This window comes from Pelmatolapia mariae, linkage group LG5, assembly GCF_036321145.2.
Source record: "Pelmatolapia mariae isolate MD_Pm_ZW linkage group LG5, Pm_UMD_F_2, whole genome shotgun sequence".
Classification (NCBI taxonomy): domain Eukaryota; kingdom Metazoa; phylum Chordata; class Actinopteri; order Cichliformes; family Cichlidae; genus Pelmatolapia; species Pelmatolapia mariae.
In genome coordinates, this window is record NC_086231.1 from 28,324,666 (window position 1) to 28,463,914 (window position 139,249).

The 139,249-nt window shown below is 40.6% G+C and overlaps 1 protein-coding gene across 5 annotated transcripts; it reads left to right on the forward strand.

The window, feature by feature from the left end:
* The first annotated feature begins 1,359 nt into the window (after positions 1–1,359).
* On the forward strand, positions 1,360–114,480 carry LOC134628020 (chemokine-like protein TAFA-1). 5 transcript variants are annotated; one of them, XR_010093941.1, is made up of 6 exons: positions 1,374–1,993; positions 4,075–4,211; positions 91,261–91,401; positions 105,596–105,720; positions 108,078–108,169; positions 109,352–109,459. XR_010093941.1 is itself a non-coding variant. In XM_063474599.1 (5 exons), exons 2-5 carry the CDS (start codon positions 4,088–4,090, stop codon positions 109,466–109,468), a joined length of 507 nt encoding a protein of 168 aa, XP_063330669.1. In that variant the 5' UTR covers positions 1,360–1,993; positions 4,075–4,087; the 3' UTR covers positions 109,469–110,595. The 5 variants fall into 5 exon arrangements, 3 of the variants coding, with proteins under 3 accessions (XP_063330669.1, XP_063330672.1, XP_063330671.1); XR_010093940.1 differs by lacking the exon at positions 109,352–109,459 and adding an exon at positions 113,087–114,480 and having other exon boundaries at positions 1,375–1,993; XM_063474599.1 differs by lacking the exon at positions 108,078–108,169 and having other exon boundaries at positions 1,360–1,993; positions 109,352–110,595.
* Positions 114,481–139,249: the final 24,769 nt, after the last annotated feature.

Consider the following 139,249-nt stretch of genomic DNA (forward strand, 5'->3'; position numbering starts at 1 on the left):
CAACACATGGCTTGAACTGCATCCACGACATTTTTCAGTCTTAAGACCAGTAATTTTAACAGCTTTTTACCCACTCGCTCCGCACTTTGCATTGCAGGAATAATATCCCCATGTGGCATTTTGTCACACTGTGTGTTTTTTGACTTCAGCCCCTTTCCTGCAGATTTTAACTCTGTGGGGCTGTGTGCATCTGGCTGTCACATCCCACTATGGCGTGTAAAGAACAAGCAGAGGTGATAACACAGCAGCGCAAATAAGTCCAGGATGCCTCGAATCATGGCACCTTGACCAGCAGCTGAAGCAAAAAAAAAAAAAAGATAGCCGAAAAATCACAGCCAATCAGAAAGCTGATTTTTTTTAGCAACAAAGCTCTCATACAGAGAAATAGATTGTTTCACTGTGCTCGCACATCACAGAACGCAAGGTGTAGGAACACAGATCTGAGAATTATCCAGATAGTCATCATCAAGTTCATCTCTATTACTCCTCCGCAGTAACAACACTCTCTTCACTGTCTGCAAGTTTATTTAGCCCCTCTGAGTATTCTTGTGTGCAGCATACGGTTCACTTGAAATATCACACTATGAGTGAGTCAGTCATGGCAGGTGTGTGGGAGTGGCATATACAGTAAATCTCTGGTTAACATTAGGATGAATTAAAGAGGAGCTCATGCTTGTAGAGGAAAATTCAGTATATTGGAGGAAATGGTACTCCACACACTCCATACAAACAAGACTGGTTGCCACACCTGACCCACACCAACTCACACGCATACAAAAGAAGAAGAAGAAGAAGAAGAGAAGAGATGGGTTTCCTTTAAAGGGAACAGATTTAGTGTTTGAGCAAGTGTCATGGCTCTTTCCCATTCAATTTGTTTCAGGGGTGGCAAAATGTTTTCTGAAGGGTTCATGGTTTAAAAGAAGGAAAAAACAAATCCTCAATGATCACCAGGAAACTAGAGGAAGAGGAAAGCCAGCTCACAACATATAATATGGTGATTGCAGAGCTGAGATGAGGCACCCTGCCTTCTATTAAAAGTGCTGTGCTCGGAGCATTTCACTTTCACCGATAATTTGCTGGAGGGCGATGACTAAAACAGACGCACTCCCTCTCTCCAACTCACACTCGCAGGCGTGCACGTGGACGCAAACAGATTCAAAGTGAGCTGAAGGCTACACTCGCACATCTCCCAGTGCTCTGGATGGGAAGCCGGGACGTAAAGAGAGGTGGGTTAATAAAGCATGCCTCATTTGCCGATGAAGTCTTGATGCAGAAGTGGGTAGTCTTGCTTTAAGACGTGTGATCTGACTCTCTCAGCTCTCTCTCGCTCTCTCTTTCTCTCTCTCCCTTTCTTTCCAGCTGGGCTACATTGTAATACACACACACATGCACACTCACTCACATTCGCTCTGCCTGTCTGACACAGACTCTCTACTTAGAGCGCTGGAGAGAGGACTGAAGCTCACACTATCAGCACTGCTTCTCAATGGGGGGATGCAGCCAAGAGCAGACAGAGCAGTCATTCCACTGGAGCCTTCCGCTGCACGCGTGAGAAGGAGACGACAAGTGAGGAGGGTAAATTAGCTCCCTGTCAACAGAACATAGGAGTTTTACTGACGGAGAAGAGACACTGAAGGAAGGAGAGCACATCTTCACGAATGTGGCTGAGACAGCAGTGACATGATCAGCCTTCCATCCCTCAAATCCTGGCCAGTTTGTAACAAAGACCCCTGGGTGTTTTGCTTTTGGTGACTGTTTGTGTTGCCAAAGGATTTCAAAAAGAACCTGAGCAGCAGGGGTCCAAAAGGATATATAGAAAGGAAAGAACAGCCTTTTTAGCTCCCTTTTGTGCAGTGTTTGGCTTATCTGTTAGTGGAATTTCAGGCTGAAAACCCTGGCTCCCAAGTATGGATGGATTTAAGACTGAGGAGTGAGTCTGCTGGGCTGGCAGTGATTCTGACTGAACTCCTTTGCTTCTGAACGCAGCGCTCAGGTAAGGGCGTGGGGGGCTTGAATGGAGCACCTTTGGTGTTTGGGGATGGGGTAGGAGGGCTGTTGATTTAATTCCCCACAGTATACTGCCTGCTGAAAAATGCATCTGGTTTATGTAAAGATATGCCGGAGTCCAAGTAGAAAAGCTTTTCCAGCCTCAAGAATACATTTGAACCAAGATGCTAAGTTTCCACCTATGTTTAGAATTAGAATGAATAGTTCCACATAGCGGTAGGTGACCTCCCCAGATAAACAGTACAGGAGTAGAGCAGGCTAAGCACTAAACAAATACAGTTCTTGGAAAGATGTGGGCTATTTACAAGCCAGGGGATAAGGGTGAGTGATTTCCTCCCGGTGTATTGCAATCGGGTAGACAGGTCTATGTGTTAGGGAGTCACTGCTTAAACTTGTCTCTGCAGCATTAGGACGAGCGGGCTCATAAAACCGCCTCACTTTGTTAAATCCACGCTGCACGCAGGTGCATCAGGAGGTTATGCGCCCGCAGGTGTGTCTGCTGCTTCTGCTCCGAACCGCGTTTAAAATCTCACGCTAGACTTACCGGTTACGCACAAATGAGCGGCCGCATCTCTTTTAAGGCGATAAAACTGTGAGAGCCAAACCGGCTCTTGTGAATTCTTTTGTTTCCCGCAAGGAAAACGAGATGCACGTGAGTTTTCCTGTCTGCTTTTCCTCAAAGCTGTTTTTGTGTGTGTGTGTGTGTGTGTGTGTGTGTTTATTTCTTAAGTTCCTTTAAAATGATACTAATACTCCTCCTCCTTTCGATGATAAACTGTGTATGTTCACATCAGGTGATGTTTTTTTTTTTTTTGGGTCAGAACGTGCACCCTCCAAGTCTGTGCAATAAACAGCAAAGCACACAAGCGCAATGTTTTTGTTTGAATATATAATAAATGCAGCCCGGCAAGAAGAACACGATGTTTTTTTTTTTAAATGTTTTTTTTCTTTTTCTTTTTTCTTTTTTAAGGAAAATAAACCCACAGGACCAGTTCATATTTCCACAAAACCGGATTATGATGGATTTAGTGCAGGGGTGGGGATTTACAATGTGCTGTTAATAATTATATGCTTAATTTTCGCTGAATATTAAGCAGCCTCAATGTCACTGAGGGTAAAGAACACATGGGTAACATTTAATACCTTAATGGCTTTAATCTCAGATGTACATCAAACCACCCGGGGGAGGGGGTGGGGGGTTCTGCAAGTGACTTATTAGATCAGAACAGATCACTGGCACTTAATTTGGAAAACTGGAGCATTTAGATTTTTCTTTATTGGCAGGTTTAGTGTTGGTAGAGTGTAAAAGGACAGGTAGAATCAAACACTACTAAATTCATAGTTACATTATAGTCATGACATCACTTCAGAACATGTGATTTGTCATTTGGCTGAATACACTAAATTTGCTCCTCAGCCTTTTATGTACTAATTCTTCTGCAAAGGGCGGAAACGTCAGAGACGCAGGAGTCTAAACACACTAAGACACATTTCTTGGTTGAGGGGGGGGGGATGCTGTGGAGAGAGGCCCTAATAACACCTGGAAAGGAGGAGAGCCTCATTATTCAATAAGGGCTAAGGCGTGTCTCCATATGCTGGCCCTCACCAGCCATTAGGCAGTCGCTGAACAAATCTGCAAGAAGGCTGCCTGTGCTTAGAAACACAGTCTTGCTGTTGTTTTTAATAACTCTGGTTTTCCTGAAAGGGGTGAATCATTCTTACAGTCTAATAAAAGCAGGGTGGTTTTTTTTTTCGTGTTTCTTTGCTCTCCTTTTTGTGGTGTGATATTAGCATGTTAAAGTTTGTGTTTGACTGCTGGGATTTCCCTCAAAGCCCCTTGGTTGTCTTTTTCTTCCCATTAGCTGTGTTACTTTGAAAAAAAAAATAACAAGTGACAGTATTCGACGTGGTGGTCTTGATGTGTGCGGCTGATGTCAGCATTGTTTGTCTTTTTGGCACATGAAATAAACACAGTGTGTGTTATAAATATATATATGGAGACATGCTGTAATACAACTCTGCCCCTGTCCCCCTGTTGTTTCTCCCCCGCGGCGTGCCATCCTGCAGACTCGGCCTTACCATGTCCTGGTTGTTGGCCATGTGGATTAGCCTCGGCTTCCTGCTGCTGTGCCAGGCAACTCTCTACCAGACCATCCAACAGCACCATGTGGCCCGGCCTGGTCGCACTGACATTCTCACCCTGGGTACGTGTGCCTCTTTGTCAGATTTCAGCTTCATAGCACCCTGTTACAGTGAAACATGGTGCCCTCTCCATGGGGCAGCAGTTGTCAGCTTTGGCTGTTTAAAAGGCAACAGCGAGACACTGCTGCAGTATGTCAGGATGATTTGCCACGGTACTGTACAAGATGATTCACTGTGCTCGCAGTCATACAAGATAAGCAAAGACAGCAACCTCTAATCATGCGTTACCCTAGGTTAATTTAATCAAACCTACTCATATACATTTTTTGCAACCTATTGGAGAAATATGGCTGCTACGCCCCATCTCTGTGTGTAGACCTCAACGAGGACGACGTCCTTTCAGCACTCCGAGTTAGCTAGTGGAACGATGATTCACAGTCGCGATGTGGAATTCTTGACTACTGCAGCGTGAATCTTGCTGGCACACTGTTACGAATAGGCCAAGCTGTAGAGAGAAATCCCCATTACTGTGCTGGTAGCCAGGGGAGCTTTGATCACTGCGGCTTAGATAGAAATGACAATTATGTTCCCCTCTTTTGCACTGGAAACATTTGGCAATTAAGCCCGATGCCTTGCTGCACTGTAAGGGCAAAAGGGGAGGTAGACACAGAGGTGGCTCTAATTCACTGATTACGGAGAAGCTTACCAGAATCGCTTATAGTGTATGTAGAACTGTTACACGGGAGGCGAAGGTTTTTAGAGCAAAGCAAGTGCTTTCCTTAAGCTTCTAACAATAAGTGCGACTTCTGTGCTGAACTCTTGTGCGGAGCGGAGCTTTCTGTGGATGCCAAGCGGCTGTTAAACATTGATGCTATCTTCTGCTTGGTTCCCTTTTGTGTGTGTTGCATTGCCAGGCAAAAAGACAGTAATTGAAGCACAGCAAGTGGAAAAAAAATCCAGCATTGAATTCTCTATGCTTGTGTTGAACATTGGTGGCTTTAAGCAGCATGTCAGAGAGCTGGCGTACTTTTTTCTGTGGAATAGCTGACACATGAAAATCCCAGCTATGATAGATAGAAAGTTCTCAAAGTATCCCAGCCCCGTTAATTGGAACAAGACAGTAAGGGATGAGCAATAGAGAGCTCAGAATGAATTTTTAAAGGCTGCCTTCGTTTTTTTTTTTTTTACCCCCCTTTCCCTTCTCCTCCTCCTCACTTTTTTTTTTGGTTTGACTGGTTGGCAAGTCAAGCTTGGTGCCAAAGATGTACAAGGAAGTGCATGGCTCAGTAAGTGTCTTTTTTGAATAATGCAGTGATCCCAAAGGGGCTGAGGGGGTGGGGGAGGGGGGGGGGAGTAGTGGTTGGCCTCCACACCCTTCCTTGTACATTTAGAAGAGGCATCCAACCACAAGATGGTGATAGGGAAGGGTTTTTCCTGTCAGACAGATCAACTCATGCATTTACTGCACCGAGGAGGGTACAGGGATGTAAATGAAGTCTCCTCTTTAAGGCCATTATGCTGCGGCCTTTCCTCATGGGTCCTGTGAGGATACTGGAGCTGTGTTTTGGGTGCATTTCAGTAGCAAGTTTCAAACACAGAGATGGGTGATTGACCCAGATTTAATTCATGTTACTGGGGTGTTTCTGGTTGGGCCACTCAATTTTGAATAACATCTCTGGGATTCTCACTGAGACAGGTGCATTGAGTACTTTCTAGAAAACTTTAAAACTTAACAAACAGAGACAAATAGACAAGTGCAGAACAATGCACTTATAATCTTAGTCTGCCAATGTATTATGAAGTTTTACTAATCAGCAGACTTCCCAGCCGGCATTGTTCTATCACATCTGACTGCTCACAGAATGCATTCCCCTCCAGCTGCTGTTCTCTGACTGGACAATTTACTGTATATCATGTTTTTTTGTTTTTTTTTTAGAGGATTAAGCTGACATCAATCTTACTCATCCGTGAAGTGGCGTTAACCGATCTAACCAGAACTCCTCTCTCAGAATTGAAATGCTATGATGAATATTTGAATTAGAATTGATTTTATAATTTGAGAAGCTCTCTGGTTTCATTGAGGCCAGAACCCTCAGATATAAATAGATATGGCTATGTAGGACGTGGCAAGAAAGAGATGTCTTGCCTTGAAAAATCCATTGGCTTTCACGCTCTGCTGTTTTCCATAAGCGGATGTTTCTGTGTTTCTAAAGAATGATATCATGTGCCGCATGGTCCTACTGCAAGTTAAGTTTCAGTAGAGCTTTCCTCATGAAGGACTGAAACATATTTTGTGAATAGAAGTATAATGTTACATTAGACTAACATACTTTGTTTGCTATTAAGTCACAATTTTTAAAAGATAAATTTCATTGAGATGATGATGCTGAAATTGGAGGTTGGTACCTTTAAAGAAAACATGCCCTGAAATTACTTTGTGTGGCTCTATGAATGCAGCTTGGCAGACTGCCTGAGAAACTGAGTGGTACAAAAGCTAACAAACAAAAAACCCACAGCGAAGGGGCTGTGTGGGTATATATATGAGGAGGGGAAGTGAAGGTCATGTTATCTTCCAGCCTGTTGAAGCAGCTAACAGTTTTTGAGAAATCAGCTTCTCTGCCTCCTGCAACAGTAACTCACAGCACACGTTAAAATAAGGCACCACAGATTGGGCGAAGGTTTCACATTGCGCTTGTTTGTTTATTTATTTCTCCAAACGTTTCAGTGACAAATCGCCATAGTCACGGCTGATGCGGCGATTGAGTAACGAGTTGCCCGACTGCTTCGTCACCTGCTCGGGAAGCGCGGCGCCGCACTCTCTCCCGCGAGCCTCCGCTTCACACAGCCTCCCCGTGTGTCCTGCTCGTGCGGCTGAAGATTGATGGTGCCCTGATTCTGGGAAGCCAATTCTGGTCTCTCAAGAAATAATCCACTACATTGACAGATGAGCTGAATGTGACATGACACACACAAGCCTGGCTATGCACTCTCCCCACCTGCCAGCACAGTGAGCACAAGTTCTCACTGCCAAGAGTGCTGCTGCACAAACCAGGCCACTCTTGATAAATAGTACTGGTTTTCAGTGTAACCAATTTGCGTTTACATTGTCAGTGCATTTGCTGGCAGAAGTTAATGGAGAATTTGTGCCTCCTAATGAGAAAATGAAACACGCTCCCTAATGCGTTGTCTGATAAGAGTTTTGTCATTAAGTTATACTTAGTAGATGCTCTACCTATTTACCCTTGCTGCATGCATGAAGTCAGCGTACAGTTTATAATATATCAATACCAAGAGGGGCAGTCTTGATATAACAGCACCTTAGCCGCTGCTTTGTTTTATTATGACTCTGACAGGGCAGTTTAAGAGAGACTTGGATCTAATAGAGCAGGTGCAGCTGTAAAACTAACTAGGCTGTTACACCCTGACAGGATTCGGTTTTATTCTCCAAATTCCTCGTCAGCCACAGCGCTACGGTGTATCTGCATTGTTACAGAACTGCACTTGTACTAATTAAGTTATCTGGTGTTCGTCAGAGAAAAAAACAATCACAATCGGAATATGAAATCAACTGTGAGTGTCAGCTGTAAACGTACTGATTTAAAAAAAAAAAAAAAGGTTATTTATTTTATTTTTCATGGACGTGGAACATGTTACACGTAAAAACACAAAGGGGCTATGATCTAACTGAAAAGGCTGATAAATAATGCAGTGGTGCTGCTGTTATGTTTTTATCCATTGATCTGAAATGGACTGTAAAGTCTAATCCCAGATGATTGGAATGCATTTTAATGAGCTCATTGTTCAATGTGGCATAATGCTCTGTCGGTGTAGAAGTTTTCTTTGAGGTGGAAAAGAAAAACCCTCCACGTAATTACTTTGATTAGCCAAGATGCATCACATGGTCAAGTAAGAGCAACAGCATAACCGTAAGCAGGGATGTTGGTTAAATTAGGCAGCATGTCTCCAGCTCTGAGAACACATCCTGTCAAAACACCACAGAGCTTAACTCTAACTTTATGTAACAGTGAGCTGTATGGATAGGAGTTTTCTCGGGAGATAAAAAACAGACGGGATACAGGGTGTTAAACCTAAACTATGAAACTGATTTAGGAAAGCTGCCAGTTTGGTAAATGAGGATAGCACTGACATCTGGAAGCTGTACATATACACAGTATGAACTGATTTTTTATTTTTTATTTTTTTACTTCAGAAGATTTACGATTTCTCTTGCAGCACTTTGGAACTCTAAGAAATTAACTTCACAGATTCAAGAACTAAACGCACACACAGTTTTTTTTAAAAAAAACTTGGAACTCATTTCCATAGTTGTCACAGTCCTCATTACAATAGCTCGGCGTTAGCGGCGCGAACAGGCGGAGGAACGCACAGTGGCAATCTCGTCACTTTGGTGCTTTTGAACAGCCGATCCATCCGTGCTACCCACAGGAAGGTAGGAGCGCATAGGCTGCGTTCTCGTCATCGAATCAGCTTTATTTGCATCCTCATTAGATGGTGGGGACTAATTAGTGTGAGAATTTATGGCAAAAGAAAATTCAATGTAATTACAGTCACTTGAATGGATGATGCCTTAATCTTATTTTTGCAAAGTGGATGAAAAGGAATTTTTTTTGATCTGCTTGGCGGCATTGGTGCATTGGTGAATATTGAAATACAACGTAGTACAGTACAAGAGTCACTCACACGTTCACACACACACACACACACACACACACACACACACACACACACACACACACACACACACACACACACACACACACACACACACACAAATCAATAATATGCAAGGTTCTGGTATGACCTCTGATGAAGCTCAGTTTTCTTGCTTGTTAAGTTTTATCTGTTATCTTTTTTTGTGAGTGAATATTTAGTCAGTGTGTGTGTCTTTTTTAAAATAGCCTTTTTTCCAAAAAAAAGAAAAAAAAAGAACCAAAATGTAACTACCGGGTGATGAAAATCATAAATTACATATCACACAAATTCAATTAGAAACATTCGTTTTGCGAACATGACATCTACAAATCCGGCCTTTTGCCAACAAAGGAAGTGAAATCCTATAATCTACCTCCACATGGGATTATAATTGCTTTGAAAACGGCAGGCTTAGGTGGAGAGCTCATCAGCGCTATGTGATCACTCACATTTTATCACACAGCATGCCCTTCAAGGTAATGAAAGCAACCTTTCTAAAAAACTAGGCAATAACTGCCTGATCATTTAGGTGCCGAGCAGCACTCTCTTCACACCAGTCACCCCCACCCCCACCGCCGCCACCACCAACTCTTCATCCTCTTGCTGCCCATTCCCCAGCCCACCCCTCCTTCATCTCCTCGTCTCTATCGGCCCCTCAGACGATTTGTCATGGATCAGATGAGACAATTTGTCATGGATTAGTGCACTTAAATGTCTGTGTGATAGTGGAAGCAGTCACTGGAAAAGCTTAGGAATCCTATTACACTGCGTTTTATGGCCGGCAAGAGGGGAGAAAGGACTGGAGGTTGAACTGGTGCTTTCTATCGCCTGTGCACCATTTCTTGACTTTTTTTTCTCCCCTCCACACATAATCAGATATTCACTTAGAGGTGAGCTTCACTAATGTGTCAAACTGGAAAAGTAGATGAGCTTCTCTGTGTTCTTTCCTGACTAACCACTTCTAAAATGACCAAATCTCAGGTAACTGTCAAACTTTTTTATTTTTTTTGCACAGTACAGTCGCATTGTACAATCTGCCTACTGATAGATGTGTCACCAGCTGTGACTTTATTGAAAATGCCACTTGCGTCTGTTAATGAATGAATGAATGAAGATTCACTGCTTCATGTGCCCCCTCGACAAACGTAGTCCGATTCACCTGTGACAGTTCTGCTGTGTCATTGGGATTTATTTACTCAGCGAGCGGTCTTTTTCCATCTGAAGCCTTTAACTGCGTGTGCTCTGGAGTATTTTTCACAATCCTGGAGTGATTAGATGGTAGATTAGATCCTGTTCTTTTCTGATGTTAGATAATTGTGACACACTGAGTGAGCAGGTGCTATCGAGCATGGGTGGCTCACTCCACCAATTATTTTTAAGAATGTGAAGAGCATTAAAATAGACAGGTCTCACATTGCCCAGCTGTCTAGCAGCATACCGAGATACACATCTGTGTCTTATTATCCCATTTTTATCTCAGAGTAGTCCAGTTACATGTAGCACATCCATTCTATTTATACAAAGCATATAGTTACTATATCATACATCACTGCCATCTTTATTCATACAGTAGCTACGTGCGGCTTCCCGATTGCCTCCGGGCTCCTCGAGCCCTTCAGTAGCATCTCACTGAAGTGAAATGGGTTGCTTATGCTAATGGAGCGAAAAGACACAATGCCAGGTAATTGTGATGCAAAAGAGCTACTCCGCCGCATCAGTTAAAACCACTGCAGGGGACAAATGTTACTCATTCAGTGTTTTGTTTGCAGAGGTCTCACTTTGCCCGAGCAACTCATTTATCCAGTGGCAGTCAAATTAGGTTTGTCTTAACCGTGCTACAGGTCTTCTTCTGGTAAGCCATCCCAGTGAGGCTTTTAAATCGTGCATTGCTTTGTACATGTCGTTGTCGTCACTGTCCGGCAAATGTGAACAGACAGCAAACAGAATCTAAAGACGAGTTTCATTCTGTCATGATGTCATCATCACTGTTTTAGCAATGAACTTGAAGCTCATGCAAAGGAAAGGGCCATTTTACTGATTTGTCCCACCCCCTCAGTTCCCCCTCTGATGGTTTGCAGTGTACACAGATAAAAACATTGCTTCTAGTCTAAAGTAATCAATTCTGTTTTCGTTTTATTGAGGGAGCAGCGGTGAGGGAGTTTACCTTTTGAGTGTCTTAAGTAGTTATACTTAAAAATCTTCCTTTAAAGCACATCATGAAAGGCAATGTGAGAATTATTACACAACTTCTGCAGTTTCTTAGTGCTCAATAAAGATTTGTAGGTAGGCTCTTTTATCCTATTTTTCCATTTGACAGCATGCAACTTTATTTTAATATATAAACTCAGTAGACATTTCATTAGGTACACCTAATAAAAGTTGCTGGATCCACTTTTGCCTTCAGAGCTGCTTTAATTCTGTGTGGGATAAATTCAACAAAATGCTGGAAACATGGTCTATTTGGATTTTTGACATGACAGCATCAAAGAGTTGCTGCAGATTTGTCAGCTGTACATCCATGATATGAAGCTCCCATTTCACCAAAGGAGCTCTATTGGATTGAGATCTGGTGACTGTGGATGCCATTTAAGTACAGTGAACTCAATGTCATGTTCAACAAACCAGTTCGAGATGATTTGAGCTCTGTGACACGGTGCTTTATCCTGCTGGACGCAGCCTTTTGAAAATGGGTACACTGTGGTCATAAAGAGATGGACATGGTCAGCAACAATACTCAGGTAGGCTGTGGCGTTTAAGCGATGGGGAGTTGGTCCCAAGGGGCTCAACGTGTGTCAAGAAAATAATATCCCCTGCACCATTACACAGTAATGCCAAGAGCACCAGCCTGAACCTTTGATACGAGGATCTCTGGTTTCTTTTTATTTATGCCATAGTCTGACGCTACTATCTGAATGTCTCAACAGAAATCAAAACTCATCAGACCTGGCAACATTTTTCCAGTCTTCTGTCCAATTTTGGTGAGTCAGTGTAAATTGTTACCACAGTTTCTAAACCTAAGTCTGCTGCTGTAGCCCTTCTGCTTCAAGGTCCGATGCTAACTGGGTAAAAAGAAAGGTTGCCAGGTTGTACTTTCTGAGATGCTCTTCTCCGTACTGAGTTCTAATAATGCTGTTTTTGCATCAGGAAATGGCTTAACTACTGTATGCTACTTTCCCTGCACCAGTAAACAAACAAACAACCAAACAAACAAACAGTGTTTGCTACCAGCTAGTGAATGTAGTGAAGGAATTGCCTGCTAAAAATAAGATATCTTCTTCAGATATTAGAGGAGACCAAAACACAATGAATATTGGACTTCAAGTGGACACGAGCACCACTCTGAATGAAACCTATCTTGTTGCCTTTTATATGCACACCTTACTTCTAAACACTCATGCCATATTCATATTTAGACCTTCTGTGTTTCAAAAATTGCTTTCACACTTCTAATAACATGAAATTTCAGTTGCATATATTCTATTTGTTGCCAGGGAGACTCCATTTTTCAGTCCAGTCCAGTCATTCGAGCCCTGACCGTGGGACAAAAATGGATTATGGGGTTTGGAATTATGGAAACAGAAATCTCTTGCTTGAATATGTCCCCACTTGTCAAACGAATGATTGAAAGTCTGTCTAAATTTTCCACCCGGGGTGCTCTGTCAGCATTAGCTGAGGTCTATTTGTCTTGTCTGATGTGTCTGGATGAATCTATGCGACTGCTGGGCCGAGGCACCACCGTATTGTCTTATCACAGCTTTATCTGACAGCAGACGCTCTAATAATGGAAGTTAGGTTGAGATGTCACAGCTAACTATTTATCACCGCTGTACAGAGTAAGACACATGAGATGGACACAGCCAAATGGTTGTATAAACAGACAGGAAATCATATTTTAATCTGCTCCAGCCACCATGTTTTGGAGTTTTCTCGCTATTTTGCATCTCGTATTAATATGCCAGTCACTCATACTGTACACAGTAACAATGGTGACAGACTGCTGAAAAAGAAGGAGGAGAATTAGTGTCCATGGGCCCTGTAGTGTATCTTCATTTGCCACAGTATCTGCAGCACATGTCAGGTTCACTGAACATGGCTCAATACCCCAGTGCCTTTTGGCCAGGAGAGCCAGAGAATGAAGGATGAGGTGGCAATTGCATGTGTCTGTCTCTAGCCTAATGACCCAGCGGAGCTGCGCATCTCACTCGCTGCCTCATTCTTTTCTTCTGTGCCCTTTCTCTTTGTCCTGCCCCGGACATCCTGTTTTTATTTATTTGCCTGATCTCTTATTATTCTTACACACATTAGTCTTATTCGTACAGACGCAGGGTCCCCTATATGTCAGTTTCATTTGAGGTGTTAGTAAAAAACAAAAAAGAAACAAAAAAGCTGTGCTTAGCTCCAATTATCTTAAAATTTGCAGTGTGCATTTGCAAGGAAATAATATTTAGAACCTCAGGCAACCAGGCAGGCTGTGTAGGATTTTTCTCCTCCTCGTCTCACATCCCAGAGGTTTAAGTGGTTTGAGGAACTGAGCTTTTTCCAACAAAAAGACCTTTTGACCTGCTTTCTGTAAGTTCTGTGAGTTGAGTTTAAATGAGGATTAATGCCTGCTCCGAGGAACTTTTTCAGCCTTCTCCCAAAAGGCATCAACAAAAGTATGAGGTTGCCGTACATGTGTATAAAAGAAGAGTGTTATTGGAACCGAGCTAATAGAACGGAATACCTTTGCATGCTCTCTTTGATCATAACATCTTTTTCCCATCCTTGTGGATTTCAGCCCTCTCCGAGGCATACACCGCGAGGCACACATGCATGCTAAATAAAGAGAGCTGGAACAGTACCGATGCAAAACAGTTTCCCTCACCTCATCTTTTATGATAATACAATTTTTTTCCCTCCATGTCCTTGTGGAGTCCACATCAAGGCCTGTGAGCTTAAGCTCCTTCGTGAAAGACAAACAAAAACATCAACTGTTATGCTGCAGATGAGTTTTTGTGGGATATTCAAGCTAAGATCGGGTTCAAAGTTATTTCCTCGCTTATATCTACACAGAGGATGCACGTCTGTATTAAGGATTTAGTGTACAGGTATACTGTGCAGGTCAATGTATAGACCAAAGGTTAATGACAAAAAACAATGTAGCGGCTGTATTAGCTACTCTGGTTTGATGCAGTTAATGCTCTACCCGATTCATGCTGTATACACGATTTCCTTTGACAAGCTAACTGCTGGTTATTTCTCCTAAGCCATTTTGTATTTCAGCCATTTATGTCCCACATTTGTGTATATGTGGGTGACTTGGCATAAGCATGCAATGAAAATTCTACTCATAGCTGAGCCAATGTGCTCTGCTCTTGTCAAGAAAAAAAAAGGGCTTTAGTTTCACTCTCAGCAGATCCAAAGAATCACCGTATCTGTGTGGTGTTTTGCTGAACAGAGAAGGAGAACCTCTGGCTAACATACTGTATTTTACCTTTTAGTGTTACATTCCACCTCTTCCCTTGTCTGAGTACAGCCCTTGCATAGAGCTACGCTCATATCTCAAAACAACTCCCCCTCTTCTCTGGGGTGCAATCAAAGCATCGGTTTTTGATTTAGCTGAATAAAATACAGAAATGTTTTGTGATACAGTCAGTGGAGTGAAAAGAACTTGTCTGGCTTGATGCTACATTTTGCCTTCTTTTTTTGCAGAATGCATGTCAGGCAGAGAGCTGGCAGAAAGGGATAAAACTAGCCTATTCAATCACTATCTTAAGCCGTTTTCACACATGAAAGAGAGAATCAAGCCTGGGCTTTGTCCGAAATTGCCCTTTCTCAGATGTAGCACGCAACAGGAGAGTCTCTGTGTCAGATACGTTCATACTGGAAAACCACTGTTTGGTTTAAGCCAAGGGGTAGAGCCTGGGTAGAGCGTGAAAGAGGTAGAACCAGGCGGCAACCTCTGGGGCTTAAAAAGGAAGCCATGGCCAGTTGAAAAGCTCTAAAAGCAAGTCGGTCTACATATGGTAATGTCTGGTATGTTAAAATGCACAACTTTAATGCAGAAATGAAAAGTTTACTGCCTGGTTTAAAAATGCATTTGGTCTCTATTGCTAATTTTGTAGCTTCACATCAATTTAAATAGTGTTAAGGGTTAAATATATGTTTTACTAGGGCTGTGCACACCTGTATTGATATTTTGAGAGTGACACATGCAGCTGTAGCCAGTAGCTGTCTGCTAGATGGCACTCAGCTAATTCCCATCCCTATGCTGGAACCATGTTTGTGATCTTAGTGCCTTTTGGAGCATTTTAATGCAATTATCTAAAAACAATTTTATTGTACTAATGCAAATGCAAGTTGTTTAAATCTTGTTTACAGTGTGTTTATTCTAAAAAAGTGTAAGTCGTACTAAACCTTTGATAGGCAAACGTGTGGAAGGACCATGAACCTAAGCAACACTTCTGTGCATTATTCTTCCATCTGGCTGCATATTGGATAAGTTCACATCTTGTTAGCATTATGATATTTCTTTGCATGACTGAGAATAACCTTAGTATGAAACATGGCTTAAGCAGCGGATGCTGCTTTTAACAGTTTGTTGGGGTGGTGATGAGCTGTGCACGTGCTGGCAGGGCAGTCACGCCAGACTGTGTCTCTGTGCAGCAGAATGTTGCTATAGTGATGTTATTACAATTTTGGATGTTTCACATGAGAGGGCAGACAGTGTTTTTTTTTTCTAAACTGTTCAGCAAATGAGAAATGTCACCCAAAGCATCAGCGAGGGCAGGATTAAGGGAGTACAAATCCAAAGAGCTATAACTATTTGTTACACTGGCATAATGCAGTTGGTGGTATATACCAAAGGGTAGACGAGTAAATGCTAAAAGTGCGGCTGTAAAGAAATACTTAGTGAAGGCAAAGGAAAGGAAATGTGTGAAAGGAAGCCTCCGAACAAGGAATTAGTTGGTTGAGATGGAAACAGAAAATATATCCATTCCATTCAGCACCCTTTGACTTGCAATAAGGCTTCACAACCTTGAACCTTCTGTTTGTTAGTGCCCTAGTCTGATGGTATCTAGGTATTAAGATGTGTGTCATACAGCTTCCAGTTCTATCAAATGCTGTTACCTTTTGTGACTCATAGGAATTTTCAGTGTTATACACCTTTAAAAAAATAAAAAGAACTTGTTTTCATTGCTATGGTAATCAACGCGCAAGCTGTATTTGAATGGGGTTTTTGTGTTTGTTTGTTTTGATTTTTTAAATATGTGAATGTGAGAGTGTCTCTCTGTGTTAGCCCTGTGACCAGCTGATGATATGTCCAGGATGTACCCTGCTTCTGGCCTGATGATACCTGAGACAGACTCCAGCTGTTCTGTGACCGTGAACTGGATAAGCAGAGGAAGATGGATGGTTATTACAAACACCCCATGAACTAGGAAATACTAATCCAATTTTCATTATTTATTATGCATCATTATTTTTTATTTATTTATTACTCTAAGACAGATGTTGGCTAACATTACCATTCAGGTACAGTGGCATATAACCAGTTAGGTTAGCTTAGGTGTAATCATATCTTGTTTTGCACAGTAAAGTTTGAGAAGTTAGTTTTCCTAGCTTTCTACCCACAGTCCCAGAACTGTGAAAACATTCACAGTGTTATTTGTTTTTTTTTATTTTGTGTTTGCTTGCTTTTATATTTTAAATTTAAGATGAATTGCACTATATGGACAAAAGTATTAATTCATTTAATTTCAATTCCATTTAATTTATATAGAGTCAAATCACAGCAACAGCATCTCCAGGTGCTTTATATTGTAAGGTAAAGACCTCCCATTGTAAAACCCCCCCATGGTTACAAAAGACAAGGCACTATGTGTGTATGTGTGTGCACGTATATGCATGTGCGAGAATGTGTGTGTGTGTGTGTGTGTGTGTGTGCATGTATGTATGTGCGAGAATGAGTGTTTGTGTGTGTGTGTGTTTGTGTTTGGGGGTGCAAATGCAGGAGCTATAGAAGAAACATAAACTAGACTAAAACTAAACTAAGACCCTAACTAAATAACAAAACAAGAACGTAACATTATTGCAATGTAACATATGAAAATCAAGAATACAAAATAAACTCAAAATGCTTTTTAAATTAGTTTTAATCTTTTAATTTTATGCACATTGCATTAAGCAAAAATTAAATTATATGCAGTGGCCTTTGACTTGAAGTTGAAATTGTTTAACATTTAAACCTATTTTCTGCATATTCAAGCATGTAAAATAAAATAATGTTTTGTGTTTACACTCACTCTTTCAAATAGATGCAAGTAAAGCACAGCAAAAAATAAATAAAATCAAAGACTCAGTGGCTCTAAGTCTTGTCCTGTTTAGCGGGCCATCGGAGGTTTGCACGGTGCTGTAGCGGTCATGTCAGTGGGGGGATCTGGGGTTTTCTCTGTGAATTTCACATTCCTGTGGTGGTTTGCTAGGCGCTTGCTCAGATTTGAAGTTTAGTTTTTCGGTGTAGAAAGACGTTTTCTTCCCACGCAGAGTTTACCGCGGGCGCTAATGCTTTTGTCACTTCTTACGGAATAAAACTTGAAGTAATGTAAGTACTTCCAAGCTTTAAACGCTGCATGGTCGTACTGTCTCCCGAACTCCATATTATCCATTGCTGATCTACACACGTCTGGTGCTGCCACGGACGTCACACACGCCTACATCATTGTCATGTGACACTCTCACAAACAAAATCACGACGGTTTAGTAACGCAGCATGCTTACGGGAAAGTGTACTAGTAATCTATGATCCAGTTAATTCTGCAAATAGTTGAACCTATAAAAATATGAAAAATAGTATTTTATTGAGATTCTTTACTAGACACAAATAAAACACTAGGAGGAATAGTGGAGAGATTAACACCAAACAAATTCTTCTTTACCAAATTTCCCCTTGTGGGACAATTAAAGGATTATTCTATTCTATTCTAAAGAACTAAAATGTAAAGAATTAAAAATAAATAAATGTATTGGTCAATAGAAAAATGTAACAACCTTAATCATTTAAAGCGGATGCACATTTTAAGTTTCTAGCTCCAAAGTGTGTGTGATAAATGTATCACCTACCTGTAGGAAAAACACATGTGGAATTAACTTGAGTCCCACTTCAGCACTGAATCAATGAGGGGAGATTTTGTAGATCTGGAGGAGATGAAAGCTCTACAGTTGAACCTATCAGATGTTATTCAATGACAGCAACGGAAAGTAGGGGGACCTCTTTCATTCTTTCTAGCCAAAGGTGCACTGTGCTAATGTTAGCGATACTGATGGCATTCACAATGGAATACAAGTTTCTAGTTAGGCGTTGCAAGCTTTTGTGAACACACCTACAACTTGAATGTGATAGGGAATGATTGCAGACTTCCCCATGAGGTGCCACAGCTCTCTGCCAGGACTCTTAAACTACATGGGAGAGCTGCAATAAAACCACCTATAGAATCATTTATATGTAAGAGCCTTAAAGTAGGAATGTGGCTTTCATGTGTACTCGACATGTGAAAGATAGAAATCAAAATAAGAGGCAGGAGTTGTAGGTTTAATATTGATAACAGTGTGAAACATTTAGGAAGCACGAGGGAATGACTCAGTAAATGTGTTAAATTCTTATTGCTACCTAGGCAGAATGCTTTCCCTCATGCTTTGAGGTTGGATACAAGAGTGAATTAAAATTCATGTGGATGTGCGGCTCTTGTTCACGAGTGCCAGCTGGAGGAGGCAACGATGTATTTTAACAGAAAATTCTGACAGTCAATTTCACGTCCCTATCCAAAGATTACACTACCATCGATCATCATTTACCACTTACCTGTTACACGTCGCTTGCTGCAAGATCCCAGTTGCCATCTTAAAACATTTTCCTCTGGACGTTTGCATGGCTGAACTCACCTCTTTGTGTTCGCCTGTGTTTGTTTGTGAGAGAGAGTGGGATAAGAAAATGAGCTTATGTGTATGCAAAAGAACAAGGTAGGATGCGTCTGGCTGAGCCAGCAAACCAGCTTGCTGTAGCACTCTTGCTGAACCCCGGCCAGACAGATGGCATCCATTTGATCAGGGAGATACTGTAATGGTGGGCCAGGAGCAGCTAAGAGAGGTTGTTATAGGGTCTTCATGAGCAGGCCACACTCCCCATCTGCCAGACAGTGAAGATTTTAACCTTTTTTAAAAGCATTCCTTATTTTGCCCTGCCGCTTCACTGATGGGTTTGCTGAGGAGCCAGATCATTGTCTCAGAGCATATAAATGCATATTCATTTTAATTTCATATGAACAGACCTGTACACATGGATAGGTGTAGGTGTTTTTAAATATTTTGTTTTTGCTTTTTCCCATTTAAAGAGAAAATTCACCAGTATAGCCACAGTTGTAATTGCTAAATTACTTTTCAAGAAAGTATGAAGTTTTGTGTCAAAGTAAGATGTCGGCGTTGGGCAGCTTTATAAAGCAAGCTTTCTTTGACAGTTTACCCACCACTCCACACACACACACACACACACACACACACACACACACACACACACACACACACACACACACACACTGGAGGGAAGTAATTATTTATAAAAAAAAACAAAACACAATATGCACTTAAAAAGAAATCACATTAATTGCAGCACCTTTTGTTGTTACTTTCTACGCTGTTATTATTTGATATGAGATGAAAGGCAACATCTTAAGCACACTGCATTTAATTTTTTATCATAAAGGCTCTAATGCTCTTCTCTTCTCCCAAGGTATTTGTGACAGGGCAGAAATATTTTCAGGATCACATCTGTCCCCTTATCTTGTCACACTTGCAAATTCATTTTTTAAAAGGTTAGACGTTAATAGCAAGAATCCCCGCCTCCCCACTCCTCCTCCTCCTCCTCTCACCCGCCTCTCAGAATCAGGATTACACATTTCACCCTGAGCAATAGACAGAAACTAATCCAAGGTCCATGTGAGCTACAAGTCCAGTGCCCGCCATGTGGCTGACAGTTTTGCAAGACCAACTTTTGATATTGGGCATTTAACAGGCTACAGTAAATATCCAGCTTCAGTTAGGCACTAAGCCCTGCACAGATGTACCCACCCACACACTTGCTTATTGCACTACCTGCGTGCTTAAATAAAGGCACAGAACCACACAAACATACAAACATATGCTCAAACCATCTCCTACCACACACACACACACACACACAAAGCCAAAACAGATGTTTCATTGTAATCCCGATGAAAAACTATATTGTGGGACTTTGAGTACTGCAAAATCTTAAATAGCGAGACATGCACTAGGCCTATCACAGTAAGTGTGATAAGTATCCCATTAAGTTCCCTATGGCCTGCACATTCTCTCTGAATCAGTAGATCCTAAGTGGAGAGATTAATATTTAATACCACTGGCAGAGTGCTACAGACACTTCCTGGATGATTGCATGAAACTTGCAGTAGGTTTGACGGTATCAAACTAACCCTTTGACTTTCATTTTGCAAGAATTTGTTTATTCAAAGCTTGAGATAAATTAATAATCAAAATTGCTGCAGTGCTTTGCCAGTTCACGACTGCACACACATTTCAGTACTTATGGTATTCACAATGACATGTCCGGCGCTAAATACATTTGTGCTCAGGGTGGTACAAAATGAGGCTCCAAATGCAGACGTGAGAAACTAAGTACAAAACTAAAGACAAGCTTCAAACACAAAGCTGATCGAGTGAGAAAGACATGTTTGAGACAAACGGCATGATGGCACGGGGAGGAAAGCCAAAAAGCACAGGTGTGGAGCACATGGTATACACACAGACAGTCTGACAATGACAGAGGGAAACACTGAATCATATATGCTCAGGGGTAATTGGGAAGCAAGATACAAGTGGAAATGGTCAAGGAATCGCAGGCGGGAATAACAACAAGAAAACCTGCACGAGAAGAGCAATTAAAACAGAACTGAGACACAAAGCAGACATGGAGAAAAAAGTGAGCGTTAAAAAACAGGAACCAAAGCTCTAATACTTACAACAATCGCCAACACTTTAGGCCAGTTTCAAAGCAAACACTCAGTTGTCTGCTTCAGTAACCTTACCTTCACCAATATTCACAGACTCAGACATGAATAAAAGTACAGTAGGGCCGTGCTGATAGGGAATATTACCAATGATGGAAATGTGTATAAAAACAGTTTAAAGCATAATTAATTTTTTTCTTCAATTAAGTCTTTTTCATTAGGATAGAAATAGAATAGAAAACCACATGAACATTGTTGGCACTTTTCCACTGGCAGCTTTCCTTTTTTTTTGCAATCTTAATAATTGAAGCAGTATCAAATACACCCTCGGTGTTTAAATATGTGTAACTACTGTTCACTCTGTTTAAATGAAACTGAGACAGGACTGCACTTTTAAGAGCCAGGAGGGAATCTGCTCAGCATTTATCACACATATCCAATTCATTAGCAGCTCACACTTTTTTATATGGAGGGATCGCAGTTTTTTAGATCTGAATTTTACCATCAAGACCTTGCCCTTACTAATAAATTACCAAAATGCAATAATGTGGCGCACTGAACCAAAAGATCTGTTGAGTCACTTATCGCCAGGTTTCGAGTCCTTGTGTGTGTGTGTGGTTTTTTTTTTTTTGTTTGTTTTTTGTCGAACGTTTGTATTACATTGTTGTGGGGATGCTTGCATTTCGTGTGGTAAACCAAACTCTCTCTTCTTTTTTGCCGCTCACCCGGTATATTTATGCTTAGAGCAGCACGTAACACTTCCATATCAAAAAGGGATTAAAGTGTCAAGCACTTTTCCATTCTTGATTTTTAGATTAAAAGCTGTTCACAGGATGTACATGCCTCTATTAGCGTAACGACTCGAATTTTGTCGCCTGCGTTTGTTGGAGACCCCGTCGTTCGGTAACATGCTGATTAAGATTAAAGTGTGCTTTGTCTCCTCTGCAAATGGAAAGCTCCCTGCACAAGCCTTTTACAGCGTAGAGTAGATGTCAGTCAATATACAGCAATAGAAGTCATGTTTTCTGCTGTGAATACAGCCGTAAGTGCTGGGCTAGGGAACTGTATGTGTGTTTGAAACAGGAGCGAACACTGGGCCAGCATTATTCACAGAGTTGCACAAACGATTGGGGAGTGGGGGCTGTCAGCCTGTGTGTTTAGGCCGCCCATTCACACCAGTTTGCTGGTCTAAATCCAATTCATCAGCTCTTAATGGACTGCACAAATTGTCTCTCTAGGATCTTAACTCAAGGACTGGATGGACTAAGCGGGGCTAGAGTGGAAACATGCAGCGCACAGCACAGGAGCTCAGAGACTGTGCAGCAGATCGTTAACATGTGAGAACATCAAAGTTTGCGTGTTTTTATGTCAATTAAAATGTTTTTTCCCTAAAGAAAGAAGGGCACCTCAGTTAGATTTAGGCTTCTAAATCAGATGGGATTCTGGGGAAAGTCTTCAACTCACTCTATTTGCTAAACAAGTAGCGTTGCTGGTTTAGTATGAGCTTTCATGTTGGTGCCAGAGGTGTGTCTGCATTGTTGCATTTGGCCCATTTTTGCATTGTTCCAACACTTTGTGAGAGTCGTACAAATGTGTGCAAATGTGGTGTTTGAGAAGCTGGACGTCACTGCGCACATTTTCCGCGCACATGCAACTGAAATTATAGGTGCGCGTGTGAATCTCTCAAAGACCAATTTTCAGCGGCCAGAGGCTTCATCTGTGAGTGTTGCATTGGACATTTGAGAGCTGTCCTTTCTCTTGAAATCCTCTTGCTCCCCCTCCACTTCCCTGCATTTTTAACATGATCACAAGGGCTCAAGAGCAGCGGCAGCAACAACACCGGTAAATTGTCACTCATTTAGTCTGGGGCAGCAGCACTTATTGGGCACTCTTTCAGCTCCATCAGATCTTTGATCCCATTTGTGAATGATGTGTGTTTATGTCTGTGTGTATCGGTACATGCCAGCAAATAAACTGTTTCTCACAGAGGAAATCCAGGAGTCTCTTGAAAGATGCATATCGAAGCTTTTAAACAGGACCATTTACTTTGGATTTTTTTTTTTACTCTTTCGCCCCCACAGTGTTTCTTTCACTCTTTTTTGTTTTAACTTTTTTGCTTCACAGTTCGGTTTGCTTGCACTCTCGCCAGCTGTCAAATTACCATCCCCTCGCTACAGCCGATTACTTAGTACACTTTAGGAAGAAGGCTAACACAGGTGGTAGGCCATCGTGCTTGCTCGTGCTTTCCCGTGTGCATTTTAAACGGAAAGGAGAGTGGGAGAGAATGAACCCATCTGCACCAAAATGACTCATCGGTCCCTTTCAAAATCCAGATTTCAGCACCTTTCACAGCTCAACTTCCTCTAATATTGGATGCAAAGCTTAGCTCGTATGTTCCACACTTACACGTTCACTGTTTTAGGAACTTAATATGAAGCATCAGCAATACTGAAACATATTGTAGGATGACTGAAAGTATTCGAGTATCTTGTTTTTTAAACAATGACGCAGACACATATGATTATATCATAGCCGAGTTCTGTCAGTAGCAAAGAAATAAAAGCCTGGTCATTAAAATTAAACTCATATCTCATTTGTGATTTCATCTTTCTTGTGCAGGCACTTTCCAGCCATAAATATTTCTCTATTTTGTTGCTGCTTGCTTCGCGAATCCGATGTTTTCCGCCACCATCGCTGGATTATTGTGTGCTTCTGTGTTTAGTTTTATCTCTGGTGTTACTTTTTGTCATTGGTGTAGTATTTTCTACAAGCTTGCCTGTGTGTGCCCTTTTAATATTCAGTGTGATATGTGTTTTAAGCCATGTGCATTACATTTTTAAAACCCCCATTTAAAAACGTATATTAGCGTGGATGCAGACCACAATGGTAGAATTAGCCTAGGATGTGGGAGTTCTTCTCTTAAAGTGACGGGATGAGTGACTCTTATCCTTACTCTTCTCTTCTCTGCGCTCTTGCATGCAGCTCTCCTGACCTTACTTCACACACTGCTTGGCAGGAACACTTTAAGTTTTTGCTCCATCCATCAGAATACTCTCTCTCCCTCTCTCACACCTTTGTGTTCTTCATCCCTGACATAACTAGGGGGTGGGGGGAGATACTTCATGATTTTTTAATATCTACCACATCTTGGGCCTCCATGGTCAAGTGTTTTGTGTGATCAATGTCTCCCAGACTCTACATCACCCTTTAATCAGGATATCATCTCCCCACTCGAGGGGTTGCTGAGACAGGTGTTCTTTCTTCTTTTTTACTTTCCCTCTATCACCTTTTGTCTTGCACTTTTCTCTGCACCTCTCGCTTTCCCTGAAGTGTGAGCGTGTTATTTAAGCTATCCCAGCGAGAGATTTCCCCGGGTCAAAAGGGAGAGAGAGAGAAAGCGCAAGGTGTGAAAAAAGATAGCTTTGACTCAGAGGTCAGTGAGGCGATGCAGGGTGGAGGGTTATCCCCGGGCAATGCAAACAAATTGAGCACAGCAAATCATTTGCAAAAAATATAGATCTTTTTGCCAAATCACAGCTTTCTGTTTTACCCCTGCGGATGTGTTTTTCATTCTGATATCCACCTTGACACAGAATCTGACACCTGTGAAAAAGGCATATGGCTTGGGATGCTAAAGTTAAAGACACAAGCATGATATTTTAGCTTATGTTCACACTATGCTGCTACGACACCTCATTTAGAGGTGCAAGGCTGTCGTATTAGCTTTTCACTAGCAATTCAGCGGGACAGAAAACAAACAACACTAAAAGGCCTTTGTACATTTTTGGCTTCTTGTTTCTCCTGACGTGGTCGCTTTGAGCTAAATGCTGTGATTTTTAAGGCTCAGAGTGCACACAGTATTGTCTGTGAGGTCTTTTCCAGGTATCTTGGAGCTTTATTGTGTGTTGGATTAAAAATGGTCACCAGATCAGACGGATGCCGGAGCCAGGCCTGAACCCACACTGCAAGGGTCATCGTTCACTCTATTATTCATTAGCCTCTGTGCTAAAGCTGGGGAATGTTAGGAAAGAAATGAGAAGGAGAGAAACTGAGAGATGCATTTTGAAAGGAGTTCCCCTGTCTGTACTCGCACTCCCACTGAGACTGCTGCCAAAAGTTGCTCTTCTCTGCTCTCCATCTCTCCTGTGGTTAAGAAACAAAGGATGGACGTAAAATTAATGAAGGACCAACAGGAAAAAAAGAAACAGCTAAAGCACTTTCCCCTTGTCTAGCCACTAGCTAAAAGACCCATAGTCTTTCTTAAATTGTCTCTCATGCATATTCAACTGAGATATGAATCCAAAATAAAAAGATGTCTTTAATGTCTCCAAATCTGACACCTACTATGCCACCTTGATGACTGCAGGTCAACCACTGGCCAAGATGAGAAGAGTTTCCAGGAGTAGAAACAAATTTCATTGGAACTGTGCTCCCCTGAAATACAAGTCTTCCCCATCACAAGCAGCAGCAGTACCATACCAGCCATGGGGTCATCTCACAACTTTAAAAAAAAGCATGTACCTGTTAGTCTCTGTAAAAGACATAAAAAGAAGTGAAAACACGTTTTTTTCTCCCAATCTCCAAACCCAAAGATGGAGTGAGCGCAGAAGAACATCACACTTTCCAGTCCATGCAGTTCCCAAGCTCTTGTTGCACTTTTTTTCAGCACTCTGTTTTGTTCTCCCTGTGGAGCATACACTGTTCCGGCTTGTTATTTTATTTTTTTTTTCCTATGTCGGCTCAGGCTTAGCAATGGCCATCGGTAAAGATATCAATGAACAATGACCTGCACTATCCAGCCTCTCTAGAAATCCTGATGTCCTGGCTTCCCAGGGGAAAGTTTCAGGAAAGGAGCATGAGAGTTGAAATCTATAACTGAACACATATCACTTTCTTTTCCCCAGCTGACCGTGCTATCTTTCCTATCCCATCAACACACAGACACACACTTACCTCTGCAGAACAATGAGAGGATTCTGTGATCCCCACTGTACAAAAAAAGAACTTTTTATTATTTTTTTTAATAGCAGCATACAGTATCAGCAGAATTACTTCGGCTTGGATTCAACACTGCAGCAGCCTTGCTAGAGTGTGTCAAGCCCAGAGGGGTTTATAGCTTTGATCTAACGCACAATACCCTGTGAGTGAGGGGGGAAATTGGGCATACATGCACACACACCCATACACAAATTAGCGCATTGCTCCCTCTAAATTCTCATATAAACACATATACCTTCATACACACAAAAGCTATCACACAGAAAAACACACATGCACGCACACACACAAATCCCCTTTGATATAGTTCCAGGCTTTTAGTGGATGATTAGGAGAGGCGACCGAACTAAGGTCTGGAGTGATAGGAGGAAGCAGGAGCCTGCTGCTCTTTAGTTAGAGGAAACCAATACTCTGTCTGTAGATAGAGGGGTAATTATGCTCAAGGGTTGAGGAGAGAGAGGGCTGAGCATTTTGGAGTAGGAACCAATGAGAGGAGGAGGACAGGGTTGAGGAAGACTTTGCTGGAGGGTTGATTTCAGATGCGCTTACCGCGTCACCCTCACAGACAGCAATTAAAAATTCTCCAGAGGAATTTTAGTCTGTGTTTATTGTTAGCGTGTCTGTGTGTGCATGTGTTGCATATGTGCATTATGGTGAAGGGTGCGGTTGTGCGTGGTTTTCATCTAGTGCTGCATAAATGCAGTCGAGACTGTGACACGTGCATATATGTGTGTTAGAGGGCAAACTCCTGTTTCCACTCAAACACTTGGTGGTCTAAGAGCTGTAAAATATTAATGCGCTTCTTCTCTTAATGATTCATAAATTGTATTCCAATACTTGCACTCTGCTCCTCCTCTTGGCTTGGTTAAGAAGGGAAAAATATATATATAAGAGCGAGTAAGAGACAAGTGTGGAGTGAAGTCTGGAGAATGCAGTGAAAATGAAGTTTTTCCTCCCTCATCCCACACTTCAGCATGCTGCATGCAAGTGCTAAGGGATCATAATGTCAGTAAATAGTATTCATAAACAAATGCTTTCCAAGGGGATGTGTTTATGCATTCATAGCAACACCGAACTGTGCTGTGTATTTTGCTAGAAAAACTGCTGCAGACTGCCTGTGACACCTTACAAAATATCAGCTTTAGCTGACAGGAAACAAGGGATTGCTTTATTTACTTATATAAACCCGCCATTATCAAAAGAAAGTCCAGGTTTTTTAGTTTTTTTTTTTCACTTCTTCCTCACAGTGAGATATAGCAAGGCTCCATTTTTAATGACGGCTAATCTTAAAGAAAACAGATTCGCATTATGTTTCTTTTATTTATTTATCACCCAGCATCGATCGGAGCTCCAGAATCACCACTTGGGACTAAATGAAAAGAAAATGAGCTTCTCACTCTGTGCCTTCTTTATCTGCACCTTTTCCTAATCCCCTGCTTTACACCTTCCTCGCTTTTGATTCAATAGCACTTTATAAGATAACAACATTAATATTAGGATAGGAGAACATTTTCACTTGGAAGAAACTGCCTGCTTAGATGCTCTTTCTCACTGCCTTTAACTCTTCCAGACAGGGGCAAAACTGGCTCATTTGCAGGAGCAGCTGGATGCCTGATTGCGATAACAGGTGAAGTAATAAAACCTGCAGTGTATTAGAATACTGATTGGCTGATGTGTTTCCACTCAGTGAGCGAGTATAGTTGTGTTTTAAATGAGCTTTAACATTATGTCCCTCACATGTACACTTAATGAGGGGTAAAGTTTTACGGCTTTTGTAGCAGGTGGGTCACCATTGCAAAATTAGAGGAATCAAACAAAAATAAATTCATAAATAAGAGACAGTGACAGATACTGTAATGTGGTTTATTTGTCTTTATCTTACACAAGTACTTTCAGTTGAAATTTCAAATACACCATGTGCCACATACAAGCTTAAATAGGCGCGACCAGTAAAGCTCCCACCCTTTTTTACTGTGGAACCATTATAAAAACCATAAATTTCTATATCAGATAGTGAAAAAAACTGTAATTTAATTTTTATTTATTTTGGTGTAGTATGAGTGACCATGGGGAAGGTCTTGATCAGTAGGAAAAGCTGTTAAACTTATGAAAGTACTGTTAAACGTCCATTCCTCGTCCCGTCACATTTTCCAAAGCAGTTAAGTGGGCCAAATTGGAGACTTTGTCAGGCCGATTCTGGCCCCTGGGCATTATGTTTGACACCACCGCCTTAAGCTCAGTGTTTTGAGCACCTTGGTGTTTTGAAAATGAATGTAATAAGCTAGGAGTGGATCTAATCAAGAAACTCAGGGACACTGCAAACTCATAACAATCATGACAGTCACAAGGTGGCCTATCCTGAACCATAGTCTACTTTAGCATCTCTTATGAATCTCACTGGGACCAAATGTTACAGGAAGGAAAACAGCTTGTTTTTTATAAGACTTGAAACTAGTGAATGCAATCATTGAGAAACTGGTCATACTGAGGCCCTCAATCAAGGAAACCAAAGGGCCACTTTGTCATAGATTTTTCTTGCAACCAGAAGTTTTGCCCCCTGTGAGAAAGCTTGCAGGTTGAAGGCACTTCTACACTGGCTTAACCTTTTAGACCTTTAAGCTATGGCCATCTGCTATAAACAGTCTGTCAGTCTCTATTTCCCACACGAGGAATTGCACGTACATACAGCTGGAATATTTCATGAATAAAGAATACACAGAGTCAGTCATTTACGCACTCTGTTACATCTCAAATATATGAAAGACACATGAATAATCACGTGTTCACAAAAGCGACAATAACGGAAAAATCAGCCAAAAGATTCAGTCAATAAGCCAGGATCAAGCGGCTTTTAAATTAGACCCCCAAACTTAATGACTACAGCAAAGGTCACTTCCTCTGAGAATTTATTAAAATGACTGGGTCTAGATTTCTTAGTGACAGGAGCCTTTTTATTTCCCCCCTCTCTGCCTGAACCTACGCTGACCACTGACTAATGAAGATTGATCCAGTATATTATAGACATAACGACTTTCAGGAGCTACTAAATCCTCTCAGCGGGGTTGTACAGACAGACAAGGAGATGAAAAGACGAACTGAAAAGTAAAGGAAGAAAAGTGAAGAAAGTGGTGGAAAAGTGCTGCCCTTCTCCTGCTGCAGGTGTTTTCCTTTGGATAACATAGGTTGGAGGCCATTACTGGGGTTATGTGTGATGTAAGATGGTAGTTACCGCAGGCTTGAACATGAAGTGTGTTTCACAAAGAAGGAAATGGAATGAAATATTGTCAAGGTCTGTCATGTGGATGCAGCAGCAGCACACGGTTGCTATAATGAGCACATCACCAGTCTGTCATTGCACTACACATGTCATTGCAGACTAAGCCTCCCACGTGTTCAGTGTCTTAATAATCTCACCCACACACAAGCAAGGCAAGGGAGGGGAGAAAAGAAGTAATAACTACTGCCCACAATAAAACATACAATTAATCTGCACATTCAAGAATCTGCACAGCTGAAGAGGCAAGAGTCTCTCCTGGGCTCTGGGCATGCATGTAGATGGACACGGTGCACCATTCCCATCATTTTCAGAATTTTGTCTTTTTAAATATACTTCATTGTAATTGTTTTTAATTAGGCTGAAAGAGGATTTGGCAACGAAAGAGAAAAGGGAGCTTGCATGGAGATGGCTTTTTATCAGGAGGACAAAAGCAAGGGTTGGCTGGCCACCAGTGTGATGCAACATGGTGACATTTTTTATCATCTGTCCTTACATAAGCTGTTCCTGAATATTGTAGACGCGCGTCTTTTTTTCTATTGAGATAACTCACCAAACTCTTGCTTATCTTAACAAAAGATCTTCTTTTAAAAGAGAAAAAAAACACAAGATCGTGATCACTTGAGTATACAAATGCAGATAACACACAAGTCATTACCAGCCCACATATTTTCCATCTTTTTCTCTCAAAGTCAGTCACAATACTCTTGGAGTCATATCACCTCTTTTCGTCTTTCTGCTGAATCTTTGACAATATTTTGATGGACAGAAACGGCCCCGGGCCACTCCACATCTGGAGAATGCCATTTCCCCTCTGTTCCAGCACGATCATGCACTGCAGTAGTGACCACGTACTGGCCAGCCCTCGTCCCATGTCCCTGTGTCAGCCATCTCCTCTGGGTGAGAATGAGTTCCCGGATGCCAGCTTCTATAAATCATGTGCATGTTTATTTATGTGCTGTTTTTAATAATGTTCACTTCATTTAAATGCTAGTGCAGACAGGGGTAGACCCTTGTAATGCTGCTTGTCTGTCTGCACTCTGGCTTGACTGTCTGTAGCATTTCTTCAATGCCAAAACAGGCATTGACTAAGCATTGTCTGTTTATTTGCTCGCCTCGGGGTGTTTCAGCACAAGCTGCTATATAGACTGTAAATGCCTTCCCTACTGTTCCTGTTGCTGTCTCCCACCAACAACCGTGGCAGTATGTCATCTTTAGACAATGCACTGCACAGGGTGATGGCAAAGTGCTAGCTTTTGATTAGGTTGATGTCTCAGAGTAACATACTTGATGCTATGTATAAAGGGAGAATATAAAAAGGGCCCGTGTAGCAGGATGTCCTTCATCACATCACTTTGTCTGACTGGGCCGATGTTTTACGTGGTGTTTGAGATAGCAGAGGAGAGGGAGAAAGAAGCAGAGAGGGTGGGAAGGAGAGGCATGCAGCAGAAACGAGTGGAAACCTAATAGTGAGGGACAGTTCCGTGATGTCGCCCTACAAAAAGAGACAGCCCTCCATCTCACTTATCTCCTGTTTGCTCAATTTCCTCTGTGTACGACAGTGCACCTGAGGTCTAGTTGTAGCCTCCCGGAGCTCCTCGGCAGCAGCCCCTGCGAGATAATAGCCAATCCAGCTCTCCCCGATCTCAAATCAGACGAGGCCAAAAGACCTTGTGCTTTGTTTAAGATTTCCAATGAGCAAGGCAATGTCCCTGTGGCAGCAAGCTATTATAAAACCAGACAGACTCATATCAGACTTCTTTTTACACAACTAATGGCAAAACAGGAAAAAAAACCCTCTTTGGTCTCCGAGGTTGTGTCAACCAAGCAGGGCTATTTTGGCTATTGTGTGCTACAGGATTACTCAGTGGAGCATTTCTTTTTCTTCTTTTAAAGTATTCCGCTGTGATAACTGTGAAGTCAATAATCCACACACTCATCTCAAATGATGGTATTACTTATAGTATGATTGGCTGTTAATGGTGTGAGTGTTTTTGTGAGTGATACACAACTTAGCAAAGCACTGTGTAGACAAAGTTGCAGAGCTGCCACTAATGCCTTGATGTCTTCTACGATTATCCTCCCACTCGACACCTTGTCTTCTTTGTGTTTGTTGAAGGAGTCAGATGCAATTATCAGACAGCTCTCGCGGCTGTGCCAATCAGTCTCCCATCTCCCAGATACCTAATTCCACTTTCAACTTGGACGTCATATCTGTTATTATTAAAACACAACAGCTGCCTCGTATGAAAGGTAGTCACGCTTCTCAGAGCAGGGCGTTCAAATTCATATGACTGCTTATGACCTGTGTGTTTGAAAAGGCTAAAAACCTGGCAAGTAATTGGATTTTCTTTTTTCGTGCAAATCGTATTCAGCAAAGTTGTAAACAACAGAAGGGATTGGCAAGCATGGTTTTCTTTCCATGTGTGGTCAGCGACCCCTTTTGCAAGCCTTTTCATTAACAGGTAGAAAGAGATGATAACCCCACCCTGTTCGATAGCAGGGTGGCGTTTTGTGTATGCAGATCAATACTTTACAGTGTCGAGTAGTTCGTGAATGACACAGCAGTAGAGATTGACCAAGAAGAAAAAAACAACTAGACTAATATAACACACTGTAGCATCCCAAGGGAACGTTCCTTCTGGTCAAACAGGGAAAGAACCGCAGGTGAATCGTTAGGAAATCCTAGCTCTTAAAAACCCAAGAGCAAATCAATGGGCCCGTAAGGAGCACCCAACTAGCCTTCGACTTCCCGATTGCCGCACTATCAACATTTCATGTTGATGTGACGGGATCAGCTGCACGCAGGGAAAACCACTTGGGCACTATCCATCATGTTGAAGACACAGGAGCTGCTAAAGCCCCTCAGAGATGAAAGCAAAGATATTACCTATTTGCAGTCAGACACACGCACTTATGTAAACTGCACACTGGGACCCGAGCACTTTTAGAGTCATGCTTGCTCACTCATATTATGAACAGAGCTATCAGAACTTGTAAGCTGCAAATCCATTTGATATGAGAAATCCGAACAGAACAACAGGATAATCAGCAACACCCGGATATGCAGCTCCTCTTTCAGTGCTTCCATATTTTCTTCCCCTGATCTGTGGTTGTCTACAATGAGCCTCACTCTAAAGGAATCCAAGCTTAATATGTAGCATACTAGTGAGAGCTTTTAATGTCTCCTGTTTCTGCACTCAAAAGGGCCCGATCATTGCTAATATACTTAACCCAGCACCTCCGGAAAAAGGTGAGAGATTACAGCAGACAGACTTTTATCTCTCCAGTAAAATAAATAAATAAATAAATACAGCTGATCCTTTTTTAAACTGACGGTCTTAAACGATCGATTTTAAAAGGAGACAACCAGCAGGACAGTCAGACACCGCAACGTGTGAGTGGCGAGAACTTTCACAGGATACATGAGTGAAATAAGAACCACAGTCAGATAATGAAGGAGAGATATCAAGAAGAGGTAACACAGCTTGAGGCTACAGTCATGCAGCACACTCTGTTCTCCAGGTTTGGACACACAAAGTCCTCCTCATATAATGCTTTAACAAATGCGGCTAACTAATGAAAGCATATTGGATGAATCAACATTTAAGTTTTTACGGTGCGGTGGATGTGTTTCTCTTAAAAGAAGTCCTCAGTTTCAGATTTGTCTCTGGAGAGTGGCCATTAAGAAGGAAGCAAAAGGAGATGGCAAGTTGGAGACAATCAAATCAGGGTTCATAAAGAAACAGATGGTGTTAGGCCGCCTGTTTACACAACTAGTCTTAACTGCTGCCACATTAAACACACCCACAGTGGTATACTCACTATTACTCGCATTACCATGACTCAGACGAGAGAATGGGGCAATGTCAAGAGAAAGTCAAGAATGCTTGTTAGCTTTAATGGAATGTCTGGCGCCGTTGTAAAATGCAGCAACGTATCATTTAAGATTTTTTCCCTGCCGTGCGACTAAGTTAGAGACATCCGTGCATTACAACAGACAGGAGGCGTAAGCTTTCTTGTAGAAGAAAGCCACTTAACACTGATGTGCGCATGCTGAGACATTTGCTGGTTCATTTACTTGCAAGTGGACATGCTGCGCTCTCTGTCTCGTGTGATGCTGCCTGTGCGAGTCTGAATGTGGGCGCGCCTGTGCAAGGATGCATATTCATGGTAAATGTTGCACATTTTTGCATACTAATGCATGCATCCGTAGAAACGGCAAGATTTCTCTGCAGCAAACCCTTCTCCTAACTTCCAAAAATCTTGTTCTCATTCAGTCCGTGATCCTCCGTCTGTCTACTCCTCCCAGCTCATTAAATGTGCCGGTCTCTTTTTTTTTTTTTTTTGTTATCTAAGAGATGAGCAAACACAAATAATGACTCATCCACATGTAATTATACTAGATTATTGTCACATTAGAGTCATCACATTTGAACCCCTGCCTACTTGTTATCATATGTAATCTATGCAAACCTCTACAACTGTCCGCCTGCTTTTACTTTAAAAGGCATGCGCTTTGACGCAGTGTTACGTTCAATTAGTCATAATTGCAGATGACTTTACCCTCTTATTGCGATACATATCTGTTAAGACATCCAGCCACTGCGCCTGAATGTCAGAATTTATTAGTCAGTCTAGTAGTCACGCTGACAATCCTCCCACTCAAAAATGCACAAATAACTCTTGATTATCCGGAGAGGATACTATGAATTTTCTGATTCCATTATGCTAAGATCGGTCCTGTTGGTGACAAGAAAACTCCAGAGTAATTTGGTTCCTGATTGACTGGGACAAATTATAGGAGTAAAATGTTACTGGGTATCAGGTTAAAAGAGAAAATAGCTAAAGACGACAGAGGCAAGGGAAAAGAGAGGGTTCAGACTCAGGAGGAAGTGGTTTATACACTTCAGAACAAGTGATGCTGATCAAATGTGTCCTTGCCTGTGTCACTGTCGGCCTGCGGGAGTGACCTGCTTCACCCATGAATATTCCAAGTGTCCAGCATTAAGATTATAAATTGTCAACATCTGCACTTTATGCTGTATGCTAGGCTAAGATTCCATTATGTCAACGTTTTCTTCACACACAGACACACACAAAAAAACCCTGGTGAAAAACATCCAGACGTTCTGTGTACTCACAGTCAGTTGACGATAATACTTTGGAAAACAAAAGTGTTACTAATCTCTTCTATGTTTTTGAAAGGACATACGTGCCTCAGAGGGCAAACTGCAGCTTTTGTGATAGTTAAAATCAAAATCTATTAGACAGCCGGGCCTTGGAAGTGTAATTAGGCATCTACCTGGCAAAATTCCCTCTGATGCCAAACTTTTCAAAGCCCACCCTGCTTCAAAGCAAAGGACCCCTGAAGAAAGGAATCAATTAATTCATTATTTATTATTTACTGACTATACACCGGGATAAACAAAATCTTTTTTAAAGCACCTAATGCAACCTCTAAGCTCGTCTCCTTGGAGAGTAAACAATGGCTGGTTTTAGCCATTCAAGTTTAAGCACTTCCTACCCATTGTGTTTGCTGTTTACTGCATACTTCCAAGGCACGTGTTTAAAATATATGTGCTGCAAAGCAAAGAACTGTGTGTTCTTCTTGCAATTATATGACTTATTCATTAGAGGAAGAGAGGAAATTGGATGAATGTAGATGGAAAGCATTAAAAAAAATCAAATACAAATGGGAAGACGATTAAATTCATAGCACCACTGTGACAAATGGCAGCTTTGACTCTGAATCACCTTTGGGTAAGGGCCCAGTGGATGATGTTAATGTTGAAGGACATGACAGCCCATTGGCTATTGGGAGCTAAACAGGGCTCGCCTTTCACTCATACCATGTGAATGAAAGGGGAACAGACTGAATTAAAATACTCCTTTGATTTTATTTCTATTTCAGAAAGAAAACATTTTCATTCAACACGTGAATATTTCAGCACATCATAAGATAGCAGTTAAACTTTTTTTAAAAGTTTACTGTCTACTGTCTTTTTAAATGTATCCTTGCATGGATACTGAATTTAGTGGTCAGTGTGCAAATGTGGTGATTTAACACGATAATTATGAAATCAACGTCATGAATGTGGTTTTAGACCTTTAGAAATATTAGATTGGGGTAGGCAACTCCAGGCTTCAAGTGCCGGTGTCCTGCAGGTTTTAGATATCACCCTGGGTTAACACACCTGAATCACATGATTAGTTCACTATCAGGCCTCTGGAGAACTACAAGACATGTTGAGGAGGTAATTTAGCCATTTAAATCAGCTGTGTTGGATCCAGGACACGTCTAAAACCTGCAGGACACTGGCACTTGAGGCCTGGAGTTGCCCTGTACTAGTTCCTCTGGCTACTTAAAAAACAGATATTGTTTTACAGTATTGGAGCATAACACAAGAGATTATATTATTATGGGAAATAACAGCATGGAAAACTAAATAAAAATATCCAAATTTAACAGCAGCCAAGTACTGGACCAGACTATGTTTTGAGGTGAGGCAAACTTTGCCTTCTGACTTTGCAATAAGTAAAGTCAAGCGAAGCCTTTTAAGTCAATCAATGCTTTCTCAGCACATATTTTTAAGTCTGTTTGAAGTTTCGGCTAAATTAAGTCATATGCCGTGAGTAAATGTGTGTAAGCTAACCAGCACATGCACAGCTTTCGTTCACTGAAGATCACTCCACGCTTAGACAATATGAGGCTGTGCATATGACTTTCCGTACATGAGTAAATATTTCCACTTCACGCTAGAGTTTAGGGCTTGACTGTACTTGCTACAGACACTATCATCATACCTTCATAAATACTCTAGAGACAGCAGGATTTGACAGAACACTATCAGCTGTCACTGTAGAGGGCGTGCAGGAAACTGACACTGAGGAGTAAATCACTCTGTATAGATCCACTGATGATACTGATGATGATTCAACATCTCAAGGAGAGGGCTGTTACTGTAAATAATGTCCACATCAACCCCCCTGCTTCATAACCAAGAGCTGTTCTTTGTGGATCACACTAAATGTTATGTTGTTAAAATGCAAATAAAGCTTCCTCTAGCAGATGTGCTCTCATTCGAAAACAGTTGGAATCTTTTTTTTAAAATGCCATCTGATTTCAGCAGCTATACATATTTTCAGAAGACTTTTGGATCATTAGACTTGGGGAAGCAATCCACTGTTTCTCAAAGGGGTCTGACCCCCATGATTTACCAAGCTAGAAGCAGATTGAGATCCTGTGACATACAGCAAAAATGTGGGTGTGCTAATCACTCCATATTCACTAAGGAACTGGGTTATAATTGTTGCCTTCAGATGCTAAGGACAATATGATGCTGTGCAGTTTTCAGCTTACATGCACAAGGGCTGAGGGTTACCATGGAGACAGATATCTGGACTTCCAAAGCTATGGTTTTTCTGAACACCCTCAGGTATGCAGCCTAGATACTTGAAGCTCCTAGGTGAACAAACCTTATACAAACCTTATACAAACCGTTGGTTCAGTCGGTGCATTTGTGATGGATTGCAGTTTGATAAGGAGTTTAGCATCTTTGGTATCAGGGGACTAAAATGAAGGTGACATCCTTCCTGCTGTGACCTATGCTGTATGTTGAAGCAGCTGACATGATTGAAGTATGTCAGCACTTTAAAGTCAGCTAATAAAAGGAGGAAAATCTGTCTCGACTTTTGGAGTTTGAGTTGGCTCAGGGGGTGTAACCCAAGTGAACTGGAATCATTGTGACCTTTTGGACCCGGCTCTGCAGAAATAAAGCTCCGCACTCAGAGCTGAGGAAAAGGAGGTCGGAGGCCAAACGGTGGCTGGGGAATGGGTCAGTGATTACAGTAAGAGGCCCAGCCACTCATCGATTCCTTGGCTCAGCCTAGAGCGGGAGAATGACCGGTGCTTTCGCAGCTGATGCGAGGAAACGGGAAGAAATGGGGGCCAAGGAGAGGCCAGGGACACTGAGAAGCAGAGGCACTCACTATGAAGTCTTTCCAAATGAGAGCAGGAAGGGCCGTGTCAGCGACTGTTGTGTAGAGACGCAAAGAGTGTGTAGTGAACCTGAACCAAACACCTCTAGAGAAATGCTGTGTTCTCGGTCTTAGAGTAAACTTACTATAAAAATTTACTCTATGCTATTTGCTTCGTAGAATTTTTTTTGTATGTGCAGTGGATTCTCCACAGATGTAAGTTGTACCTTGAGATGGAAAGTACTTTTGGCTGCACCAAAACTTTATAGTAGAACATGGCCATGATTATCTAGCTTGCAGCCATTTCTTTCTCGGAGTAACAGACTAATGTAGTCCTGTAATCACAGTGAGTAGGGTTTATTGGAAAGCTAATTGCCTATTAAGTTTAACTTGTTGCCTTGGATTTTCTTAGCACACTTATGAGGCTGAGGACCAGAAGGCTTGAGAAAAATATGAGGCGATGTTTTCAAACTTCAGAGAGAAGCTGTCAAAGCTGTAATGGAAAATGCCAAGTTTTGCAGCAATGGTTTTACACAGTCAAAGGAACAGAAAATATTTATAAGGTTCTGCAGCGCTCTGCCTCCATGAAAAGGCTGTTTTAGAACAAAAGTACAACTTAAAAAAAATGTAGATAAAAACAATGTTTTTTTGTTTTTTCAAAGCAGTGTCAAATATGCTGCAGGTTAAGAAGAATTAAATATTTTTTAGGAATAATTTACTCTCAGTTTTTCTAACTCATATTGCTTTTTCTGTTTAGTCTCTGCAAAATCAAATAGTAGTAGACACATTCGTACATGCACAGAATAGACAACTTCATCAAATTGTCCATCCACTTTCCCAGCCAGACCCACTTCTTCTCTATACTATTATTTTTCCTTCTGAGCCCTCTTCATCCCAGTCCCCATGCAGCTCTCACAGTAATTTTCCCCCTACTGAGTTAATCAGAGGTGGAGGCCACAGCAGTATGCTGGCAGAGTATACACTATAATCTGTGTAAACACACACATGCAACATTTGAGCAATAACACACAGTCATGTATCCATGGCTTCAGGGGTCTCTGCATTGACTTACATTCATTTCCTGTCTGCGTCCCCGTAACTGCTACTTGACTAACACTTAACCTGAATCGAACCTAACTCTAAAACATGCCCATTGATTTACACCATTGGGACTTGGTGTTTCCACAAGAACAGCACGTCCCCATAACATAACTACAAAGATCTAGGTCCCCACGACATTAGTAATGCACACACACACTGCACAAGCACTCATTTTGCGTCTCTCCAAGTGTGAGTATAAGAGTAGGTTAGACCAGACAAATAAATGCATTGAAGATTGCCTTGATTGATAATCGTTACCTGATGGTATTAAAGGGGCCCACATATGCCTCGAGTTTTGGGGCCTACACCTTAGTGCCGAACATCTTTTAAAACTCCCAGGCACATCCAACCTGAAAACAAAAACCAATACACCTCCACCTCCCTGTTTTCCAATTTTATACCCCAAGATATCCCTGGCATTTGATTCGGTGTCACTTAAGGACAAATAAGCAATTTTTGAAAATGTAGATTGCCATGCTTGTCAAATGATGGTGTTTAAAAACAGCAACTATGTTTCATCCCAGTGCTCACAGAAAGCAACATGAGTTTGAGCCAGAGCCACCCCCAACCGAATGCTCACGGGGATGCTAAATATAGAAACCATTTTCCATATTTCTTTTCATCAACACTAGGGCCGTTGCCCAGCATATCATTTTCTCATCATGCAAATTGGCAGAAACTTGTACCATTTGCGTTGTTCATCTATTTGGCAGAGACAGCCTGTTCACTTGATGGGACAACTTCACAAAGCTAACTGGAGGTTTCTGCTTGTTTATTTGACTTCAAAATAATGCATTGTAGTGGAAACTGGAATGTGTAAAAGTAAAAGATGAAGCTGGAGGAAGTTTGCAAGGGTGTTTTGATTTCCCGATGAATATTTATGAACTTAATGGTGCTATGGCACGTGAAGAGTTGAAGAGGATATAAGAAGTTGAGTTTAAATTAAAATAGCAATAATGCATGGTGCTGGGTATAACCGACTTTATAATGAGTATATGAACAAAACCACAAACGATCCAACTTGAGCAGTTGATATAAAATCTGCTGGCCTTCATCGCTCATGGGTGAAGGATACTTACTTAACTCATAAATGTGTAAATAATTCATCCTTCAACTTGGAAAAAAAAAAATCCAAATACTTATACTATATAGCCTTTTTCACTTTAGGGAAAGAAGACAATCTCCAGCCAAATTGCCCGAGGTAGTGAAAAGTGTTTGCATAGTCTGGGTACTGTGGGAAATTATAAATATATAAAGTAAAAAATATAAATAAAAAAGTAGCTTAAAACAGGGCGATGGTGAAGAGAATAACAACAAGAGGAGGAGTGTCTGTTTGTTACTGGCGGGATCTGGCAAAGTGAAAGAGGATAGAAAAACAGAGTGAAGCTGTAGAAAAAGAGTTCTTTGTTTCCTAATGGATCAGATCTGCTGCCACTAAATGCACCAGTGCTGTCAGTGTCATTTCTCTTTAAACCTCTAAGGAGGGAATATGTAGCCAAGAAAGCTAGATGATAGAGTCTAAGGTGGAGGAAAGCGACACAAGATTTCTGCTTTCTCATTTCTCCCTCTGATGTAATGTCTTGTAGGAGCATGTTAATTACACAAAAAAGGTGTCTTAAATGTTAAGAGATCAGGCAAAAGTATCATTGCAGTCACTTTGGGTCAAGTAGTGTTGGGAGAGCAGGCTGGTTATTTTCTCCTCATTTTATTTTGATTATAGAGATATTTGGTGAGGCACCGGTAGGAAAGGGATTCTCACAAGAAGTGGTAATACAGAACAGGCTATACAAAGTCATAGAGGTAATGTTTGTCCTTTTTCCAGTACACAAAGTAGACAATGATGCAGGAAGAATCTCATCAAAAGAGAAAGCTTTTTTTTGGCAGCTCACTTTGTCACATAAGGTGGCTGCACATGTTTGAGTTGACAGAATTTTATTTATTTATTTTTTTTAATGACGGATGCCCTTCCTGATGCAATCCCAAAGGACTTTGTGTCTCTGACTGAAACTGAACCTTTCACTTGCCAAGTTAAGCAATAGGTTAGCTTGGGAAGCTAATGACTATATGGGTATACTCATAGTATATCTTTTAACCGCTATACTATGTAGCATAAGAGTTTGTAATTAAATTAAATCAAATTCTATATTGTTTATATTTCATCAAATCCCAATAACAGCTTTGCCTCAAGGTGTTTTATATTTTAAGGTAAAGACCCTACAATAATAATACAGAGAAAATCCCAACAATTAGATGACATGGTATGAGCAAGCACTTGGTGACAGCGGGAAAGAAAAACTCCCTTTTAATAGGAAGAACCTTCAGGCAGGATCAGGGTGGGACTGCATTTTGCCGTGACTGGTTGAGAGTTTAGTCTTATGTACTGGTACGCTGTGCTAATTTATAATGTGTTATCTTTCTCGTAAACTCTAAAACACATTATGAAGCTAATTTCTTTTAAACAGGTGATAGTTTTTTTCATTATCACTTTAATGTATAACATACTGCACGATTTTATAAACAGAGTATAGATGCCTCAAAACTTAAGTAAAAGTATTTTAGTTTCTCTTCTTATTACATTGTTGATTTCAGTTGGGACTCACACTTGCATTGTCATTTATCATCACTTGGTGTGCAGGACCAATTTAAAACCAATGTGTCTATTTTTTTAAATACTTGCTGTCTGGTGACTAAATGTGAGAAATAAAATGAATCTGACAACATTTAATAATGTCTTTGGTTTGACGATGGGCTATGCCAGCCTGGTGTAATGGATATGACTGAATAAAAATGACAAATGTGTGCCTTATTCATTTTTATCAAGCTATCATAAGTGTGGCAGATTTACTGGCCCTCTGGAGACATAACTCAGTTAATCACAGAGTAGCACAAACTACAGAAGTTACAAAAGTAGTCAGTAGGGTGTGCAGCAGGCTTTATCTAGCTTGACTTTTATCTGTCTTATCAAATGTTGGATCACAGTTTCGGAGTTAGATTTTTTCCTCTGCAAGTACATTTTTGACATGGGTAAGTTGCCACAAACATCCAGACTTTCAGTGCTGAATATTCCAGCACAGAAAGAAACTTGTGTGTGTTCAAGTGGGAGAAAAAATGTCTCCAGGCATATTTTGTGAGATGAATGATAAAATGATGCCTGCTGGAAACCTACGTAGCTTCACGGAAAAGCCGAAATTATACGTAAATCCAGCCAAAATTCTGTTTTTCATTCTGTGGTGGGTCTTAGGTGCTTGTCTGACACTTAATCCACACTGATTTGCTTGTCTTTGAACATTTTTTTTCACTCCTTATCCTCCTTTCATACCACTCTGAGTATTTTTGGTCTTTCTCTTTTTATTTAGCTTTTGGGTTTTTTTGCTCTTCCTCCATCTCTTCACTCTTAATTACTTGTGATCACTCGTCTAATTTCTAAAAAAAAAACATCCATTCACAGCACCACAGCTTGACAAAGACAACAGCAAAGATGATGCTCTTATTGCAGGGATGGAGGGGAGAGGGAGGAGCCGGAGTGCATGTGCGCACTTGGTATGTCAAGTCAAATTGTTTTTACATTTCATCTTGTTGGCTCCTTATCTATTCAACTGTTTATCTGCATCTCTGCTGGGGTATGTGTGAGCTCCTGGCTTGCGTCTCTGTGTGTGTTTGCGTGCAGCAACTGCCAAAGTCAGGAGGCAGGCAGCTTGCTGTGTCAAGGGCTGTGGGGGAATGTTCAAACCTCAGTCAGCGGGGGATTGTGTGTGAAATACAGATGTTAGAAATGGCTCCACTGTTTGCCTATTGTTATCACTGCTCTTTGGCTCAGAAAAGAAGAGTCTTGGGTTTTGACTTGACAAGGGAGAAACAGAATGATAAATTGTCCCACCAGCTTTCATCTAACCCCCCCTCTTCTCTTCACTTCCTCTATACTGATGCCCCACCCTGCTGTAGATGGCATGAAAAAACCAACATATTACAAAGTAATACACAGACAGCTACACAGTGAGCAGAAGCGATAGCAGTCCCCACCCTCTTGTCTCACCAGCTGCCACACTAGAAAGCATGGCATGAATTAATAAGGCAAAAAGAGGGTTCCAATCATTTGTTTTTTTTGTTTCTTTAAGTATGCGATTCCAAGTGGCTGAATTAAAGATAGAAGGAAGACTGACAGAAACAAAGAAATGCAAAGTTTGTTCATGCACATAGAAATCAACATTGAGACATCACGATTATGTAGAGTGGAGCACTGTGTAAAATAATCATGCATTCTGAGATTTATGCTCCTCATGATAATGATTTTCACAACACTCATTTTCCACTGCTGAAATAAATAAATAAATATATATATATTAATTAGCCTAAAGAACAAAGAAGTCAGTTCTCTGATCTCTCCTGCTGAATGCTGACGATGGGCAGTTTGGCTACAGCAGCAATTAAGTCAAGCTTTTAAGCTGCTCAACAAAATAACTTGGAATGTTCCTCTGTGAAATGAGGTCTGTTTAAAAACCCAACAAAAAAAATCAAGCAACACACATTAAGGTTTCCGACACATCTTTAGCAGCTACTTTGCTGTTTGAACTGTTTGTGTGGCTTCTGCGCCGGCTGACACTGCATAAAAGAGAAGATAACAAAACAAAAATATTTGGCAATATAAATAGCAGTGAACAGAGAGCCTCTTGGCTAATTAAAGACTTGGCACATAACGAGAACAAAGTTAGGTGTTAGTCTGAAGGTGGAGATGTCTACGCACTAATTAATCTGTAGAGACTGTTGACATGGCTGTGGCCAGCTGTACTAATGAATCTATGTATTTTCAGAAATGGCATATTTTAACATGTGGAAGGTGCTTTTATGGCATTCCCTGCTTTTGGAACCAGCAGGAATTAATTAACTTTCTGTGAAAATTAGAGCCATTCCTGAGACTTTCAACCTCCCACAGCCACAGACGACGCACACTACGATCTTACCCAACGACTTCACCCAAACGCAACTGTCAACCAACAACTGCTCCTCAAAGGAGATGTTAAACCACTAAATTTCTCCACTCTGCGCTGCAGGAGCACTCCCACTGATGTGTAACATTAATTTCTCATGATGTCAGTCAGCTTTCATCAGTGTTAAACTTTAGCTCGCCTATGAGATGACCGTCTGGGGCAGACGTGGGAAGACTCCGGAGGGCTATGTGTGAAGATGAGTGTCCCCTCTCGTGGGTGGCGTCGCCCCACCCCGCTCTGAACTGCCACTGGAAAAAAACAAAAAGGTGAAACTTATACATTTTAATATCTTCTGCCTGGATGCTTTCCTCTGACTACATGGTCATGTTTCCCAGAATGCCTTCACTGCCTTTCCAATTATATCGGAGAACAAAACAGGAGATGGGAACAAAGTGTGTAATGGAAACTCACAAAGCCTGGGTGTGTTGGGGAAAAGGTTGAATGGGTGTGTGTCTGGACTGCGTAGTTATCTGCTTCCTTCGCTGGTCTATAGGTACAGTATATAGGTATGTTATATAAAATAGTGATGTAATTCCTTTATAATAATGCTCATGTAAAATGGTTTTACATATACACTACATATGGTTAGTATGTGTAAAGTTGTAAAGCTTGGTCTCAATGAAATGAAGTTTTGTTCTAAAACTTCTAAACAAAATCAAAATTCAATGAGCACCATCCAGCTTTTTCCCACTCTGTGATGTGCACAGTAAAAAAAACAACAACTTGAAGTCGAAATATTCAGCAGACATAAATTGTGAGCAATAATGTTCAGTTATAGCACTCTCTTCTAGGTTCAATCATAATAGGTTTTATTTGTCTGCACATTTAGGAGTTAGGGAAACACTGACATAGAATTTGACCTCGATCTCGAGTTAGCTGATAGTTCCCGCAGGAATGGAGGGAGGGGGGAAAAAAACATTAGTCGATAGCGAAGTGGTAGATAGAACTTAAGATGCTGTCTGCAGGGCTTCCTCTCCTCACAGCGTTCGGTCTTTGAGGCCAGAGCAGCATTTCCATCCATCATGCATCACCTTTCCATGATAGCATGGCTTCCACAGCCAACTAGTTTTACATTATGTATTGTGAGCCAAGTGGTCTATGCAGGCTTATTGCCACTGAAGGAACTGCCAGCGCCTCTCATACTAAAAGGATCTTCTTTTTTTTTTTAACTTGTCTGACTTGTTTGCCTTTTTGTATTCCCGTGAAGAGGAAGAGGCTTTTAATCTGCCTAACACATGCTGGTGCTACATAGTGAAAGGCTCTTCACTTTTTTTCAGTTTATCATTGGTTTAACTAATCCAATTTTCCATGGCTAGACAGGAGCAGAAACATGTCTCTGCCTTATCTTGCAGTACTCTGAACTTCAGTGATTTCAACTTCTGGGTCGTGTGGAAGAGAGTACTTTCATGTGCTCCGGTGATAGTATTCATTTATTAGGAGCTTTGAATAATCCTTGAAATCATTCCTAAATGTTCTGCCCTCCTATTTAATAACAAGAAAACTGTAGGAGTAACTTCATAAAAAGTCAAACAGTTAAAGAGTTATTCAATTTTTTCAGATGACTGATTCTTTCATACCCTTGTTTACGCAGCCCCAGAGTTATCAATAAACCATACAACATGGGGGAAAAATCTATTAGTTTGTTTCAGGCTATTGTTTCGAAAGTCTTTGTCAAACACAGAACACACAGTTTCAGTCCGTGACTCAGTAGAATATGGTTCACCTCATAGGGTATAAATATTCAGTCAACGCGTACTCCCCATGGGGATCTATGTGGACTATCAATATGATGGATTAGTCTTTGCCTACTGGAGAAAAAAATAATTACTCAAAGCAATAATTACTCCAGCCCCATGCTGAATTGCACTCAGTTGGTTGATAAGATTTAATTTTCAAGGTGCTGAAGTGAATAACATACAACTTGAAGGACACGTAAAGAGCTTCACAGGTCATTTTTGTTTTCTGCATATGTCACTATGAAAAAAGAGCATGTGACAGCTGAATGAAGGTTATAAGGTTGAGGTTAGAGATCAGCATTTACCTGAATATACCTTAAACATCTGATTTTGGGTGCCTACAAGGAAATGCAAAGTGGAAAAATACTTGCACGAAACATTACTAGTTTCCCAATTGCCCTGCAGAAGCCCATGTTTCCCTTGACAGCCCAGGGCCAAATGTTACAAGCACAAATCATCCATCCTGTAATTCAGCAGAGCTGATTATTGTGCAGCAGCCCTTAATTCAGACAAAGTTGTCAGCAGGCAGCTATGGCCGTTAGATAAATGAGTAAAAATGTAAGTGCGTTCCCTGGCCGAGCTATGGGTCTTGCATATAAATGGTCCCCTCACCTGTGTTTTATTTCAGTTCACCAACACAGTGAGTTGTGTTCAGGCTAATGCATTTGTTAAAGGAATGAAATCAAGTAATTCCCCTGTTTAATGAGCTCTTTAATGGAAGAGAAAGCAATTTGATTATGACTCTCTCCATCTCTCCCAGTGCTTTGGACCTCTGGGTGTTCACGTATGCACGCATGTCAAGTTCTTTGTATGATGCAGATAAGCCCGTAGCTACAGTGGAGAAACTAGCAGTACTCAAGTAATTAATTTATCATTGAGTGACAGTTAAGCTGTGGGGCAGAAGCCTGGCCATTGTGGATAAACAGATAGGAGTTGATTTATGTTCAAGTCCAGGGCATGTGTGCTTATCTCTGCGTGTTTCTCTGTCTGCTTGCTTTATTTTAGCTGACATGCATGTGTGTGTGTTTATACATAATGCAGCCACTACGGCTGCTGCCTGTAGCTATGCTTTTATTTATATACTTAGGGTCTTTGGAGTCTTCCTAAAGTTGTCTCATAGTGAGGAGATCCATCAAGCTGGTCCAGGAAAAAAACAACAGAGAAGCAGAGGTCAATTGAGAGCGTGGAGCACATCAGAGGAAACAATGGTTGCTGAATTATTGAGTCCTTCCTGTCCCATCAGCCATTTGTCCCAGGGCTAATGGGTTTCTTCTCTAAAAGGTAGTGAGCGAGAAGGAAAGGAATTTACTTTCCCTTTCCCTTTATATACATATAAATGTGCTTTCATGCTTAAATTTGAGGTCGGCAACATGTTTTTGGTGTCACCATACAAAAACAAATGTATAACACAAGTACAACACAAGAATAATTAAAGGCACTTGAGAGGGAACTATAATCCCACAACTCACCCTGGTTGTGTTTTCGAGCTTCAGATAATATAGCACATGATAGCAGGCGTCTGTTAAAAATTAAATGCAGGAAGTAAGTTGTGAGTGTACAGTGGGGCCAGCAGAAGACGCCTGACGTTAAAGCATTGAAATGCTGTGTGAAATCAAATGTGGTTATTGTCTTATATTTACTAGCATATGAAGCATATATCACGGCTGTTGAGAATTACAGATGGAGGACTACCTTTTGGTTTTTTAAATAAACTGAGCCTCCAAACTATGCTAATTAAAAAACAAACAAACTTTGCATTATCACTACGTGTAACCTAATAGACATATCTTATATATTCAGGGTCACATTGTCTGAGCTGGTCTAACATAAGTTAGAAATCTATTGTTCAGTGGATTCGGGGTATGAAGAAGTACGACTGCATGTACTGAAATTGCAGAATTGAAGGACCAGCTGTCTGACTTGGGTTGTCTATGGCTGTAGAGGAATTTGTCTGCTGGCTCCTTCGATTAATCCACACTTCCCTGGGCTGCACAGATTTAACTCTCATCACACTGCAATCAATCAATATGAATTGAGCACACACAAACATGTCCACATCTGCACACACTCATCAGAATTGTGTGAGACACACACACACACATCAAAGAGACACAGTTGGTAGCAACACTCATGTGCAGAAACACACACATACACACAAACTTAATACTTTTCCAGAGCATGCGTGATCCACTGGGGTTTTTATTGGGTGGGCTGCCATCCAGCCATGAGCTCAGGAATTTGGTCTGTCAGCTAGCAGTCAGGACACGGCAGGTGTCTCCTCAGCACAAAAGCGTCAGTCAAGGGCCAATAAACAAGCACAGCAGGAGAACCCAGGGCCAAATCAATAGTGAGACCATGTATTTGCCCTGCTCTGGCTGCAAGATCGTCTTAAACACATAAAAACTTGCCTGATCTTTGCTCATGGCAGTACATTCACACGCACCTCCGCTTCAGCAGCGTTGAAGTGACATGCCGTGGGCTGCAAATGTCTTCTCGAAAAGCCATTACGTCAGTCGGTACGCTTGCCTAAAACTACAGCTGTTGTCTCCCGGTATCTGCTTAGGCGTGATTGCTGTCAGGTCATTCAAATCAACACGCAGAAAAAGCAGCACTTTTTACCGCACTTCTCCGCACCAAAGTGTTAACCATTTATTTATTCGTTCAGCCGGTAGCATTTCTAAATTGAAAGTGAGTGTTTACCTCTTGTGGATGGAAAGCCATCGTGCAAAATCTGCTACCTGTCTGTGATTCAGAATGAGTGACATGTATGCAAAAGTAGCTGGGTGAAGTGTGACTGGGCTTTGAGTGGCTCTCAGTGAAGGCACATGGACTCAGCATATGTGGTTAGCAAGCTGATGTTAGTGCTAAAAACTTAGCTCTCTGCATGTTACCTGTGTTCTAATGGAGTATAGAGTGCATTTTCACCTATAGGCCAATGAACCTAGAAGCTCTGAGGACAATGTATCAAATCGATCATACTAACAATAGGTTTAAATAAGGCATAGAGCTTGTTTTATAACCTCTCTCACAGTGGCCCAGCAATTAGCGGGCCAACTAAGGTTTTACAGCAGAGTATAGCTGGAAGCGTAAAATAAGAATCAGTGAAATATGGGCAGCCAGCTCGTAGGGCTAATGATTGATTTTTACTCTGTGGTTTATTTCCACACAGCCTTAAAGAATGATTTGCAGCATTCCATTAGCATAACCTGAATTCATCAAACTTTACTTAATAATCAGGATATAACAGCGTATTGCAGTTTCTCTCTTCACAGGGTTGTTGTTGCACACTGGAAAAATAATTTTACAACAATCATTAAGCTTGTCTCTCTGCAACGGCTTTGAAATTTGCACACATTAGTTTCGAGAAAATACTTCCCGTGGCTGTTACTTTAGTCTTGCTTAAGAGGTTAATACACTTGAGTTATTGGCACTGGATGCACACACACGTACTCCCTTCCCTTGAACTTCAAACACACACGCTGTCCACGGCAATCAGTATAGATCGCTCCCCTATATATTCCTGTGAAAGTCGGCACAGAGCCTTAATGATTCTGATTGGTGTTTTTGCAACAGCTTGAGCAGTAACTAGTCAGTCTTAGCCTAAAGCACAGTTATGTCAGACTAGCAGTCGCACATACAGAATCCATGAATAATATATTTCTGTATGTTCTTAGATCATAAACATGTTTGTAATACACTGCCGTAGCAGCAGTCAGTGTTCCCATATGTCATGGTAGCTTTGACTGAGTTTTGTATATCTTTAATACCATTATACTGAAAAAGGCTCTGCTGCAACCAGATGTACACTGTGTAACATTTAGTTCTGTCTGGAGTTCATCTAGTTAGTCTAGTTTTGCAAGATGGCAAATAATTACTGGATGAATGCCATGTTTATTCACCATGATCGGGTGAAGTTACTCGATCAGCTGTGTTTTATTTCAAAAGATCTGCACTGTACAGCACTTTAAACTACAGGCTTTCCCTCAGATACCCTGATGAGGAGAAAATTATTTCTTACTTGATGAATTTTGCCTTCTTTTCCAGAAAGATTTGTTATTTTGATTTTTCAGTCCTAGTTTGGTTTAAAAAAAACAAACAAAAACAAACTTGTCTATGTCTACAGGTATACCATTTCATCAGGCCTTAGCCATATCCTACAGTACCTGTCTGGCAGGAAACCCTGAAGGCAAATGTTCCCATTACTGGGGACACTAAGGCTACGTTCACACTGCAGGTCTTAATGCTCAATTCCAATTTTTTGATCAAATCCAATTTTTTTTGTCTGCTTGTTCACACTACAAATAAAATGTGACAGCAAACGCGCTCTAGTGTGAGCCCTCAAAGCGGCCCGCATGCGCAAAAGAAGACGTCACACACAACGCGCTCTGTTTAGATCCAGACCAAACAGTATTGTTGGCCGTTAATATAAAGACTTGTTTCGGACTTTACGTTTCCCAATTTTGCTTTAAGTTATAAAGTTATTTTGTTATTTACATATGGCCTAATAATTATCCTTGTTGCTGTTTTAGAGAGGAGCGGTGCTTCAAAGGATAGTTGCAGATTTCTGTCAGAATCTGCAGATTATACAGTACAAATAAAATGTTCACGTTTCTCCAACACTGTCTTCCCAACAGTTTCACTGGATGGCCAGGAAGCATTCTGGCAGTACCACATACGAAAGTGACCCAGATCGGATTTGAAAATATAGGATTTGTGCCGTTCACACTGTCATACCATGATCGGATATGGGTCGCATAGGGTCAAAAAAGCCGGATTTGATTCGCTTTCGCCTGCAGTGTGAACGTAGCCTAACTGTGCAAATCACTCCAACCACAATATTTATCTGCACCTAAGAAGCAGATCCTCTCTCTTTCATATCTAATTAAATGTTAGTAATTTTATTCACCATAAGTTTAGAGAGATATCATCAGCATCTATTGCATGTTGCCTTGTTATTGGTAAAACAGCATCCCTTTTCTCTTTATTCAAGGAAAGGCCACTTCAATGAGAAATCAATGCCCACTGAAATTGTGACAGAAGAAGCTGATTGAAATTCCCAAAGACTTTCATGATTTCAAGATTTTCCTACATATTTAACAAATTCCCGTTTATCTGGACTCCCGGGGTCTGTCTTGGCCTAAATTGTCTGTATAACTGTCTAAACACAATACAGTTTAACGGATGTGCTATAGTCAAACTTAAACTTTTTCCTCTAAAAAATCTCCTTTTTAGCCTTTTCACCTTCTTTTCTAGACTTTTGGTTTAATTGGTTATTAGACCACATTTTGAAGGGGTCTTCTTGGACGTATCTGATCTGATAACATTGCTCATATTGAGTAATTGAGTGTCAATAGGTAGCTGTCAGTAGGTAATTTCTAGCTTTCGTTGAAATCAATATTGGTACAATGCATCATCATTTCTTATTAATGGATTTTAGATGATCTATCTAGTGCCTGGATTAACACGATGTTTACACGATAATCAACAATTTCATAAATCTTAATAATTCTGTAAATGATCGTTATCCTTTTAAGCAACAGCTGAGCTTTTACACTGAAATCAAAAAATATCTGACACCCGCGACCAAGAAAAATGAATAAGTTACACCCTTTCATCATTTTAGAGGCTCTGTGTCAGTCTGAAACTCTGTAATCACCCTGTGATTAAATTTTCAGTGTCAGCTCCACTCTTTAAGAATAAACTACTTGTTAGGATTTGCTATCTATGCACATGACATCGGAGAAAGCCTTAGTTCCTAAATTTAATACCATGCAGCATATATTTTTGATGTTTTATATACAGTATTTATGGGTGAGAAAATGCTTTGTGGATATGAGCCAAGAACTTCTAAGATGTCCCTCTGTAGAGGGAGAGGAGGGAAAAAACACAGGAACATCCCCTGTGTGGGATCTGTTTTACACATCATTTAACTGAGAAATTGTGTTTCTCTTTTAACATAATTTCAGCAACCATTAGTGAGGACCCCGGACCCCACCTCGCACACTCCTCTATCCCTCCCGCACTTGCTAGAAACTTTGGTATGTCAGCATTACAGCCAAATGGCTAACCACCGTTATCATGACTTGAGCTCGAACAATTACAAGGGCCCGTGTTCCTGTGAATATGTGTCACATTAAATTTGCTCTGACAGCAAGGAAGGAGGGAAGTGAGGACAGAAATGCTGTAGGGATTAATGTTGAGCTCGGGAGCCCATTTCTTCACAGCATTAGCTGCCTGGTGGAGCACTAAGGGCCTGACAGGGAACTATGACACAGCGTGTTGAGCCATTTGGGAGTGTTTCAAGTGAACACACACGTTTTCGTCCACCCCAAGTGTGTGTGTGTGTGTGCGCGGTGGGGTATGGTGGGCGGGTGAGTGTAAGCTGCTACCCAGATCACACACCTAACACCTCTAAGAGAAGAGAGAGCCGCAGTATTGCCGTGCATTAGCATCTATCGCATGCTTTCTAAAGTAGAATTTCCAAAGTAAAACAAAAAAAAGTGAAACAAATTCATAAACGCGAGAGGACATATTGCAAACAAGACCCCGGGCCAGCAAACATAGAGGAAAAAATGGAAGTTGATAAATGATGCTGGAATGCATATATCTACCCACACCCCTCTGTGTGTGTGTTGTATGTAAATAAGTTTGGCCTAAAGGTCTGGCCCATTCGAAGGGATGGCGCTCCAAAAACAGGCCAGAGAATTTCAGATTGGTGTTTTAACGGTGTGACCTTTGAGTGAGTTGAATACATGTAGACAGCAGCGTGGAGCCTGATGAATAGCTTGGGTCTTTTCCCAGCTGGGAGAGCAGATGCTGAGAGGGGAACGTGTTTTTATATCCTCCTGCACTGTCTTTTTCTCCCTGCTTCTAATCTTATATTGGAGATGCGGGGAGGGGGTGGTGAGGGGTGCGAGGAGTTGGTTGGAGATGACACATTATTAACTCTCCTGGCGTTAATCTTAATGCCTCATGCTAGAGGACTATACACAATCCATTTTAATGCAATTAGCTCTTGCCAGGAAGGATGAGTTATTCAATGGGAGCATAATTGCATCCTCAAGTTTTTTTACACTGGTTCATTCCAGGGATGTAATTACTTTCATACATGGTTTAACACATGGCATCACTGACACAAACATTATGTACACATACGGAAGCGCTCATGCGGACACATACACATTCATATGAAGCTGGATGGTCCAACAATTCATCACACAATCCGTGCAATTTTACCTGATTATACAAACTAGAAGAGTAAAATTGCCCAGCATCAGGTTTCATCAGCGTTGGCATTCACGCAGAATTCCCAAACAGCAGACCCAGACGCATCGGGTCTGGAGATTGATGGGCTTGACTTCAGATGTCTCACCCTGAGGGGGACAACTGTGTCTTCCTGCTTTCCTACCAAGCCATCTAGCCGCTTTGTATTAAAACCGAGGGTGACAAAAGCTCCAAACATTACCCTTTGATATTTCAGTGGAAGATAAAGTAGGATGCACAACATACACTAGATTTTTTTCCCTTTTCCTCAGTCTGTTTACCCCCCTCCTCTCCCTCTGCCATCATCACATTTTTTGGCTTTAAAGTCTGTGCTGTCTAAACTATTTCCAAGAGACTTGGCAATGCCATCCTTAATGCATCCCCCTACTCCACCCAGCTTTTTATCCCGGGAGTTTTATTTAAAAACTTCTTTTTCCCTTTTAAGGTCTGCTACAGTTGCTCGATTGTGTTTTTGTTTCTGATATCTTTATGTGACAGATGGACAATTTCAAAATGAAAATCTACCACAATTAGTTAAGGTTTTAAGTTTCCTTCTCAGAGGTGATTTTGCTCTCCCTTAAGGATAATCGACTTTGAAAACATGAGGACTTTGCAAGATGACGACATCTAGTTGAGAGCTATTGCAAGGATGCGACGCACAAAGAGCGTTTTTTAAAAACTTGATAAATTCTCTTGTTGCTTACAGTGAATAGCTCAGACACTAAGCCGCCTTTCCTTTTCGCTCTTATTGTAATATATTAGACAGAAGGCAAAGAAGGACAGCTTACAGAATTGTCCCTCTGAGGCCAATGCCTAACCACTGATGTCTGTGTAAATAAAGGTTCTTTTCAATGGGACTGCAGGCAGAGAAATAAGCCCAATGAGCTGCCGCAAGGGAAATTGTTTCTCTGCTCTAAGTCTATAAATAATGGAGTTGAAAGAGAACTAGGGCTAGAAATGATCTCGAGTGGCCCAGGGCAACCCACAGGGTCCCTGTCAGAGCCAGGGGAAAGCGGAAGCCCTACATCCACCCACTACTCCAGTCCCTAGAGTCCAGTTAAATTTGGCAATCAGCAATACTTAGCCATTTACAATGAGAGGGGGCTGATCAATTGTTATGCAACTGTTTTATTTCTTCTAGCACTGCACTCTATTGAATAAAGCATGTGCAAAGGGACCAGAAGCCCTTTGCTGCTCTTTGAAAAGTTTGTAGGAGTTGTTTTGGCATTCAGGAGCAAACTTTGGCCAAAGATGTTAATAATTATGCATGATATTTAAATCTGGAGTTTGCGTAACCTAAAAAAGTTACTAACTTGGATAGCTAGGAAACGGTCATTACTCTCACAGTTAGAAAACTAGTTGTCTGTCAAAGGCTGGGCACTTTGTGTTCTTATGAATAACGGTGTGCCCTTCATGGTGACTCCCCTGCCCCCCTCTTGATTAGTGGTAGCACCAGCAGCAGGTCCGGATGCACTGACCCCTCCGCCATGTAGCAAATCGCTGACAAGCAGCATTTTCAGCCAAACATAACATATTTCCTGATGACTAAGACCCTCATTTTTACTGTCCCACCTCACAACCCCTGCAGCACAAATGACCTTGAATGTAGAAATTTAAAGTGATCTGGTAGGGACAGATGTCAGAGCTTTCATGGCAAAGATGGTGTGGCAATAATGTTGTGTGCATGATAATCCAAAAGAAATGATGTTATTGGGATTTACTTTTTTTTTTTTTTAAGCTTATCTTATGGATATCCACAAACTGGCTGATATTCTTTAATATATACACATATTAAAGGTTATCAGCCAAGAATATGAGACAGTATATGGATATCCATAAAGATATACACATGTGCATTCATATAGTCTCATTCATCCATCCATATGTTTTCTGCCACCGGTCCGAGTCTGGGTCTTGGGGGTTAAAATAAGGAGAGAAGCCTACACATCCCCCTCGATAGCCACCTTCCTACCATCTCACCTGAGGGTGACACTGAAGCGTTCCCAATTCATTCGGGCAAAAAACATGTCCTGGATTAGCCCCGAAGCCTCCTCCGGGGCAGACATGGCCTGTACACCTCACCCTAGGAGGCTCCCAGGAGGCATCCTAGTCAGATGCCCGAACCACCTCAAATGGTTCCTTTTGATGTGGAGAAGTAGCAGCTTTGCTAATACTGAAAAGGCAAAACAACTGGCTCATTTTTATTAACTTTTATCAGCACATTTCACACAAAATTTAGCTGCAGGTGACACTGCCCATCTGTTCAGCTGTGACTCTGCTACAGTTGCTGCAGACTGTGGTGAGAGTGTTATTTTCCATTACGAAGATGTGTCGTCATTGAAAATGGTATTGGCCTGTTAGCATCATCATGGCTATCTAGGACTGCATGGGGTGACAGAGGCAGCTCACCCAGCCTAAACCCACAAGGTGATTGATTCAGTCTCCCTTTTAAGTATATTAAAAAATATATACTTTACAAGAGTTGTACATGAGCAGCAGTGCTTCTTGTAAAATTGCTAATCCATAGCTCCAGCTTTGGCAGCTATATTAATAAGCAAGCCGATATATGTATAGTTTCAAAAGCAGAAGGTGGTCACACAAAATAGTCAATGGTTATAGATTTCATTTTCTGTCTACTGCAGGTTGTGTTAAGTGATTTAATAAATAAAAAACAGATTTATTTTTTTTAAGCAATTTAGTTTAAGCGCCTGAATCTTTATCAGACTGTGTATTTGTATGTTTACAGACGCACAGTTTAGACTCACTAATTTCAGGGTAGCTTATTGCCTTCATCCTCCTCCTCGTGACTTTTTATGTTAAAGTCATTATATTGAGCTGCTCTTTCAGCTGTGTTTCATCTTTCACCCATTCATCTCTGCAGTACCTGCTGAGGTTATTCAGATATGGTTTACCCATTCGGCTGAATGCTTGCTGCACACATCCACGTACTGCAAGGGGTGTGCAAATATGTGCTAGGACGGATGGAAGCATCTTTTCCTACCCATTATTTCTTCGAGTGCCGTTGCATTTCACACTCAAAATTGGCACAGAGGCCCAGCACGAGGAGAAAATTTACATGACTGGTGGTGTGATTCAACATAATAACACTCACCGTAACCCACTTCACTAGAGAAAACTGAAGCCGTGCCAGAGCTAGTGTGTCTATTAGCGTGCTTTTGCGATGCTCAGGCACGTCTTGTGATGCAGACATCCCGCCAACTCATTTATAAATGATCTGAGAGTATGATACAGCCCTAGGAAAAAAAATAGAAAAACGTGTAACTGTCCAAGTGAATTTCACTGACATGGTACTTTATATAGAGCAGACTGGACTTCAGAGTGAAGCGAGCGGGAGCGAATTCCGTTTGGTGTTGAACTCCACTGTTGTACCTTCAGGGTACAGCCGTGGACACACAAGTCCAACTGTGACATCCATTTCATTGACTCGGTCTTGCAATATTTACCATTATATTCCACCACACTGTGTCAAATACACCCTTTTCCAGCACTTGTCTCCCATTTCGGCACTCTGACAGTATATTGTTCAAAGTTAACTTTCATCATTTCCCATCTTACACTCTTACAGCTGTGTTAATTTACAGCAGGGCATGTCTGCATAATGATGATGATGTTAGCGCCAGCTTTCTCTAGAGGAGCTATCTGAGAGTGAAACATTGTACTCATGTTTTTCTCTGAATGTCCCTGGGAGGTCTATCAAGAGCAACAGTGCTTCATGTAAAACTGCTAACCCATAGCTCCAGCTTTGGCAGCTATATTAATAAACAAGTTGATACATGCTTTAACAGTTCAACAAGCCCAGAATAGAAACAGAATGACAAAACGATGAGCATCAAAGCAGTAAAGAAGAAAACAGGTCTCTGATGTAAACATCTTGATTAAGTATTAGCAAGCTAGCAATACTAGACTCCAAATGCTCTTCCACTGTTATTGCAAATAATTCAGCACATATTTTGAATATTTAAACCCATGAAATCTGTCACCATTTCATCTGTTTATTACCTGGAGTATTCAACTCATCAGTTCTCCAGTTTTTTACTTAGAGATAGAAATCGATCAAGGCTCCAAAATTCCACATTAACACCTCCACCTGCTCTTCCTAGTAAACTCTTTATAGTTGTCAGAGGCCCAGGCAATCCCACCGTCCTGTCAGTTAAACATACAGTTGTCTAGCCACTCTTTAAAGAAGGATGTTCTGATCCCTAATGAAAGCAGCAGAAACCCCAAATGGCCAATAGTTTCTATATTTTATGCTACGATGACAGCAGACCTGAAGTTTTCAACCTCCAGTTGAAGTAATGGCTGTTGAAGTTCTGACAGCCTTATTTGAAACTTCTTATCTGTATTACTTTTTACTTTCTATGTATTTCAAAATTCTTAGAAATTAAATACATACCTGATTTAATTTTCATTCTCCTCTTCAAGGTTACCTGGAAGTGCAGCTCTTAACTGATTTCAGCACTGCAGCTATTTTTAGATCACTACCTAGAAGTCCTGTTGTGATCCCCCTGAGATGACGGCTGGATTCTCTGCATTGTGTAAATACTGCAATACTTCAGCTTAGGTTTTATTTTTGGAGAAGCCGACAAAGGGACCCAAATCTGGCAAGTAGGGTGGGAGGTGAACCCAGATTGTGTTTTTGTGGCCTCAAAACTCCTGCTTTTTGAATGTACTGTGTGCTTTTGTTCAGGCTGCTTCCACTGAGTTTCCTCCCTAACGTTTACAGGACATTACAGTTCACTAGAGGTCTGCACTGACAGTGGGAGAAAAAAAAAACAAAATCAAATGAGCATACTCCCCCTCATACTTCTGACCTAACAAACACTGAATTTTCAGACTGAAAGCCGCTATTTGCTCTCTGAGTTGTGCATGGAGAGACAGTCGTGGTCCTCGGCATCAGCTCAGTTTAACAGAGGAGTTGAGGTTTCCGTTTGAGGTTCATGTTAAAACTGTAGATCAAAAATGCAAGAAGCTTCCAGGGAGCATCCTAATATGCCAGAACTGCTTAACGTGAAGTGTACAAAAAATGATCTTGAATGGAAGATTAGACATCTAAACCAGATAACTCACAATTTCCTGAAAAATGTCAAAGGTATAAACCTGTCCAGATCGTTCTTCCTCTGAAGTTCACTTGAGCTGTCCTGTTTTAACTTTTGACAAGGAAACATACGCCAGCGTAAAGTAAAGCACATTAAGCTAGCCTATCCTCCTGAAGCATCTGCTCCAGGGCACCCTCCATTAAGTTTGCCCTTTAACCAGCGCTGTGACAGTCCCTCTGTCACACCTCAGCTTCTCAACGTGTGCTGAAGATGGATGTGTAAGAGCTAAGTACCCCTCTCTCCCATGGTTTTGCTAGCCGCCAGCCCAGCTGACCAGTGTAAAGCTGACAGCTAGCTTGGACCGGCACAAAGTTGGAATAGTAAGGAGGGCATTTGTAGGACCCTTGCACTGCTAGCACTGCAAGCTTTACCACAATTATTTTACAGGTCTGAGGTCTATAAAATGTAGTGCTTCAACCTAAGGAAGCTGCCATGCTTTATAGAGGTTGTCAACCTCAGGTGAGTCCAAGGTGGTAACCCACTAACGACTGTTGTTTACAGGGAGGATGCTGTATAATGAGCTGATCACAGCCTGTAGGCCCATTTGCTGGAACTTGGCCAGCAGTGTTCATCGCCAATGGAGCAGGATCAGACAAGAGCTTCAGGGGATATCCTGTACCATAGTTCTTACTGCGTTTGAAGTCCAAAGTAAGGAGGTTTAAGAAGTTTGGATTGTTGTTGTTTCCAAGTGTCTACCATTGCTGCATTTTCATGAAAGTGAGGTGAAAGCTGACACTAGCTCTGCGGTATTGTATCGTAGTGTTACGTGTCCTATTTTGCTGAATAACATACGTGATGTGGTAATTGCGCGGAACCACAGATAATAACAGTATAGTTAAAGCAGAAATGTGTTTTCCTTTGTTTCCTTTCTCAGCTCAGCTTCCTTCTTTTGCGCCGTTTTGATTTTTGCCCTTGTTGTTGTTACAATTTTTTTGTTCTGTGTGTCTCTCAGGAGTCTGTGTTCAGACTGCCTCCAAACGTGCCACTAGGAGAGAGGCCTTGGTCCTCTCCCAGCTTGCCTGGTCACTCATTCCCAGCTGAGTAACAATGAGGCTGGGCAGCAGCTGGAAACTTAAGCAAGCAAATATGACAGGGAGCAGGCAGCTGTGAATATGGATGGAGGCGTAGGTAGTTTTTGTCGGAAAAAGAGGAGGAGGGGAGCCACAAAGGCCTCAATCTAGGGACCATTGCTCGCTTGTCATCGAGGTGGCAGAGCGGACAGACCGCCTCTCTGCTGAGCTCACCCCACTCAAGATCCCAGAAACCCTTTAACACTGTGGAACAGCCAAAAATGTTGCTGCTCAGTGACTGTACAGTACAGGACTGCACATCTGAGACACAGGCCACAGGCTCAGCAGAGTAAAGTGCAACTAATATAGGATAATAAATAAATGTACCCAGTGCCCATGCTAAAAATGGCTGGATTTGTTAGCATTTTGTTTCACAGAGCAGAGGTCAAATCAAAATTCTTGCCTCCACAAAGAAAATTTTCTTTGAATATATCCTCATAAAAATAGGAGGCCTCTGAGTTTTATTTATACCCATATGACAGAAAGGCACATTATTTTAGTGATCCCTTTACCTTTTGAAAACTGATCACTTTGTTCTAGGCTTCAATTATTTTTTTTTAAATGAAAAAGTTCTCTGAAAAATTATGCTTTTAAAAAGCACAGCGACATTATAATTCATGTCTTGTAACCCTGGCTTTGGATACAATCTGTGTGAATATACTAGGATTTTGTTGCTAGAGCTTTAGTCTGTGTTAAGCTATTTGAGTAAATGTCTTGGATTTGTAACTGATCTTAGCTCCCAAGAATCAAAGTGCATACCAAGCCAATTATTGCCACAACTGATGTAGCTGAACAGCGATAATGTAAGTTTGGGGGGGAATAGGCAGATGCAGGGGCATTATTCAGAGAAAGAGAGAATATTTCAGATTCAAGTCACAAATTTTTTGTTGTGCTTTTTTCTTCTTCTTTTTTTCCCTTAAGAAACCACTTATTGATATTCATTTATCCCAGCAAAATAAAACAATGTAGTTCGCTGGTGAAACAAACCAGTTTTTCCTTTTTTCTGGGGAATTTTCTTTACTCTCAAAGAATTCGTCATATCATTTTTTCTGTGTGTTCTTCAGATTTCTAACTTTATAATCTCAGATGAGAGTCGTGTTTTCATTAATGCAAATTCTTTCGGATTAAATTTCCTTGAAAATTTTGAAACCCACCCATTTATTATAGAGTGATAATGTACTCCCAGTGGGACTCAGGAAGGACTCCTTAATTGGAGAAAAGCACAGCGACAAGACTGTATACTGGATGTGCATCCATGAGTTTACTGAAGGTTCCCTTTGCTTTTTGTATGAAGCTTTTCTTCTCAAAGGTTAATTGAATCTGTTCACCCCAGAAATACTTATTTTTTTTCTATTGATGGAAAACATAATAGTCTCACTTCCAACAAAGCCCCCAAAATAGATAGACTTATAGCAAAATACCGACATTTTCAAACCATGTTCGGGTGGCATTTAGTGTTGCTTTTAGACAGAAGGTAGAAAACCGGCATTCCTGCTTTTTCAGTCTAAAAAACCAATCATGTCAAAAAGTATATAAGACTTAAAGCTGCTTATAATGCTCTGTGTGCGTGTGTGTGCAGGAATGAACACATTTGTATGAGAACATTGGGTTTCCCTGAATTATGCTCCGCTCATCCCTCCATCGATCAGCACCTCTGTGTGACAGCAGGAAATCACATCATATTACTAGCCCTTCGCTAATGTCGTTAGCGGATATTGTTCTGAGGCGAAGTGTGGACTCGGCCCAATGTGATTAGTCCCAATGATGAATTTGCCCTGTTGTTTGGAGACCGTTAACTGACTAGAATGATTGACCTGAACCAGGAGCCTTCTGGGCATTTATTAATGCTTCCCGAGTGTTATTCCTTTAATGACTGCACTCCGATCATTGCCAGCTTTATGGCTTGAGGGAAGCCAAGTTGAGTTAGCAAAGTTAGACTAAAGAGTCTTGGAGGCTGATGACCACAGCACAGGCTCGTTGTGTACACATATGGTTTGAAAGTGCTTGCTGCAGTTAGTCCAGCTCAGTTATGTCAGTCCTCAGCTGCTGTTTTTGGTGAATATTTCTAAGTACTGTAGGGCTTTCAGATAGGTAGAGGAGAGCCAAATGCCTAGAGGGTTTAGCTTTCTTACATCTGAGGATGTCAGGTGTCTCCTGGGGTGAGGCGCTGGCAGTTTTAGATCCAACAGAGTGGTCAGGGTACACCGTGACTCCTCTAGGTTTATTTTCAGCAGCCTCAAGAGGTCCAAGAAAGAAAGGGAACAGGTCAGAGTGTTGAGAATTACTAAGAATTTCAGAGATTTGTTAGAGAGATAACCCTTCCTCTTTGTACAGTACGGCTTACAGTATATAACAAGCTTTTTTATTTTTCAATTCCTTGTAAGTGTTGGTAGATGTAGGGAACTATGTGGTGATGCAGATGATGTGTTTTTTTTACTGACTTCAGTATACTGTTAATCAAGAGCCAGAAAAGAGCTCAGGTGTTCTTTTATTATTCCGATCGATGCGCCATCTGCACACATATGGAGTGTGTGATGTAAAGTTAAATGCAATTTCAGTTTATATAACACTGTCAAAAGCAATCTGTCTTATAGAAAGATGTTTAGATGATTCATAGGTTCAGTTAGCATCCATAATGTTTGGGTTTTTTAATGTCTGCAGTAATATTGTCTGATTAGTCGTGAATCTGTTTTATCAGATTTTTCACATATTATCACTGAACTCATTTTTGATCATCCTTACAAAACCAGAAAACTAAGAACAGAAACTTTGCTTACAGTCATAACTGGATTCTTGAGTCATTTACACCCAGAGTTTGATTTCTCTCCTTTATTAGCACAGATATGGCGCCTTTACAGTAACAGCTGGTTCCCGCTGTTGATAGAACATCACACATGCTTCCCATTATGGATTTGTCTGCTTAAAGTCCTACAATGCGAACAAAATAAAAAAAAATTAGAGTTTAACATTCCATTATTAAATATTTATATTTATAAACAAGACTTATATTGTTCATAAAAGTGGCCAGTTTTGAATTTTTTCATGTAACACAATGTTTGCTTGATTATTACTCAGTTACTAAAATTATGATACTGAAGGAAATATTTAAAAAAAAAAGACATTTTAATGAGTACAGTCATGTATTTATTTGGTTTAGTCCTTGAGCACCACAGTCCAATGTTTGGCATTTATCTTTTGATGGCAATCAGCCTTATAAATAGTCACACAAAATATTCTTTGTTCTGATTCATCTCTACTTTGATGACAAAACTAATAATTTAGTTCTTTTGAAACTCCTGCAAAAGACAAAAGCAAACCACAAATTGTTCTCTTCAGTATTGGGCCATATTTGTTTCATACACTATTTGTATTTTCTATATTGCTGTCATGCAGCAAAAGTCAATAATCTTCCTTAAGTAAACACAGTCCTCGCCAAATAATTCTCACATTCTCTCAGTAGCTTTATTGCTTATAAAAATTGTTTGACATATTCTGATGCTATTGCTTTGTAGTTACATTTTCTCCAGACTTGCACACATATTTGTCAGTTTCAGTCATTCTATGAATTTTTCTGTGGTCAATTTTGACTTTTGTGTGCAAAGCTGTCGCACTCCTGCAAACGTAAATTTGGTCATTTGTTCGTGTGTGAGCACTATCCACATACAGGTACCTGGTGGATTACAAGCCTGCCTCTCATGTCCATGTTGTTTTCATGACCTCCAATCCCCCACTTTCACACACAGACCCCATTTATGACCACCACACAATCATTCCCAATGCACAAGTGCTCGCCAGCAGATGAACAACAGCTGATTGTGCTGCATGCTGATTTAAAAACAGGCACTTTCTATGTGCCGCGTGCCTGCACAGCTTAGTTAAGTCTTGTCTATAAGTATGAACACGAGGTTGGAAATACTTAAAAATGTTGCAGCTGTCAACAAATTCAAAAAAAGAGACCGTAGTCAACATCATCTTAATTCAGTATGGTAATTTAAAATTTAATGAGTGGCCTATCCCATGTGTGGCTATTTATCCTAATGCAACAGTTTCAAAATAGGCTCATTTATTTCCTAGAATAAAAACATTATGTAAAAAATTTGAAAGAAAAGCATTGGGGGCTACTTGTATTCTTGGCTTAACACACATTAGGTGCTCTTTTGAGCAGCCTGGAGAATGCACTATTGACTCAAAATAAAATCCAATGGCATCATCTCATCATAATGAAGCAACCTGGTGCAACTGTTTGGATCATTGTGGTGCAACAGTGACAACTGAGGCCGATGGCACAAAGCAGTGTGCTATATTAGGCTTTTAGCTAACAAGCGAATACTTGTTTGATCAAATCTTTTTGTTTGTTTTTTTAGTTTTGGTCTTTTTTATCGTATACTGTTGACAACATGAATGATATAAAACATGAGCAAATATATGTATTTACTAGGCATACTGTTATATCAGCAGTGTACACACACACACACACACACACACACACACAGCCGTATTATCATTGGCATCGTGTTAGACTGGTGAATAAGCTTTAACACTGAGAGCAGATGAACCATGGGGACAGCCAGGGGGCTTTACTCTAAAACTTGCATTCAACAAGATGAAAAAATTGGAATTAGAATACCAGACCTCGACATGCAGAAGCAAATTATTATTTATCACTTGGATTCTGAGCGTTTGAATGTGTATTAGTAACCACTGTCCAACTCAATACACAGTCGTTATTGCAAAAGTCACTGAATATGACACTGATTATGTATTCATGAATATATTACACAGATGATGAATGCTTAAGATGTTATTTGATTACACTGTGTCACACATACTGTCATTTTGGCAGTTTCCCATGTTCCCTAAAATATTAATGTTAGGGTTACACTCACTGTGTTTTTGCATTTTTCTCTGTCACTTTCAATTGTTGCACACACAGCAGGAATATTATGGTTACTTTAACAATGCTGGAGAATCTATGAATACTTAATAAGTGTCTGGTAAAACTGATGTAATGGTGATGTAAGCCACTGAAAGCCATTAGTCAGAACAGCTAAACCTGAAGCCTTTTTTTCTGCTCCATTTCACCTTTTTGATAGTATCCTCACAAGTCTTATACGAGCTCAAAAAAAGGGTATATGTGCAGTATATAGATTGTGTGTGTCGTACAGTTTGATTCCCTGTATTTGCATCAATTAAGCATTTTGGCATTTTGCTCATTCTCTATGATGGAAGAGGACAACTTGTATCTTATATCCAACTGACATAACTCTGAAAGCAGCCTTTCTAGGTTTGTTGGAATAAAACGTTGTCGATCCCTCGCACAGTAGCCCTGAGCTCCACCATACGTTTTCATACAAGGATCTGAGCCTTAATGGAGCTGACACTATCACTTCATGGCTCACTGTATGCACAGGGGCAATCCTTTGATCCCCATCACTTTGAGTGTTGAATGTGAGAGACGCACATATGCAATGGGAGGCATTTGGCCCCCACCGCAGGGGACGCTGATGCACTCAATAGAGCCAATTAGAGCAGGAAGCATTTAGTGATTCATGCAACATTTGACACATCCCAGTGGATCCCTTCCTTCCCATCCTTTATGTCTTTGCTCGCCTCTCTCTCCTCGCTTTCTTACGTTCTCTCTGCCTATGCGTATGTCTCTTACTCGCAAGTGAAAATGAGACTCCTCCATCCTGTTCGACTCCATTAAACCGCTAGCGTGCCTCAGTTCACCACAAATCATAATTTGTTCATGGTGAGAGAAGTATTCAGCATCAATGGGACTCAAGATCAGAGAGTCACATTTAGTTTAATATGCGTTCCATACAGAGAGAGAGAGTCAACCTCGATTATTAACACACATCGCAGCTACAGTCCCAGCATTACAGGGCAGCCAGTGAAAACTTTGCATAAGTCACCTCTTGCACCACATGTGTGTCGCAATCATCATCATCATCATCTTGCTGCAGATGGGACATTTCTCGTTGCACGGATGACTGCTTTTTCAATATTTTCTACTCTCATCTCCCAACATGCAATGTGCCTGTGCCGCGACCCCACCGCAGCAGTGGACAAGGTGTCAAATCAAGAGTGCAGAAGGTGCAAGGCGGGTTAGTGTGACTTACTGATTCTGTGGTTTTATTCAACCCCAGCCAGACTCCCATCCCCGCCAGCCACCCTCCCCTTCCTATCCAGACCTCACAATGGGCCACAGCAGGACTTGTCAGCGACTACGGCAGCACATGTTATATTGATAAATTTCACCCGAATTCAGATAAGACAGACCAGCATGTCACTGCGGCAAAAGCTATTCCCCGCATCTCCCAAGTCAACAAGATGGATCTATCGCTGTGCTGGTTTAGTCAAAACCATTCATGTGATTTTTTTCCTCTGTTTTCAGAAGCTTGTTGCTGAATTTTTGTTGCTGGTAAAAAGAGTTCAGAGTTATTGACAGAGAGCAGAAACATGCAGAAGAAAGGAACTGAAGCCATTGAATTATTTCATATGTTTGCTCTGCTTTTTTTGCTTTTCTTGCTATTACCATCTTTCCATCTCGCACGCTCTCAGAGGCCATTATTAGCATGCATGAGTCTTCTATTTCTCAGTGCTCTTGGGGAAGCTCTCACCCGGCGAGTTCATATTTAGTCTCCTGAATGAAACATTCATAACTCAGGTATGTGGTCTCAAAACAATGAGTGCTCCTGCCTTGGAAAGACCTGCATCAATCACAGGCTCCGAGAAGCCAAGCATAAGATAAAAGCAAATGCCCTTGTCAGAGCAATTTGGGCTCAACTCGGGGACAGTGTGTGGGTCACGGGCACCCAGTTCCACAGCAGGATCTGCAGAATTAACAGCATCATTTGCATTTTCTGGGACCACCCATGTCTCAGTGGGATTATTATTTTTTTTGCCTCTTTGCCGTTTTATCTCTTAAATACACAGAGCCAGTGAAGCCTCGTGTTAGCTCTGCCTAGTTTATTTTCAGACTTCAGCCTCCCTCAGTTGTGTAACCTACCTCTCATCCCCCACTATTTTTCTAAACGCATTGTGCTGAATTATGGGTATGCATCATGTAATTATTGAAGTAATGCCCACAGAAAAGGCTCTCCCAAGAGGCTCAACTGTTGTTATTGTTGTTATTATTATCATCATTAGTGCTATCAGCATGTCTGCAGAATAAATATTCTGGCTCTCAATTGTAGGACAATTGCTGATTAATCCAGTACAAACAAGGCCTTGCAATTTGTGCCTCAAGAACAAGCACAAACAGCTCCTCTTCACAGTAACCACCTCTATCTCATAGCACATCGGCCCTTTTCCTACACTCCCCCATCCTCTTCAGTGCCGTTGAATCTCTAATTAAACCACTAACAAGAGAAAAGGGAGCACTCTGGGATGCTCTGAACACCCAGCGATAAACCTCTGTGGGAAGCTAACAAGAACCCCCCCCCACACACCCATCTCCGTCATCCTCCGTGCTTCTCTCATGGACTCCAATGATCTGCTTTGATTGTATTAAACAGTGCATTTCAATTTGCAGTCCAGCTGAGATTCAGTCAGACCCCCTACCTCTTAAAATTTCTCATGCCTGCAGGTTTCCATGCATCAAGTGGAGGAAGCTACACAGAGGAAAAGTACAGTTTAGATACCCAATATACCTATAAAAAAACCCATCATTGGATACATCCATGGACTGGTGATCACGTAAAGGAAAAATTAAACCTTACCCCCTGGCTCTGTTGTACTGTGGGGGACATTTTGCTGGCATAGTTTGGCCTCGCTTGTCTTTTTAGAGGCAAATCAGTGGAAATGAATGCAAAGTTGTTCTTACTTAGCAAATTTATCCCATGATTAAACATGCCTGTCCTCATAGGATTGGTCTGTAATGCTACCTATCCATGAGACACAAGGAATCCCTGAATAGTTTGATGGTTTGAGGAGTATGAAAATTATGTGAATCATATTCTTTGGCCTTTTTGCTCACCAGATCCCAACCTAATTGAATATTTTCAAAAGATTAAGGACCACTGATCACTGTCCACCAGCATCATCCAAACATCAAAGCAGACACAGTGTTGCCTCCCTCCAGTAAAAGTTACAGAGATTTGGAGAATCCCTGCCAAGACACACTGGCGGCGCTTTGCGGCCCAGGTTAGCATGCAATCCATGTGCTGTTTGGCTGTCTAAAGGCTCCCCAGTGAAGGAGAGAAGGCAGCGCCTCAAGGTCTCTTTTGCGATAAAGAAAGGGAGCAGGTGAAAACTGAAAAAAAGGAAATTAGTAACAGTCTGCTTTGTCATGCACACACATTGGCAATTGTTGCATCCCAGGAGATTCGCATGTTCCAAATTGTTTGGCTTAAAAACACAATTCTGAACAAAGTGAAGCAAAACAATATTATACATGCTTGAAATTGCCCGGTAAAGTGCCAGCTGGTGTATTTAGCTGAGCTCTTCTTCCAATAAAAATGTGTTCAAAATTTGTTCAAATGTGAAAGCGATGGCCTGAGATTTTTTTAAACTGTCTGGAATACTTACATACTCTACGCCGAAGATGTTTGTGTTGTATTTCCCTACTGTTCACATGGGCCGGTGGTGTGATCCCCTACCCACAGCTACCACAAACCAAATATTAGCTTCCACTGGTTAAGAACATGCAGTGTGTGATTTTAAAAAACAAATTTGTGGTCAGAAAAACTAAACAAAAGTAAAACACTGGAACAACACATTTTCGAGTTGATATTGATAGCATGTTAGCAGTTCAGAGTTGGCTGTTTATTCTATATCCAGCAGATACATTTGAAGTCATGTTTCTGCCCACCTGCTGAATCCAAGTCTAAACATTTCACTCTGTGCTTAGCTCTGTTGTCGAGGTCCAGCTTTTCAACTATTTTTTCCAGTGTGTTTACCCTCAAAAGCTGAGATTTTTTTTATTTTCCACTTGCTGCAAAGCATCTAGATTTTGCTTGTGTGTCTGTCTTCTTCTTCCCCCCTGAATAATAAGTTTTGTTTACTTCTTGACATGAGAAAACACCATTAAAACGTGAAAACACTGAACAAGCCTTTAGTACCAGCCTTGAAATCCTTCAGTGTAATAACAAAGCATGTACCATACACCCACACTGTGCTGTCTGTTATTTTCAGACTCTGCCTATGCAAAAACCTTACTCAGCATCACTGACCGTGGCTATTTCCTGTCTCTGTGCAGGATGCATTTGTGATGCAGACGCATGTCACCTTTGAATGAGTGTAGGTGTTCAAGTGTAGGTGTTATTGATGAGAGATGGAGAGGAGGAGGAGGGCTGGTTTAGTTGTGACAAAAGTGAGATAGAATTAAAATAGGCTTGGTTGCTGCCTTCCCTCCTTCTTTCCTTCCATCCTACCTTCCTCCTCCTCCTCCTACTCCTTATCCTCTCTGTGACTCTGTGGGTTCTCTCTCCTATTTAGCAGGTAGCTTTACGTGATAAATGAGCAGCAGCATAGTTGGACAAACAGAACAGAGAAACTGTATTCGGCAGTAAAAAGTTTCCTTATTTCAACCCTCACCTTTTTATGCTCGCCTTTCATTCTGTGTAAAAGTTAAGTAGAGTAGGTGACTGTTTGGAGGTTAGAAAAAAGCGAGGGAGGGGGCATTTCTATGTCTGGCTAAATGGAAATGTTGAGAACTGGCACTCACATACTGTACCTGCTCTCATAGAAGAAAGCTGTGAAAGCCGAATGCCTACTGATGCCAGAAACAGGCTCATTTTCTCACCGAGATGAAGGGGGAAAAAAAATGTCTTTCAACCTGCATCCGCTCTTCCATGCTGAGAACAAGGGAACCTTTCACTTGAAGTGGAGTATTCAAGAGAAAGAGAGAATGAGAGAGAAACAGAGAGGGGAGGGAAAAAGGGAAAGTGAGCTAGGCACTGGGCTTGGTTTGGGAACCATTTCATCACTCATTGTGCCGTGAGACTGTCCCACTGCTTGGGCTCGGCGATGCCAGCCGCTCGAAGGAAAGTGTCCTGCTGAGTGCTGTCTATTGGCTGCCACTCTGAGAAGATTTGGGGAAATATAAAATGGGCAATTTTGCATAATACAGTCTTCATTTCTGCTGGAGACAATTTTTCTTAAACTTCTCAACTCTATACTGAAGTCAAACCCTTAAGAAAAAAAAACACCACTTTCAGGCATTAGTGATTCTGCTAATGTTGCTCAGCACCTGTGAACTGAGCTGAGATTGAAAGGGTATTGTCAAACCTGCCATTTGACCACGCTTCGGTTCCAATCCAGTTTCTGACTTCAATTCAGACATGGGGACATTTTAATTGGGAAACAGCTTTACCACAGCTGACCTACCGTACAGAAAACTGTGATTTCAGTGACTCAGACAGAAGCTGCACAGCTCTGCTCTTTTCTTGCCCTGTATTCAGCTTTCTTTTGTTCACCATTCACTTATCTGGTAATAAAACCTGATTTAATCTTTCCTAAGAAGCTATAAATGTTCCCTTATAAGGATTTTGCCTGCAAGCAAACATATCTGTTTGTGGTCAAGGGTCTGTTCACTAATTACCCAAGAAAAAGACAGATTTCTTCACAGCAAGAACTACAAAGGGTCACCAACACAAGGCCTTCATTATGCCACAGCCCCATACATCAACCAGGCTGACAATCTCCAGTGTTTCCAAAAAAATAAAAAAATAAATAAAAACCATTTCTGAAAAGGTTAGAAGGGGCTCCGTCTGCCTGCCTCTGCGTCAACCTTTTTTCAAGGTGAGCTCCCTGGCGCTGTCATAATTGAAAATTAAGTATTTGCCGCAGTATAATTAAACGGTGACCTTTGAACCTAAACGAGACCTCAGACGCATATTAAGAGATTAGGGGACCTGGATCCGTTCGCATACATGCTCTGGCGCTATGGGCACTCTCCTCCACACGCATACAATGAATTAGTTAACAAACAGTGACAGTTTCTTAATTATCACCTTGCCTGAGTCGTTAAAACAAAGCCTTCTGCATCACCTTTCGATTTCTGCAGCCAATAAGTCTTAAGAATTTCTCATTTATTTTCAATTAATTATCAAATAGCACCATAAAGGTGATGGTAATGACATGGATAACAGCTTCATGGCTATTCGGGGGCTAATTCAGAGGGGCTTAATTTTTAACTTTCATTATTTGGTGAAGAGGAAAGAAAGTTGCTACTCTGTCACTGCTGTGAAAAATAGTTTGTTTATAATTCTCACATTTTTGGGAAAATGTGGATGTTTTTGACAAGCTTTCATCTAGTAGAAACATCGAGTCCACAAATAAAACTGAAACAGATTAATCAGGGTAACACTGGAATATCTTTTGAAGTGCTCACAAGTAATAATTCCATTTGCTGACCACATGTCTCCCATCTAGTCTCACTCTGCAGAAAACTGTGAAATGCTATTACAATATTACTTTCACTTTTATAGATCCCTAATGAGTGCTAAATTAAAGTGGGAGGATATTTTAAAATGTGGAACCAAGAGGAAAATGCCACAAGCCTTTTCCTGTTCTAGCAAATAGAATCATTAATGGAGTTTGGACATTCTTTTAGAAATGTTAACATAAATATGATTAACAATTACAGATGATTTTTTTTCTGCTCATATATCATTTTGCATTCGTTTAATAATGCTCATTTAAATCTACTTGACTGTATTTCGTTTTGGTTTTTTTGCACATTGATTTATTCTATAAGAAAACAAAGCCTATGCTGGGTCTGGCAAAAACAAAACAAACAATGTGTAGACAAACATAAGAAGTGGCAACAATATGAAAACAGTACATACTGATATGCGCTACTTGCCCTGCTGTTGATATAGAGTTTGTGCCTTTCTCTGCAGGTGAAATGGCAGATACTCTTTGTTAGTATTAGCATCACTTAACTGGGATTATCACAAAACCATGACACTCGCTTCAATGCCTTTACAGAAACTGGGCAGAGATTGTTATGCGTGATGCTTTGAGCTCAGCAGTGGTTTAAATTGATTAACACGCAGAGTCTCCTACTTAACGGGAGAGGAGGTCTGCATTTTTTCAAAAAAAAAGGAAAATCACAACAGCTCTTAATCTTGGCCCGGAACAAAGGCAGGGCAAGGAAAATCAATAGCATTAGAATGTAGTTCTTACACCCACTTATCTTTCTCTCGTTCTGAAATATAAGGAGAAAGAGAAGAGGAGCCTTGAAAAGCTTAGCGCATGATATAAGCCAAATGTCAGCAAGCTGTATGAAGTCAGGAAATGTGCCTTGGCCCACAGGGAACCCTTAGAGCAGCAAAAGACCAGCCACTCTCCCAACCTGCTGCCTCAATCAGAGACCGAGTGAAATCTTATGATATCGACTGAATTTTAGACTTAAGTGTTTTTCCTAAAGCGCAACCTTATTCACTGACTGCATGAGAAATATTTCAATGACATATTACACTTCATTTTGTATCTCTCGCCTCTGTCCACTGCTGTATATAGCCGCCTGTGCAACAGGGATAAATCACTTCCCAGCTAGCTTATTACATGAAATGAAGGAATTCATCATGGTGACAGTTGGCCGTTGCGAGGCGTTCACTGTGATTTATCTGGGAGAAATTGATTGATTCATTAACACTGAGTGAACAGTGCTTTTGCTGTGGGGGCAGCGTTGCGTACCTTGCTGCATGTCGCTCTCGCTCTGTGTGTTGGACGAACACATTTTATGGAGATTTCGGCTGGGTGTCCCCTGTAAAAGCATGCGGGGGCTTCTGCATTGCAAGCTTAGCTCATTACCTGGCAAGTATGGTCAGTGGCCCAGAGCTGGGAGCCAGTACTTTGTGGTGAAGAACGCAGCGTTCCTAATTAGTTCACCCATATGCCTTCCAACATGATAGCCTGTGTGTTTTAATGTGACAATAGATCCTAAAAGTAAAGTGCACAGGACCACAAGTGCGTCTGCTGGTCTACTGCTTCTGGCAAGATTAAGTTTTGCTTGACTCCTGCATTTAGTTTACTGTAGTGTGTGGGTCAAGATTTGTTTATGTGCCTTCATGAAGAAGATTTGTGTACAGCCCTAATTACAAAAAAGCTGGGATGCTCCGTAAAATGTCAATAAAAATGGAAAGCAATGGTTTGCAAATCTCATAAAGCCATATTTTATTCACAGTGGAAAACAGAACGTATGTCAAACATTTAAACTGATGCATTTTATTATTTCAGGAAACATATGAGCTCAAGAGATTTTCAGTCTGGAGAAATCTCTGTGCGCAAGGGACACAGGGCATTGCCTGTGATCTCTAGGCCCTCTGATAGCACTGTACTAAAAACGAATTAAGGAGGGAGCCTAAAGGTACATCTTTCAGCATCTTACAATGCTGTGATTGCAGCCATTCCCTAACTCTATGAATGGTACTGACGGCCACGACCACTGTTCAAAGACCATTGATCAATGGTCATTGATCCATGTTCATGACAATTTGCATATTAATGATCAAGGAAAGGACCTCCAAGCCCATTGTTCTTTCAGTGGTGCTAGTTTCAGTCATTTTGCGAAGGTACTGTTTATAAGATTGGGGAAACCTGCAGTCAGCTGAGACTGAAGAAGTCATTTGGATGACGTTTCTCCCACTGAAAACGCTGCGTCCAGATGAACAGAATCAACTTTTTGAGATTCAGGATTGATAACTCGTTAGAATCAGACAAGAATGGGACAAAATTGCTGTCCAAAAAGTTCAGCAACTACTCTATGGTCTGTGTAAGATGTAGCCAATTGTAGACTGTTGTTAAAATAGACTATAATGTATTGTTAATAAAATATGGGTTTATGAGATTTTCACACTGTTGCATTCTGTTTTTATTTACATTTTGCAAAGTGTCCCGGCTATTTTTAGAATGCAGTACCTTAACGGCTCCATTGTAAAAAGTAAAAGTTAGGAGTAACTGTGTTTAAGTTATTTCTAACCCATATTGTCCTTTAAAATAGTTTCTTGAGTCACAAGAAGCTTTACCCAAAGAAGAAAGTGTAACCCTTTTGCCCTCCTTCAGGATAATTGGTGCAGTAAGGGGAAAAATTATACAGTTTCTGGGTTTTTATCTAAGATAGTTATTTTTAAGAAATTGTTTTACAGTCTTCTTTGCAGCCAGATTGTGCATCAATAGAAATCAAATCAATGAAATTTTTTAGTGTTCCAGCAGGAGTGACCCATAATCATATCCCTCTTTATCTTTTGAAAGAGAAGCAAATAACACAGTGGCAAAGGTTTGATTTTATTTTTATCTGTCCTCTAAAAAAACAAAACAATAAACCTCCTTTTCCCCAACATTTTTCATGAAGTCTACGTCTGTCACTCGCCGTGTCACAACTGTAACTAAAACATTTCAGGGTTTTTTTTATGTTGTATTATATAAGGAGACAAACCAGTATGCTGAGTTTGCTCACTGGCAACCTCATAATTCATATTCAATGTAGAGTACAAAATGCAGGAAATCATCTCCGTTGAGCACCTCAAATAAAAAAAGGATTTATAGGACCACATTAAAAAAAAAATCTAATTTTGAGAAAAAAGTTGAGCTACTTTCTTGAGAATAAAGTCAAAATGTGGACATTCAAGTTGCTGTTTCAAGTCAGACTGCCACCGCTGCTCTAGGTTTACCCTCTATAAAATGCCTTGTGTAGATGAGTTAGTGACATTGTACTTCACAATGAGTTTTATTAACTTTACTTGAGTATTTATTTTTCTAACAGCTTTTTCCCTTTAACTCGTTACATTTTTACACAAATATCTGTACTTTCTACCCCTTACATTTTCCAAACAGGCTCGTTGCTTTAGGTTTAACAGTATCATTTAAAGGATTTATTATCAGGGGGTTGTGTGTGTGAACAAGAGCAGGTGTCTGTAAGTTCAGCATCTAGCTAGCGCTACAGAAGAGGAATTGGGCATAAAGGGAGTTTCTACAACATGTCTATCAGCTCAACAAACATCAGGAAACACACAAACTGCTTTTGTGCAGTTTGTAGTAGTACTGTGTTGCTAGCTAAAGGTCCAGCTGCTGTATTTCCAGGAAGAGAAAAGAATGAGAGTTTACCTCATTCAGAGATGGAGAAAGATGTAGGAAAAGACAGGACAGGAGAGGAAGAAGAGATGTTATATCTAAAGGTAAGGCCTGCTCAGTGATGCTTCGTAAACTGCAGATTTGAAGATCACATGTAATGTCAGCATTTAAATTATATATTGTATTTGTATATACATTTTATATTTTCATTTTGTGAGACTTCCTGAAAAACAAATGAAGCTATAATAACTTTGTGTTATTTAAATGTTGCATGAAAAGACTGGGTAGTTTAGTACAGGTTAAAACAGGTTAGCTTGAATTAATGTGGTGAGTCCAACACACTGTATTGGACTGGTGCACGGTGGCTGTTGTGCTTATCGTCAGTGTTGGGTTACATCAAGTGTTGCAGAGATTAATTTACATTTCAGCTGATGACGCTTACATTCATTGACTGAATTCAATTGTTATACCAACTTTATACTGTCTACTAGAAAGACAATATACAGTATACTGTTGGAAATGGAACTCAGCCAAGATAGCTGGGAAACATCTGCTTACGTCTTTTTGAGTTAAGTTGTGTAAATCCACAAAGAGCAGCAGGTCAGCTGATCACAGCTTGTCCAGTGAGAAGATCTACTGGAGCCAACAACAGAAATTATTGTGAGGTGTTAGTATTTTTCCCACGTTGAACCATTACAACAGATCTTAGTGTTCCCTCACTTGACAAATCTCACTTTAACCACTAGCTGTTCTCATTTTTCTGTTTATGTGTGGATGCAAAGTCATCCTCTACCATGTAGGCAACAAAAAAATAAATTTTTACATTTATTTTTATTCCCTAAAAAAACAGATTCAAGCTGAGTACATTCATTAGAATTAGAATTTAGATTCAAATAACATTTGTATTCTCATGTACTAATAATATATTTGTATATATGGCAGAAAGTCCAGTTACCTGTGCATAAAAGTACCAAACAGTCGGATGGTTGCATCTCCCTGAGCCTGGTTCTACAGAATAATGTCTATACTTTCACCACCTCTGCCAATGGTTACACCCTCATGTAGTAAAGAGGGGTCCCTAAAATGTGGTCCTAAATAACTGTAGATTTTGTTTGTCTGTGGTTATTTAGATATTAGTTGGTCACTGAAATATTTTATTTGGGTGGGTTGCCATAAAATCTTGCAGAGACATAGAAGCTCACCAGAGGATGAGGTGCAATTACTTTTTGGTCTCCTGATTTTTTTTTTTTATCTGATTGCACCACACTATTGATATTTCTGTATTTGTAATGAAATAACTCAAATTTTTTCTTTAATATAGCCTGCCATGGAATTTGATACAGAAGTGTATGTTCCCCTTAATCTTTCATACCTGACCAATACTTGTTGTGTGTTGGCCTACAAATGCTCACTTTCATCATTTAAGTTTATTGCATATATTTGTCTGACACCATGCACAGAAGTATTGTTCTAGTGCTACATGAATAGGCCATTAAATTAAGGTAAAGGAAACCTTATGTGTGTTAACATTGTCACTGATTTTAGCATTTAGAGAAAAGTGCTCCCTAACTGGAATACAGATGCTAGCTAGCAGCTAGCAAAAAAAAAATAGCTACTGAATTCCTTTAAAGAGATTAAATGATTAACATTTCTGTGTCTTCCTTGACCTCATATAGTCTCTGTAAGGGATGCTTAGAGTAGGTACTGTACATTCATTCTGGGGATTAGAAACAAGACTTAGACCACACGCTGCAGCTATGTTCTCCCCTTTTATCTGAGCCCTCTAGCCGATGCTAACAGAGGTGTTTAGGGCAGAGAGGGCGCACCAAGCTCCATTTGTGACGTCAACAAAAGGCTGCACTAGTCTCAGGATGCCACATGCCAAATTTGACGGCGATTAATTAAATTCCGAAGAAAGCAGGCGGGTCCTAAGACATTTCAGTTCTGAAAAGTGTTGGCATCTGCCGCAGCTGCAGCAATTCTGACAAAGACAGATAGGAGACGTTTTAAACAAATTTAAACAAGCTGCCGTCTTGTGCAGCTGAGCAGCCGAATAAATCTGCCTTTAAAAAACCCAAATAATACAGCATTTCACTGTCGCAAAATGCCATCAGTGGAGAAAATGGGTAAATAATAGAGCTCTTTCAGAGTGTCCATGGAGATAAACAGAGGAGTGTCATAGAACAGTACAGTAACTATTGAGGATTTACCTCCCGCTTATTGTGATCAACCATCTGTTGCTGAGCCTTGAGAGCTGCACTCTAATTTGATTTGTGTGCTAGAAACAGCTGGCAAATATTGTTATTGCATTTTCTTCCATTTAGAGTGCATAGGTGTTGACAGAGCAGAGCAATAATGTGAAAATTAATATACAAATTACCTCGTGATGATATTAATCAAAGACACACTTCTTTGCAACAGTGTCAACCAGAAGACAACCACAATTCCATTAGTTGCCATTTAAGATGGTGTGTTTTTTTTAATGATCAATACATCTGCAATAATTGTCCCAACAGTGCCATCCTGAAAGTCAACAGCAGCAGAACGCAGACGCATTTCCTCTATGAGCATGTTCTTCGTCTAGTCCCATTTTCATGTTTGTTTGTTTTTTTATCTCAAGAGTCCTTTTAAATAGAGTGGTCACTAAACCTCACTGACCTCTAGTCTCTGACCTTGAGAAGTGATAACCATGCTGTTTTCAAAAGCATTGCAGTTTGGATACAGTGTCGCTGCATACGCTTATACACTCTGCTGTTGGAGACGTTCTTAATGAGAGACGAGAGTCACAAGAAGGGAAGATGGGCTGTGAAAAAAGTGGAATGGAGACATTCAAAGAAAAGTATTAGAGTGAAAAATGGTGCTGCATTTTGTGCAGGCGTGTGTGTGGGGGGGGTTATGTGTGTCTTTGAGAGACCCGAAGAGGAGCTGATGAGTCTCTAACAAGCAGCTTCATCAGAGTGAGGAATGAGCTGCCAAGCAGGATCTTTCTTTTGACCTACCTTGGAGAGCAGCGGCTGGATGGATGGACAGATGGGTGGATAAATGGATGGAGAAAGACAGAACAGAGAGAAATAGGGAGAGGATCTACTGAAGTGCAGTGCAGAGGCTCCTTTCTTCATTGCATGTCAAGGCAGTGTCTGTGTGCCGGGAGACAATCACTTATCTCCTTGCTCTGATCCCACAGTCACAACTTGAAGCACCACCAGTACACAGGCAATGACCAGGGAAATGATGCAGCAGACATGATGGATAAAGAGGATGCACACTGCTGCTTTTGGCACCATGTCAGCAATACCTCGTCCAATAACTTGTCCGGTGAAAGGCAGATTCCAGTTTGGAGAAGTAGTTAAGGTGAACCTTTATGTACCTGAAAATTGTATTTAACCTTTTTTTTTTCCCGTGGATGAAATATTAACTAAATGTCAATGTGATTTCGTTTTTCCAATATATTTATTTTTTCTTTGAAGAGAGATTTTCTCTGGCAGCTGCTTTTGCTCTCTCCCTCTCCTTCCCTCTCTCACTCCATCACAGAGCTCAGTGCATGCACTGCCATTAGTATGCACACTAAGTTCAGTCTCGATTTGATGTGCAGCCACATGATTTCACAGTCCACCCCGGTGGCACAGATCAAATTTACAGGTATGTAGAAGCAAGACTGATGAGGAGATTCAGGTTTTCATTTTATCTCTACATAAGGTTTTCACAGTTACAGTGCTGTAAAAAGCTCAAATACACACACCCAGTATGTGAACACTATGTGTTAATGTTCATGCAATCATTCTAAAACCGTTTGGTCTTTTGCCACAGTACCAACATATTATTCAAATTTGGGGGCAACAAGAATACAAAAAGCATGAAAAACTGTTTTCTAAGCTTTTATCTAGTCTGTCTGTTTCTTTGCACAAAGACTCCTAGTCAGTGAGAATGACCTTGAGAATCGAATGTAGCCACGAGTTCAAAACAAGTCATGATTCTAATCTCTATAATTAATGGCTACAAGAGGCTGTGTCATTCATTACAGCTGATATTTAATCTCATAGACAGGGAATATTTTCTGTCAGTGAATCAAAGCATGTTTCAATTCATGAATGATTCTTGTAGAGGACTGCTTTGGGAGATGAAGTACCCACTCTCACTCCAATAGGGAAGCGCAAAAGTTAGAGCTTTTGCTTTACACCGGCTTCATTCAGCAAGTCAATTCAGTCAGTTTCCACGAGAAACTAAAAACCTTTAATTGCAAGATTATCTCTGCACATGCATAAAACACAGTATTCATATGAAAATACTCAAAAGTATACAAGCATTGATTCAAAAAGATGTCAATAGTTGGGAAAGTTTCTGTGGGGAAGCAGAGTAAGCCTCAGCCCATCATCTTTGGGCAACAAATCATCTCACTTATTGCTCTGCTACATGACTTATTTTCTGCGTTGTGGCGTCAACAATAGAAATGGATGATACCGAAGCAGCTCTCCCACTTGCGTTACCACATCAAGATGTTATCTCCCGCTTAAAAGCTTATCAAGCAAACAGTAATGATGCTGAGTGACTGAATTGTGTGTTTTGATGGATATCGCTGTGAGTAATCTGACACCAAATTGTGTTCCACTTCTCATATTGTGCCGATTTCAGAGCCTGCAAACAACCGCGCTGCCCTTCTCTGCTAATTCGTAACCTGCCCCCCCCCCCCCCGATCTCTCAGCTCACTTATCGTCATTTGTCATAGCTTTGAATTTTTTTTCCCCACAGGTAGAGAAATGGGTTGAAAACCCATTTTAGAGCTCTGTGACAGAAAAATAGATCATCATTGTCCGATTTCTGTTTGGCCCACAGTTAATCTGTTGTACAGTGTGTACCGTGCTGTACTTTCAATAGTCTCTATTTTGCTCCAGTGATAGGACTGAAAACCTGTCTCTGAAGTTTGTGCTAAGCTTTTATAAGAAGGATAATTAGCATCTACAGTAGAAAGGAAAATCATAAAGGATGATGAGTATTAACAGTGGGGACTCCTTTCATCGTACAATTTTCACACAGTGGCTACAATTACTTTAATCACTACAGTGGTGAATGTAAGGAGAAGGCATTTTCTTTATGATACTCCGTCTACCGGAAATATGTGTTCTGCTGAAAAATAATAATACTAATAACGATGATAACATGTCACATGATGTAACATGATGTAACTTTTCACAAGGTAAAAGTTGACTTTTGCTTTTACTAAATAGCCATGCTCGAATGCAGGGAGAAAAGCTGACGCAGAGGGAAATGTTTTCCACATTATCAGACAGGCAGTGTTTTTGCTACAAGACATTTACATAATTACTCTTTGTTGGACACACAAACTTAATAGGATGGCCAGATATCTGTTGTTGACAGTCAAGTCAAAATGTTAAAAACTGATAAAACAATGAGGAAAAAAAAACAATGATAATAAAATATTGGCGTAAACACGACTGCTCTGTAATCCTGACCATACCAATACAGTATAACCAAAAATATGATATGATGATATAAATAACAGATTTCTCGTTTTTAATTTATCAAGTTTTCAATTTTCACCTCAGTATGAAAAAGTAAAATAAAAAGTAACACCTACAGTTATTTATTCAGAAAACTGTCAGCAGTAAAATTGGTGTGAGTTTATGGCCTGTCATCTACAAGCAGGTATGGAAAAAACCGCTGTTACCGTAGTAACTTAAAAAAAAGAAAAAGAAAGAAAGAAAAACCCGATGGTGAATTGTAGCTCTTAGTGACAGCTTCATGCTCCTGTGTTTTTCATAGTCCACACACTCTCTTGTCCTTGCTGCCACCATGATCAAGGTCAGCAGCTAAATGCCAATTCTGACATCGTTACTCTGCATTGTCATTCAGAAGAGAAGTGGTTAGCACATTGATTTTTTTTTTTCCTCTTTTGCTCTAAGACTGTCACATGGAAATTGGTCTGTGTAAAAATGATCAGTGTTCTGCTATACAATTATCACCTTACCAATGTATCATTTAAAAAAGGCAATATTTATTTAATAATGGGTATAATGGGCTAAATTACTTGTCAGGCAATGGTGCTGGAGCTCAATAGCAAACACAAGCTCTGGCTTGTAGAACATGTGAAAGAGCAGCAAGCAGTTGTTCATAGATTCAAATGAATGAAATACATGGAATTGATGGTGCAAGCATGCCGGTAAGAAGGTGGACTTATGCAAAATCATACAAAGCCCATATTGCTCAGTTTCATGAACAGTGGGCAGATTATTTGCACAGCAAAGTGCCATTTTTCTGCATACGCTACTCTGGGAATTTTTGCATGCATCCATAATTTGATGTTAAGTGCCTGCTGATGCATTATGCAGATTAGATAATGCATTATGTGTAATTCAAGCAGACCTTAACTGAACCCAGGATGACATTCAAGGTCCTCATGCAGAAATCCGGATATGGCGTGATTGCTGGTTCGGCCAGCTACCGTCTTCTCTGCATCACACCTCCTCCACTGCTCATTGTGTGTCACGCAGTATTCAAAATAGACCTCTTGACCGACAGCAGGTGCACCCTGTGTTCTATAAAACAATCCCACATCGAGTTTTGCAACTTTACTTTCAGCAGTTTTCTTTCTTTTCCTTTTTTGGAAGAGGTGAACTGAAACTTATGGTCTGCTTTCAGGCCATTCTGCAGGGATCATGGCATCCAATTGTTTTGTCTGGGTAATGCCGCTTTTTGAAGGCTACTCTATGGTGCTGTTCAAAAAGGCAGTTTTGTGATTTTGAATGGACAATTTAGTTGCTCATTTCACCATCCGACTCTCATTTAGAGTGAGCAGTGACCTGTGTCATATGGACACTGAATGGAGGTCAGGCACCGCTAACTGTACTGCTGGGTGCAGTAAAAGACAGAGAGGCACAGCTACACCTGCGGGCCTAGACTCCACGGTCGTGTTGACTTGTAATGACATAGGTTTAGACACATGCAAGGGACACAACTGACGAGAGGAATAAACTGAGAAACACAATGTGATAAAGCAAGGTTTGCTGACTTGATCCAATGCATTTTTTCACAGGCATGTAAACACAGTAAATTTTGTGCAATAGCGTTTCTGGCACAGCTCTGTACTATTTCTGGCTTCACCCTCCTGTCATGGAAATAAGATAAGCAAGGTATAAGTGAAGAAATGCCAACCATCTCTGCCCTTCTCCTTGCAAAATATGAGTACCGTGTAAGAGAGTATCCGCCAAAGATATGCACACACCTGAAAGACCAGAAGTAGGCTACATTCTGCATATATTTACCATAATCACTTCCCCCTTTTTCATCAATCTGTGAGGTAACTTTTCACAACTTTTAATGTGTTTCCTTCTGAGATTTTAGTTTATTTTTTTTGCCTTTTCTTTTTTTAACTACCAGCTATTAGTTTTCATTGCTTTTCTCAACAACCATGTGGGTAATAAAAGCTTGAATTGACATTTAGGCTATAACGGTTGTCAGCCATCCCTGTAGTACCCACCCCCCTCCCCCTTCGCTGGGGTTGAGCTTGGCAGTGGGTCTTCTTGCGGCGGTCCATGACACGGAGAGTTATATATGCCAGGGTATTACAGAGCCCTTCTTAATCCGGTTTGTCATGCTGCTCCCTCCGGAGTGGGGTAATTTCATGGTGCTGAACTGGTATTGATAGAGCCTTGGTAAATGAGGCACGCAGCAATCGTTAACTTTAATAACCATAAAGATGTGAGCATTGGAGTCATACAGGCCCACGAGAGGAAACCCATACAGGTGATTAAGAATCGACCTGGGCCGTGGCCAGCATGCACCTTGCATCTCGTATTTGTACTAATGGAATTACCTGTTAAAGATGTCAAGACTATTACCACCAATGGTGCAATTGCTGCAATATACTTTTCCTATTCAGTAAACTGGAGCCTATCTCGGTGCACTCATGCATGAAGAATGTCTGTCTGTTAAAGCAGAGTGCATTAGATATGTTTATTTCTATTTTTTCCTTAGGTTTCTACTCATTTATCAAACTCCATCCATATACAGTTTCTGTAAATTCAACCTGTGGTGGAGTGGTATTCAGTATTCTGTGAGGACATAGCTAGACTTAGGAGTAAGCCATACCAGCAGAGGGGAAAAAACAGCATTCATTCATGTGACTCCAGTATAACTGGGTCAGTGGTTCTGTCAGTCAGCTCGAGCTCTAGAGCACCCCCCCCCCCCCCCCCCCCCCCTGTTTGCTACCCCTCTGTCCCTCACGTTTGTGGTAGCTCCAGGCGAGACTATAGCTGCAATGCCCACTTGTTTGTCTTCTCCCATTACTGTGGGTTATGCTGCCTCAGGAGGAAAGTGAAATCCAGGCCACAGACGGGTCAGTGAAAACCAGCCAAAAGCCTTCAGACTGGCTGAGGTCAGACAAACTATACGGATCACTGCAATAGGGGCTGATGGGCACTTGATAAATGGTGAATGCACTCCAGCTCCTGATGCATCAGTGACACATAGGTCAAAATGGTTTTAGACTGGAAAAACAATGGTCAACAATGCCTCAGATTAATTTCTCATAATTTTGCTTCATAAAAGGTTCCAAAGCTGGAAATACTCCAACTGCTCCAACATCTTGAAGCCTGGCTTCTTGAGGCAACTTTTATTATTCATTGGTAAAAGTCTTATTGGTTTTCTAAGAAAGTTACTAGGGCTCAGGCATGGAAGTATGAGGTGCATTCAAATGGTTCCATGACTGGGATTATAAAAAGTAAAAGACATTTCTAATTTAAATGTAGCTGCTCTGCCTTTGGATGTAAGGCTGTGCAGCTACAGTATAAACCATTCGCAGTGCTCCTAACAGCACAATCATCAACATACTGGTGAGGAACCAGCTGTGATTGTGAGGCCCATGAAAGACCAGCCATCATATCACTTACATGTTCCATAAGGTGTGTTTAAACGTTACCCTAAGTCAACTAAACTTGATGTTTAAGCAACGAAAAGAAATTCTGCTGAGCGTCATTAAACATATATGCAGAGGGACAGCTGGCCCACAGCTACTTTGATGCCATTGTTTCTTCAAACAAGTCATTAATATACTCACTTTTTCTTTATTTCCCGAAGAACATAAAACTAATCGTGACAAAGCATATTTTGAACTTTTAAATCTAATGAAATGCATCTGATTGAAAACTGCGCATCAGAAGCTTTTGGTTTTTTGTTTTTTAAAAGGAGGTCATTTTCCATTATGTATGATTTGACTGAAAGAAAAGTTGACAGACACTAACTTGACAAACAATCTGCTGCTTAATAAAACTTTGTGAGGGTTTGAATTGACTTCTCTGGCTCACAGTACAAGGTAACTTTGTTCACTTGTGAGGAAAAAAATAAGTCGACTGCAAGAGTCTCAATTTGTCCTCCAAATGTGCATCATTTTCAGCGCTAATTTAAAATGCTGCTCTCACTCTGCTTCATAAATGCAAACTGGGTCTCAAATTTACATTTTAGCTCTACATGCATCTACATTTATTTACTGACAAAGGGAACCATAATTCCTTTTGCCACCTGAGATGTAAATTGACAATTAAAAGTTCTGAGACTGTGGATAGCTGTCAGTTACCCAGAAGCACCAGTGAACAACAACAACAACAAGCTAAGGAAAACGAAAGAACTGCAAGAAAATTGTGGTTGATGCAACACCTGCCTGACAAAACAAAATAGGGGCTCTGGCACGCAAGCCGAAGCAGCAAGTGTGTGCTGATTAAGTTGTTATGATGAGTCCTTGAGAAGCTTAAGGGACTGCCGTGTCCCTTCACTGGGCCATATGTTATTACTTAATAACTGTAGCAACGAGAAAAGCAGTGCAAGAGAGAGATCAAGAGAGCTTGAGAAAGAGGAGGTGACAGAAATGCTTTGCTGATGGTGAGCCGGTGATTACTGCTCTTTGCCGCTGCATAGATTACAGTTGTCGAACTGCAGCTGAGCAAAGGTGTAGTGTAAAGAGGGGTTTTTTTTTTTTCATCTGGTGCTGACATTGTTACAAGTACCTTAATTTTTCTGTCAAAAAATTTCTAATTCAGTGTGATCAAAAGGCTGTCAGTTGCCAGCTTTCTTTGTCACTCTGAATATAAAAAGCAACTGTCACTTCCTGTGAACTTGAAGCCTTTAGGTGTTGCAAAATAAGCTGTCATGCTGCTGTGACCTTGAGAATACGCACAGCAAGACAGTGATCCATCTATCTACTCTATGGGTTTAAAGCAGCCAAAGTTTTGGCTCCTTTTTAAGCCTTGGTATTAGACAGATGTTTTTAAACTATATCAATATATTTTCAAAACATTTATGGTCACATAGTTTGATATTGCACTACATTTCTTTCTTAAAGCCCTTGCTTACATGCAACTCGGATCTCACTCGACGTCTGACCTGGCACAGGGAAACACGATAGGGGTCCACACTGCCAAAAAACATGGTTAATAAAATGAAAATAGTTTAATTACTTTAAAATTGTTCACACTTTTAAAGGTCAGATAGTGTGCAACAAAACCATGTTATTTGTAAAGAACAGCAGAAACACATACCATTCATAAGTGAAAGCACTTCAAATGTTTTTTCACCAATTACGTCAACAATGCCATAAAGTACAGTGTGTTAAATTTTGTTCCCAGTTGACAGCCTTTAGTGCTTTTGTTGCTTATAAACACTCAACAATGAAATTATATATAGTGAGATATACAGATATATATTTATTGTCTAGCTTGTAAGCTACGTAGTCAAGCTACATAGAAATCTGTTCATTTAAAAAAAAAAAAAAAACCTGCTGTGATCTGTAAATCTGGGGTTTCATGTTTACATGTCATACTTTAATGTTGGTGTTTCCAGTGATAATCTCCAAAAAACGCATGCCTGTAATTATAAAAGAGACATTTAAGAGGCATAGTACTGTACATGTATTGATCTCTGTGGTCAGTTAATTTAAGGTCCCAGCTGTAATACACATTGTACTTTACCGGATTCACATCCTGTCTCTCGATCTAAATTCACTCCTCATTTAACCTCAAACTGTCGCATTCATAGTAATTCATTTATATTTTAAATAAACAGTCACACAGTCCAAAGCCATGTAATTAGTGGGGTTAGGTTAATTGGTGATTCCAAATTGCCTGTAGCTGTGAGTGTGCATGGTTGTCTGTCTTTGTGTGTTAGCCCTGCGTCAGAGTGCCAACCCGTCCAGGGTGTATCCTGCCTCTTGCCCTATGGTAGCTGGGATAGGCTCCAGCCCCCTGTGACCCTGATAAGGGCCATGAATGAACGCATTGAATGAATGAAAGAATGAATTGTCATCAGTTAAGCTATGTTTCTGTCATATTTAAATACTTTTTTAAAAACATAGAAGTTAATAATGGCTGTATGTGTGATGATGTTCGCTCAAAGTTTCATTCGTACTGGCCCACCAGATATATACACATCCATACGCTGCGATCATTATAGTAAGGTAAATGTTGTCTGTGTTATGTGCCATTTTTTTGGTGTAATCTTTTCCACCTCTGTCAGGCACACACAGGGTGGATGGAAAAGAAGACTAGTTAATGAATGATAATGAATTCTTGTTCCTGTTGCCTCTGTTTCTTGTGATATTTGAGTTTTAGTTTCTGTTTTGTGTTTTATCCAGTTCAATATTAATATTGAGATCCCTCCGTGTTTCTCTGTGCCTTTCTGTTGCGCATTCTTTCATTGTGAATATTTATTTTCATCTTTCATGTCTCCTTGTGTCAGTTATTATTTGTTCATTTTCTGTTTTACTGTGACAGTTTTTACTGTGAGCTATGAGTCAATTTGAGCCTGCCTCCAGCGTCCTGCCTTTGGGTCCACACCTCTACACCCTCCACAACTACACTTGGCTTTATAAGTGCATTAACCTTTCATGTAAAAACTTGATGAGTGTAATTTTCGACACCACCTGTTCAAAAAGCTTAGACATGTGGACATTTTCAGGTGCTTGTAACCCTGTGTTGTACATGCCACATAACAGACTGTTACAAACACCCCCAAACAAAAGCTGCCTGTATGGACCCAACTAGCTAATGTTACAGGTGCTGCTGTGGAAAACAAAATTTAGTATATATTGTGCCCTGAATTAAAAATGACATTTATTTAGTTTGAAAAAAGAGAGTAAGGATATGAATAAAGAAGAGAATAAGGAGCACTGAAAAGATAAAAATATGATTTGGCTGATTTGCATCTATATCCTGACTTTGGGAAGACACCGTTTCACCACTGCAAACTCGGCAACTGAATCATCCACAAACCTAGAGAAAAGTTTGTTTTTCCTTTTTTAATGTTTCCCTGTCTTAAAGATTGTAGCATCTGACATATGGCTTTAAGCTGCAACCAAAATGGACAAAAAACTCTACTTGGTAGAAAAATACCTTGATTTATACCATTATATAATTTATTACCATTCAGCCTAAAATAACAAAATGTGATTGATTGATTGAGTTATATGTATTTTTTGGCTTATATCAAACGGCCATACTCCTTCTAAACCATCTGTTTTTAGAAGAGAGTACCCAACATTAAAGTCTTTTCTCTTCTGAAATTGAACATGAAATATAAGTAATAAAATAGAACTTATAATCCCCAATTATTAATTTGTCCATCAGGGAAATAATTACAATATCTCATAACAGACGATATGAGATATTAAAAATTATTTTCTCCAGCAGTAAGCTTGAGGTCTTCATCTGTGACAGGAGTTATTTTATGCTGTTTGACAGATGATGCAACCCACAGTCCATTTCTGCAGAAAGTAAACAGGGAGTCAGTTTTGACCGGTTTTTACTTGTGGATTATTTCTGGCACTGTAACATTACACAAGCATTAGAAACTCAGGTTAAATCAGACTAATGAGAAGGTTTAGGCTTGATTAACACTCAACACCATTCTCCAATATAGTCTTAAAGACACTAGTTATTTTAGAAGCATTAAGGCTACTCATGACTTATAACACAGAATACACAGTAGGAGTCAATCTCTAAACTATAGCTTCTCGCTGAAAAGAATATCTGATGTACTAACTTGGTGCATTTATACTGTATATCTGTAAAAAGTTATTTTATAGTTAACTTCAGAGTGGTTTCCACAAACATAAACTTTGATAACCAGAGGAAAAAAACTCTGATATGATCTATGGCTTCTTACCTTGCACTCCCATTCCTACTTCTCATATATATCTCTACTTTTTACAGCCTTCCTTCATTAACACCTCCTAATTGGCCATTGGGCTAAGCTGAAAACAATGAAGCATTGATTTCCTTAAACATAATCACCTCATCCACTCATTTAATGACTGCTGTCACTGTAGGCTGCCGAGAGAAAAATGACCGGTCAATGGTCCCATCGATACCCTTCACCTTCCTTCACCAAAGGCTAGAGTGCACTGCCACCCACTCCATCTTTGCAGTTTGTTTTAACCCCTTTAGTTGCCTGACAGGCTCCAAGCACTGCATCCATCACAACCACAGTCTTAAGTTGTTCTGATCCCACATTGCACCAGAACACACACTGATTACTACTGTGCACGTGAGCAGAATAAATCTGTTATGAAATACCACACAATATATGCATCAAGACACAAACCACCAAATTTAAATGAAGATAATAGATGGTCGTTAACCTCACTCTGAGCTCTTAGTTACCTGAATGGCAATATGGCTTGTCCAAATGGCCATTTGTTGTCTAAGTGGCACTAGTGACTGGCCCAGAAGAGTAATGAAGCTGCTCTCTCCTCCACATACCAGATGCTTCATCGTGATCATGCTTACTGTTGAGCTGGGGGATTGCTGGAACTCGCACCAAAACATGCTTGTGTGCATGTTAGGGATGTTTGTTCAGTATGTTCTCTTAGAAATGAATATGGTAAACATAAAACACTAAATGTCTTATAGTCTTTCACAGGTCTAAAACACACATCCATATTCCACCAACATCACTTGTTGTCATTTTGTTTTTGTCTGCTTTCCTTTTTGTTTTGCTTTGCTTTGTCAATCAAATGCCTTCGCTGTATTGCTGGTAATTTTGTCAGTCATACTATATTTTGTGTACCACATTAAAAAAAATCACAGTAATGCACTGTCCTTCCAGACAACAATTACATTTTAATTTATTTTACTGAAGGTGCAAAACATCTGTGAGAGCCAAAAGCGTGTTATATACTATACTATGGATTTTTATTACAAGCAACTGATAACGCTCAGATTTTCATCTGAGTTAACATATCTTCAAAATTCATCAACTAATTAATTGGGCAAAAGTTTCTAATGCATCCTGCCCTCATGGTGAAACAGCTGTCAAGATGATTCTTTCCAACATCTGTCCAGGGCTGGACTTTTCTAAACAAATCCCAAAGACAAAATGTAAAAATATGATCATACAGCACTGCCTCATTGGTCATTAAAAACCAAGTATGTATGATTATAGCTGACTTGCATGGGTATGACAGTTTAAAGTCTACAAAGAAAGCTTACAACATTTAGATTGGCACTCTGCAACAGTTCACGTCCAGCTGTTTTTTAATCTATGACCAGAATTGTTGGTTCATTGGCACTCTGTCTGTTTAGTCAGCTAAATAGTAACCATATTCAATTCAATTCAATTCAATTTTATTTATATAGCCCCAAATCACAACAACAGTCGCCTCAAGGCGCTTTATATTGTACAGTAGATCCTACAATAATAGATACAGAGAAAAACCCAACAATCATATGACCCCCTATGAGCAAGCACTTTGGCGACAGTGGGAAGGGAAAACTCCCTTTTAACAGGAAGAAACTTCCGGCAGAACCAGGCTCAGGGAGGGGCGGCCATCTGCTGCGACCGGTTGGGGTGAGAGAAGGAAAACAGGATAAAGACATGCTGTGGAAGAGAGCCAGAGATTAATAACAGATATAATTCAATGAAGAGAGGTCTATTAACACATAGTGAGTGAGAAAGGTGACTGGAAAGGAAAAACTCAGCGCATCATGGGAATCCCCCGGCAGCCTACGTCTATTGCAGCATAACTAAGGGAGGATTCAGGGTCACCTGGTCCAGCCCTAACTATATGCTTTAGCAAAAAGGAAAGTTTTAAGCCTAATCTTAAAAGTAGAGACAGTGTCTGTCTCCCGAATCCAAACGGGAAGTTGGTTCCACAGAAGAGGAACAGTAGAATGGAACCTCCAATTCTACTTTTAAATACTCCATAACTATATATAAATTCCATTTGTATAAAAGCTGCCTTCATGATCTCATTATGCAACTTAATCTCTGCTGCTGCTGACTTCCTAAGCTGAACTGTAACTTGTACAAAAGCAAAGTTCAACATCAACAGGATGTCTTTCAATTGGCTTCACTTGGCAGTTGGGATAAGCAGACACAAAAAGGTGGTTATCAGATTGAATCTTACAGATTAAAATTGTTATTCCATTCTGCGTAATAGGCCTACAGATTTAGTTCTTATTCTTTCAGCTGCAGTGATATTGAACAGCCTGGGAGAAAGTAAAGACTAAATAATCTATAAAAACAGAATTCAAGGGTAGGATCTACATGCAAATTTAAATTAAGGACAAAAAGTAAAAATAGGCGTTCTGTTTTAGGATCATACATTAAGTCTTATGGAACAATAAAATTGTATTTGCAGCCAACATGAAAAAAAAAAAAACCTTGCACACATGCACAGGGAATAGAGTTCCTGCTAATAATCTGTATTTATTACTGATGCTCATCAGGGAAGACAAAAACTGTAGATCCTTTAGACCATCTTGCTAGGATTGATCTTCCGGGAATGATGATGCCGTTGTTTTCTAAAGAACTGTTTAGTCCTTAGGTTGGGATTTTGGACCTGTTAATCCCTAATCTGTGCTGGAGCAGGTTAGGACTGCAGCACAAGTTACCATGGCGATGTACGATCTACATGATACTGAAAACCCAGAGTTAATCCTGACATTACCTCACTAAGCCCAAATCCTGCTTTGTGGTTCCTGTGGCCTTGCATGTTCATGGCTCTCCTTGATGTTGTGCTATTATTTATTTCAGACTTTCTTCCCTCCTCAGGTGCTCAATTTGTTTGTTTGTTTTGTATTGGTTTCCATGATTAAATGAAACCGTATAACCATTTGGGATAAGTGGTCCATTTCCTTACCTAACAAAGTCACAAAGTGGAGAAACAATGAATTTTAACTGTACTTCCACTGAACAACTAAGTCCAGTGACACAGATCAAGATCATTCTCATCACATTCAAATAAGAGATGTGAATATGTTAGGGTTTACTTTTGGGAGTACCTTGTCAGAGGTTTTCCATTGAAAGTCTGGTAACCTGCAGATCATGTATCGTATTATTGGTGTGGGGATTCAGCCCAATTCAATATTCTATGACGCAACATTAAATCCTCTCTTATCTAGTGATCTGCTTTGACTTAAAAGTAAGTCCGCAGGTCAGGAAACTCTCACTAAAATATTCAACAAGGCAACACATTGTGAGGATTGGGGTTTTAGCAGACTCGAGGGATTGTTCTCCTCACTTTTATAGTCTGTGTTCTGCTTCCTCCTGCCTAGAAATATCAAGACAACAAGCACGGAGAGAGTGACATTAATTCTGCACGACAGCGCGGTCCAGCAGGACTGCAAATGTTTGCCTTTTAATCCAGATCTCATCGGCCTTTGGTCTGGCCAAGGCAGACATTGATGGGAATGGGAGAAGAAAACTGTTGCCAAACTTGTCTAGGCTGCTGGGAACTCAGTTCTGTAATTCATGATCCGAGCCATTTCAAACATTTGCACAACCAGCCCGGCCAGAGACACGCACACACCGGTGATTGTCATGCCAGCAGAAGCAAGTGCATCGTCTGAGCGCAGCAGGATGTCCTCTTTAAAAAGCCATATCGGCCACAAAATAATGCGCAGACAAGATTAAATGTGGCATTTGGTTGTCTCCCTCTCTTTCTGCACTCTATCTGTTCTATTCTGGATATTGGAGAGAATAAGTTAAACTCTCCTCTCCTCTCCCCTTGTCCTGGGATGAGCTCCAGTTTAATTGCTGGACGCTGGTGTCTGTTGTGGTGCCTGTCAAAAGAAGATAAAGAGTTTTTCCTGGGGCGTAAGGAAAAGGGAGAGCAGTGATGGAGGGCCTCGCTCCTGCAGCTCCGCTGGCTGCATTAGCCCCACGCTTTATAATTGTGTGAAGGGGGCACTTCCAGTGGCTCTCTCATTACTCACCGGTATGCCAAGTCCCTGGTATCCAGACACACCTTGTCCTCTAGCTTTCTCTTTCTGTCTGTCTCACTCATTTTAGGATGTCCCTCAGCTCCATCACCCCCTCAGCCTCCCTATTGTTATTTTGACCTACTACTGCTATTGGTGCTTATCACCTTCGCTTTCAACAGACATACCCCTTTGTCAGACTGGGACCTATTGTTCAGCAGTTGCTATGACTGATGTCACCTATACTTTGGAGTTAATGCTTTAGTGTACTATTGCCTATTATTGTGTTGGCACAGTCATCAGCGTCAATCATGTGCTGATTGGAATGAAGTGAGAACAGTCAGCACCAAGTAAGATGCAATTAGATGGCGTTATTGAGATGCCTTGAGGGCTAATTTTCTTCATATACTTATGGTAGAAGTACCCAGTGATTGTATTGCAGCTCCCTACACAGGATGTCCCGAAATCCATCTTTTATTTGCATTGCTGTTGCTCGTTTGTGATTTTAAGTTCAAACTGCAGTGAGTTAAGGACACTTATTACATGGTTGCTTCAGATAGTTTACTGTTAAACGTTTCTTATTAACGTCTCACATTTACTGAGAGTGTGTCTTTTCAATCTCTCTCCAGAGGGTGGTACGTGCGAGGTGATTGCTGCCCACCGATGCTGTAACAAGAATCGTATTGAGGAGCGCTCTCAGACAGTCAAGTGCTCCTGTTTACCGGGGAAAGTGGCCGGGACGACACGCAACAAACCCTCCTGTGTGGATGGTGAGAACATCTAACGTGTTTTAAACTTATCTATAAATGCTTCTCTGAGAGACAGTCCTTGTCCGTCTGATACCTGTTCTAGCAGATATACTACTACCTGTGCTCTCCCAGTATAAATGACATCCAGAGACAGTACAGAGAGCATGTGTCCTACATGTGTGGCATTTCAGTCAGACAGCTCACGTTTGAAACGACTGCTTTCTTACAGGGGGAGAATACAAATATGATGCAAATAGAGAGTGAAGAGTAAACAAACCCCTTAGCCAACAGGTGGATGCTGGGGTAGTGCAGGGGTTGAAAGAGCAGGATGCAATGCAGGGCAGGTGCGGCACTGACGCGTCAGAGGGAGCGACAGGAAAATTCTGGGGCTTGATTAGACTGCCAATTTGGGGGATTTGGCACGAAAAGAGTGAGGCATGTTAATGTGCATGACATAGTGCAGCTCAGGTTGCCTGCCTCGCCTAGCTGACAGGATCTGCTTCATTTTGCAGCAACATATTTGTGGTACTCACATTATTCTCTGGTGAAGATTTTTTGTTCAAAAAGTAAAAATGCCACAGTCAGTATCAGCCAAGTTAGGAGATTAACAAATTTAGTTTGCAGAATTATATCACATTAAAAGTTACAAATTTCATATAAAAATTCAACTTTAGATATAAATCCACTACTTTATGTTAGACCACATAAGAGGAGGCGGATGACTGACTGATTAAAGTTCTGTATTTTTACTGAAGTAAAAGGATAAATATACAGTTTCTACATAATTTTTTTTAATTGTGAGAACTGGCTATTATTACTTAAGAAAACTTCTGTTACTGAACTTTACTTATACATACAAAAGTCGTTTCAAATGTGAGATTTACCATCTCAAGTCTGACTCAGGCTTTAATAAACACTTCAGATGAAGGCATACAGTATATTCAAACACAATTTCTCCACTCTCAAATGACAAAACTATGTTTAACTATTAAGAACCCAGTAGTGCAGTGCTGCTGGGCATCGCGGGAGCTGGACGATGATCCAGTTGGCCTGCAGAACACCTAAATGGAGAGAAATTTGCAGATCGCATTGCCCAAGGCATCTCAGACTGACGGAAATGAATAACTAATAAACAGAAGTCAGGGAAGCTCCAGGCTAGTGCACTTGAATTACCTCAGTCGAGAAAAACAATCAGGCATCGGCAGCTCCATGGAGAGAAAAAGGGGAAAAAAGCTGACAGGAAATCACAAGTCTGCTGAGACAGAACTGTGATGCCCCTTAATTCAACGCAGCTCATTTGTGGCTCCTCAGTTTCGATCTTTTCACCTTCACCTTCAGCTACGATCAAAGTCATGTGTCTGGCCTCCCGCAAAGAAGTGACACCAAAATATCTTCATTAAATTACAACGGGGGGCCAGACAGGCATGGACAGTGGGCCTCACAAGATTAGTCAGCCACAGCTGAAACTCAGAAAGATCTTTGGATATGAAATGGAGCCACTCCTCTGCAGCATCTAGCAGACAAGGCAATCATTTTATATTAATGCAGATTCTTTCCCTTTTTTTTCCTATCCAAGGCCTGCAGCGTACAATACCTGAAAACCTTAATGTCAGACTGAGACCTTTCGTTACCGGCAACTACAAATTACACCCTAGACCTTAAGATAGAAAATGTTAGCTGAATGCAGTGTAAAATGTGAATACAACTTCAGGTTTTTGGGGGAGGTTTTTTGTAGTAGTTGTTTTTTTTTTACACCGAGATGAGGAAATCCAAAGTTTTCCACCAAAGCTGGACAAAGATATAATTTTTGTTTTTTTAAAAAAGTACAGACTGAGACACAGGGGTGAAGAAGAGGGGCTGGTGTAAACACTTCATGCCTCTGTGCTTCAAGCTCCCACAGTGAGAGAATCCTTGTTGTTAGTGTATTGATTAACAAGCACTTACAGAAGAGGTGGTGATAAAAAATGGAAATGACAAGTCACTGAGCTGCACTGCTACAATATTGAGCATCGCTGCCCCTTTTGAGTGGTAGTGACCTGACCTTTTAATAATTTTACTTCCTTTATCTTGCCTCGCCTCCCTACTTGGATAATTTTCACCTGCTTGAAAGTGAATCCGGCTCAGTGTTATTTATTTAACACCTACCAGGGGATAAAGGCTGAAGGGCACGCAAAATAATTATGTGATTATTCATAAGAGCTCATTTGCAGTCAGAAGTGTCAGGTTCTGACAAACAAACACCATTAAATTGAGCTTTTTATTTCTTTTTCAAGTGTGACACTGGAAGGAGGAGGTCACTTCGTTCAAGAGTGTCGATTATCTGGAAAAGCTACACCTGAAAGTTGCGTGTTTGTCAACTTGCCCCAGCGGGCTTCCAGTGCACTATGTGAGGGATTATAGACTTGTGGAGTCAGTGGCCTGTCCCTTCAGCATTGCACCAGCCTGGCCCAGATGGAGCTTTCTCCCCAGGTCCTCATGTTATTAATGTTCCATCCAGTTGAGGAACGATGTTGCTCATCTTGCCACCCCCTGGGGGACACCTCCTGTCACTGTACCATACACAGGTTATATATCCACAAAAAAAAAAATCCAAAAAAACATAATAACATATAAAAAGAATAGCTAGTGTTCTGATATAATAAGTCAAAACCTTTAGAGGTCATTTGGTCTGGACACACATACAAAGCCCGGAGGAATGAACACTTCCTTATTTTTAGCCAAATTTGCAGAAACAGGCAGTCTCTCTGGCGCTCTGTATTATTGGTCATTAGCGTCAAACTCCAGCATCAAAGCCCACAGTGAAGATCAGTCCCATTGTCAAGTGTTTACTGACTTGTGGAGAGGGGCTACATGGGGTTATCTCAGTTGCTACTGGTAACTGTTGTGGCTGTTAATAATATATGGGGAAGTGAGGACAGCTTGCGTCACGCTCACTGGGGGTCTACTGTCAGATTATCCTCATAGTGGGAATTGATTATTAGTTTTGACAAGGAGAATTATGTCCCAGTTATGTCAGGGCCAACGAAGCTCCAAGTGAAGAACATCCCTTTTAACAAGTCAAACGCTCATATCTCTCCAGCCTCACCGGACCAATCACATGCACTCAGATTAGGAGCTCATCACTGCACCGCTGCCTTTATCCCCGTGTATGAGACAAGTAAGCCCTCAGCCGCAGCACCCGAGTACACACTTACATATGCACCCATTTAATAAACACATGCATGCTGACGCCTAATTATGCATACGTGTGTATTGTCGTGTCGCCGCTGTAGCGGTACACTCATTCAGCGGGAGACGCACCCAGATGCCCGCTCGCTGCTGATCACTGGTGGGGAATGAACCCTTCTGTTTGGCTGCAGGCGTGTAGAGTCGAGCATAACAGGTTGTCATGGTACATTAGAGATACATCCTGGGGGGGACTACCTGAGGGAAGGGACAGTAAGTGCTGAAGTTTTTCTCTTTTTTTCACATACTTTGTGAATTGAATAAAATCTTTTTTTTAGTAAACACAGTAGATTAACATGGATACTTTGATACACTCTTAAATCAATAGCATCTTCTCACAAGCACGGCTGGTGTCAATATAAGCAGGAAGGTGGTTGTTTTCCAAACAGAGTACATCCATGTTGGCAAAGGTTGTCCTACAAAAAAATAGCCAATGAGGACTGACTACTACACGTGGTTGCATGGACGGCAAAGTCCAACCTGATGACACCCAAGAACAGCAAAGTCTTCCCGTTATAAAATCTCAGCTCCCACAGTTCAGGTCTCACTGTTTCACAGACCTCCTGCTACTGTAATTGTATGTGGTTGCCAAGACACGAACCTGCTGCAGATAGAGCCTGAGGGTATGGACAGAAGGAGCATATTAGAGTGTACTGTACAACAAAAACAGCTTTCTCTTGCTATAACGCACACAAGGCAAGACTAACAAACACTGAAATCCTCCTGGGTCAAAAAAAGATGTTTTTTTCCGGGAGGGGGGAGTGAAGATAATGATTGCGAAGAACATTTTCTCCTCCACTGTTGTCACATCCCACTGAGCTCTCACAGCACTGATGATGTGATTAGGCTCTAACCTGTAACCTGCAAGGAAAAGCATCTGACCCTGAGCTGAGGTTTAAAGGTCACTGTAGTTTTCTTCCTTCTCTAACCACTTCTCTCAGCTTTTTTAAGCAACATGGCATCGCCTTCCTTGGTCTCACTATCAGAGTAACAAGTCCACAGTGAGCTGAGAGAAGGGACCCACAGCAAGATCTATGTCACCTGTGTGGGAGCAGAGTTGGATTTTTACCCACATAAAGAAATGGAAATAAAAATATACACGTTCACAGACAGAACCACGGAGTTACACTTACTGCACATTTAAGTTAAGACACATGGAAATGAAATATTTAGATACTGCATTGCTTGTAAAATAGAGTACTGATAGTGAGTGGAAGTTATTAAATACTGTAATTTAATGCCAGTTATGTCATAAATGGAGTAGTTTTAACCAGCATTACTCTGTAATACCGGCCCAGCACCTGCCAGTATTTCTGTGTTAGGCTTTTATGGATGTTTGTACTTGTAACTGTGAGGTTTCCAGTTTCACTTGACTGGTGAAATGGAGGCGCATCATAGAAAAATAGTTTGCAGCATTTATGAGAATTAATTTGAGTTTTAAAACACGTGCTGAGAATAAAAATATGGAGACCCTGGACTTTTGGTCTGCAGGTGCTGCTGAGCCAGGGTGTCCATTACAAATTCAGAAATTCAGTAAAGCTATGATTAGAAAGCTAAACAATATTTTCTGAATAGCTAATCAAATCTTGGCTCTCTCTTTTCAGAGAGGGGCAAAGATTAATGTAGAATAATGACTATCTGAAGCTGGCCTCAGGTTCAGGGGTTCAAGTCTCAATCCTTGCATAATTATACAATTGCTTCATTTGTTTCATGCTCCTGTGACCCTTCCAGTACTTTACTGTGGCAAAATCCTTGCATTTATAACTCCGTCTCATTAAGATGAAAGCGGGTCCTTTTAATTCTTTGAACGTGAGTGGGGGATAATTTGATCGACTGTTTGCTTGTGTGCATGATTATATGAACGGATGATTGATTGGACCTTTGTTTTGTTAATAGGTGAATATTCAGGGCACTTGAAGAGCACTGGTTAACTTAGATAAAGGGAAAAACACACACACACTCAAAATACCGGATGCCATCGCATTACAGATAGATCACGCTGCCCAAACTGCAGATGCAACCTTACAAAATAGTGTCAAAATTTAAAGTCTAATTGTTTTCTTGCTCAGATTTTGATTGAAGGTTATTTAAGTTACTCATCTGTGGGGGGGGAAACCCACTTGACATCACTGGAAAGCTGCCGTTTTGCTGTGATTAATTTTATAGAAGTCTACCAAGTGAGTCCAAGTTAAAAAACATTAACTATTCATTGAACCTACAGACACGTATTCACATTTTGACACCAACAGAGATCAATTCTCTTCCTCATTCGTCAAGGTGTTCAAACATTCTGCTACGTGGCAGGGACGTGTCAGCAAGTTCAATCCATCACAGAACCCGCTAACAGTGATCTGACAGATGCACTTGTAAAAAGGTCCATCGCTTCATGTTTTTCAATCAATTCAAGTCCCATTCTCAGTTGTTTGTCTATCAAAGCTAAAGACTCCAGCTTGCTACATCGCTGACATCTTGAATCAAACACCCTTCCTGTCCGTGTGTTGATTATTCGAAGACCATCTGTTATCGCTGACACCCTAATGCAGCTATTTTATGGTAATATGTGAGGATGGTTTTAATTTGTAATGGTGCTTTAAATCACATTCAGCGCCTTCATCTTGTAAACAGATGGATCTGAAAATTAATGGATGGCCACCAAGGAGGATTTCGGACAGTGGCCCAGCATAAGTCCCCCCCTCCTCACTCCTCTTCACTCCCCAACCATCACAGAGGAGGAGTAAAGTTTGCTGATGTTGGAACAAAGGTTATACCCTCTATGCTGACGACTGCACAGAGAGCAGTTAAGTAAAACGACTGCTGGAGGTCAGTGGTCACCAGAGAGTGATGCATGGATCCCAGCCCAGAGATCCCTCTTCTCCATTGGTCAAGGTCAAAGCCAGATGTCCTGGCCAGTGCACAGCCGTGTACATGTAGTGTCTGTGTTCCCACTGGGCTTGGGACTGTCTATTTTTTCTTTGTGCTACTGGTGTAAAGACATGTCATTAAGAGCGCTTTCTGAGGTTTTCTTGAGCCATTGTTGTTCTCATACAGTGAAAAAGATACTGATGGCAATAATAAATTAAAGCATGAATGTTAATAAGATGTATTTCATAGTCACTGCTCATTAAATTTTTACTTTTATTGCAAGATGAGAAGCTGTCAAGATGTTAATTAAGATTATGATAAAGTGCCTTTTTAAGAGATGGTGACTCTTCCACATCAGGTGGTCTGTGCGGTGGAATAACTATACCAATATACTTTTTACCACAGCCCTGCACCACTGCTTCAGTTTGCTGATATGCTGATATGTTTTAGCACTCTCTTTGGCTGACAAATTAATTTTGAAGCTAAAGAATGGCGAAAGATACTTAAAATTATAACTTGAAGCAGTTGTTGGTGACTGTGAATACTCCTCATCCAAGGCTCAACAAACAGAACAGAATGGTTGAGCATGCTAGGGAGTGAAAAATAACAAAGAGTACCAACAACAAGGCCATGAAAAAAAATACATGCCTAAGGTACCACGAACATCGACATCTATGTAGTTTTTTGGTAATTATTTTTCTAATACCTCAATCCTTACATATTATATATACTTATGTAGTAGCTGATCTCAAAACAAAGGTAACATTACATGTCCATTACATGTACATCGTTTATAAATGCATTTTTAATCAACAGCATAGATACACCCAAAAATGGAAGCATTCTCTCTATGTTCAATCACTGTACCTATTTCTTCACTGAAGGTTTCAATATACATTATTTTAGAGCATAATTGGCTTTAAAACAGTAATCTGTTGTAAAATGAGATGCACAGATGTGAGCATAGACAATTTCTGTCTCCTTGAAAACACACATAAACACACACATAAAAGATAATTCTGACCGCTGAAGGTTACACTGGAAGTTCAATACGCAGAATGATGTTTGTAATGTAACAACATGGAAATTATTGAGTGAAAGGGGCTTTTTTAAAGTTAAAAATAAAGATATGCAATAGGTTGTCCAAGTTCAGTATGTAAACCCGTTGCTTTCATGTGTAGTTTCAATCAAGTTCAATCTAAAACAAGTAAGGGTCATTTTAAGTTAATGTTACAAGAACATCAGAGTTCAAATGAAAAGCACAGATTTTAGCATTAAAAAGTCTTGTACAGAAGAGCTTACAATGAAGCAACTAAATAAACAAACAAACTGAAGGTGGAAGGAAAGGTCAATAATATGCAGTACTTTGAGCCACCCATTTCTTTATATTGCTAGGAAAATCGGAAATGCATGTAGCAGTTTGTTGATATGCAAACATACATGGAAGTACCTTAAGGCAAAAACAGAGTTTCTACAAGTCTAAGAAGCTCAGCGCCGAGGAGGCATACATGACTGATGGTGTTTTTTCTATTCAGGAATGCGTTTACTGGAGTGGCAGTGTGTTTGGGATTGTTGTCATGCTGAAAAATGAAGTACTTACCAGTCAGATACTTCCCGGATGGTATTACATGGTTGGTCAAAATCTGATCATACTTTTGTGCATTAATATTTCCATCAGTTTTGACCAGATCTCCAACACGACTGGATGAAATGCAATCCCAAACCATTACAGAACCTCCACCATGTTTTCAGTGTTGGGCAAGTTACTTTGAAAAAGTAATTAATTATAAACCTCACATGTCTAAATTTACAGTTATGTTTGCATTTTGACATACTGTATTAACACCACTGATCTAAAATCTAACAAAAAAACATAACATCCAAGTAGAAAAAGTTATATTTTTTACTGTAACAACCACAAACAGGTTTAATGAATCCTATTTCAACTTTTTTTTTTCAACTTTAAATGCAAATATAAATTGTAAAGTTTTAAATCCTATGCACAAGTTTTGCAAACAAAGTTATTTGTAGCCATACCTTTCACCTTTTTTTTAATAACTATTTCAAACTATTTACAGAACAAACAGGTGTTCTGCATTAAATAAGATGCCACACAAATTATTTGTGCCACTCCAAAAAAAGAATTACTGTCCACTATAAAGGAGAACATCACAGCCTGATATCTGCAGGTCTGACAACAGGAGATGTATCACTCCTCCTGTTTTCTACCGTTTAACACTGTAATCTGCCTTTGGTGGCTTTTTGGCAGCACCTGTAACATTCAGCAGTCGCCTCATTGTTCTGACACACAACACAAAAGTATACACTACACTATACACAAAGTACACAAGACAACACACTAACTACACACTCCAAACACGCTAAACGTCACAAATCTCTCACATCTCTCAAAACTCGTGCGCTCTCTCTTTTTTGCGCTCTCTTTCTTTCTCTCTCTCGCCGTCTATCCTAAAACTTCCCCCTCTTCCTAAACAATCAAATGTCATGTTGCCATATCATTTTTTGATTGGTCGACATGGTATATTTTTTCACCAACACGAAAGGGCTGTTTTTTGTTTTGTTTTTTTTATTTTTTGGTCATAAGCAGAGAGTGCTTGCTAGCGCTGTCCTTAGACAGTAAACGTGATGAAACTATTGAGGAAAAAATGCCGCGTATATTGTTTATCATGACTCTGGTTTTACGTGGCCTATCAACACAATTTAAAAACTGGTAAATATCACCTTGCTGCTTTGTCATCTTAAAGTGGTCATGTGATTGGCTTATCACAACTACTTTATTCTTCCTCAGTCAAACAGCAGCACTCATGCGATTGTTTTGCCCCTTAGCTCCAGCTGTTGTGCCAAAAAGTGATTGCCGCCCGCGGGAGCGCGCGCAGCTGCTTAAAGCTGTAGCGCCCAGATTGCTTACGTAGCTCAGCTACTTCCGTGCAACTGATATAAGGTGCGGTAAGCAGAAGACAGCTTCAACCGTCTGTTTGTTGAAAAATAGTAACCACATTTTCTTGTTAGTAACGGTAACAGCGTTATAACGATAGAAATAGAAATAGATTACTCATTACTGAAAAAAATAACGCTGTTACTTATAACGCTGTTATTCCCATCACTGAATGTTTTACAGGTGGCTGTAGACACTCACTGTTGTACCTCTCTCCTGATATATATATATATAAATATTGATGACAAATTTTGATTAGTCTCTCAGTTACACCTGTTGCCACTGATTTTCAGTCAAATTTTTGTGTAATTTGACATACATCAGCTTTTTCTACTTGTTTCCCTTCCTGAAGCATGGCTTCTTGATAGCAACCCTTCAGCTGAGACCATTTCTGCTGAAGCTTAACTGAACAGTAAGTAGACCAACTGAAGGGTCAGATGCATCTCTCAGACTTTCCCATATTGATCTTATGTAGATTTTTAGTCCTGCTGCGTCATTGTTCGTCCTCTACAACTTTCATCAAAAATTTTTAAGAACCCACTGCACACCATGACAATATATGCCAGGTTTTCAGCTAATACCTCTTTACCTCTACTTGTTGTTTCAAAAACACTATTTTATGCCTGTCCAACTGTTTGATCTTTGGCATTTTTCCTAGGTTCAACTAAAGAATGGAAAGAAATTATGTGTTTTTGTGACAGGTAACAGAGTGACTAAGATACAATTTAAGTGTCTGTTACACACTACACTGATTCAGTCCCTGAACAAGGTGCTTTATTTATTCTTGAGTGATTCATAGATTAAGGTTAAGTAACTTAACAAGCAAACAAAAAACAGGCAAAGAAAATCTTCTAAAAATGGTACAATGAGTGAAAAAGCTGCCAATGTCCAAAGAAAAACTTTGCCCTTCAGGAAACCCAGTAAAGACCACTTTAAGAATTGCAATAAAGTCTGGCTCCCTGAAAGCAAAAGGCAAATAAATGATGGGTGGCTTAAGACTTTTGACAGTACTGTATATAAAACAATGATTTGTGGGATAAACTGAAACTTATAGATGGATTTCAAAGTAAACCAAGTCCTCATCTGACAATGACAGGCTGGCAAGACCCTGATTCAATCAGCTTCTTTCTGAAAATGTTCTTTAATTTGGCAAAATATAAAAAATGAGGGGTAGCTTAAGACTTTTGTACAGTACTGAAAATGAGGCCTCATATCAGTGTTACTGACACACTCAAATGCTGCAAACAAAGTGGTAAATGTTCTTCAATATAATAACCATTTACAAATTAGCAAAAAAAATAATTAATAATCAACAAGTAACAGGTGCGAACAGTCAGCTAGAATTATGGCTCTTCCCTAATTATAAACACTGCATATTTTTACATTAGTCGTTAATAAAGTGGACTGGTACACGCATAGTGCTTTTCTGCTCCAGCTGTGTGCTCAAACTGCTGTCTTCCACAAGCCTCATTCACCTATTTCCATAACACTTCATTTTATTCCTTCGAGCGCTTTTGTCTAAGATTTACACACCCTCTCACACTCCAATAGATGCATCAGGGCCAATTTGGGGTTCATCTTGCCCAAGGATACTTTGACATCCTCGCTGGAGGAGCCACGGTTCGAGCCACTGACCTTCTGAGCTACAGCTGCCCCTAAACGAAATGAAAATTGAAGGATGAATAAAAAAAAGAAAAACAAACTTTATGCATTCAATGCGGTTTTTTTAGACTGCTGTATGAACAATCTACTTCATGTGGAAGCATTTCAGGGATAGAAGAAAGTCAGTTCACTGCTAAGCAGTTCTCATGTGATGCAGCTTTTTAATCTCCCACCTCGTTTTTACTTCTTTTTCTTCTATCTTTCTTTTTCTGCCTTTTCCTGTTTTTTGTTTGTTTGTTTGTTTGTTTGTCTGTCTTCCTGGTTTGGTTTAAAGGAATTGATTTTTGTTTTGCCAGGCACTCCTTTACCGTTCTTCAATTTCAAGTGAACTCAGCATTCACATTGTTGGCTATAAATCCTCCTGGGTTGTTGGGGTATTGAATAAACAACTTTTTGGTTTCCTGTTCACTCTCTGGAGTGACGGGATGGGGCTAGCAGAATGGTAACACCACGGCACATCATCATCACTCAGTAGAAATGATTAAACACATCTCCTCAAGTCTAGTTCTGATTTGCAACATAATGAAGGCTTCCTGCATACTTATGATTTGGCACCTAAAACAGCTCAACGTAAACACAATTAAACATGGGAAATATTTAAGACACGGAGAAAGCCAAGATAAGGAAGCACAGTTTATGGTGGACCAACATGTAATTAGTGTATAAGGTAAACAGCCACAGGGGAAGCCAAAGGGAGCATTTACAGCCGGTTAGTGGATGCGCTCGTTCCTGTATTTAGTATTCTTGGGGCTCATGGACGGAAAAAAAATGAAGGAGGAGACAACATAACATGGTGAGTTTACTGAACAGCAGTGGTCCAGTCTCTCTCTGGTGTATATGTATGTGTGTGTTGGTTCACACTGAACTGTAGCACACTCTGTGCTGTGAGGGACGGCACTTTAACAGTCTTCTTCCATCAGGTAGAGACGGCATGTTGCTCATGCTCACAATTGATTGGTGGTTGGTCTGTAACCTTGGCAACACATGCTGGAGGGTAAAAAAGTATTTTTTCCAAATGGTTCAGAAAAAAAAAACAAGGTTTGGAAAATGAAATGATACAGTTTTAACTCACTGCACTTACCCAATAATTTGACCTTCACGTCCTCTTTGCGTCAACAAGATAAAAGGAAAGATGCTCTTTAAAGAGTGAATTTAAGAAAACACAGTGCATGCTGCAAAAATTCTGTTGGGACAAGAGATCACTTATCATCTGAAAACCTGCTTTGAAGTTTTAACTTTTTCTGTCAGAAGGCTCTAACGGAGAAATGTGAAAAACAAAAAGTTTCTTTTTTCAAACTTCATGGTTAATAAATGAATCACAGCTTGACTTTGAAAGACTGGTTTTGATTTGTGCAGGGATTTACAGTAACTTGAAGAGAGGTTCCCACTCTGACAAATTGCAGTGGGAACCTAGAGTGGATTTTAAAAATTTAAAAGACAAAAATATTACAAAACTATATAAAATGCACAGGGAAGGATGTTACCCCGTATGATCAACTGAATCTAAACTACAGCCTGGGCTGGTTCTGATATTTTCTTTTATGCTTAAAATCAATTTGATACATTCACACCCACTTTAATCAATCAGATCAAACCAAGGACTTATTATTATTCAATAAAAGAAAAGTAAATTCCATAATTTATCAGCCTTAGATGATGGCCATTTAAAATTCTTATTGGTTGTAAGGTGTAGATTAGTATTTAGTAACTTGATTAATCCATTTATCAAAGCGTAGGCAAAGGAAAGAATAGCTGTGCCTCGGTGTAAGTTCGCGAGAACTAGAGTTATTTGTGTAACCACCAACGACAAGCTCAAAAAAAAGACATGAAGCTTCTCAGTGAGAAACCAATTTATGCAGTTTTTAATGTGTATTACACTTGGGAGAACCAGGAGGGATTTTAATGTGGAAGTGTAGATCAAAATGAGCTATATTTGAAAATGAGTAACTGATATTTTTAGTTGTATTTTCAGTTGTATTACATATGGCAGTTTGTTGGCAAGTAGCAATGGTATAAGCACTATAATGCTCAGTGACGCACAAGCTATGAAACACCCAGGAGGCTGGTGGTTTGCAACTATAAAAACATATGGACTGAAGTAAGTTAATTAGAAGAAGTAACAAAGTCATTTTTTAATTACTACATAAAAAGATTTGAGTGTTAGAAAGTGCATGTTTGGTGCTCTTTAACATGTCATATATACTTTGGGTTAAAAAAAAATCATATATGTACCTACAGACAGAGAGAGAGAAAGAGGAATGGAAAAAGGGGAGGGAAAGACATCTTGTTGTGAAGATGAGAACATATTTGCTTTTGTTAAATAGCTGGAGGAAGAATTCAGTCGATGAGAGGCAATTAGTTTTGATTAAAAATGAGATTGCTCCCCTTCATGCAATGTAGCTATATCAAAACAAAATAATGATTAATTTCTGTTGGTATAAGACATTATTGTCAACAGCTAAAGTACCCATGCAGCAACAATACAATTGCTCTGAGGCCAAAGAGGAGGAAAAATATTCATTTAGAGACACTGCTGGATGTTCCTCTGGAGATGCTCGTAATATAATGTGTGGCTGCTTCTGTGTAAGTGCTCACAATTCTGCCTGTGTGGATAATTTGCACACCAAATATGTTTGTGTGGGAGTTTTCTGCATGTGTGATTCCACCCACATATCGAATACTAATCCTTATGTTTTTAAATTGTATGTTACTATACATTTTATACTTTCCATGCCTATTTGAAAAACACAATCTTGAAAATAATACAATTTTTTTTTAATTAGTCCTTTTAACAGTGATTTTTCCCCACATTTTACAAACTGAATTTGTTGCTTTTCAATGCATCCTGCTTCCATTTCTTCAAGTCTTATCATTACCATTACTAGCCTGCAGTGCCTTTTCAAGTACTTCATTTCGTTCTTAGTGAAAATTCCACTATGGTTCCACTAAGTTAGGTATGAGTAACGTACTTTGAACATGACTCATGAAACAAATGCAAACAGAGAACATAATATTACATTCACAGGGGAATGAAATGGGATTTGTGATAAATCTGTAACATATGTACATACAGTACATATGTTACAGATTTAATCCCAACAATTGTGATTTTGACACTTGACTTATTATTTAAACACTCATTTTCCCCTGTTCTCGAACTCAGCTGTGGTTTTCTTTACTTTAAAGTCACTGTCTGTCCCGCTCTGTTCTTTGTGTGTGGATGGAACTTTGCACACGGATCACACAATGAAGCGGAAACACACACAGTGAAACAGAGAGCAGAGGAGTGGAGGGAAACAGCAATAACAGCTGCACTGAAGTGAAACACATGCAGGCACAAATAAATTGGGAAAATCTTTTTCCCAATTTATTTGTTTCTTTTTTGTTCTGTATTTCATGTCTCAAGTAGAAGGGAAGTCCAGTTTAGGAGTGGATGTGGGGCTGGAGGGCAGGGAACTATGTGTCTAAACTAATGCTGCTTTGTTATGTGTCTGTGCTCATGTTTCACAGCGTCCATTGTAATTGGGAAATGGTGGTGTGAGATGGAACCGTGTCTGGAGGGAGAAGAGTGTAAGACTCTGCCTGACAACTCTGGATGGATGTGCTCCTCTGGGAACAAAATCAAGACCACAAGGGTGAGAAACCACACACACTTAAGTTCAGCTGCCTCCATCTGCATGCACACACATACTCTCACAATACACAGAAGCTATTCTACGCATACTTTACATGCATGTGTTTGTCATTTCTGTGCTGCGAGTAGAAATGCACACCTAACCAACCATACGACACGGCACACTTACACCGTTTCCACACAATGCATTGCATATAGCCAGACAACTTTAAATTTAATCATTTTTCTTGAACTTGTCAACTGCCTGCTGCTGCACACATTGAAACGCAGATTTTCAAACCCATATAAATGTGCTGAAATAGCACTGTAAAGAAATTCATCCAAAAGCTGTGCCCTCTCTATAACAAGGTTGGTTCTGTTCAGTGTAAACAATCTAATGGCCCATAGTAGTAAAAAAATAAATATAAAGCATGCGGTAAACAAACAGGTGGGATCTGCCTCAGGCCACACTTGTCAGCGACATAAAGTTAATGGCTGCTCTGCTCCTCCACTGCTTTTTCAGCTTTGTGCACTCACTTCGATTGCAGTATGCAAAAATAATGCAGAGTTTAGTCCTCGAAGCCAGCAGTCCAGCACTGTGACAAGTTGATCACCTGATTTGTATTCACTTAATTGACCCCCTTTCTCCCTTCCAGTGCTTGGTGACAATGACTTTGAATAGCAGCAGAGGCTAATGTGATAGTAGAGAAACGGGGAACAGCCAGTGAAGGCTAGACGTCATGGGGCTTCCCAAGGTTGTTCTGTAGATTTATGTGCCAGCAAATAGACATAAAGCTTTCAAAGGGGCCCCTCACAGCCATCGCAGGCTTAAAATTTTCAGAAAGAAGTTGATCGAATGGGGTCTTGCCAGCTTGTCAAGGTAAGGTGCAGTACTTGGTTTACTCTTTAGAATGCATCTAGAAGTATCAATGCAGCCCACTGCATAATGTGAAGAAAGTCGATTTAAAATGATCGCTGTCTTATGAACAGTACTGTTCAAAAGTCTTGAGCAACCTGTCATTTCTTTGTATTTTACTTCAAAGGAGCCAGGTATTTAAAAATGTCTTGGGCAGGCTTTCTGACATTTCTTTTTCACTAATTCTCCAGTCCAGCCCTTATACCTGCGCTCTCTGTTTTGTGTTTTGGATGAGTCGCTTAACACTGACTTATAAATCAGCCAAATTGTATTATATGAACCGCATCTGTATTATATTATTATATTGCCACATCGCAGACAACCTAGCAAAGAACCAATTATAAATCATATCTTTAGACACTTTATGACTAGCAGCCTTTTGCAAAAGCATGTGACTTCTTCCTAATTCTTTAGTCAAAACTATGAAAAACACTTACGATAACACAGTTTAACAGGCATAAAATATTTTTGCACCAACAAGGTCATTCCCAAAGTGCTATTGTCAACATGGTGTGCATTGTGTTAAAACAATTTAGGACACCAGGCAAGTAGAGGACAAACAAAGAACTGACAGGCCCAAAAATGATCTACAGCAGGTGAACAGTATCTCATGTCCTTAAGAAATAGGAAAAGAAATCCAGCCAAGACCTGAGAGATGCCTCTGGCTATTCAGCTGATCTACTGTTCTCTAAAGCTTCATCAGAAATGTTCACTACAGTCTCAGTGGAAGTGTGGCTGTCAATAATCTGATCTTAATGAAGAGAAACAGGGAGAAGAGGCTGGCGTACGCCAAATTGCACAAGAACTGAACTGAAAAGTCTTACGGAGTGCTGAATCCAAATTTGGTTCAGATCATCATCAGTATGTATCAGCAATGAGTACAACAGTAAGGGTCCACAGCCATCTGTAAAACACGGTGGAGACTCTGTCATGGTTTAGGGCTGCATTTCAGCCCGTGGTGTTGGAGATTGTTGGAATTATTAAAAGAGAAATTGCCATCAGATTTTGATCTATGTTGGAATAATATCTGGAAAAGCATCTGATTGATTACAGCTTCATTTTCGAGCATGACAATGATCCCAATCACATTGCCAGAGCAGTAAAAGGATACCTGGATAGAAAAAAAAATGCTTTTTTTTTTGTCCTAAATGTATGTTTGCAGATTTCAATAAATCATTGCACCTATTAGCTATTTTCCTAACAAAATATAAAGCAATGCGGGGTGGCTCAAGATTTTGGCACAGTAAAGTAGAGGCAGTGAATTCTATTTTATTTATTTACTCTCTTGAGATGCAGAAATCGAGTTTGTTAATTTCTGCGCACAAAAGAAGGAAAAGTTATACTGTCACATGGCTTTGGTCTAATGTCAAAATCTTAAGAGAAGAGCGTAAAAAGGTCAGGCCTGCAGGTGCTTTTCTACCAAATACACACGTGTCCTTTTTTTCTTGACCCTCTCTTTGCAGAACACCCAGCCATACTCCCCTTTTTAGCTTCCGGAAGCAAAATGCAGAGGATGCGTCAACAGAAATTGAGCTGCATTCTTGCTTCTGTAAAGGTTAGTCTTTTTTTAAGCTGTTCTTTTTTTTCCTTCTATGTTTTCACGTCTCTCTCACATCACTGTATGCATTTGAGTGTTGGCCAGTAGGAGTGGGACCAACTCATGTTCAATGACTTCCCATTAACCCAAATACTCAGTGCAAAATAATCAAGTGTGTGTTTACATGCTGTGCATGATTAGGCAGGCGTGACACAAATACTGATCGCACCGCCACCCACTGTAAATATTTATCACCAAGCGCAGGCAGAGCACGCATAAATAATAATCAAGTTGCTGCAAATTTTTTTACAGAAACTGTGGCTCATGTATCAGTAAAATGTTTAGTGCGCAGATGGCTTAACATACATATGCATACAGCATGCTATAGCAGCACATTCACAGAGCACTGTAGAAACACACACACAGAGTCAGGTCCGCCTCTTAGCAGAGCCCTGCTGTCTGTGATCAGTGTGTAATGGCAGGATCAGTCCTTCTTCCTTTCATTGCCTCCTTTGTTCCATGTCCTGTTTTTTGCTATCGGCCACTGTGTGGGTTTGATTACAGTGCCTTGCACCGGTCTGCCAATCCCATTAGGCACTAATCTGTGACATGCTACTTGCTCCTCCATGTGTGTGTGCTCCTAGTTGTGTATGCACGCACATGTTTGATGTGTTTGATATGTCTGTGTTTGTACGGGTACACTCATGTGTGCACAACTGAGGCTGGCGGGCAGATCTCTTCCCTTTTCGTTGTGTGGCTTCTTATCAGAGGCCACTTGATGTCCTGATCCCCCTCAGAGGGTCTTGTTGAAGCAGCTATCAGCACACAGCATAGCCCACAGGCTACATGAAAGGGCTTTTATCCTGCACTCTGCTCTCTTTTTTTAATCAACATTCCTCATTCACCTGCCTCTCAGGCCAAATTGCCTCATTTGTATTTGTTCCTTTACAAGCCACCAAACTCACAACACAGCGGCGTGTTTTCTTTTTCCTAGTCATTTTGTTCCACCTATAAGTTTTTATTTGGTTCTGAAACGTGCAAGTGAAACACAATGAGACAGGCGTGCGTACATGTACAGCCAAAGACAGGCTTCATCATCATCATCGTTCACAAAAAATTGGCATTCAAAGTAAGAAGCAACAAGCAAAAAGCCAGTGCCTGACACCCATGTTTCTTCTTTTCTTTCTTTATGTCTTTCAGAGAGGGAGCCCTTCATTGCCTGTTCTGTATCAGCAGACAAGGCAGGCCCTTTTGTTTGTGGAAGTCACAGTGAGAGCGAGGCTGGGGAGCACCTTCCAAAACACTCGCCCACCATAGATCTGCATTACCCGCTCCACTGGCTAAATAGATCAATCCATTTCTGCTCCCTCCAAACAATTACACTTCTTAAAAGAGACAGGCAGAATGAGAGAGGCTGTAATCGAAGCATCTTTTCTCTTATTCATTCTTCTCCCCTTTTGATGATAGCGAGAAAAAAAATTACATTCATTTAATAACCTCATTGTTAGTGTACTAGAGTGAATATCAATATGTTGTCACTATCAAAGCGAGAAAGTGATACATATCTAATACAAGCGTCATCCCGCATCCCATGAATTTGAACTTTTTCTAGTTATTTCACACTGCAGCAAACGTTTCTTATTCATCTACAGAAGTTGTTTAAACTGTATAAAGACACAATATTTCCACTATCAAGTGTTCAGATTAGTGAGTGCAAAGCGTTACATTTAAGTGAAGCACCATCTTTCACACTTTTCAGTGTGTTCCATCTCCAGCTAGTCTGACATGATTTACTTGCTGTTCAGTGTGCCGCAAGTCCCTTATTAAAAGGAGCAGAGGGCACTTTTTCAAGCAAAATAACACACTGTGACAGGATGTAGCCCATCTGTGAGATAGCCCGAGAGCAAAAGTGACCTGCCAGCAGATGCTTCACCATCTAATTTGTCAAATCGGGAGATCGAGCTCTGAAGTTGATCAAAATGAACTCCAAACGGCCGTGTCGCATACAGTCCAGCTTCACCCAGGAATGATTTGTTCCATCTCTGAGCCTGACAACGCTTCTTTCTCCTTCAGCTTTGTATAATGTCATCACGATGACAAACAGAAAAATTATAAACTAATCATAAACAGTGCATTGTTTGAGATATACACTTTGTTTAAAGGATGAGACTCTAAACTGACAGATGCGGTTCAGACTCCCAAAAGTGCCCAGATTGTCATCCTTATGACATATTTATACATAGTAATGGTGAAGGAGTTCATTCCAAGTGCTACTGATTAATTTATGTTCATTTGCTTTTCTTTATCCATTGTCAATGTCACATTAAATGGATCTTGATGTATTTTCTTGTCTGGAGTCTTCTGTTTTCAGAGGGTGCTCTTTAGTGCTATTTCAAGTGGTTTCTGAACAAGCATGATTGATTTGTTCAGCACTAAACAAGAAAGGGGAAAGGGTAGGCTGTGTTTGCACTAAATCCTTTTGTTAAGGCAATTGTCCTTGGGTCTTTTTACTAACTGAAGTCTGAGCAAATTGCAATTTAATGCACCCAGCAAATTAGAATGCAGACACCTAAGTTGCCAGCAAAGATGGGAACAGGCAGGAAATCCTTGAGCGTTCCACTTGTGCTCGCTGCACTGTTTGTTTGAAGGGGACAAAAAAGAACAGAGGACACTTTTAGTCGCTCTTCCATGCATATGTGGGTTGAAATGACGACATTTGCATACAACCCTTCTCTTCCCGCTAACAAACCTCTGGTGGATTGCATTTCAGACCGAAAGTGATCCTCAGTGGTGTAACCTGTTACTGCTTTTGTTCTGGCAGAGGTAATTTTGATATGTCACCAGACAGTAGATCATACATATGCAAATGCTGGACAGATGAGCCCAGAGGGGAAAAAAGTGTTTAAAATCATTGGGAAAAATTGACAATCTATACAGAGAAAGAGACCCGGAGGAGGAAATATTAAATCCGAGTAGCTATTTAAAGCATACATAACAACAGCTGCGGTGAATCATTCAAAAGAGTTAAAAAGGTGACTACATCAATCCTGCTGTTCCTGTCAGACGATTTAACGACTGCATTAAAAAAAACAAAAAATCCCTAAAACACAAATAAGTCAGTGTGATTGTTACCACTCACACTCTACGTTTTTTTCCAGACGTTGTATCTGCATCTTTAATTAAAATCTATAAAATTCTCATTACATGAAATGTTTAAAAGTGTGCAATTGGCAGCATATAAGTTATAAAAGAAGTAAACAAAATATTAAAATGCTGCTGGATAAAATAGATGCAAAAATGAACATTATTTGGAATGAACAATTCTGTGTTCAGCTCACATTTTAAATATATTTTCCTTCTACTGTTAATTTATACAGATACTGCATTAATATCTGGTATATGTTTTAAAAAGAAGACACGTTACAGATTTTCTTGAAATACTGTCAACAAAAAACTATCTATATCTGCCCCAGACTAAGGTATCTGCCAGAAATGTTGCAGAGAAACCAGAAAAAAAATCTTTGAATATATATTTTTTAAATACTAAATGTCCTGAAAACAAAATCCACAACTCTGATGGAAAAAAAGGCAGAATAATGGATGATTCTTGGTTCTTGAAAATTGCATAAATGAGCTGATGTTCATTTACAACTGGTGTCAACTCGGTGTTTTGCAACAAAATTGAATTACGGCTCAAAGATGAAATAAATGGCCTGCTAAAATTCTTACTTTGCCGCTGCATTCAATTATTCTGTCAAGTCAATAACAAGTCTGTCGGGGCTATGGCTGCACTGCATTATATTTTCAGATGCACATGTTTTCATATGGTTTCAGATATTAATCATAAGACCTCCTCATAAATGGAATGGGTGAATATAGGTGCACATTACTGTTACTGAGGGAGGGGAGCTAATAAAGTCACATGGCTTGCTTACTGGCATGTACAAGTTACTGGAGCTCTGACTGTGAGTTAGAGATTACAGAGTCCAACGCAGCACCCTCCATAATTAAATCCATACACCTGGTTGCCACCTGCCAAGACTGCTGGAAATGTCATGAGTATGGTTCTTTGTTGAAGAGGATTATGGGATTTCTAATTGGCACCGCCGTGTGCGAGAAACATGTTTCTTTAATGTAAACTCTTAAAGCAGTAACATAAGTCAGAAATGTGATGAAACTCTTTCATGCTTTTGTTGCGACAATAAAAAGAGATTAAGGAACTCGACAACTGTAACTGTTGCAGACATCATGCGCACCGTTTTTATTGAGCTTCAGGATGAGCAGGATGCTGAAAAGCAGGACTTTCAATAGCAGTCTCAAGGCTGTACAATGCAGCATTGAAAAGTGTCCAGGTCTGCAACTGGGGCTGAATAAGAGTCCCTGAACCAGAGTCATGGAGAGACAGCTCAGACTCCACAGCAGGAGCCCCCAATCCCATTTAGAAAAGCCAACGTTATTTTATCAGGTCGTTTGAAATTGGCTGGCTGACTATGAAGGTTCAAATGAAGGTGCTGGAGCAGGCTGTGAGGGGGCCTGCAAAACTGCTCAATGTTAAAGGCAAAAATATGCTAAAAATTATACCATGAAGCAGACATGCACAGCATGGAAACACACCAGGATTTCCTATGCAAAGAATTTTGCTGATTTATCCTGGTACACATAAAAATGCCAAATAAACCTTCATCTTCATTGTGGTTTCCAAGCATATAAGCTGTCTGTTTTTCTGTTTTCCGTCGCAGCATAAACCAGGAGGTGAGACGGGGCTGTACAAAGCCTCCACAGCTCAAAAGACTCCCCTCGTTTTTTGGGGGGGTTTTTTTAAACGTGCGAACGAAGCAATTCCTCGAGGTCTAATCCTCACACACTTGTATGCCTTTGTTCGATCTAAGCATATGTGTGTTTTCTCTCCTCTCCTCTTCTTCCTCTGTGTTGCAGATTCATCCCAGGACCTAACAGAGAGCTCCCATTGCAGGGCTCAGCGCCAGGCTCCTTCCCCTCATGTACCCTTTCTCTTCTCATCGAATGGACTAAAACTATTACATCCACGGCTACTGACTGGATTACCTGGGACCATAGAAAGGATATCCACCCAGATAAAACAGCTTTGCTCGCGTGGTGCCAAGGATTTGAAACCAGACTAATCCCGTGTTTGATCAATGAGCTCCATGTTGGTGACTCTCCTCTTCCACACAGCTGTGGCCAGTTTCTGACCTACTCTTCCCTCACTCTGTTTCCCTATTCAGAACTGAAGCAGCTTAGCAGGGGCTATTTAGAGGTTGTTAAAACATAAATTGAAGATGTTCTCCCCGCCCGTCTGAGGGTGAACTTGTTGGCAAACTTTCATAGACCTGAACCTGAATCTGTGGAACTGAGGGCACATTGGGGGAAATTACGTCGCTTTATTTTTATTTCTGTGTGGAAAGCATTTGTATTTGACTCACTACCTGAGACTGATGGCTTTGTTGTGGCTGCACCGAGGAAACTGTCAGCTGTTACCACTAGAAGCCCATAGTCGATTAATGAAGACTCTCAGAGAGGCTTTAGGGTCAACCCCATGGCCTCTCCCTCATCCTCCACGACGAACATTCTGACTTTTATTGGTGGGCATGCCCAGTGTAAATTCATGAGCACTTCTTTTCTTTGTATGTAAGATAATTTGTGTATATATACACATATATAAATACATTACATGTTAAGCTGACAGATCCAAGAAGCTGAAAAATATATTTACAGAATTCAAGCCCCGTGATGGAATCCTGAATAACCCTTGAACGTGAGCCAGAGGCTGTCGCCACAGTGCGGTGTTTCTAGGACTGCTTCGCATTGGGGAAAAAAAGCCACAACGGAATCATAAAAATAAGTTCTGCTCACTTTTGTCATTCAGCAATGTTGTTTGGTTACTCCAGAAAGCGCTTGTTGTTTCAGTAAAGCTGAGGAAAACACTGTATAGAACTGCCTCACTAAAGAAAGCAGCAACACCCACCCGTGACCTTTCCCCTCAGACACATCAGAGAAACTCTGACCATAATAGGACAATTACGTTTCTGCAGCAGAGAGTGGTCACGGGTGAGAGTGTCTGTAATGTAGATGTTCCTCTTACACACACCAGAGACATGATTTATTCAAAGTGACAGTGAGAAAGTATTAGTCACAAAGGAGAAACATAGTTATCCCCCAGTAGCTATAAGTACATTACAGGACAGCCTTATGAGAAATAAAAATGGTTTTCTATACTGATATGCTGCCTCCCATTTCTCCATAAGGTGACTGATATTTTGAAAAATGTTCCTCTTACGACTATTTGATATGTTGTAATATGTGGGTGGAAGATCTCGTCAGAGTTTCATTTATTTTATATGTTAACATTGTGAACAGAGTTTTTGCTTGAGTAAACAAGCAATCAAGAACGGCACAGGACGAGTATGAAAATGACTTACGGGCACAGACACACTCACAAACACACATACACATGCGGTAAACACAAACGGATCTGTGATGCTTCATTTATACAATTCCCTTGCTGGCAGAGTGGATTTATCAAAACAGAGCATTCAATTCATTCATGCAATTAGAATAAGGATTTCCAATATCAGGCCAGGCAAAATTCCAGATGATTTTCAATATCAACCTCCTCTCTCGGCAGATATTAGATTCGTTTCTTGTCCCAGTGGATGCACTAGTGTACATTCATCATTTAGGAATTTGGCTAGTTTCGTGGAGCCCGGTGCCTCGCTGAGCAGTCACAGAAGGTATGAAAAAGACAGAGACATCAATCTCCCAGTGGTCTTGCCAGAATCATGAGGGAATATAGTAAAGGAGCGAGAGAGAGACTGCTTTCTCCTCCTGAATGGGTCATTTCCGTCTTTGTTTTCTCCTATTTATTGGGATTGGCCGTCCTTAAGTCTTATTTAGCTTGTGCTAAAGAAAATGAAACAGTGGAGGAGTTTGTGCATATGCACGACCTGTCTGTGGGTGCTTTTTTGTTGCCATAAACGTTTGTCTTTTTTACACGCACATCCCTGTGTGTGTGTATTTTAGACCCAGAATCTGGGAGAAAGACATCCCGTGACGACGTACTGTGAAGATTATCCTCAAATTCAGTGCTCGTGTAGGAAATCAAGAGATTTCTCCCTTCCTACTTATGCAGTTCTAAGTGGATTTTTTTTTTGCTTAAAAGGTGCTTGGGGATCAGAAACGGAAGAGGTGCTTTTCCTTTGCTTTTTCTCATTCTCTTTTATGCACTGCTTAGCTCTATCCAGAAATGATGGAGTCGTGCTGTGGAGGGAGGTCCTGCACCATTTTAGACAAAGCAGAAAGGAGCCCAGCATGAATAAATAAGCGGGGCCAGGTCCTCCTCCCACGCCACAGGACTGTACAATCTCAAAAGAGAGACATCCATCAAGTCCTGCCGACCTCCCACTGAGACAGGGAGACAGCCATGACCACATCACGCTGGATGGCTAATCAACGCCTGACAGCAAGGACAACCCTTTTCATGCAGCCGAGATGTGCGCGCAGGATGTCGGCCAGTGTTGTTTATAAACTTGCACTTGTAACTTCCAAGGTTATCTCAAGTAAAACCTAAACTTTTGCCCTGCATAGAAAGTAAATGCTTGGCTGCTTTTAGGAGCTTTCATAAAGAGCCTCACTCCTCTTTGACGGCACTTCTGTCTTCACACTTTATCACATTCATATTCTTTAATCATTTTGGATAGCAACCTATAATTTGTGGAAAGGGCACACTCCTTACCTGTGGGGGCTTTGTGGCCTATAATTACAGTCATTATGGCCATGAGTCACGGTGAATATCAGCTTTATAATGATCATTCACTAGAGCTGGACAACTAAGAGTGTTCGAAAATCATTAATGACACTAAAACTTCCCCTCAATGATAGCTATTTTCTGCAACTTTGGGCATTATTACCAGTGGCCCATTTTCTATGAAATGTAATAGCACAGTATCAGACAGAGTAGAATTAATCCTTCTAATTATTGGACTCAACAAATGGGAACAGTGGCAGCACTGTCACAGCTAACATGTTCATCACACATTTTTTAAAAGAACTTGTAGTGTGAACTTGTGCGTGTGTGTGTATCAACACAAAGTTGATACACACACACACACAAAAGCTGAAACTGAGTCAAAAACGGTGAACCACATACTTTCAAGTGAAACACACCAATCCCCTGCTGTACACCATTGTTTGTAACAAATGAGCACATGCTCTGATGGGTATGCAATACATCACTGTGCTAGTCCCATGACACTTAACCGTACCCACCAACCACCAATACCCTTGTCAGCCAAATGACTAGCCTGTCTATGATTGTCAGCGGCTGGCATAATGATAATTTATTTCCGTGCTCCTTTACACTTCTTCACCTTATTTCCGCTCCCATTTCAACCCAAAACGCAGCAAACTAAAATCCATCATGCTGCACATGCTGAATGGCCGAGCGTTGAGGATGACATTTCATGTCCCACAAGGGGCGCCGATGTCGTCACAGAGCAGCCTCCCTGGGAGATTTCACAGTTCACACTTTCCCATTAAACAGAGAGCATTTTTCATAGTGCTGAATCCACACAGCGGGACAGCTGTAAACACACAGTTTCTCAATTGTTTGCCACTTCTGAATAAATGACCAAGAGCCGAACTGGAAGGAGTGAGGAGTTAACTTCTTGTTCCGAGCCACAGAGTACACGAATACGTCACATGAGTTTAGCTTGTACATCTCACAGTATTCAACATTTAATGATTATAAAATACAAAATAATGTTTTCATGCAGGACACAGAGCAGGATGAGGACACACAGCACATCTCACAGGTTTAAAAGGCTGTTTGTTTGTGTTGAATTTGTGTTTTTTTTTTTTTTAAATTGCATTATTTTTTTCATAAAATGTCCAGTGCACCACAGAGCAATATAATTCAGACCAGTAAACACAACACAGCTATGTTCTGGTGTTGGCTTCAATTACATCATACAGTAAAGAAATAAAGACATACATATCAGAGATCTATCTGTCTATCTATCTGCTAGATAGACAGACAGATGCTGCTTTGATTGGAGAGAAGATTGTACCTTGGCATTTTTAAGGAGAGGTCAGATACAATTTCATGTTGTTTGTCCACAATTGTATAGACAGTTCACAACTGGCCTGGCCCCCAGGCAGCCTGCCAGAGACAAAGCACTGTGCCGTCAGTCCAAACCTGCCCACACACACAGTATCTGCAGTGAACTTATCTAAAGTTTGGATGATGGAAAGGCAAACTAGAGCATTTGTCTTGCCCACACACTGCCTGAAAAGTTTTGCCATGTCATCAAGTTCATGCAATTTCTGTTTTTCTCGTTCTCCATTAAGTTACCTGAGTTTCCTAATCGATTGGGTTTATCCTGTAAATGTGGGTTCAATTTGAACAAATAGTACCGTTGGATGATCAAACTGAATCTTAAACTGGAAATTACTAGCAGTTCTACTGTTGTAGACTAGCTTTAGGCTAGTAATACACCAAGGCTAAATACCAAATACATGTTTAGTCCTTGCTCTGTCCTCACACAGGCTTTCACAAACAATAGAAATCCTAAAATTCCATTAAGCCATAATCTAATAAATTTAAAACATTTTCACAAATAAATTGCTACAATTCATATTCATTCTCTGATCTGTCTCTTCCACATTATATCATGCCTCAAGGCCTTCTCACAAAAAGTTCCTTTTTATCTGAATTTGAAAGTGAATCCTTGTCCTCTGTGATTACAGCATGACGCAGAACACCAAGTATGTAAAATCCACAGTAACACATAAAAACCCATAGACTGACTAGACAGAAAGTGAACTGTTGCTATTCTCTCCCATGTCAGGTACAAACTGAGCGGTCGTATAGCACAGTCTCAGCAGAGTCTTTAGTCTGGGTGAATGGTAAAGGTGATTTTCTGATGGCTGCAGGATGGAACCACTTTCCCCAATTCCACTCTCAGCCAATGAGCTGCCTCTTTCTCTGGTATGCAAATGAGAGGCACAAGGGCAAGCAGGGATTGTGAAGGATACAGTCTTTAGGCCACAAGGAGACGGAGCCACCCCGGAGGGCCAAGGATGCCTCATTTAGATTCAACACGATCATTTCCCCTCGGCAGATGAAGTACGTAGGTGCTAAACTCAGACTGAATACAGTGCTGAGAACACAAGCAGGCATTCCTTTAAAAAACAATTGCAACCGGTAGTCCAGTGTGGAAATCTTGTTTAATAATTGAATGTGAATGATGTGCTATCTGGGCCATAAAAGCATACCTTATAGCGGCATACATTCTTCAGAAAATCGCCTTAACCTGGCAACTGACATATACACACACAAGTACACAAAGGGGCTGAACACATGCCTTTACCTAAGCAGCCAGTATTGCAAACATCGCTGCTAGATTGGAATTTTAAGATGAGCATGATGCAGAAATCAATTTAGATGTTATTCCCACAACAGTGCCTGGGTATGACTAGCCAGGGTATTTTCTATTTTGTGTTACCTTTCCCACCTTGATTTTTTCCCCTCAAGCTATCATCCCAAATAGAATGGTGTCTGCGCCTCAAGGCGGCGGCCATTGATCCACACTGGAAGTGAGACACTACTGCCCATGCCATCGGCACAATACTTGTTATTGGTCAGACTGCATCAGTGACTGGATATAGATGGTCAAAAGTGCTGGCTGTACACAGACATGGTCATGATATTGCGTATCACAACTGAGCTTTAACATCTCAGTGTGTGACCCAATGCTTCCAACTACATATTTACAGGTTTAAAAGGAAGTTATTGGAATTAGCCTATAAATTAAGCAATAGACTCTCATATTTGCATGTTTCATATGAAATAGCATAGCATTTTGGAGGATCTACGTCTCTATATGGCTTGCCTTTATGGTATTGTACAGCAGGGTGGAAGACTAGTGCAGTAGTTAGAACTGTCGCTTCTTGATTTGAACCTTCCTGGGGCAATTCTGTGTGGAGTTTGCATGCTTTCCCTGTACTTGTGTGGGTTTCCTTTGGGTGATCCAGTGTTCTCCTACAGTCGGAAGAGCATTGCGTTAATTGGCGATTCTAAATTGCCTGTAGGTGTAAATGTGAGATATACAAAGTGGTTAAAGATTTATAGTGCTATGTGATTGGGGCTTGCAGCCTAAAGTACTTTGAGCAGTAAGAAAAACACCAGAAATATGCTATATAAATGCAATCCACTGACCACAACCACGACAGCTACAGAAAATCAGACAAACTTAACGTGGCCACAATGCATAACATCCAACAAGTGCCCTGTTCGCTTCTTGTCCCTCGTGGATCTATTAGCTAGAAACAGCTCATGGCCCTCTGGCTCTGTGCCGTCTACTAAGACATCTTGTTTTTATCTCATATAGTTTCATAATCTAAGTGAGCTGCTACCACTTTCACATTCACAGTTGGTTACATGTCAGCTGATATTATACACCACACCATCCCTACAACAGCTTCCTCATATCTTCATTCTGTATTAGCTTTTCTGGGAGCTGTCGCAAAGTTAACTCTCGGTCTATCTTCCCTGGCAGACAGTAGATAGAAGACAAATAGGCCTGTGTATACATAATACCTGTAGGTGACACAATGCTTTCATAATGCAAACTGACAAATAAATAGAGCCGCTGAAATATGAAGGAAAGGGTTTTGTTTTGTTTTTGGGTTTTTTTTTTTGGGGGGGGGGGGGGGGGGGGGGGGGGGGGGGGGGTTAATCGTATATCCTAATCAAGAGACATTCAGTGCACACTTGACCAGTGCTGTGAAACTGCCTTGTCTAATCTACTGTGCAGTTTTTATATTTTCTTAAAGCCAAAATAAAATAAAAATGACATCAGCTGTTATGTGTGTTTTAAATAAAGCTGGATTTTTTGAGTGCAGCGAACCATTAGTGCATAAGGTTCAGCTAGAGAGAAGCTGTGATCCCCCGGTGCAGTCTGCTGTAGGCTGTTACAGGAATGTCCCCTGCCACTGCTCTCATTTCGTGTAACACTGGCAGTGCATTTTCCTGAAGTGCTCAGAGCAAAACTACTTAAAGTCGTTCCCCATATGAACAACTTAGTAAATGAATGCCTGGAATGTGTCATCGATTAAACAGCACAGTCCTTCTCCTATGATTCATAGGCAGAGTGCGTGCACTCAGGCACATAATCTCTTTTTTTCATTTCAGCACCTCCAGAATTGCCTTCTAAACACAAATAATGACAGTGGCAGCAAAGCTCTGCAAGCCTATCCATGAGCTCATATAAAATGCGTTGATCATTTAGCTGATTCATAATTTTCCGCTACCCGAAAGCGCAGCTCTCTGCTGCATCAGACAGATATTTGTTTTACTGCATCCTAAATAGCAATATACCAGTATTTTCCAGATTACATCTGAATGAAATTATAGCCTTTAAAAATGTGTTTTGTCACTTGTGGAGCCAATAACATGTAACATAACATGTGAGCTTAAACAGATCATAATAGTTTCTTTTATATACATTCAAATCTATCTTAACAACAACCTTCCAGCGATATTACAGTGATTTATTCACTTTAATAAAGCAATGAAATCAGTGTTACAGTGAAGACTGATTACTGGAAATATAACTCAAACTTCACAAGATGATATAACGCCCGTTTTACGTGTAACCTACCTTTCCAAATTTTCCACCATCTTCCACCTCAACAACCCGCTCCTGTCCCCATCTTTATTACATTAATCACATGTGCCTACATTAAATGAAATCCATTTAAATACCCCTGGTTGCACAAATTATTTGTGTAGCCAGGTTGAAAGACTTGGGAGTCAAAGGCGGCATAATTAGACGGGACGATTCTGAAACCTAATACAAGATGTAATTAAGGAAATTAATAAGGTGTCAGCCCCCTTTCACTGGGTGCTCTGCCTGATGATTAATCACAGCCTGGGCTAATTTGATTTGTGACAAGGAAAAGGATGACTTGGTAAGTCAGTTAGGAGAACCCAACTCGACAGCATATGACATTAATAAAACATGAATAGTGGGGGCTGAGAGAGGAACGAAAATCCACTTGTGATCCACATGAAGCAATCAGATTAAAGGAGACTTTGGATAGATAGCCCTGTGACAAAGTCGCTGACAGGGGACTGAGTGTAATTTAATCAAAGCCTCTGATGTTACATTATTCTTATTAATCCATAATTGGACATACCACCATCATAAAGCAACAAGTATAGTCATTTATGTAGGTGGAGGTAAAAATCAAACTACATTCCAGATATAATGTGATCTTTTAAGAAGGTAGGAACACTGCGTCACACATCGAAGCACTGAAAGAGGAAAAGATAAGGCCGGGGCATTAGTCACTGAGCCACCAAAACAGAAGATGAGTGCTGCAGTTCTTAGTCGCAGGCACAGAGGACCATAAGAAATCATAAGATTTCAACACGCTTAGAGATTAAGGGTCGTGTTATGGTCTCTTCTTGTGACGCGATGTCCAACGACATTATACAATGACGCACAATAATGTGTGTTTATAATTGTTTCAACTGAAAAGCCAGTGATTACAGAGTAGAGGGAGGGAGCGGAGAGATGCAGTGTAAACCAAAAGCCGAGATAATGCCTGGTTTTCATACATGAAAAGTGCCACGAATATCATACAGCTGCCAGATCACCAATTTTGAATGTTGTAAACAATGGGGAGCACAGACGTCCCTGTGTGAAGTCAAAATGGCAATCCAAAACAAAGCACAGTACTGGCAGACCATAATGTCTATGTTGCTATGCTGTCATCATATGATCCGGTTCACCTCCTGCTCTCTCCCGGTGACGCTTGATGAAAAGCTTAGTTGAGGCAAGCAAACAGAAGGTAATTAATTTCTCAGGTGAATTCTAATTGATTTGTGCTATATTTGGAGGGACAGGTAGGGGGAGCGAGTGTGTTTGTAATTGTGTTTACACCTGCAGAGAGTACACATAATATCGAGAACATCTGTATACAATGCAACCCAACCGCTTTGCATTTAACTTGATCATTGTGAGAAAAACTGCGATGTTCTGTATGAACCTCAGGTTGAACCCCTCTGCCTCACAGAGGCTGACTGAGAAATACTCAATCAATTCTGCAATATCTACACTTTATGATAATATTTGAGGCCGTAGTTCATTTGAGTCTGTGTTCTGGATTGCAGTGTAGCTGTCCTAGATATTGTGTCTGTCATTTGTATGTGCCCACACTATGCAGGGTTACTTTAATTTACATACAATGCATTATTGTGTGTCTATGCCGCGTGCATTCAACCGCATACAAGCACAAACAAACACAGGGACTGAATGCAGCTGCAAGAAAAATTATTGTTCACTTGCAAATGCACCACAATACACTGCTATACTAATTTCCAAAACTTCCAGAGTACTGCAATTGTGGTTAAACTATTAGTTCCCCTTCATTTGTTTTATCCTACATGGGCAGACTGGGAAGGGCCATGGCTTGACCCAGAAGAGTGAAACCAGCCCTCCAAAAGGCTGCAATGAAGCCTCAGAATGGCAAAAGTCCAAGTCAGTTGATTCCAACTTGGGAAGTCATATAAGTTTCATAACTGAATGTAGATGCTACTAATGATATTTCATAACAGAAGAGTATTGTGCACATGTCGCAAGTGTCTAAGCAATTTCCTTTTTTTTAATCTCAAGGTTGTGCTGAGACACGCCTACAGTGCTGCATAATCTTTACATACTGATAGAGAGAAATTTCTCAGGATTTAAAACAAAACCTTCTGTGTGATGCAGACAGAAATTGTATTGACTATTTCTTGGATCAGAAACTTTTCACAAAGAAATTTTTAGAAAGTAGAATGACAATGACAGTCTTGCAGACTGAATTCAACACAATATTGCATTTTTACTTGCCCACTAATTTTTATTTCGTGCCTTATCAATGAAAAACAGACACAAGCAAAGTTGCGGATATGACTTTTTTTCATTCGTTTCGATTCAACATATATAATACATTTTTTAGGGCAATTTTAATAAATTCAGTGGGTTTATGAAAGCTGAATCTGCATGTTAAATAAATCAAAGACTTAATAATTTAATTATTGCTTAACCTGAATACCCTTATCCTTCTTTTATAGGAGAATAGCAATAGGAGAATAATTTACCTACCTGTTTTTTGTTTTGTTTTGTTTTTACATTTTTCCCCTATCAGTTCTGGGACAATTTATTCTCTGGATTGAGAACAATGTCACGATACCACTAAACAACATTACAAAATAAAACACAATACAACTACACAAACAGCTGGGCTTCACACATTTCTGCTTTCCTTATCCACTTACTTGCAAAGATGTGCCAACAAGTGTCTTTGCAGTTAGGCCGATAAGAAAACCTCCTTTTGTAAGCATGAATACAGTGGACTCACAATATTTGGGATCCACCCACAAGGTTTTATGTCTTTAGCATTTAAAGTATGACTTGAAAACCACTAATGCCTTTCTCCAACTTATTCATAAAATATACGTTTGGTGGACATTCTACGAGTAATTTGACAATGATCCCTGAGCAGAGATTAAAAAGGTGTTTTTTTTAGTTTAGGCATTAGATGCAAGAACTTATTAAAACCCATCTAAGCTGACGGGGGATATTTTTTTACACCCATTTGAGATCATATCTTGGTGCATACTCAATCATCCAGGTAAGGAAACCCAAAAAAGTTGATTCTGTTCATCTGGATGTAGCGCCTTCAGTGGGAGAAATGTTTCGTCACTCATCCAAGTGACTTCTTCAGTCTCAGCTCACTGCAGGCTTCCTCAACCTTATACATTTATATAATGACTGAATCTAGCACCGCTGATGAACAATGGGCTGTGAGGTCAGTTTCTTGATCATTAATATGCAAATTGTCACGACCATTCGTCAACAACCACTGATTAAAGACCATTGATCACTGGCAATTGATCAATGAGAGTTGGGGAATGGCTGCAATCACAGCATTGTAAGATGGTGAAAGATGTACCCTTATGGGCTCGTACGATGTTACATCTCTCTTCACTTGTGTTCCAGTCACTGAAGGAGTGGAGGTAGTGCGTTACAGATGACAGGATGACCCCAACCTCAGCAACAGGACCACTCTCAGCACTGACCAAGTGTGTTTGCTCTTGGATCTGTGTCTTCATTCCACCTATTTCACATACCATGGTTAGCACTACAGGCAGAAACATGGGTGCGCCATGGGTTCCCCAGTTCACCCATTGTGTACAACTTGCACATGGAAGAAGCAGAAAAGAGTCCTCTGTTATCCTACCCTGGAACAAGTCTTTGTTTAGGGTATGTGGATGACACCTGGGTTTAAATAAAATCTGATTGATGATTTGATTTTGACAAGCTAGAAATAATCCAAAATATTAGTGAGAGGATATAAAAAACAAACAGATGGGTTTACATTTGGATCCCTAATATTGCGAGACAAAGACAAAATTATGAAGTTTTTCCTCTGTACACCATCACACTGAATTTTAAGTCAAATAATTAAGATGTGATTGATGTTTAGTTTCAACTTTAGTTCAAGAGTTTGACAAGGTTTCAGAATTACAGACCTTTTTATACACAGTCCCCCATTTACAGAGGCTAAATCAGACAAACTAACATACTCAATATGATTATGATGGTGATTATTGTTATTATTATTGTTGTTGTCGGTGATAATAACATGACTCATTTAGCCATTGAAGAATGTCTCATTTCTTTGAGAAACTCAGGTTATGCATTTGCACTGAGAACCTGATCAGTTTTGCAGAATATGGCAGAATCTGAGCAGAGAGTACGGCTCTGTACACTTCAGAATACATCCTGCTACTTTTAACAGCAGTCACATTGTCAATAAACACTAGTGGCCTGGTTCCACCAGCAGCCCTTCATTCCCATTCAATAATGATGCCTCCATGTGTGACAGATAATGTGCTATGTTTTGGTTCTTTCTCCCTTTCTCCATACTTTTCTCTTCCGATCATTCTGATCCAAATTAATTTTGCTTTCATCTGTCAAAAAAAATGTTTTAGACCTGTGCAGGCTCATTTAGATGTTTTCTGACAAAGTCTAGTCTGACCTTCCTGTTCCTGAGTGTAACCGATGGTTTACACCTTATTGCACTTCCATTCATGACCGTGTCTCTTGTTTGTAGACAGCAATGACTACAGATACATCTAGCACCTTCAGAGTGTTCTTGATTTGCTTCTTGTGAACATGTGTGTCTTAACCAGAGAAATAATTCTGTCAGCATCCACTTTGGGTGTCGTCTGTGTCCGTTTGGTGTTTCTGGGCTGGTTAATAGAAAATGTTTGTAAAACCCTTTGAGTGAAAGCTGAAATCTGCATTTCAATCACATCTGGATTGGCTGATTTAAAACCCACTGTGGTAGTGTACAGAAAAAAATAGTTTCTTTGTCCAGCAAGTGATGGTAACTTTAAGTAAATTTATTGAGTAGATAAATATTGTCTGTTTCCATATTTTCCCCGAGAAATGGATGACGCTGGAGAACTTCCAGACTGTCAGAAATACAGCATGCAGAATGTGAGTAGCTGTAAATAACAGGCTGAGTTGTGTCATGCCCTGCCAGATGTAATAGAGGTGTGAATGTCCCACTGACAGCCAGTAGCCACCTAACCAGGGTTTCTCATGAGGGTATTATTTACTTATGGTTTGAGAGAGATATTCAGCATCAGTCAAGCATAGTCATAGCGCTAACATTTACCCTGAGCAAACGGCGAGATATGTCTTATGAATGAAAGTCAATATACCTGTCTGCTAGACAGACAGACTGGCAGACACATAGTCTGATCAAGTCAGGACTCACTCCATTGCTTCCAACAGCTTCCTGCAATGATGCACAAGATTTGCTGGCAGACACTAAAAGGTCAACTTAAGAAGCAACTCATTTTAGTGCAGAGAAGAGCTCTGACGCTTCAAATAAGGATGTGTGTTTTGAATTATGATGTCTCATGATTTAAGGGACCATAATTTGAAAAGAAAGCACTAGTCTAAAGCCCTTTGATAGGAAGCATCTTCCTTGCTGCTGTATTTCTACATTCACCAACTGTGTGCAGTCAGTGTGCACCAAGCTGAAAGTGTCTGAATGTGTCTGCCTATTTTTCCTCTGCTGTTTGAGAGTCACCTTTGACTTTTTGACGCGAGTAATCTGATTTGTTGAACCATCATTTTAAATCTAGAAGATAGCCAAAATTAAACTATTACTCTTTTCTTAATATATTTTAAATGTAAACCTAAATAGCATCCAAAACATGTACTTTATACAAGTCGGACTTTTTTTTCCTATAGCTGACCAAATTAGCAATAAACCAGATTTTAGATATGAATTGCACTGACACGTGAATATAGGCGGAGTATTCTCTAGTGGTCAGTACAGTGTGCATGAGTTAATAGAAAACCCGCAAAACAATTTCCAAGCAGGAAATAAATATATGCCTAACATTTAATTGCTAGACATGTATTTAGTTGTTGTTAGGAAATTTAATTTAGTTCATAAAATATTAAAATTATTACTGTGGGACTTACCAACAAGCCAAACAATTCTCAGATAGCACAAGAAATTCCCACAACTGCTGCATGACAAAGACTAAAGAAAGAAAAAGCAACATTAGGCTTTCTAAATTATGGCAACTGGTCTCCTGCAACTGGTCTGCTATTAGTAAATTGATGTTAAAAGAAGTTCTGTCTCTGTGAACTTTTCTGAAATGCTCAGCTTTGATCAAATTCAAAACAGGGTTTAAATGATCATTGCTCATGACAACTTTTTTAGAAACATTTCCAACACCATTCAGCGTTGGACCGCAAGTTAAAGTTGGGCCTAGCATTACACATGACATGACACTGACAAAACACACAGTTGCCACACACACCACGTAAACGGTCATCTCACAGCAAGAGCAGAATTCAGAATGCAGTTCAAAATGCATTTATGCGAAATTCAGAGAAAATCTTTGGAGGGCAGTAAGTAAATATTCAGTAATAGACACAAACTGTAATCTTTCATATTGTGATTGTTAGATGCAAAATTTGTTAAATTCCTGTTGTGTTATCTGCATCTCACTAGTCTTTATTTGAAGCCTTTTCCTCTTCAATGTAAAAAAATTACACCAGATTTGGCGATCACAAGAAAACATAACACTTTTTTTTTTTTCAAACAAAGCCTCAGACTCTCAAGGACTCTGCATTTCCCAAAGCTTACATCATATATAGACACATATCACCCAACCCACTGGAGTTTTACCCAAGGACAATTGTTCACATGTTGACATCTGTCAAGGCAGCTGAGAACAGGGCAGGCAGTCAGGTCTCGTGGGCTTTTCCAGCATTTATACTGCTGCAGACAACACCATTTCACACAAGCAATGGTGTCCGAGAGCAATAATAAGGAGATGGTTTATGACTTTCCCTGTGGATATCAATGACGTTAACTTTTTCTAATAAGCATTTATAGTTCCTTTGATCATGACCCAGGGTTTCCTGTGCATTACCTGCCAAGCATGCAAAAATTAATTAAAATGTAGCCTTTTCTCATGGGTTTAAATTACCAGCTACAGCGTGGGATGGTAGGATAAAGTTCATGAGGCTGGAAAAATTGCAGCTAACTACTGAGACCTAGTATTTTGTGATTCATAGACACATCTACATATATGTAATACTGCAGCTATTTACATACAAAATCAATATCAGATCAATGATCATTGAACATGTAAGCTAAGTTAGAAATACTGTAATATGTTAAAACAGTTAAATATGTTAAAACCTTCCCCTTAGTAGTTATTTTTTCTCAGTTTATTTGCATGCAGATATTAAAGGGAATACTTTCAAGGCACAATCAGGGAGTTTTATGTTTGCACCCTTTTCATCATCTAGGCACAAACATTAAAATCTAAGCAATCAATGATCTGTTTACTAAGGACTCAATATAAACCTCCTCTGCAGGAGTCCATTGACATTTGCTTGTTCTCTCCCACAAAACCTGAAAAAAGTCTGAGCTGTATAAACTGTGATCCATATTTCTCAGCTGAAAAAGCAACAACTAGGATAGCTTACCTGGAGTCAAGGATGACCTTGTCCACCCACGGCCTTGATTGGCGTGTCTGGCGTCTGCCTTCAGCACTGATGTCCCTCCAACATGTTGTACTAATGAACACTTCCCTCAGCCTGGCAGGAACCTCAGCGATAGAACGGATGTGTAGGATCACTGACGAACATAGAGTTCTTATTTCAGTCTTTTCCGTCCTCGCTGCCCCAAAGAAATCCGTAAAATGTGAACATAATTGGGCAGTCTTGCTTCCTTCAACAAACCTTAAACATCTTGCTTGTCTTAGCCCTTAGGATCATTGGGTATGTTTTGCTAAGGCTAGCTTTGTTTATTGAAGTGTTTGCTGCAGTGTTTACTGGTAGCCTTGGGTAAATCTTATGAATTCCATTGGTTTTGCAAAAAAAATGTTTTAACTCGGCGCTTAATTAAACACATACAGCACACAGAGAGCTGAATCAAAGATAAGAGAAGACACTCATGTATTCATTAAAATTTCAATCCATGTTAGCGCAGATTAATGCTGAGTGCTTATGTCACTCATCACTTACATGAAATGCTAATAGATTCATTGGTATTTCTTACTGACAGCCATGCATTTCAGACTCTTTTAGACTCTTCAGAATATATTCTGATGTTAGACATCTGTATTGGCAAACTCTATTGTTCTGCTCTTATTTCTGTAGCTCCGTCATCTCTCGCTACAGAATGGCTGATTGTATCAACTAAGTAATAAGCTATTAGCTGATGAGTGTGTTCGCGGCGCTCCTTTTGTTACAGTAAGTGTATTAATTATTGCAAATGTAATTATCAGAACATTATTCCCCTGTAATTAGGCTGTCAGTAATGAATTTTAAGAACTTTGCCCCAATCCGAACCTAATTGATTCCCGTGTCTCTCCATAACCCCCTTAACTGAAAATTTTGCAAATGCCACGGCAACAAACAGTCGCTGTATCCCATCTGTTCAGCGACAACAGCCATTTGGTTATGAGCTCAGCTCTCACATTCAGTGACCCAGAAATCTTGCCAGGCAACAACAGTGTGATAGAGAGCTTTGTTTGAGCTGGCCTCGCAGCTTACTTTCCTCACCTAGGAAGTTAATGGAGGATGCTCTTACTCACTCAAAGCACGCATAAACAGCAATGTCAGGAATATCGCTCTATTTTAGATTATGAAGGGTTCCTTTAAGTAATTATCATTGGTTTGCACTAATCTGCTGTGTAATTTCTCTAAAAGATTCTCACTTGGATTCTATGACTTTATAAATGGAGGTGAGCAGTGATGCAGATTTTTACAGTCTGCTACATACTCTCGTTCTTTAACTGGCTGTTTGCATGTTTCTATGAGGGCCTAAGCTTCAGTAGAGCCTCTCTGGATGAGCATAGTTCTTGTTAATGAGTCTGGCTGTGGCCAGTTAGGGAAATGAAGCAGATGCTTAATTTTCTCTTTCTCCTCTCCTCTGTGAATTGGCTGACTTTGGGATATTACACCCAAATTAGCACTGTGAAGTGACAGTTCTTTTTCCTCTCTCTTTAGCACAGTGTCAAGTGTGAATCGGAGCCGCTATAAAATCTCCTCTTACCCAGAAGCACCCTTTTACACAAACACATACACATGACTTTGTGTCTGAGGTGTGATTTATTTATGCACAAACTGCTACCTGTGTGTACAGAGTGAGTGTGAAGCAATAGTGTTCCTAAAGGGCCATGGCTCAGATATCCTTGTCATGTAACATCTAAAGACAGTCAAAGGTCAGGTAGTGAAGGAACAGAAGGGCCACAGATGGAGCTGCACCGTCTGGCCCTGCTCCACCCCAGCGCTGTCATATCACCCCACACCTAGCCCCAACCATCCCACGATCTCACTCCCCGGGGGGCTAGACGAGTGTATTCACCACACACAAGGACACGCAGGACCATACACAGAAACACACACACTGAGCAGATTAGTAAGTGGGGACATTTATTTGACTCTGATTCCAAGGAGTTTAAGTGCAGGTCTTCTAAGTGTGTCCATAGTGACCCCCTAGGCAGGATAGAGAGCAAGGAGAGAGAGCAGGTGGTTAGGAGTCTCGATAGCATGGCATCTCTCTCGCTTTCATAATGTCAAGCCTCTGGCTTTATGCCAATGTTAAATGCATGGTCCATTTCCACACCTGTCTTAGGGACATTTCACTGTGACCAACAGAAGGATTATTTTTAGAATGATTTGACCAACAACTTATGGAGCTGTGCCATCAACTGGTGAAGAGTACTCAGAATAAATATTTCAGGCATCACAAACAGCAAGAGATGTGTAAGATTAGTCAGTATGTTTCCTGTAGTTTGAATGTTTGAATATTTCCAGACTGATTTGTTAGCTGTCAAAATGGGGGCTACTCCAAGCAGCTCTGAGAACATGCCTCTCATGTGCACAAGGTCCAGGGTGTAAAAGTACGATACATTAGTGATGGCTGACTAACTGAAATGGGGCATGTCCCACACTGTCTTTTTCATGTGTAGTCTGGACTTACATACGTCAAGTGCATTTATCATTAGCAGAGGGCTTAAGCTGTAAACATCATTACCAAGTCTAATTACATCTGGGTCCAAGGTCTCACTGCAGACAGACACAGGCACAAGGGCACACTAACAAACACATACACAGAGTTATCCAGTGCAAGAAATGGGGAAGGAAAAGATAGTGAGAAGGGCAGCGTGAGCGCTGACTACACAAGAATAATGGCTAAAAAGTAAAGTCTATTTTTTAAAAATGTTTTAAACAATCTTAAAAGTAACAGTGGGACTGCAAAAGAATATCTTTCGCTTGGGGTACTTAATCGTATAGTAAGAAAGTAGAGTTGTAGCAAGTAAGACATTGGTGTGCAGCAATATGAAGACGGTCAGTGTAACTGCGGAACACCTCAGCATGATGCGCCCAGTGGCAGCGCTGAATCTCTTGGCAGTAGCTGTGATCTACAGTACAAGCAGGTAACTCCAACATGACTGCCGACGGGGCTGACGGGACTGCACTGTATTATACCTCGGACTTCATCAGAGTGGAAGGTCTCAATAATGATCCGATGCACTGCAATCAGCTGCACCGTGCCCTGATTAGCGCTGACAGCTTGATGACAAGGGTGCGGTGACAGAAAAAGATGTGTTGAGAGATGTGTGAAAGGAAGACAGGGGAAAAGTGTGCAGATATACGCTGAGAGTGACGAGAAAGCGAGAAGAAGAGCAGAAAAATCTATGTAACAAGTTAGATGGATTGGTCCTATAACAAAGTCTAACAAGGGAAAATCTTACTTGGGAAAAAAAAGCGTGGGGAAGGGTGATTGGGAGAGAAGTTTAAATAGCCTGGAAACATCCATTAAAGCAGAAAACATAATCAATGTGCCCTTTTAAAGAGCCAGCTAGCAAACATGGAGACATTCCTCAGTGCTTGATAATGCCACCAAAATTATTTCCCCCTTCCATCTCCTTCTTTTTTTTTTAGCCCCACTCCTCCTTTTCCCATCTTATACGCCCTTGCAATGACAATATGTCATGCAATGGATATAATTGCAATAATGCAATTTGGTTTGGAGGCGGATTGAGAGAATAATTGGACTCAACCCCAACGAAGTGACAGGCTAATGATTTAGCATGGCCACTGGCTATTGTGAGAAGCGAGCGCTTTCAACGCTACTGAGCTAATTTCCTCTGATGATGGTCTTAGCGCGTTGTCTTTGTTTCGGCACTGAGGAGTGCATGGCCATGAGGCGGACAGTTAGATGATGTAACCCACCCACCCAATGCCAAACAAACACATGTCTCTTGTCTCGGAGAAGCCACCCACTGTTCTCAGTTACTTCATGCATAAAAGGGGGCCTTACTTGAACTAAAGATAAAGCAAATAAAAAGTAAATAAAAAGCAAAGGTCCTTATTTTCATACCTTTCCCATGATATATGAACTTCACAGGAAAGCTAAGACCGTTGCCAAGAGGAGGGGAAGCATTAGCATAGCCATAATAGCTAATAGCATAGAGTTTCAGGAAGACTTCAAGACCGAGGACTTCAAATTACCGCAGCAATCGCAGTCATCCGAGTATGAAGACAAATGTGAATATGTTAGGACTTTGATGTATGAATTATTCCAACGTTGTAGCGCACAACATTGGAGTGCAATATTCTGATGAATTCTGATAAAAGCAGGCAATATACAGTCAAAGCAGCTGAAGGTACGGCTGTGCAACTTTGTTCAAAGACAAATTTGCATTTGAAGAGTGAGTGCCCATCACTTACACAACAATAACAAGGCAGCAGCACATTTACCAGTGACCGGTGTTGTGAAATGCCACATCTTGATACCTATTCTGTTTGATGAGACAAGAATAAGACTTCAAGACATTTTCTCTTGCTGCTGCAAAGTAGAGCTCGAGCGAAACAACCACAGATAAGCTTGTTTCTCAGTCTGCGGACATGCTGTGAATGTGAAGTGTGCAAAGTCAAAAGAGGCTGTGTGCGGCTTGTGTGTGCTTCTCGTCTGCGTTCGTTGCTGCACATTTGCGTTGTGCATGCCTGTGTGTTTGTGCTCGCTGGCAGACTAAGAGCAGGGCTTGAAACCAAGCTGGTGAATTTATTTATATCAGCTCTTTTTATGAGCCCCGCAGCTGGTGAGATGTAGGGGTTACCACAGTATGTGGTGCGTGTATTTTTGATTTGGTGTGTGTAAAATCTAATTATTGGGGTTTTCATCTAGGTTAACTCTCCCACACTTATATTAGTAGTGTTTGGGTTTTCTTTTTTCACATTTTGTACATTCCCTCTACCTCTTCACTGGTGCTGTTGGGCCTGGTTGTCCCATTTGTTCCCCTCTCACTTTTGTAATTCGTCCCGCATCCCTCTCATTCTATCATTTCTTTCTATTCTTTCACTCTCACTCTTGCTCATTGCAGCCATCTGCTCTTTTGTTTGTTTCTGGCTATGCTGTTGTCAGGCACTGGCATGAGGGCCTACCCACTATTTCATACAGAAAAGCTTTACAAAAAGACAGAGGCGGACAGGAAAAACTATACCTGGCAAGCGCAGAGGTGGGGTCTAAGGGAAAGAGAGAAGCATTTACACAGGTTGGCACCAGGAAAGCCTTTCACTTTCTCCCCTTCTCACTCCCTCTCAGCCAGAATCAATGCTCCAAAATCCCCCAAAGCCAGATCCTCTTACATGCTATCAATTATTCAACCTGCCTCTTTTGTACAACCACTCCTGTTTACAAGGACTGCCTGGCCAATTGTAAATGTTTGCGTGCCCGCTGAGCCCCCATCACCTCCCAGCCACACACGTTGATTACACAATGATTTAGCTCTATTCTGCCATCCCCCACCACTTCCACACCACTCACATCTGCTCCGACGGGGCATCTGTCAGGCTGGCACAGAGGCAGCCGGAGCGGCAGAAAGCCCTGAGCTATGAGGGTGAACAGGGTAGAGCGCGATGAGAGACGCCAATCACGGCTTGTGGAGCTTGTCATCTGGGCTGAGGTCTGGCTGAGGGCACAGCATCTGGCTGCCAGTCCCAGCAGATGCGCAGCTACGCTCAGAGGACTCTGAAAATATATGTCTAAAAATCATTCTGCAGAGCACCAGGATAGCTGGTGGACAGAAAGCACCAGCATTGTTTCTCAGTGCAATTTATTATACGAAAAGAAAAAAAGAAAAAAGCGCCACCTTCTCTAGCAAGCCTGCAGCTCCTATATGTCAATGAATTTTCTCACAGTTTTTTTTCTGCACACACATAACATGATAAAGTGGTGTCTACTTCTATACCGCAGCGTAAAATGTGAGCACCTATTGTTTTCAGTTATTTCTCACCTGCACACTTAACTTAGAGCTAACTTTATAATATAGGGATGCAAATTCCAAAGCAGGCTGCAATTATACTGTTTTTGTTACTGTTTTTTTTAATCTACTACTCGTGTCTGGGCAAATCAAAAGATTTTTATTTAACATTTCATTATTATTGCGATGGCATCAGCCACACATGGGAAAAAAATCAGTCCATACCTTATATCTCATTAGTTTGGTTTGCACTTATTTCAATAATGTTATTCATTAATGTCTTTACTTAAACCTAACAGTGATATCATGAAGTGCGCACATATTAGCATTGTGTGGTTTTTTAAAAATGTGTTCTGTTATACTAATTATGTTTCTCAATCTTTCCTGGTTTGGTGAGGTGGCTGTTTCCTGTCTTGGTGAAAAGGCGTGGCCAAGAGCTGAGGACTTTGACAACACAAGCCTGCTCAGCAGGACCAACCAAGTGCATTTCAGAAACTGGGGTGTTTTAGGTTTACTTATGTTATTTTGTGCCTCTTGTGCCTTTGTGTTTAGGTCAGTTTGTGAGTTAAGTTGTGTTTAGTTTGTTTGGTTGAGTTTCTGGAAGTTACTTTTTGAGTAGCGTTGTGTTTAGTTGACCTCTTTTATGGCCCCGCTAATTATATTTTGAACTTTCTTTTTTGGGGGGTTAAAATTTTTAAAAAGCCCATTTTTGAAGACATTTTTCCTGTGTTATCTATGCCTTTGCTGCTTGGGCCCTAACAATTTTTCGAGGTGATTTGTTTTATTAAAAGTGCGAGCTTTATTTTGAATGAGGTTTTCTTCCCGTCTTATATCAGATTCTGTCTCCCCACCAGACCTTACAGCTAAGAGTGAAATTCCTTCTTAAATAAGGTGAGTGTAACACCAGCCTCATTTTAACGCTCTGTTGGAGCTGTACTTTCTAAAAGCTGACAATGGCTACACGAGAAGCATCGGCAAAGTGCTGCTTTAAGCCTAATCGAAAATATGACATGACAGGAGAAGACATCCATTTTAGTTGAAAATTTGGACACAAAACCACTGTTACATAATTCAGTGATGCATAAAGTTGAATGAAGGAAAAACACACTGTTTTACACATGGTTGTAGAGCAAAGAGTGGCTAGCTGATGGGGGATGAGCTTGACTCCACGTTACATGACAAGTACCACAGCATGGTAGAATTTGCAAGGTCTCTGCAAGGAATGACTTTAAAGTTGTAAAAATCAGCAGCGAGTCAGTGGAACTAATGGTTTTCTTTGTGTTTGATCCTCCCTTGTTCTGTCTCATCACTCTCTCCATACCCCACCTGCCAGGGAAATTTATGAGGATGCTGTTTCTCCACCCAACATGCCAGACAGGAGACATTTCTCAGGAAAACAAACCATTAATTTGGTAAATAAGGAAGGAGTAGCACACTTGGATAATTAATTATGAATAATGCTTGCATATTTAGCTTTTGTTGTCATTGGTGCAAACACTCTAGCAGTAGTAGCCCATTTCTCTGCTTAACGTAAATGCTGGCTGTTTATCAGAGAGTTCAATGCATATTTATGTGCTGTCTAAATATGGACCCTCTGTTGTTATATGGTCGGGAGCTGGCAGTCATACAGTGTGACAGTAAAGTAAATGCAATATTCACAAAATAGATGTGGGCTTTAAATAGCACTGTTACCATACCATATTCCCCAACTAAGTGCATGGTCTCTCTATTGTTATATGCTCAGCTGAGAGAGCAAGCAATGCTTTTACTGTCATGTGCATATCTGAGGAATTTTAAAGTGTCAGTAGGCAGAATTAAATCTGTCACTTCTACTGTATGTATGCACCTCACGCCAGCAAATACAATGGAGATATTGTGCATCAGGACGTATATTGTTGAAGTCTGATATCTGCTGTGTACATTATCAGTGTTGCTTTGCATTCAGCTTCTCAATTTTTTGAATGTCATAGCATAAATGCCGAGAAAACCATATTGACTCAGATATGAGACACCTTCCTTATGTAAACAGGACTGCAGCAAACACGTGTATAGTATACATATATACAGAGTGCATATAGTAGGTATTCAGTATAAGTGCCAAAATGGTAATGGACAGTTAATATGTTAATAATAGCTCCTTAATCCTCCTGTGCACACACACACACAGACTGCAGGGCCCCTCTTTATCAGTGCTGCTCGCACTGGCAACGACACATGCATTGCCAAGCCTGCCAGGCTGTGGCCATGCTAATGTAACCCGTTAGTCTAACAAAGGCTCAGGTCAATGGAGCCTCCAGTGGCTAATTGCTTCAGAGAGATAAGTGAGTTTGACGACGCAGCAAGGGACGGCTCAGCGAAAGGAAGCAGCGAGGGAGAAGATGTTAATGTCTCCCCCCGTTCACTCCACCGTCAATATCGGCCAGTCGCAGGCCTGCCACAAAATGAATATTAAAGACGCTTTTGATTGTTTGTCCTCTTTTTTTTCCTGGTTTCATAGAATTTTAATGGGCTATGTTAGGGTGTTTTGTCACATTTTCTATGCTGGGTAAGAGACTGGAGCTAATGCAATTAATCCCCATACCATCACCTGACAGCCAACCAGCTGTGGTGGCCAATAAAAACCACGTGACAGCTGTTGCTGTTGCACTATTCTAACATCCTGCCCCATGATTCAAAATGAAGGGAAATTACTACATTGTGCTCTCAAGTGAGCTCAGCGATAATAAAAGGCCTGAATGCAATTAGATGTGGTGTGAATAATATGGTTTTGGGCTAAAATGATTTGCTCTCTTGAAGGAAACACTTAGGCCCGGGTTGATTTGTTCCATTTGAAGTGACAGTGACGAGACCAGCGAGTGCCATCCAGCAACAATAAAACCAATCAGATCTTCTTCATCTGCTAATCTGCCTCTGACTTATATTAAATCAGTGTCACTTTCAGACAGCGAGGCTTTCCAGCCTCTTCCTCCTGCAACAGCGAACTCTTCTTTTCCTACAACTAAGGCAAGTTCACACGGATCTCCCTGCCTTTCACCGACTCACTTCATCTGAAGATTACAGCTCTCACGTAAAATGAATCCCGAACCCATATTTGTCAGACGTGGCTGGAGGCTAATGCAAATTGGACTTGACAAAGTATGATGAATAAGACAAAAGCTTTTCATCCATTTTTTTCTCCCTCGTTAGATAATGATTGCACAAATTTTCAACAAGTGTGACGATGGACTTTTTGGTGTTTGGTTTGATGACGTATGCATCCTCTCTGGAGCTGACCAACCAGACTTCACACATGAACAAAGAAATACTTAAAATTCTCCTCAGACTCTCCCCCACTTCTCAAAACACTACAGCTGTACCTCTTTATCTCTTGTAGGTATCTTGTCATTCTTCTGTTTTCCATTTTTAAGCCAACCATCTATCCTCTCATTAGTATGATATTCTGCAGTCTTTTCTTCCATGCTGCTTGTTTGCTTCTGAGGATCCTACCCTCTGGGTCCCACCAGTTGCTAACCCGTGGAGATGAAAGCTTCCAGTCTCAACGGGGTGTTTGAGGTTAGACCCCCACTGACACACTAAGACACATCCCCTTCCAGTTAAAAACAAGATTATTTTTCACACTAGATAATGTGATGTAAGCACAGTTTATACATAGAATACATTTCTTTCATCATTTTTTTAAAAGCTAGCTAGCAACAAAGGTTTTGGAAGCAGGGTTTAAGCTTTTTTTAAACACAAAGAATGGGTAATGTATATAGCCTTGCATAGACATTGATGTCTGCTAAATTTGCATTCAGTGTAGCATCATTAAAGGTGAAAATGGTAATATAAATTCCTCCAAGATACCTCAAGGGTTCTTAGTGGGTTTTTTTAGACTTTCTTCTTATAAACTAGCACAAGTGGAGTGTTGTGCAGAGCAGTGTGTGGCTTCTCTGCTGCAGAGTTGGCTGTCCAGCACAGCAATAGTAAAAGTACATACGGTGCACTCTGCTGATTTTCTCGTTAAATACTGGTGACCTGGGACAAGGTGTGAATCTGTCCCTGGCAGCTCTTTTTTTGTCTTTCTAAACACAGTTGAAACTGAAGGTGGAGCTGGAGCGTCAAACCCCAGCCACCGGGGAGCGGCGCAAATAGTCCTCAAATATTGATTCTGCTGCAGAGAGCCATGTAGGACGAAGGGGAGCAAGGCGCCAGGCTCATCTACAGAACATGAATTCTCTGAGGGAGGGAAAGAGAGAGTGGGAAGGAGGGGCGAATGGGAAACGGATCCACCATATAGTTTGATGTTGCACAGATCTCAAGACCTTTCCGTCGCCTTCTGGTTGCTGTAATTAAGGCTCGTCACTTTCTCTGTGAATTCCAGCTCTCCCACGCCTGTGTGCATAAGCATGAAATGGAAAAAAGTTTAAAAAGGATGAGCTCATGTGGACGTAGGTGTTTTTGCTTGTGCGTGAATGCGGTTACAGGATGCCATCATATTCCCCTCTCCAAAGGACCATTGTTGCTGATACACCGCTCGTGGAAAGAGGGCAGTTTGGTGTGACTGGCCTAACTGCAGTGCTGCATCGTAAGCCTAAAAATATTCCATGTCAGTGTTCCCGAGAGAAGCCCAGTGCTATCCAGGCCTCTCAGTAATGAGAGAGTGGAACTGCCTGCAACCGGTAGCCCTGCTGTCCCCAAGCTCCCTCTGGCTCAGAGCTCGGCTTTGGAGCCGGAGAGTTAGCTGCTCAGCTCCCACAAATTTATCATAGCTCACAAGGCAGCATGTCTGAAAGCAGAGGCTCTCATTCACAGAGGAGCAGCCCCCACCAGGCTCACCCTTGGGCACACTAACCCAAGACATTCACAAATCAGAGAGGCAGAATGATGCAGTTTGAAAAACACTTTCTTTTGGTTGTGTGTCCACAAGAGGGGTGGGGTGGTGGGGGGGTATGATTTGGAAAGCATCAGTGCAAAAAGCTGCAAACTACTTCGAACAGCTGAGAAATTAAGATACAGCGCGTGGGGTAGATTGCGTGAAAACTTTCATCTGTGCCATCATTTGTTTCAGAGACATTACAGTAGAAAAAAAGAGAGAAAGAGAGGGCACAAGAGAAGGAGAGAAAGATTCAAAGAAAGGGGGAGTGGAATGGGGGAGAATGGACAGAGATAATGGAGAGATTTATGATGTTTGTACAGGGCGCGATGCTACTGCACTCAGGGCTGTAATGATCGAG

Bases quoted from the DNA above. Each gene is read 5' to 3' on its own strand.
- LOC134628020 (XM_063474599.1), top strand. From the start codon at position 4,088: ATGTCCTGGTTGTTGGCCATGTGGATTAGCCTCGGCTTCCTGCTGCTG. The intron at 91,402-105,595 runs GTGAGAACATCT...CATGTTTCACAG, and splicing joins CAAACCCTCCTGTGTGGATG to CGTCCATTGTAATTGGGAAA. The intron at 105,721-109,351 runs GTGAGAAACCAC...TATGTCTTTCAG, and splicing joins ACAAAATCAAGACCACAAGG to AGAGGGAGCCCTTCATTGCC.